General features: G+C 47.3%; 3 protein-coding genes and 2 pseudogenes across 5 annotated transcripts; 2 read left to right on the forward strand and 3 right to left on the reverse strand.

Moving 5' to 3' along the window:
• Positions 1-7,542: 7,542 nt before the first annotated feature.
• On the reverse strand, positions 7,543-8,076 carry LOC112316495 (small ribosomal subunit protein uS13-like; annotated as a pseudogene).
• A 3,855-nt stretch (positions 8,077-11,931) lies between these two features.
• SCPEP1 (serine carboxypeptidase 1) lies at positions 11,932-37,013 on the reverse strand. The gene is made up of 13 exons (XM_024573274.3): positions 36,891-37,013; positions 34,004-34,152; positions 31,463-31,552; positions 29,059-29,214; positions 28,640-28,714; positions 25,365-25,437; positions 21,761-21,798; positions 21,147-21,275; positions 20,464-20,557; positions 19,463-19,576; positions 16,822-16,959; positions 14,713-14,876; positions 11,932-12,504 (listed from the first exon to the last, which is right to left on the reverse strand). The coding sequence occupies exons 1-13, from the start codon at positions 36,955-36,957 to the stop codon at positions 12,442-12,444; spliced, it is 1,350 nt and encodes a 449-aa protein (XP_024429042.1). The 5' UTR covers positions 36,958-37,013; the 3' UTR covers positions 11,932-12,441.
• A 1,001-nt stretch (positions 37,014-38,014) lies between these two features.
• LOC112316494 (transmembrane protein 170A pseudogene) lies at positions 38,015-39,949 on the reverse strand (annotated as a pseudogene).
• Positions 39,950-41,564: 1,615 nt separating this feature from the next.
• On the forward strand, positions 41,565-56,771 carry COIL (coilin). Of its 3 annotated transcripts, none has more exons than XM_045182481.3 (8): positions 41,565-41,859; positions 47,011-48,121; positions 48,244-48,330; positions 48,770-48,817; positions 50,923-50,992; positions 53,270-53,363; positions 53,504-53,592; positions 55,130-56,771. In XM_045182481.3, the coding sequence occupies exons 1-7, from the start codon at positions 41,615-41,617 to the stop codon at positions 53,544-53,546; spliced, it is 1,698 nt and encodes a 565-aa protein (XP_045038416.2). In that variant the 5' UTR covers positions 41,565-41,614; the 3' UTR covers positions 53,547-53,592; positions 55,130-56,771. The 3 variants fall into 3 exon arrangements, with proteins under 3 accessions (XP_045038416.2, XP_024429183.2, XP_045038417.2); XM_045182482.3 differs by lacking the exon at positions 53,270-53,363 and adding an exon at positions 42,624-42,753 and having other exon boundaries at positions 41,752-41,859; positions 55,130-56,770; XM_024573415.4 differs by lacking the exon at positions 53,270-53,363 and having other exon boundaries at positions 41,567-41,859; positions 55,130-56,765.
• Positions 56,772-74,383: 17,612 nt separating this feature from the next.
• Positions 74,384-93,931, forward strand: TRIM25 (tripartite motif containing 25). Its single transcript, XM_024573442.3, has 9 exons — positions 74,384-75,070; positions 79,128-79,223; positions 80,026-80,259; positions 82,730-82,892; positions 84,405-84,470; positions 87,352-87,378; positions 87,711-87,794; positions 87,874-87,972; positions 88,667-93,931. Exons 1-9 carry the CDS (start codon positions 74,459-74,461, stop codon positions 89,197-89,199), a joined length of 1,914 nt encoding a protein of 637 aa, XP_024429210.2. The 5' UTR covers positions 74,384-74,458; the 3' UTR covers positions 89,200-93,931.
• The last annotated feature ends 19,823 nt before the right edge of the window (positions 93,932-113,754 follow it).

Raw genomic sequence — 113,754 nt, forward strand, 5'->3', positions numbered from 1 at the left:
GCAGAACCCAGCCCACAAGCCTCTCCGTTTTTTCCACAGGATCTGAAAGGGGATTTGAGGAACCAGGGAGGGAGCTTTTCCCATTACTTTCGTGCAAAGCTGTTCTTCCGGTTGTCAGGATCTAAGTGGCTGTTGTTACAATGTGTATCGGGTTTCATTCTTCAGCAGCCCTTTCAGGAATGGGGGGGAGGGAACCCAACTTGCTGAGACACGCTGTATCAAATGGCAACATGATCTCACCAAGCACAGCCCTCCTCAGAGTTTATTTTGGGTGTGACACGCCTTAAGAACTTATTGGTGAGTCTGGATGCAAAGCCAACTGGGAGATTTGCTGAAGGCAAAAAAAAACCCTGATGCTCCTTGCGCCTCTGAAAAAAAGCTCTTTACCTGCCATCGCAGGTGCCTGCACCTGGCAAGGAGCATCCCATTTGTCACAATTGTTTTCACTGTAACTTTATTAAGTGTAAGATACATCATACATACAGAAGAGTAAATAAAACGTGTATGTACAGTGTAATGCATCGCTATAAACTGGCTACCCCATAACCAGCCACCCTGTGAAGAGCACTCAGCCGCCCAGAAGCCCCTCCCCCATCACATTTCCCTCCCCCTCCAGAGGGAGGGACACTATCCTAACTTGGAGAAATAATGTCCTTACTTTTCTCATTAGTGTCACTGCTGTTAGGGCACTTCTGAACAAGCCCCTGTAAACGAGATGATGTTGTATGCATTCTTTGTGACTTGTTCCTTCCTCACCATTGTTCTTAGACCAGCAATGTTCCAGGCTTCTGGATTCAGGAGTATGTGGTCTTCACGAAGATGACTGACCTTGAAGTCACACGGACCAGCTTTGGCCTCCTAGCTCAACCACTTTCCTTACTGACTGTGTGATGTCTCTTTTCCTTCTTTGCCTAATTGGAACAAATTATGCCTCCGGACAGGAGCCCCTGAAGAGCAGAGAGTATTCTTCATTTGTCATTCATTCTATTGGGAGCAGCTCAGAGGGCCTGGTGCCTGATGAACCTTCGGTGAATACAGGAGTTGTGTTGGGATGATGTGTATGCAAGGACCTATAAGACAATACCTGACTCAGAGCAAGTGGAGCTAAAATTACCATTGTTATCGGTGTTGTTTACTCGAATAGGCTCCTGCCCACGGTGGGCAGCCTCTAAACTGGCCACCAGTGGTCCCCACCTCCTGGTATACTAGTACTTGTATGTCCCCTGAGTATGGAGTGGATTTATTGACTGCTTCTAACAGATAAAACAAGGCAGAAGTGATGGGAGGTCACTTCCAAGATTAGATTATAAAAGGCCATGACTTCTACTTTGAAGCGCCTTTCTTACTGTCTCTTGGGTCGCTCAGCTGCTGGGTCAGAGTCCTATGGATAAGCCCATGTGATGAGGGCCCAAGGCCTGCCAGCCGCCACGTAGGTGAGCTTGGAAGGTATTCTTCCTCCAGCTCAGCCTTCAGATGAGACAGGGGCCCCAGTTACAGCTTGGCTCTACTTCATGTAAGACCTTCAGCCAGAGACCCTCAGCCCCGCCTAGATTCTTGACCCCCAGAAACTGGGAGATCACACATGTTTGTTGTTTTAGGCTACTACATTTTGGAACAATTTGTTACCTAGCAACGGATAACAAACGCACTGCCTTTTGTTGGGTGAAAGGAGTGCTGGCAATTTTCAGAGCATGGGGCAGGGGAGAAGATGCGCTGTTCAGATCCCCTTTAAGGATGTACTGCTGCCCAAATGCAAGGGGTGCCGTAACTGACGGCCTCTAGGGTTTGGCCCAGCTTTCACGCTGAGATCATGCTCTTCTTGGAGCGCTCTCCTCAGCCAACAGGCGAGCTGGGAGAATGGGTCCAGGACCCAGCCATCTCTGCCCAACACAGGACCCCTCTGACGGGCGGGCTTTGCTTCAGGCCCCATGCTGGGCTGGCAGAGACTTTGACAGGTCTGCTTTGGAGTCTTATCTGTCCATGAGTATCACTCGCCACGAAACCTTTCCATTCTCAACCCCATCATAACCCATGCCTCCCGGAGGACCCCTTCTGTAACCAAGGGCGACATCTGCTTTGTAGAAGCCCAGGCTTTCTAGTCAGCCCAGACTCTGCACCGCCCCCCCGCCCCAATGGCTTTGTGGCACTGGGCAAGTTCACCCTTCTGAGCCTTTTTTCTCACAGGTAAGGTGGACGATCAAAAGTGTGGGGCTCAGATGGGATGTTGTTTGTTGAGTTGAGTGTGTAACAGAACACGCAGTACATAGCAAGTGCCGATCAAAGGTAACTATTGTCTGTCCACGGATTACATACCAGAGAGTCACTTTCCATAAAGTTTTATCAGAAATTAGTTCAATACATTGTCTGTTGTGTCCATAGTAGACTGTGGACATTCGTGGGGACTACACCCCATTATCTTTATGAAACCCCACACTACCAGGTGCCACCATAGTACATGCCGTCACACACAAATACAATTCAAAATTTTACATGACTCATTTAGACCCTGAACAGTTAGCTCTATAAAGAAGGAGAGAAAACTTTGGAAAGCTGTTAAGTTATGCCAAAGCAAATTGGTGCGTTGTACCTCTTATTTGCATTGGACTCGACCACATCGGAGGCCCGAGCCACCCGCGAATGCCGCCCTTTTCATAAAACCAGACACCAGAAATTTAACGTGCCCAAACCTGCCCCTCCCATGGCTGTCTTGCTCTGGTAAATAATTCCAAGGGAGAAAATGGAAGCCATCCATGGCACCTCCCTCTCTCTTAATCCCCACTTCTAATCCAACATCATGTTTTATCTATTTGTTGTTCCTTCAGGGAAAAAAAGGTCGAAATCCACCCACTTTTCATCTCCACCAGTACCCGCCCTGCCTCTTCTCTCTTGTGCCTCCTAATTGGCTTCGTCTTGCATTATCAAGGTTTACAGGCTTTGCATGAGCTGGCCTCTGCCCTTGCTAGAGTCTCGCCTCCACTCCCCACACGCTCCCTCCCATTTCAAGCTCCTTCTGGCCTCAGGACCATCCCTCGGGCCCTTCTGTGTTTAGAAGTCTCCCAGCCCATCTCTACATTGCAGACTCCTTTTCTCTTTCAGGGCTGAGCATAAACATCACCTGTAACTGCCATCTCAGTTAGGCGGCCTCACTCACAGCCTCCCCCGCCCCTGCCGCAGCACCCAGGCCATTTCTTCGGCTGCACGCACCACCGCTCGCCAGCACTTATCTATTTGCATAGTAAAGGTTTCCCTCAGTTTACTGCAGCTTCTTTGAGTGCCGGGATCTTCTCTCTCTTGTTCATTTGGTGCCAAGCCCAGCACAGGCTTGGTAAGTATGCGGCGGATGAATTTTCTAGCTAAGAATATCACTTTTTATTTTTTTACTTATTTATTTTTAGAGAGAGAGGAAGGGAGGGAGAGAGGGAGAGGAACATTAATGTGTGGTTGCCTCTTGTGCACCCCCTACTGGGGACATTGCCCAAAACCCTGGCACATGCCCTAGACTAGGAATCAAACCGGTGACCCTTTGGGTCTCAGGCTGGCCCTCAACTCACTGAGCCACACCAGCCAGGGCTCACTTTTATTTTTAACAATTACTTTTCCCCTATTGCAGAAGCCATACCTCGTTGTTGTGCACAAGACTAGAAAGCACAGATTTAAAACAAAACAAAACAAAACATGTTACCCCACATTTAGAGAACCACCATTGGCCTTCACGTGCAATCTTCTAGGTCATTGTCAATGCGTTTCTATCCACATATACAGGGATGCGTACACTCCCAAGTCCTTCAACGTTCTGTGATTGCTCTTTCTTGTAACAGCCGAATTAAACATCTTGGTCCCCAGCCAACACACACCGAGGGAAAGCCAGCCATCTGGAGGGGCTGTACGGGCCTTGACATCCCAGAAGGGCAACCCTTACAAACGGCAAAGCCTTTGGGGAGGTCCCAGGGAGCTGGGGAGGGGCAGACATCACAGAGACCTGCCCAAGGCTGGAGAGAAGAGGGAAACGTTTGGCTTATAGAAAATGTGTTTGGCTGAGTTTATTCCATGTTAGTCAGTTCAGTGTCCCAACAGTTCTCAAACCATCTCTGAAATGACCCAGTCATATTTCAGCCAGCCTCGCCTGCAAGATCCTGAGTGAGGCCAGTGAACTAGGTTCCTAGACAACACACAGGGAACAACTCCCACCAAGCAGGTTTAGCTCCAGCTGACGGGAACGCGGGTAGAACGTGATGTCTGAGGAACCCCCAGAGCTGCCTGGAATATGTGTGCGATGCAACAGAACAGGGCAGGGAGACCCCGGGCTGTATCCCGATCTCGCCACATGGACAGGACTGGGCCAGCCAGCTCTCAGGGCGGTTCCGCCTCCCAGCAACCCATCCCACTGATGAGAAGTGTCTCACCTCTCTCACAAGGAGGGTGAGTGATTCATCAGGCGGAGGGGCCGCAGCCAGAGGGGCAGGCCAAGGATGCTGGGCTCCAGGACGCGACCTCTTTCTGTGGATCAGAAAGACGGGGAGAAAGCTGGCCTCAGCACTGCCGCATTCAGGGCTGTTCCTGACATTGGCCCTGTGTCCTTGTTACAGGACGATGAAAACAACAACTAACATGTATTGCGTTGTGCTACAATGCGTACATACGCAGTCTCATTTCCTGCCCCCATTGGCTCTATAAGGAAGGCACTGTCAGTGTCTCGCTTTGGCAGATGAGGAGATTGAGGCATAGAGACTGAACAATTTGTGTAGGGTCACATAACTAATAAATAGCCCTACTGGGATTCGAACCCAGAGAGCCTGACTCCAGAATCCACGCATTTATGCCCCGTGCTATGCTCTCCCTACCTGAAATGGGGGCCAGTAGCTCTAGGCATTAATTCGACAGGGGTAAAGCCTTGTCTGGGGGCAGGGGGAGAGACGGGACCCCCCTGATAACGAAGGCATGAGCTTTGGAGTCAGGCAGTGCTGAATTCACATCTAGCTGGCAGCCTGACCTTGAGGACTTCAAGCCTCCCCCTCAGGACAACTTTGGCGGCCATCTCCTCCCTGCCCTTTTCCAGGACTGTGATGTGAACGCACAGAGGAACGAAAGGGCCACCCCCCAGCCAGGGCTGTCCTATCTCCTGTGTCCACCTGTCGTGAAGTTTTCAAAGCAGAGCTGGGGGAGGGGACCTATAGCCCATAACTCAAAGGAAATGACAATGCCATTTTATTCTTCAATGCTTCTTTCCAACCAGCCCCCCCATTTGTTTCTCACCCCCTCTTTGGTCTTTTCCCCACATTGCTCACCTGGGGTGGCAGGTGGTGGCCCAGAGGGGAATTCCACCTTCTCCGTGTCTTTTCCTCTCACTGCCCCCTGCCCCTGACTCGCCCCCTGGACACACACAAATCGCTCTTGGAGTCTTGCCCAGGTTAGCCACCAAATTTTCTTATCCAGCGCTTCCTTTGGTGCCTCCCTTCCACCCAGGTGGCTTGTTAAATTATTTATTCCAAGTAAGTGTCGTCTTTCCCCTGCTCTGCTCGGAATCTGGGTTAAGGTATTAGGTCCCCCTACCCACTCAGCCCTTCACTGAAGCTTCTTAGAAAAAGACCAGGGAAATGTCTAGCTGGAGCTGTTTCGCCTGTCGGGGGCGGGGCGAGGGGGGGGCGGGTTCAGCGGCCTGTGCCTGCACTGGCCTTTCCCCCACTTCCCCCCTTTTGAAAGGTCAGAGGTTTCAGAGGTCTCCCGGCAAGCCTGTCCTGAGCTCCTGTTTTCCCGTCTGTGGGTTTCTAGCTCCTCGGAACAGCAAAGGGGCTTTGTCTCTGGTGACGGCTGCCAAAGGTGGGGGCTGGAATTTCTGAGAAAGCAATTACCTTGAAGAGCCTTCCCTGGAGAACAGGCTCTTTCTCTTCCAAACTGGAAAATTCTCTCGTCTTGCCAATTAGTCCATAGGGCACTTGGAACTCTACCAGCTGAAACACTACAGACCCTTAAAGGGAAAATGAGTAAGGAACAAAGGCAACTTTCCAGGTGCTGCGGCAGCAGGTATGTGGCTTTTAAAGAAAAAGCACAAGGTAATAATGAGCTGTTACCCTGCTGGAACATAGTGGAATATAATGCTAAATCCATCACTAATGAAAGTTAAATGAGAAACTTTTTTTTCCGCAAGAGAGTGTAGATTTCACTGTCAAGTTCTACAACCATCTCATTCACCCTAGAGATGAAATACTATTCTGAAAAAGACTTAGCACATCAGAAACCTTCTGATGGAAATGGCTAATGTGACCTGCTGGAGATTAGCTATTTGTCATCATCATGGAACAGGTGAGGGTGGTTGCATGCTTCTCTTCAGTCACATTGGCTTTGGGACACACCACATGGTTTCTTTTGAGACAGATCCGCTACCTCTGTTAGGCTTTGCTCAAAACAACACTCAGCGCTGTTTGCTTGCTTTGCTCAGGTGAGCAACAGCCAACCAGAGTAGTCCAGGCTGGAAGGAGGGAGCTTGCTCGGGCTAACACTTTGCCCCCTGTAGTCACAGACTGGATGGCCCCCCTTTACCTCTCTTGAAGATGGCTGTGCAAGCACCTGAAGCTTAGATCCAGGGCGAGTTAGGGGGCAGGGAGTCTTGCAGAAACTGGCCAGACCTGTGGTTCGACAGAGAGGACAGCGAGAGGGGACTCTGGTCCCAGGAGCGTTCCGTACATTAAAGGACGTCACACTAAGCCATGCTGCTGATGATGTTTAATCCTGGAGAAGGTCACCTGGAATCAGCTATTTGCTTGGTGAGCCTGCCCCGGATTTTGACTGCTGACGAATTGTAATGGCAGGAAAGCTCAAGGGCCGGGACTGCAGGTAAACATCACAGCTAAGTATTGCACCCCCCTGCGGCCCTCTGAAATAACCACTTTCCGAGGAACAGACTAAACCCTGGTTCCCCTGTCCTCACATATTGTAGATCTGAGCCCCAAAGCGTCCATGTTTTCAGCAGATTTGATTTACTGTAACCCACGTGTATGCTAACGATTCTTTCTTTTGACTTGGCATTTTGCTTGTTCCTTTTTAGACTGGCATTTTTATTTGAAAATATTTTCTCAGTGGTTTCTTTCTCGGGGTTTGCCTTGCGTGTTAGCAACTTAAAACAGGTTATTTTTCTAGGAGCAGAGAGATGCCAAATAAGACTTTATTTTCAGTTGCAATTCTCTCAGGAGGGTCTTTTAACGGTTCTGGCGGTGGGGCCGGTAATCTCGGCTCACAAGATAAACTGGGAGGCCTTTACCCTGCCCCAGCTTCCTTCTCTTCCTTTTCACACGAGGCAACTAAATTGGAGGTTGGATATCATGAATGTAGAGTCTTACTCGGAGTTTCCTGCTGCTGACACTAAAGTGTTATTTTGTGTTGGGATCCGGAATGATTCTGAGGCCAAACCGAAAGGCATGGCCTCCAAGTACATTTGATCTGAAACACTGCTTCCCATGGTGGGAATGCTCGACTTCCCCGGGTTTATGGAAAAGAGTGTAGCAATATATTCCCAGTTTCCTTACTTAGCTTTCCCCCCACAGGTGTGTATGCTATTTATTAGCAGACAAGGCCTCCAGCTTTATTTCTTCGTGGACACACCCACTGTGCAACCCCAGTGTCCTGCGATCTTGGTGTGCTGGCCTCAAACACGAAGACCCCAGAAGTGGTGCGGCCCTCTGTGGGCCTGAGTTTTCTCCAGCCGCTCTGGGTCTTCACGAAGCTTGTTGTCCAGACCACTTGCCAGGACCTGGCTGTGATTTCCATCCTTCTCATCCTTCTGTCTGGGCAAGAACCAGTCCGGGATCCTGGGCTGGCGGGGGTTCCGCACCATGGTGCTCACCGGTTCCACCTCCTCCTCTGAGAGCCACCCTGCCCTCTTCGTGAGGCTGGTGTCTGCTTTCCTCAGCACCACCGAGCATGTCTTCGCCCCATGCCCTTCACTGCAGTGCTGGCAAAGGCCGTTTTCCATCGCCCATCGATATCGGTGTTGACCACTTGCAGAATGTGCTGGAACTCCTCAGAAATCACTGGAGACGTGGCTGCAGGGGCGTGGAAGCCCCCTGTGGAAGTCTTTTCTTTTAATTGAATTTATTGGGGTGACATTGGTTAATAAAATTATATAGGTTTCAGGTGTACAATTCTACAATACATCATCTGTATATCGTATTGTGAGTTCACCACCCCAAGGCAAGTCTCCTTCCAGTTATACCCTTGACCCTCTCCTACCTTCCCTCACCCCTCTTCCTTCTGGCACTCACCATAAGGTTGTGTCCATAAGTCTTTCTTTCTTTTGGGGGAAGGATCTTTTTTTTTCTTTGCTTAATTCCTTCATCCTTCTCACCCAGTCCCCAAACCCATTCTTAGTTTCTAACACCACACTGTGTTAAAATTCTAAAATTCAGTCTGGCTGTACGTGGTACAAAACCCAACCAACCAGTGGCTTAAGATAGAAGTTGATCTTGAAATGGCGGGAAAGTGCTGACCTCACTCTTGAACATTTGATCTGAAACACTGCTTCCCATGGCGGGAATGCTCGACTTCCCCGGGTTTATGAAAAAGAGTGTAGCAATGCCATTCCCAGTTTCCTTACTTGTCTTTCCCCCCACAGGTGTGTACGCTATTTAGGGACCCTCTGGAGGTTTTAGTATCCCTATCTCGTAAAGAGTCATACAGAAATGTTATGCGTAATGTGATCTGTGGAATTTGCTTCAAAATAGCACGGGAGGCGAGAAAGTGGCTGAGTGTGGCTGAGGAGGGACCGCCCATAGTCAGTGGTTTGGGGGGCCGGGTGTTCATCGTCCTGTCTATATCTGCTGGGATGAGCTCCTTGACCCTCCCCCTCACCTCTCCTCATTCTCTCGTAATTAACCCAATGTTTTTATTAGAATCTGTAAAACGCATGAGGGGAAGCTGAGATAGCAGATTCAACGTGCTTCTGAAATTATGGCTGATTTTGCAGCATTAAGGTCACATAGAGGACCCACGAGAAAGGGGTCACCTTCACCCCAGCGTTTACCTGAGGAACGGGCATGCTCAGCAGGTGAATATCCCGACGGTCGGAAAGCCAGTCTCGCGTGGCTTATCCACAGAGGATCCCACAGTGTGGGTTCTTCACTTGACGTTCTTGGGGAGCATCAGTTCCCCTTCGCGGAGTAAACGGACCTTACAGCGGCTCTCGTCTAGTGCGTCCGGCTGGCTGCTTGCTCAGGAATAACATGCCCTGTGTCTGGGCCTTACACAGTCATGAAAGAAATAATTCCAATGTGTAAATTTGAAGATCTGATTGGCTTTATTGAGTGACTCGTGAATCTTGGGCAGCATCCCATCTAGCAAGGAGAGAGGCGCTTCGGAGAAGCTGTACAAGGCGGAGGTTTTGTCGACAAACTAAGAAAGTTAGTAGAAATATTCCCTATTTCTTTTGCCCTCAGCCAGCCCCATTGTGTAGTAGCAACCCAATTTCCCCTTGACGGTCAAGATCAGTCACCCAGACAGCACTTTGTCTGTTGATTCAGTGCCCAAAGAGGCCCAGATGGCAGCTTTGCATTCCAATTCAAGGCAATCTTTGATGTGACTCCTGGTGAGAGCATTTTTCCCTTTATAACTAAGACCTCTAGACCATCAGAGGCTGAAGTCTCAGGGATGGAGAGCAAACCTTTGACCGCGGATCACTAGGATTAATGGGGAGAGAAATGACTTTTCATTTTTATCCCTTGATTCCTGGACTCCCAAATCCAGGGTACGGGAGAAAAGTGATGCTGATTTGGAGCCTGGGCCACTTACTGGAGGACATTGCCCCAGCCCTGCCAGGTGTCACCACCTAGCTGGCACTGTAACTGAATCTTCAAAACGCCATTCAACCATCCATCAAGGCTGTTGCTTCAAGATGTGGGAACATGGTAAGACCAGTGAACTCCAAGAGCACGGACCCCTGCTGCCTTTCACTGGCTGTGAATGCCGTGATGGCAGAGGAGGCCTTCTGCAAGGCCACAGATGGTGGTTCTAGTGGGAGCATTGCGGGCAGGGAAGACAAACCCACGTCCACAGCAAGTGTCAATTCCAGCAAGAGCTATTGGCTGCCTCTTCCGTAGTGAAAGTGGGCCAATGTAATCAACCTAACACCAGGTGGCTGGCTGGTCCCTGCGGGCAATGGTGCCGTATTAGGGGCTCAGTGTTGTCTCGCCTGTTGGCAGACTGGGCAGTCAGCAGTAGCTTTAGCCAAGTCAGTCTTGGTGAAGACAAAGCCCCTGTTGCTGAGCCCATGCGTAACCTCCGTCACTGTCAACATGACCACTTTGTACGTGAGTCCACAGGAGCTGCTGGGAAAGAGGCTGATGTCTACAGAATGGGTCATTTTTTGCACTTGATTATTAAAATCTTCCTCGACCCTTTGGGGAGCCTTCAAACAGAACACACTATCTTCAGACTCTGCCATTCAGAAAGGCCTGTCATTCCCTGTCTGGTGTGGCTCAGTGGACTGAGTGCCGGCCGCGAGCCAAAAGGTCGCTGGTTCGATTCCCAGTCAGGGCACATGCCTGGGCTGTCCACCAGGTCCCCAGCAGGGGGCACGCGAGAGGCAACCACACATTGTTTCTCTCCTTCTCTATCTCCCTCCCTTCCCCTCTCCCTAAAAATAAAATCTTTAAAAAAAGAAATATTGGCAACTTTATTTTTATAAAAAGGTCTGTCCTTATAGCTCTTCCTCAGATCTTTTGATTTTCCAGTCAGGTTCCTTCCCAGCCCGACTACCTAGCCAAACCGTGATCTGGCACAGTCTCTTTCCTTCTGGCCGCCTCTCCTGCCAGGCAAATGAACAAACGGGTGCATCGCTCCAAGTTCTGTCCACGGGGGAGTTTCCCTTCACCACCAAAGATCGAGGCTGCCTCAGAGAGGGACTCAGTGCTGCAGCTGTCCGCTTTCAGGGGATGCGTGCAGGGAGGGCATGCAGAACTCTCTGTACACCAAGCCTGAGGCTTTTCTTCCTCAGTCAACTGATCACAGGGAAGTCCTATGAAGGTGCGGGTGTGGGTTGAGAGAATGTAAAGCAGGAAGAGGGGCCTTAGGCAAATCTCGGAATTGGTCATAGGCTCTTAGGGTAAGAAGTTAACCTTCTCAGGAAGGGATGGAAGGGCTGCCTCTTGGGGTAAAAAAGGTTTGAGATCCCTAGCTCCATTGAAATCTGCCCTGTGACCCATCCTAATGTTCAAACTTGCATTCCTTCCCAACCACTATCCACAACTTTGAACAAAAGAGACCCTCACAGCCTGGGAACTCAATCGGTGTTGTAAATCAATGCCAGAGGGACTCACAAGACTCAGTAACTGGTTATACTCGCAGCTCAAGTTGTTTCCAGCAAAGGATACTCAGCACAGCATTGGTGGAGTCCAGGGGGATCCAGCCCTGGCCTCTCGTGTTCTTCCTTGTCCAAGGGCACACGGATGCTCTCTCTCTGATGGCTAACTGTGGGAAAGCATGCAGGCCCTCTGCCCGAGGAAGCCTGTTTTAGTCTCAGGTCCAAAGGGTGGGTCACGAAGCTGTAACTTGCTATTAACTCTTTCCCCACATTCCGCAGGAAGACTTGTTTGGTTTTCAGAATCTCAACCCCACAACCTATAGGACGTAGTGTTCCCTTCACGGCATCACAGAAGCTATCAAATTCCTCATGCAGACCCTGAGCCACAAACGAGAATGTAAAAGTCCTGAACGCATCCTTTTAATTTTAAAGAAATGTAGGAATCCTCTGACTAAACAATTTTGCATTTAGGAACTTATTGTAAGAAAATAACAAGGAAGTGCATAAAAATATAACTATCAGGGTGAATCACCAGAGGACTGTTTATAATAGCAACAAACTAAAAATTGCTTACAGGAAACAATTAGGCATTTGGTACCCAGATCATGGTACATCCATAGAATGGAATTCTCAGCAGCCATTAAGAATGTTATAAAAGAACATTTATTGACATGAAAAGGTGTTGATGACCTTGTGATGTGTGAAGAAAGGAGGCAGTAAAATAATGATTCAATTTTTGCCAAAAAAACACTGTCAAGGATAAACACCGGATTGGTAGCAAGTGCGTATCCCAGGGAAGGGACTACATAGGTGTTTATTTTGTTCTTTGTTTGCCTACATCCCTCCCCCCCCCCCCCGCTTTTAATATAAATCACATAAGTTGCTTTTATAACAAGAAAAATGTAATGTAATTCAACACCTTCATTTTGATGGAAACAAATCCATTCAAAAAAGTCTCAGTCCTTTGCAGAAGCAGAAGTGATTTCAAAGTTGCCACACAGGCAGTGAGTCTGTTCCCGGCGGCAGCTGGCAGGGACCTTCACAGCGCCAGCCCAAGTCAGATTTGCGGGGAGAACGGCCTTCCTGCAGCTTCAGTGTGCTCGCCTCAGCTGCCGAGCCCCAAGGCCGAGCAGCTCTCTCCAGCCCAGGGCATCCTATTCTTGCCCAGTCACCAGCTTCATCATCTTCAGAGCCATGTCCCCTTGGTCGGAAGGAACCTAGAACCAAGCGGTATCCAAGTTAGCACCCCAGTTCTCTTCCTGGGGCTGGGGTTGGGGGTGGCATTCTGAGACCCAGGCGAGTGCCCACTCTGTGTCAGCAACCTGGGAGAACAGATGCACCTGGGTGCACCCCTTAAAGAGATGGTCATTTCTGTGAAATGTCCACTGTGCTGGACAAAAGCTCTTCTGGGCCCCCAGCCTGCTGGGTGGCAGGGGCCCCAAGTCTGCATTTAGGAAAGGACTTTCTCCACGTGGGGCTGATCTGTCCATTTGCTCATAAGGCCTCTGCTCATGTGCTAGGGCCCAGCCTGTTCTAAGAAGAGAGAAGACTCCAAACACTTGACAGCAGGGGTCCCCAACCCCTGGGCCACACTGGCCTGTGGCCTGTTAGGAACTGGGCCACAAGCTAAGCTCACCTGAGCTCCACCTCCTGGTACCCACCACCGCCTGGTCTCTCCCATGAAACCGGTCCCTGGTGCCAAAAAGGTTGGGGACTGCTGTTTTACAGAATTCTTTGTGTAGGAAGCATCGGAGACTGGGAATACAGTAGAAAAATGGCCCAAGAGGGAAGCTAACAGCAAAACTGTAAAGGAAATAAACAAGCAAACGAGACCCTTTGTGTGGGTGGCATCCCTATTTTTATGTTGTATTCAACTTTGTTTTGTTTCTCCCTTAGAGTTTCTGAGTAATTCCTGTAAAAAAAAACCTCCTTCCCATATACCACCAAAAAGGGGAGGGACAGAGGCCTCAGTTTCTCCTCCACAAAACACTGGGTTAGCGAGTAAAGGACTCCAAGCCCTGAAATTCCACGGCTCCGCGATTCTCTACGGCACATCACTCACTGTCCCGGTTCTCCTGCCAAGGCCTCCCAGGAATGGTGGGGTTTACCAAAATGGCATTTAATGAACTAAAGGGGAAGTGGTTGGGGTATGATTTAATAACAGTCTCCAAGAGCTATTTTAAGGCTACCCCCAACTGATCTCTTGTTCCTCCTGTGACAAACCAAGAGGAAATGGGTCTGAACTCCGGTTCAGACAGAGCGACCGAGCGTGTGGATAGCTCCTCCCTCCAGCGCTGGGCTCTGAGACACGTGTGCTCAACTGTGAAGGTGCTCAGATACTCAGAGCCATCACCAAAACGCCCTCTTCCCCCTGTCTTGCTGCCTTCATTCTCTCTTCAGAGTACCCGGTTCTTTTATTAAAAAAATACTTTATTTTTAGAGATGGGGAAGCGGGGGAGAAAGAGAGGGTGAGACACATGGATGTTTGAGAGAAACACTGATTGGTTCCCACCTGCAAGACCCCAGCTGGCTGGGGGCACCTTTGGCACCTTGGCAGGGGTGGGTGTGCCTGCACACACGTGCGTGCATGGCAGCAGTGAATTCAGCCCTCCACCATGTCCTTCAGCCACTCAGCCAGCACACATCGTGAGGGAAAAGACAGGGCTCGAGCCCTGGCTGGTGTGGCTCAGGGGACTGAGCACCAGCCTGCGAACCAAAGGTTTGCCAGCTCGATTCCCAGTCCGGGCACATGCCTGGGTTGCGGGCCAGGTCCCCAGTACGGGGCGTGTGAGAAGCAACGGATAGATGTTTCTCTTGCACATCCATGTTTTCCTCCCTCTCATTCTCCCCTCCTTCCCTTCTCTCTAAACATAAATAATTTTTTTTTTTTTTAAAGGGCTCGCTTTGCAAATGCAGGAGTGTGAGGGCCTCCCTGCTCGTGTCTACATGCAAAGCCTCTTCCAAACTGGAATTCTGGAGGCCCTGGGGCCAAGGTTGCTGGAGGACACTCCCTCAGCATGTGCCGCGCACTGGCCACGGGCTTCACGGAGCACCACGCTCCGGCCTTCACTTCCTGAAAATGACAAGGGAAGGCACTTTCTCCCTCCCTCCCCCGCCTAGGGCAATGTGTTCCTTCGGGACAAACTGTTAAGAGGGAAGTAACACTACATTCGTTCAAACTAAAGAGTAAAGAACAGAGAACCCAGCTTAACTCTCAGCAGGAATTACTCTCTTAAACGAGAATTTCTAGACTCAAAGGAATGAAGTGCTAATGGCAGAATTTTGTATGAGGCCTCGAAACACTCCCGATCCCAAAGCGCTTCGCGTTAAGACCAGCCCAGGCGGTGCGCCCACGTGTAAGGGACTGCTGGCGCTTCCCCCTGAGAACGACTCAGAGTCCGGAGCAAGAGGAGGCTGTCTCTCACCATGTGTCCAGCTTTGAGAATCCAGTAGAAAGCCAGGTTCTTGTAGCTCTTGACGAAAGCAGCCGTTTCCGAAGACAGAGGGTCTCTGTACAGGGGCTGCCACTTCAGCTGACTGAACTTGGGCAGTTCTGCCCACTTCAGTTTCCGCACCCAGGCCTCCTGACCTGGCGAGAGAAACGACAGGCCTGGCGTTAACTGCTGGGTGGAGTAGAAAAAAAAAAAATCTAGGTCCTAGAACTTGGCTTTTCCCAAAGTACAACAATGTGCACAAAAACTCACCCTGGTAAAATTCAAATCAAAACCACAGTGAGACCTCACCCCTGTGAGAAGGGCTACAATCCACAAGGCAGGGGATCACGAGTGTTGGAGAGGATGTGGAGAAAAAGGGAATCTCATTCACTGCTGGCGGGAATGTAAACCGGAGCGGCCACTACGGAAAACAGCGTGGCGGTTCCTCGAAAATTAAGGACAGAGTTACCACGTGACCCAGCATCCCCTCTTCTGGGTATCTAGACCGGAAAAACTTGACAACACTTATTCATAAGGATATATGACCCCTATGTGCTTTGCAGCATTATTCTTGGTGGCCGAGATAGGAAATCAATGGAAAGGTCCTTCGATAGATGATTGGGTAAAGATGTGGTACAAACGCATGAGGCAATACTACCCAGTCATACTGTCATTTGTGACAGGGATGGATCTGGAGAACATCAGACTAAGCAAAGTCAGTCAGGCAGAGAAAGTGAAGGACCACGTGGTTTCACTCGTATGTGCGAAAGAAAACTAAAAGCAACAAATAAACGAAAACTCAGACACAGCAGTACGGTGGCTATCAGAGGGAAAAGCGGGTGGGAGAGGCGGAAAAGGGCTAAGGTGTCAAATATGTGGTGACGAAAGGGGACTTCACTTTGGCTGGTGAACACACGACGCCATGCACAGATGGTGTTACAGAACCGCACACTTGAAACCTACATAATCTTATTAACCAGTGTCACCCCAGTAAGTTTTATAAATTTTTTTAAAAAGGCAATAAAGCCCTGACTGGTATGGCTCAGTGGGCTGAGCGCTGGCCTGCAAACCGAAAGGCTGCTGGTTCGATTCTTGGTCAGGGCACATGCCTGGGTTGTGGGCTAGGTCCCCAGTTAGGAGCATGCGAGAGGCAACCAATTGATGTTTCTCTCCCTCTCTGAAAATAAATAAATAAAAATCTTAAAAAAAAAGAAATAAAAACCCTCACCCTTGTAAAAATGCAAATTCTAATTCAGTAGGTCTGGGTGGGGCCCGAGATTCTGCACTGTTAGCAAGCTCCTCATGATACCCAGACTCATGGAGAGACACCTAAGAGCTGTGAAGCTGGCTCATTTTTGCTGTTAACTCTCCTACCGCCGTAAGCTCTGTAGGAAGGAAATCGGGGACCTCTGGAGGGGACAGGGCTGTCAGAGGACTGAGAAGGCTCAGGGTTAGGAGGCGGAAATGAGGATTACCCAAGCAGTGTGGAATTACCCCACACAGAACTTTGTCGTGTGCTCCTCAGTGCCCCGGGCTAGCAAGTCACAAAACTATTCAGTCCTGCTGACTTTGAGAAACACACCACACCCACCAGACCACGTATGTGCCTTCACCGCCTGCTGGTTCTGAGAACCTGCTTCTGTGCTTCTACGTGGCCCTACTGAACCCAGAAGGGGGCATGCGGTGACAGCCAGTGTGACAGGGTCTCCCCAAAGACCACTTCCCTTGGGTTCTCAGGTTTAGAGTCATTAGGGTTTAGTCTTAATTCACTCTGCACGATTTTCCCTCAATTCAATAGTCCATCCGTCCAAAGGTCAGAAAAACATCTTCCATTTCATTTTTGGGGTGGGGGTAGGTGTTGTTCTGTTCTTTAATTATACTTAAGGGCCTCAAAAGCTGGATGGGCCTCTGAGGGGTCACAGCTGCAGGCAGATCCACTGTTTCCAAGAGTCAAGGTCAGGGGTGGATGGATATACCAGCAAACATTATATCCAAGCATTTCAACATCACCAGCCCCAAGGCGGACACATTTGAGGCCAGTTCCCTTCCAGCTCAACCACACGACACCACCTCCACGTGCCTCCGAGAGTGGGTCCCTACCCATGGTGTCCACGATGAGATCAAGCTGTCCATTATACACGGTCACGTTGACCCCAGCTTCCAGCAACTCGTCCACGATGCTGATGACGGGCTTCATGAAGTCCCCTTCCATGTTCAGGAAGACGCTGTCAGCCTGGCCTACATGTGAGGAAGCAGAAAGAGGCAGCAGCTTGGAATCTGCCAGAACGAGAGCCCCACAAGTGAGCCCTGGGCAGCCCCTAACAAAGTCTGAACAACAGACACCTCACCAACAGGGGCCAACCGGCCTGGATTCCCGGGCCCCGCAGAAGGGAGGCACGAACGGCACACTCACTCTATGGCGGCGATGACAGCAACGGCATTTTTAGTGAGGAACTAAAGTCTAGAGAAGGTCAATGCCCAAGGAAACAGGGAGGCTCCAAAATACTCATTAGGGCCCTGGCCAGGTGCTTCCGTTGGTTGTCGCGCATACCAAAAGGTTTCAGGTTCAATTCCCAGTCAAGACACATGCTTAGGTTGTGGGTTCAATCCCCAGACGGGGCACATGCAGGAGGCAACTAATCGATGTTTCTCTCTCACATCAATAAACATCTTTGGGTGAGGATGAAAAAAGTAAATACTCCATATTTTGCTGTGTGTAATGTGCACTCTTTTGCCCAAATTTTTGAGGGAAAAATAAGGACGCACATTATACATGGGTAGTACTAATTCCTTATCTACATAAATGTTTTTAATTCTTTTATTTATGCGTATGCGTTAGAAGTGTAACTCTAGAAAGCAATAATGGTATCTGTATGCAAAGTAATACCCTGGAATACGATAATCGGTTTTCTTCCTGAAAGTTTGGGCCAAAAACGTGGGTGTGCATTATATATGGAAAAATATGGTAAATAAAAAAAATAAAATACTCATTAGGCTAGTCCTGCCAGGGAACAACCTGTATGCAGGCTGACATTAGTCTTCCTCCTTTCCTGGGTACCACTAGGGCCAAGTTGTAAGTTCTAAACAAGCAGGGCTACCCTAGTGGTAAACCAGAGCAATTCTGAGCTAGCCCCTGGAAAGCTACATGGAGGACCAGGCTCAGGTGAGACACGGTGGCCAGATGAACTAGCCCCAGGTGACAGGAGACAGCTAGTACAGCATTCCTGCGGAACTCCTCACCATCACCACCACCACCACCACCACAATGCTGCATAATAATGACAATAGTGGTTACATTTATTTTTATTTGCCAGTCACTAAGCTAAGTATGTACTTTATAAGCAACACCTCATTTCCTCTTCACTGCTACCCTGGGAGGTAACGTCTCTTAGGTCTCTTCACTTGCACAGTCGTTAAAGAAAATGAGGCCCAGAGAGGCTAAGGAACAGGTCCAGGTCGGAACAGCTGGCCGACGGCAAGCTGGGATATGAACGCAGGCCTGGCTGACCCCAAAGCATGTAGGCTGACCCACCAACCAGAACTCAAGACTGCTGTGTATCGGCCAAGAACACTTGGTCCTTTCCACTCCATGCACAGGCACATCCGGAGCCAGAGAGAGTTTTCTGTTGGGCATCATCTGAGGAAAAAAGTAGCCGCACGGCCCGTCCAGCCACACTGGGCAGGGAGGGAGGCTCCCTGTCACCAGAGCAGCCGCCCCTGGCCTCCTGTGATTGCTCACACCTCTCTCCTCTCTGCGCCACAGTTGTCCCCACCCCCTGCAGCTCCGACACCACATTCTTTTTATTTGACCTAATTAACTTTTTTCTTCGTTTCTAGAAAACTCTAAGGGGTGAGGAGGAAATGAAGACACCAGGTCCAGGAGGAGTCTTCTGCGGACTGCGGGTGCAGAGGACGGCCCATGTCCCCGAAGGAAGCCAAGGCCAGAGCCGAGTCTTAGTGTCTCAACAGCTGTCCAGGGGCCACGCCAGAAAACCTCCAACCGTGACTTTAGGGTGTCTCAGACACAAATGAAACCCTCTTCAGTATTTCCTCTCCGGGAGCCTGGGTGTTCCGCTTGCTCCCAGCAGTTCCATAGGATTAAACAGGCACTTAGCTAAGATTTCCACCTGGCCTTGGTCTTGAGGACCCCAACATTTCCCCACTATGGCCTCCAGGCCAGAATACAGTAAACACCTGGACTACACAGACGACTTGTCTGGAAGTCGCACCTGTGACCAACTGTGGCCTTGGGCATGGCTTTCCTATTTTTTTTTTTTTTTTTTAATTCAGAGAGAGAGAGGAAGAGGGAGAGAGAAACATCAATTCACTGTTCTACTTATTTATGCATTCACTGGTTCATTCTTGTATGCACCCTGACCAGGGATCAAACACACAACCTTGGCATATTAGGATGACACTAACCAACTCGGCAACCTGGCCAGGCTGGGGCATGGCTTTTCTAAACCTCCGCTTGCTATTACGGAAAACTACAAACTGATACAGAAGTGAAGAGTGTGCCGGTTCCACACACCCACACCTGGCTCCAACAATTACTGACTCTTAACCACCCACTGGATTTCTCCCCCAACCAACTCCTTACTTGGAACCAAATCTGACCCAAAGCTGATGTTAATCACCGCCAACAAAACCCACTCTCCAGATGAAGGCCTCTGAATTTGCGCCTTTCTTCTCGCCTCCCTCCAGCCCTACGAGTGGTACTCCGTTAGGTCGCGGAAGTTACCTCCCCAGGAGCAGTCCTCAGGAATAATTTTGAGCTTCGCTCTGATGGGGCCATTCATGAGCTGACTCAAGTCGTCCCGATTCAGGTGTCTCACGTGGCGTTGGTAGAGAGCAACTGAAACAAACTGGCACACAGTGAGTCAAAGGGGTGCAGGTGAGACCACGGGGCGTCTTTCCCCAGCTGCTGGGGATGCAGCGGGCGAGAGGGAGGCTTTCAGCTGCAAAATGAAAAGCATCACCCTGATGCACCCCAGACGGAGGAGGTATGCCAGAACCACGTAGACAGTGGAGAGGATTTATTTGTGATGATTGCTGCACTTTAAGTACTTTGGGGCCATGGAGCTTGTCCAGCACGGCCAAAAGAAATCAGCTGAAAAGCAGACTCTAGAGGACTCCCGCAGCCTCGACACGCCTCTTAGAGGGAAGATGCCAGCGTTTGGCACCCACGGCAAAGCTGGAGCAGCTGAAAGACAGCTCGTTCCAGCCTACGGGAGGACTGACGTCGTAATTCAGTGCGCAGAAGCTGGCGTGCAAACTTCAAAGCCAGATGTTCAAAAGCCTACCTACTGCCCGATGCCATTTCTGTGAGATGCCCTGAAAAGGCGAGTCTAGACGAACAGAAAGCAGAGGGGTGCCTGCGGCTGAATCAACTGCGGACAGACAGGAGAGGTCTTTCTGGGAAACGTTCAAGAACTGGATTGTGGTGACGGTTGCACAATTCGGTGAATGTACTAAAAACCACTGAAGAGACACTTGAAATGGGTGGATTCTACGGTATGTAAATTATACATCAATAAAACTTTAGTCCAGTGACGGATGGTCACTAGACTTGCCGTGGCAAGCACTTTCTAAGGTACACAAATGTTGAATCACTGTGTTGTACGCCTGGATAACATTGTATGTCAAGTATAATTTAAAATAAATAAATAAAGTAAAGCTTTTCTAAGGAAATTGGTTTTCTCTTGCACAGAAGATGAGACAGCAACGTCAAGGTTCACTCACCTAGGTGGCTCTGGGTGAATTCTAGGCTTGACTTCATTGCAGACATGGGAGCATTTTTGGTTAAGATGTTATAGAAGTTCACCCCATCTGTGTTCTGAAATAGAAGTACATGGGGCTGTTTGTTTTCTTTGTTTCTCCATTATCAATGTTGCAAAACCAGAAAAGCACCTGGCCATCCATCTTATTCAAGGACAGCTTTCTCTTTGTAAATTTGCTTGGGCTGGAAAGAAATGCATCTCGGCAGGCTCAGCCAGCCCAGCCTTCCGGGGGTAGTGAGCAGCTCACGAGTGGAACTCAGGGGCTGCAGGAGAAAATCACCGGTGCGTGCGTTCATTTACAGGGAGAACGAGCTGCAGAGGGTCCCGCACACTCGAGTCTGCAGCCAGCGCATTCTTCCCTCTGGCTGGCTCACTGGGGTCAGAAGGCTGCTTGCCAGGGACCCACACGCCCACCTCTGCAAGCTATATTGTTTCTCACAGAACCCATACATTCAGTCAAGGGACAAGTATGTCGTGCAGGCCTGGGTGGCTGTCTGACCCTGTCACTGCTCATACAGGTCAGATTATCATTTAGTGTGATTTCTGGGGAGTCTCAGGGTAGACCCCGATCCTGGCAAAACCAACCAGGGGCCCTACATCCACGGTCAAAACCCCCTGGGCTGGCCCCTGAGCGTGCGCCATTACCTGTTCGACGACCATTTCTGCTTTTCCCCACAGCTGGGTGGCCTCTTTGTAGAGCCCCTTATTTACGGCATCCAGGACCTGCTCTGCAACCTGAGACACTTCTGCCAGACCTTGGTCATCGAGAAGAGACTGCAATGTAAATCAAGAACATGAATCTGGCTTTGCTACAGTGAGGGGTCAGAACAGAAAGACTGGGGAGGAGAAAGGGGAGTTTATATATGAAAGCGTCAGTCATAAGTCACATATTTATTATGAAAGAAATACAGCAAAATGTTAATAACTTAGTCTGGATGGTGGTATATGGGTGTTCACAGTAATCTTTCAACTCTTCTGCACAGATGAACATTTTTATACTAAAAAGTTGGGGGAATTAAAAAAATTGTGTTTCTTGTACCTTGAGAAATGGGATAACTGTGCTGATGTTTCTTTAAATTTGTCCCGAAGGTCAGCTATTGCTTAGGGTCTCCCATTTGATACGGACTAAAAGTCCCCAAGGGGCAGTGTCACCCAGACAGGTGTGCTCAGCTAGCTTTGTCCTTCCTGAGGACAGAGCCAAAAGAGGTCAGCTGGGCCGAGACCGCAGAGGGTACGGAGGTGAGGCCCCACCTACTTACCATGCTGTACAGGTAAGGTCCCCAAGAGAGCACCGAATCTGAAGGAAACCACACAGGCACAAAATAAGTCCCTCATGGCTCCGTCCTTCCAAAGGAAAACCTAACCGGTCTCTCTCCCAAGGCAGAAAGAGCCAGAAGCAAGAAACCCTGCGGCTTTACAACGAAAGGCTCCATCACACCCCAGGGCCCATGCAGGCAAGGAGCTGACATCTCTGTGGCTGGAAGGTGGGACCAGGGTGTGAGCGCCAGTGCTGACTCAGGGGTAATGGCACATGAGCCTGGCCCAGTGAGTGAGTCACGGCCAGGGATGGCATCCCCACAGACAGGCTGTGTTTATGCAGCGGAGGCTCTTATCCGCAGACTCCAAGGCCTTTTGACAGCTGACAATCTCTCCCCCGCCCTCGCACTTCTGCTCTGCTTCCTGCTTGCTCCTCCAATTTGGGGACACTAGCTTCTGCCACGTTGCTAATTAAGGAAGAAGACTAATGATTTCGTAATTCAAGTGTCTGTGGTTACACTGCCAATCAGTTCATTTCCATTCCACAAATATACTGAGAATTTATAAAGGGTCTGGCAAGCAGCTTTATAAGATAGAAATATGAGTAAGACAATGCCCGCCCTCAAAGAGAACAGTGGGGCTGGCTTCAGACAAGTTCACTACCACCGTGACGCTAGGTTAGAGATGTGCCAGCCAACACAGTATCGAGGATCCCAAGTCGTAAAGTACATTTAAATATGCCCCTCCTTTGCTTGAAAGCCTTCCATGGTAACCTAAGGTCAAACCTCTCCAAGTACCTACGTTTCAAATAACCTCAGTTCTGCGGAATTTTAATCTAAGTATTAAAATAAAAAAATTCTTCAGTGAAATATCTCTGGGGTCATGCAAAATATAATGTAGTTCTTTACTGCAGGCTTCTCAGAGCCTTCGCTGTGCCGAGGAAGGAGGCAGAGCCCGTGGATAACACTTCCAGAACTCACCTGACCAGAGCCCTTTGCACGGCAATGCACTGGACTGGTATTCTTAAGTGCTCCGCGAGACACGCAGGCGCACCCGGCTGCACCCACCTACCCGCTGCCCACTCCGGCCAACCTTTAACCAGTGTCTTAGTTTCTGGAAACAGAAAACTGTCTGAAAGTCTCCACTGCATCCCACCCCCCGCTTGATCTAGACCAGGAACGACTCGCTTTTTCTCTAAAGGGGCAAAGAGTAAATATTCTCAGCTTTGCAGGTCTCTGTCACAACCACTCAACTCTGTTGTGGCAGCCTCCAAACAGTATGTAAATTAGTGGGCGTGACTGTCCTAAAAAAAAACTTATTCATCAAAGCAGGGGCGAGGCTGACATGACTTGTAGGTCACAGTGTGTTGACCTCTGATGTAGGCCTGAGACATCTCATTGAATTTTCTGCAACGATGGAAGTGTTCTATGTCCACGTGGTCCAACAACAGTCAACAGCCACGTGTGACTACTAGGCACCAGGAATGTGGATAGTGCAATTGAAAGACTGAAAATTTTATCGTGCCCTGGCTGGTGTGGCTCGGTGGATTGAGTGCTGGCCTGAGAATCGAAAGGTCACCGGTTCGATTCCCAGTCAGGACACATGCCTGGGTTGTGGGCCAAGTCCCCGGTTGGGGACATGTGAGAGGCAACTGTTTCTCACACAACGGTGTTTCTCTCCCTCTTTTTCTCCTTGCCTTTCCCTCTCTCTTAAAATAAATAAGATATTTTAAAAAATGTTACATGAGTAACTGGAAGTCTTATAAAATCAATTAAACTGTATCAAAGTGAAAAACAAAAAAAAATTTTTTTTGCATTTTAATTAATTTAAATTGAAATAGTCACAAATAATTCTATAGCTACCATCCTGATCTGTGCAGACCTTCTGGAGGACACGGAAGCACGTGTTTATATCTTTCCTAGCACCTAACTACCTAGCAAGCAATTAATAATTGTTCATAAAATTCACAGTGCCTCCCTCTCAAAAAGGGAGTACTTCTGGGATACAGGGGTGATACAAAGTGGATCTGGGAGGAGCGAGTAAGATCTGGTGGGTCATGGCAAGGTGGAAGAGATTTAGGACGAGATGAACAGCAGCTGTGAAGCCATGAGGTCTTCTGGAGGCAGGGCAGTGCAATGGTTACGTGCATGAATTCCAGTGGCTGCTGCCTGGATGCGAGTCCTGGCTTTCGCTGTGTGACTCTAGAAAAACTGCTTAACCTCTCAGAGTGTCACCATCTCCCAAATCAGGATAATAACAGCATCCATCCCATGGAGCTGTTGTAAGGATTGAATGAAGTTAGCACATGCAAAGCGCTTCGTGTTGTTATGAAACTGTGATGAGACCCCAGGAGGATGCGTGGGGGCCAGTACTGTAATTTGGAATGAGGCATCTGTCAAGAAACCTGCTGGACCTTCTTGCCTCTGATCAGGGCACCCGCAGCTTCCTGATGTCCTAGGAGGTCCATCCAGGAAGGACAAACAAGCAGCAGCTCTTTTTTCAATGATGACTCAGAGTCTTGGTTATGCTATTATTCTCTGGAGATGTCAAGAATGAGGGCAAGAAATAACCATGCCAAGTAGCACCAGCATATCCTGAATCCACTGGGGACATGGCTCTGTAAACATGTATACTTCCATGTCACAACCACCCCAATCAAGAGACAGAGTACAGGCAGCCTAGGAAGTTCCCTCATGTCCTGTTCCAGCTTATTTCGCCCCTCCCCCCCTTCAAGCAACTCTCTTCTGATTTCTAACTTTACAGTTTGGGTTTTTTTTGCCTGTGAAAAGTCAGCTCTTGTTAGGTAAGAACAGTAGTTCTCAACCAGGGGGAGTTTTGTCCCCCAGGGGCCGTGCGGCAATGTCTGGAAATATTTGGGGTTGTCAGACTGGAGTGGAAACCCTGGCATCTAAGGACAGAGATGCTGCTAACATTCTACAAGGCACAGCACAGCCCCCCACAGCAGAGAATCAGGGGACTCAAGATATCAGCAGGGCTGCGATTTTGCATCCTGTGTCGGAGCTAACCCGCTGAGATGACTACTCCAAGTGCCTCAAGTCCCGCCCCAGATGCCTGCAACATAAACAACATTTATCTGCACTCCCAACAAGGATGCTGGTGCTCGGCTCATGAAACTGTGAACCGGAGTGGCAGGACCTGATGGGGACCTTGTCTCATCATCAACATGCGCAGCAGATGGGAATTTCACCCCAAATGCTCATGCTAACACCTGGTGGGTGGAAGGGACAGGATGACAAAGAGGTGCGGGTTCGAATCCTGGCCAGGCCATTCATGCTGGGTGTCAGAGACCAAATTCCACCACTTCTCAGAGCCTTTAGAATGTCTTTCACTGTAAAATTTGGTTCTTTTGTTCTGAGAATCCAATGAAGAGAATTCTGTTCAGTCCCCAGCAGCCCAGGGTAGGAGCAGTACAAGTGAGTTCTCATCCCCAAATTTCTTGGATGGCCCTGGCCACACACAGCGTTAACTTCTCCAAGGACCCACAAAACCCCACTGCCTTGTTCTCTTATCTGGATACCACAGCCCAAAGTCCTAGGGAAAGCTGGGGAAAGGAAGGAAAGGAATGTCTAAAAATTCGGTACTTACCAACAGGGGAGATCCAGGAGTCACCCAAAGCAACCCCGGAAAAGTTGCACTTGATGGTCCCTTCCTGAATGGCCTGAAAGAGGAGCCAAGAAACATCCTTGCTAAGGGGACTCAGGGGCCTCCACCTCTTCCTCCACAGGAGGGAGCCCAGTCTTTATACACCGCTTTCACGAGCACAGAAAACGCCTGCCCACTCTCCCCAAGACTCCGCCGGTCTCCGAAGACCTCAATGGCCCGCTAGAGAACAAGAGTAACTCTCGCTTCTGACACCATTTACAAGATGGGTGGGAACTGCTGAGTTTCTTTCTGCTCTTTTCACAAGGGTGTTGGCAGGGTGTGTGTGTGGGGGGGTCTGGTGCAGCCCCTGTGTTTCAGGAGGGGCACTGCCACCCCTCTGCCCCGAGGCCTGGTGTCCCACAAGGTGCTCAGTGGGCTCCCGGGGACCCCCCTCACTGGGCACGCTGTAGTCGCTGAAGGGCTGGGAGCCCCCTTGGGAGGCCCTCGAGGAGGTGATGATGACTTCGGCCTAGGGCCTCATGCTCCTGCCCCCTTTTTTTCACTTAACCGCAGTGCAGTAGCAGAAAACTGGAAAAAACTGAGTATCATAGGATAGGCTCAATGAATTATAGCCATTTTCCGGTACACGATGCAACTTAAAAAAAACACGGAGGGTCTTTAGGAACTGATATGAAAAGATCTCCAAGGTACATTGTTAAATTGAAGAGACACATATAGAATAGCGTGTACTATATACTATCATTTGTATAAACATGGGAAAATAGAAAATACGTGAATTAGCTTTTGCAGGCATGACACACGTCTGGGAAGGTACAGAAGAAACTAATAGCAGAGGTCGCCTTGGGAGAGAAGGACAGACAGCAGCCACAGACAGCACTGTTACAGTGTACCTTTCATAGTTTTCGAACTTTGAATTATGTGACTGCACAAGCTATTCAGGCACCTAAAATAAGAAAACGCCCTGGCTGGTATAGCTCAGTGGATTGAGCCCTGGCCTGTGAACCGAAAGGCCACTGGTTTGATTCCCAGTCAGGGCACATGCCTGGGTTGTGGGCCAGGTCCCCAGTGGGGTTGCACAAGAGAGGCAACCCGACGGAGGTCGATGTTTCTCTCCCTCTCTTTCTTCCCCCTTCCTCTCTCTAAAAATACGGAAATAAAATCTTTAAAAATAATTAAAAAATGAATAACACCATGAAGATGTTCCCTGACAAATCCAGAAAATGGGACATTATGCAAGTTTGGTAGTCGGGTCTCCACCAAGTCAGGATCACAAAAAAGGGACTGTGCTGGACGAAAACACATCTCAGGGACGTCACGGCCAGGGGTATTGAACAAATTGGCCATAAAGGACATGTTGGGACCATCAAAGAAGCCTGAATACTTGAGATGAACATTTTATAAAATGGAAAGATGAGGACTAGTGACTGAAGAAAGCAGGCTGTACACATTGTGTATAATATGCTTTGTATTGGCTAAAAAATGATTGACTCATGAGAGCGCAGAGAAAGACTTCACGGCCATATGCACCAAGGTGGTCAGAGCGGAGAACTCCATGTGGGAAAAAGGTGAAATTTCAACTGCTGTGTTTTCTGATTTTGTTACACCCATATACTGCTTTTGATTAAAGGTTCACTTTTAAAAATAAAGAATTAACAGTAAAACTCCTACAAGCTCACTGTAAAAAAAAAAAAAAAAATTTAAGCACAGGGCCTTGGTTGGGTAGCTCAGTTGGTTAGAGCAACATCCAGGTACGCCAAGGTTGAGGGTTCGATCCCTGGTCAGAGCACATACAAGAACTAACCAATGAGTGCATAAACAAGTGGAGCAACAAATGGATGTTTCTCTCTCCTTCTCTCTCTTCTCTCTCTCTGTCTCTCTCAATTCACTAAATAAAATAAAATAAAATAAAATATTTAAACACAGAAAGACACCTCGGCCCCACTTCCACCCTTACATTTGCTAGTTAACCACAGTTAGTTAACATGTTATATATCCCTCTAACCACCCCTTTCTTTGCTTTCACACGCACATATATGTAGCATACATTTATACACACATGCACATATCTATACAAAGCTATCCTTTTTTTTTCCCTTCAGGACTGAGAGTCTTTATGAAGCCTACGGTGGTCCATCCTGGACAGATACACCTGCTTTGCTTAAGTAATCCTCTACGAAGAGCGATGAGCTTGTTTCAAATTTTGGCCTTACAAGCAACGCTGTATGAAACCTCCTCTGACACACACGTGTGTAAGCATTTCCACAGGACAGATTCCCGGAAGCGAGATGACTGGGTCAAAGGCCACATACATTTTAAACGTTAACAGACTCTGCCAAACTGCCTTTTAAAAATGATTTACCAATTTTCATACTCACCAAGTAGACATGAGAGTACTTTCCAAAACTGGGTGTTACCAATCTTCTAAATGTTTTCAGATCTCATAGGTTTGGCTTACTAAAACATTTTGAGTATTTTTTCATATGTCCACAGGCCATTTGCATTTCTTCTATAAATTGCTTCTCTGTATCTTTTGCCAATTTTCTAGAAAGTTATCGTCCTTTTTAAGTGGATTCACTGATTCAAATACTTTTTCTCTTAAAATTACATACAGAACTCTGACAAGGTTTAAACTTGGGTGTGGTCTACATACGTCAAACTTAATCCTCTTTGGCTTTTGGGCGCTTCATCTCAGGAAGGAAAGATTTCCTACCCAAGATTACAAGACTTTTCTCCTGTATTTTCTAGTTCTCTTATAGTTTAGATGTTAATTTATCTAGAATTGATATTTTATGCAAGGCAAGAATTCAACTTTACTATTTTCCAAAGTGACAGCCACTTACTGAATATTCTAACTGTTCCCCAGGGATGTGAAATACCATCTTATCTATATATAATCATATGGGATTATGATATACATGTATTTTATATATACGAGTACACATAGTACATATATATAAAAACACGTAAGTATACATTGAATCTGTTCCTAGGCTCTTTACCCTGTTACATTTCACTACTTGTCGGTTGCTATGCCAGCCCCACTGTTTTACACACTGTAGCCTCACAGCTCCTTTGATGTCTGGTAGGGCAGACTTCACTGTTTCTCCTGAAACTTCCCATGGCTATGGTTACAGACTCGCTGTTACTCTGTATGTACAACGGCCGACTCAAAGTCCATTCAGTATCAGGTGAGTATAAAAAGTAACACAATCAGCTTCTGTGTGAAACCAACACAACAGAGTCCTCTTCCTCCTTACCTTATGAAGTTCTAGAGCAATGCCAGCAGCCATTTTTCCTCCGTAGGACTCTGAGAAAATGTAGAATGGAATCGTCTAGCGAGAAAAGAAATTTACAAAGAACTAAGCATCCTGAATACCTTTTCATTCACACAAATTCATTTCAGATTTCCAGTGCACGTCACAGCCAGACAAATCTGCTTCTCACTGTCTTTCTCCCTCCCTATATCTGAGTATTCCTTCTGATTAGCATCTGTCTCCAGGGTCACCCCTTCAAGCTGAAAACCCCTTCAGGGATGATAGAAACTAAACCTCACAACCCAGCCCGGGGTGTAAAAAGGCAATCGGCTGGGCCCTGAACTCCTGGGGACGTTTATGCTGGTGGGTGCAGTCTTACTACTGGTAACCAACCTCTTTGCCAGCCCCCAGGCTTTGCTTACCTGGAACTCCTGGCGGCAGCTGAAGAAGGACTCCAGGAGAACCATCATGTCTGATGCCACCGTGGCAAGGTCTTTGGCATACGTGCCGTCCTTCTTCACATAACTGAACCCAGTGCCCACGGGGTTGTCCACAAACAGGAGACTGGCAGACTGGAGCTACGCGCCACAGAGGAAAGTCAAACGTCACAGTAAGGCAGTCGGTCACCAACTAGCTTTTCACCATCTTGTATGAGCTCAACAAAAACCACACATGCGCAGATATCGGTGTGCTTACGGTTCCATTGTTAAAAGGGACTTAAAAAAACAAGGGACAGGGACACAGACTACCTTTGGCAAGGAAAAGGAAAGGCAAGAAGGATAGATGAACATATTCCTGGGCATCAGAACACCTAAGCTGTCACTTTTCACACGGTACAAACGTCCTAAATGTAACACATTAGTGCAGGTGGAACTGCACAGTGAGTCTGAGCAACAGGGGCCAGGACAGCCAAGGTCTGAATACCACACATCAGTCTTCTGCAAGACAAATCCAATTTCCACACTGGCCTGCCTTCCCTGTCGGCTAAGAGAACAGAACCTATTCTAATACCTTCTCCGAAGAGGCTTATGGAATTTTCCACCTGGAAGGATCCTTAGTGATGACACAGTCTAGCCATGTCCTTTACTGATCAGCAATGAAAGCCCAAAAAGGGCCCAGGACTTGTCCAAGGTCACAAACTAGACAGGCAATGGCAGCATTAGGACCAAGACCCAGGTCTCCTCACTCCTCATTCAGGCTCTCTGCCCCAATCACGTTACCGTCTTAGTTCTGGGAGGCTTGGGGACAAGCCAGTGAGGCACCCTGCTACCACAAGTGGAAGTGATATGTCAGCCGGAAGTGAGTACAGGATGTTCCAGGTTGAGGGAACAGCATGTGCAAAGACCCTAAGGCCAGAGTAAGTAAAAGGAAGACCAGTGTGCAGACAAACAAGGGGGTCAAAGGACTCCGGGGGTCATTCAGGAAGAGGTGATCCTGCAGCGAGTCTTAAAGAATAGTAGGTGTGAACGTGGTGAGCTAGGCTGTGAATGGGTGGCCACAGGAATGGCATCCAGGCCAAGGCAGTGGCCCGTGCAGAGGCCTGAAGGTACAGCGTGTATGAACAGGTGTTGGGAGAGGTGGCTGGAGGTAAGCAGAAGCTAGCCCACGCCCAGGAATCTGGACCTGGTCTTCGGGGTAGCTGAAAGATGGTAAACTGAGAAATTATTTGCACTGAAGAGTTTCACTGAAGAACATGTGGAAAATGGGCGGGGGGCAGGGGAGCACCACTAGCAGGAATGGATGAAGAGTATTAACAACATCGGGCATTAAACACAGTGCTACCATACGCCCCGACAATTCCACTATTAGGTGTATACCCCAAAACTGAACACAGGAGCTCACACAAATGTCTGCACACCAGAGCTCCCTGCACTAACATGCACGATAACCAAAAGGGAAATAGCCCAAGCGTCCATCAACAGGCGAGTGGATGCACAAAAAATGTGGCCTTTCCCTGCAAGGAAATGTTATTCAGTCTTAAAAAGGAAGGAAGCGGTGATATATACGGTACCTGGCTGAACCTTGCAAATACTACGCTAAGCGAGAGAAGCCAGACACCAAAGGCCACGTGTTGTGGGATTCCATTCTTATAAAATGTCTAAAATAGGCAACTCTATAGAGACAGAGGGTAGATTGGTGGTGGCCTGAGAAGGGATTGGAGGGTAACAGCCAAAGGGTATGAGGTTTTTTTGGGGGGGGTTGGAGGGCAATGACAATGTTCTGAGATGGATTGTGATAATGGTTATAAAACCCTGAATATACTAAAAGCCATTAAACTGTACACTGTAAATGGGGACTTGTATAGTATGTGAATTATATATTTTGAAGAATTCATTCTCAGGTGAAGGCGAGCAGGAGGACAGTGGGACCCAGCCAAGGCTGGATGTGGGAGGTTGTAGGGGATGGAGGGTAAGAGGGCCAGGGAGAGGGCTCGGGGAGGAGGTGCAGCTGGGGGTGAAGACATGGAGTGGAGACCAGAGAGACCTCAAAAGGGCAGAGAATAAGGGCCTTGAAGTCTTGAAGAAGTCAAGAGGCAGGGGTGGAGGGGAGGACAGCGGGGAAAGGATGGGGACACTACGGCCAGAGGTTGGGACACAGAATCAGATCGCAGAGGTGGCCAAAATGCGGGTGATGACAAGGTCCTGGGTGTCTGCTAGAGGAGGGTTCTGTGGACAAGTGGAGAAAAAGGTCACTAAAGGCAGGAGACCATGGGGGAAGGGGTAGAGGGGCAGACAGCACTCCTGAACTTGACCCCGCCCAGTATGGATGGGCCTGGAGGGGTGCAGCCTCAGAGAGCAGCTTCAGCTGGGGCCGCCCTCACCGTACCCAGGTAGTTTTTCTTGGTTTGAGAGCACTGTCAAGGGGCCCGATTTCCTCAAAGTTTCCAAATCCAGTGCTGGATCCGCCTGGACCGCCCTGTGGAAGAGAGAAGAAACAAGAATTAATGCTGAGAACACGTGAGTTAAATTTAGTCATCACCATGACGATGGCATTCGCTATGAATGAATCACGATTTGGCGATGGCTCCATCAACCCCGCACAAAGGCACAACCGACCTGGTCAACCGGGGACTTCTGCACTCACTGAGCCCCCTGCTAACGGCTGAGGTCTTTCTAAAAGGAACAGGCCTGGGCCAAGAGCCCCCAGAGGGAATGTTCCTACCTCTGATTCTCCGAACTGGAATCCTGGCCTGCCATGGACCTTCAGTCCATCTCATCTAGCTCCTCCCTCAAAGACAAGCAATGAGGCCCAGGGAGGGGATGTGGCAATTAGGGGCTCTACCAGGACTGGCCCTGGGGACCTGTGACTGTCCCCCCTGGAATAAAAGAGCACTCCCATTCCCACACCCTGCTTTTGCTACGCCACTGTGCCAGCGAGAGATGCCCACCCCACCCCCAGCCAAGGGCAACGAGAAGCTCAGTGCAGGATACTTCTCTTCCATCTGAGGATGTCTGACTACAAAATCTGTGTCTAGAACTTCGGGGTGGGGTGCTGTCATGGCCAGGGGCCACCCAGGGACTCTGAAATATGGTAAGTGTGTCACCCGCCATGCGGAGATAGCTTGAAAGCGGGGCTGAAATAGCTCACTACTGCAATCAGACGAAGTGACCTGGATTCCCAAAGACCTGCCCGGGGAAGTCAGTGCGTGTTTCCTCAGTGGGCTGCTAAAGTACAACAGGTCTGCTTTTAATCTAAATTCGTAATTATTTCTTCCTTAATTATAATCTTTTTTCTTCTTCTTTGGGCCTCTGAGGAAATGAAGAGCCAGTTAGTTAGTTAGTAAGCCAGTTGATAACCGTTCAATAGCATCTCAGCTCCCAAGGTTAACCTAACGGAAGGTCACACACCGGACTATGAGCCACACAGAGAAATCAGGTACCTGTCTGAAGGGGGACCACCGCCACTCAGCTTTGGGACAGTGCGTGCAGGCTCCAGGGGGCTACATCTCCTCATTTGGGGGAATGTTGGCAAGTTACTCAAATAAAACAATGACTCTGCTCTGCAATCAACCACAAGGAAGGTTTGCAACTTCTACACACGGGGGTTTTCAACTTATTTTCTTGAAAACCCAGGAAGTGCCGAAGGCAGCCTATGACCAAGGGGAGGCTGAATGGGTGGAACTCGGTGCGAACGCCATCTGACCCTCCGCACTTCTGCTTTTGCTCCTATGTAAGCTTTCACTTGGGGGTGGAAAAATTCTGCTAGTTAATGAAAAGTTAAAGCGAAATCCCCTAGATTAGAACGCCAAAGCCCAGAAAAGGGAAATGTCTTGTTATAGCTCTCGGGCAGAAAGGGCTCGAGTACCCAGGACCCCTGATTGACAGGCCTGGGCTTGTCCACTGCAGGGCTCTCCCTGACTACCTGCCACCCGGGGTGGACAGAGGTTTCCGGGCCTAGACATAGGGGTTCTTCTTTTGTGGCATTTTCATATCTGCACCCTTGGCTGAGCCTCCGCTCCAGCTCATCAAAGACAGAAAGTCCGCTTCTGGCAAACCGCTCATCTTCACTCCATCCCACCAGACAGGCCGCACGGACCAAAGGTATTGGGAGGCTGCTTCTGATTACTGATATTTTTGCAGGAAGTGACATTTGCATCCCATGCAAATGAAGCCTTGGGCGCCCTATTTTCTGGTGAGCAACCTGGAGCCCCAGGTGGGCCAGGCCTACAGTTTCCAGAGGCTGAAGCAAGGCCATGCTCCTCAACCCCTCCCTACAGATTGGTCTTCCAGGTGGGCGTGAACTGCCTCTGTGCAGGTATTTTGGGAATGCAAGGAAGAATACTCTGCCTGCCCCCCCAAATACCTGGTAACCAGTTCCATGCCGTCATCCTACCATCAGAGCTCAAGATGAGAACGCAAACCCCTGAAAGGAGGAGAAGGCCCAGCATTTAATGCCAAAATACAAGAGGCTGAACCCTTTCAAAAGATGAGTTTTCCGGAGGACAAGAAGTTAGGGTCTGGGCAAGGACTGGGGAAAGAGGTTGAGGAGGGGGTCAGTCAGGGTACCTCAGTCTTTGCTTTGGAACCATTCAAAGCAAAGTTTGGAGCCATTTCTATTGGTATATAGTCAAACTTGTCTTCAGGAGCTTCTGGTAAAGGTTCCTGCCACTGACTGGGCTTATTACACAAACAAGCAAACTGGTAAAAGAATAGAACCCCTCATTCTCTGATTTGCCCTTAGTATACCACTGCCTTTGCGCCTGCCTTAGCAGGATGCCAGACCCCCATGCCGAGAAGACCCCCACCGGCTGCTGGACCAGGTCAGTCCTTCGCCACTTGCTGAGCTGTGAGCCCTTGGGAGTAAGTAACATGTTTAAGTGGCGGAATCTTGGCCTCAAACCAGGCAAAGAAGCGAAGCCACTTTTACCTGAAGCCACATAACCAGGGGCAGTTCTGAGAAGTTCTTGCAGGGGTTGGTGGCATAATAGAGCCACCAGAACATGTGGGCATCCTTCCGGACAGTCACATAATCCCACACTTCTTTGCCCTCATCTGCGGGCAGGTCGAAAACAGCTCCTGAAACAGAAGCACATATTTGATTTTCCTGAAGGATGTCTAACATCTGGATAAATTCCAAGTCCAATAGAGGTGGCCATGCCAGGCTAGACACGAGTTGGTTTATATTTTAGCCAACTGACTCACTCCACTATATTGTGAAAATAAGGAAAAAACCTCAGTTATGAAAACAAACAAACCAGACTAATAGGAGGATGGAGTCTTCTACTTTAATTCTGCAATGTTTGGATTTTTAACAATAAGCGTAAAACACTTTTGTAATTCTATTTTTTTAAAAAGAAATTTAGCCCTGGGTGGTGTGGCTCAGTGGACTGAGCACCAGCCTGCGAACCAAAGGGTTGCTGGTTCAATTCCCAGTCAGGGCACATGCCTGGGTTGTGGGCCAGGTCCCCAGTGAGAGGCGTGTGAGAGGCAACCACACATTGATGTTTCTCTCCCTCTCTTTCTCCCTCCCTTCCCCTCTCTAAAAATATATAAATAAAATAAAAATAATAAATAAAAAACAATTTACATTTTTGGGAAAGAGGAAAATCTCAAAATGCAACATGCTGGTTTTTACATCTTATTTAATGTATGATTAAAGAGACATCAGAAATTAGTGGGCTAAGATGATTCACTATATTATGCTGGGGCAACTGTTAACTTTTTTGAAGGAAAAAAATAAAATTGCAGGTCCTCTCTTAACACAATAAACCAATATAAATTTGAAATCAATCAAGTATTTCAATTTATTTAAATTTTTTTTTTATATTTCTTGATTTTAGAGAGAGGGAGGGAGATAGGGAGGGTAGGAGAGAGCGAAACATCAATTTGTTGTTCCACTTATTTACACATTCACTGGTTGCTTCTTGCATATGCCCTGACTGGGAATTGAACCCACAACTCTGGTGCACCAGGCCGCTGCTCTAACCAACTGAACTACCTGGCCAGAGCAAGTATCTCAATTTTAAATTTCAAATATTAAAAACAATATGAAAATGTAGTAGAATGCTTTTTTCTGACCTGTGGATGGGGAAATGATTATAAAGAAGTTGTTTATAAATAGAAGAGAGACTACAAAGGAAAATATCAATGAAGGACAAAAACTTGTTACATTTCTGTATGACAAAATTCCTGTACACCTAAAATAACATGAAAAGGCAAACAGCAAAGATCTACAACAAAAACAAAAATGGGTAATTTTCCTCACTCATGTAGATCAATTTTAAAAATAGAAGACCCTATAGTTAAATGGATAAAGTCCATGAGGAAATAACTTATGAAAAGGGACTATGAATGTCTGATAAGTATGTGAAAGAATGGTTAACATTACTAATATTCGAAGACATGAAAATTAAGGCAATAACAAGGCCACTAAAAAAATCTTTGCTTATCTGATAAACAAAAAAAAGATGGCACTTGCTCAGTGTCCACCAGGAGACAGGAGACTGGCCCTCAGTACTGTCAACAGGTATAACTTTTGGGGAAGGCAATTTGGCAAAAAAATGTATCAAAAGCTGTGTGTTTGTGTCCTCTAATACCACAACTCCAATTTCCTTAATTAACTTTTCTAGCACTTACAAAATATGTATCAGAAAAGAGTATGTTAAATACATTTTCTATGTCACCTTTGCTAACACCTTTCAAGATACAGTATCTTTTTCTTTTTTTTCACACCACTCTGGAGGAAAAGGGCTGATGTTAAAAGGTGACTTAGGAATTACCCTTGGTGCCTGGAGTCTTCTGCCTTTTACTTCCTCCTTTCTTAAATTTCAAGCCTCTGCAGTAAGTAAAAGAACCAAAAACTGGTCTCAAGAAGCGAAGGCAGTAGATGAGAGACTATGCTGTTTGTGACTGATAAGGTTGCAGATCAAGAAAACCAAAGGTGGCTTAAGGAGAAAAAGAGAATTGCTAGAATATAAATGTGGCTCTAAGAGTCTATATACAAGTAACCCAAGAGTACAGTCTCCTTGAAAATGACAGATAAGGCTCTGGTCCCTTTTGACCTAACCCCTGGCACTCCTCTCTTCCCTGGCAGTGACCACTGTTAAAGTTTGGGGGCAACATATTGGTCATTTCCCAAACACAAACTGAAGGGCGTATGATCCCCACTTTACCAAAGGGGAAAAGCAACTATTAAGCAACCTGCCTAAGATCACAAAGCAAGTTTGTGGCCACTTTGAATCTCAGTTGATTCAGAACAGGAAACATTTTGCTGGAAAAAGACTGAAAATCAATTTGCAAGTCACCCTTTAGACACGAATTTGTTTTTGCCAAAAAAGCCTCGGTGGGGGGAGACAAATAGTAGAGAGAGAAAGGCCTTCTCTCAATGAAACGTCCCACTCGTGGTAGGATTCTCAGGGTCTTCACGTGTCAGTTTAAAATATAAAGGCCTCCCAATCCCATTTAGCAGCCAGTGACGGCAGCAAAAGGGAAGTAGGTGGCCTTAAGACCGTGGAAACCTCATTGATCTGCAGTTTCTCCAAATCATACATTTTGCACAACTGCTTCTGCCTAGGCGTAGAAGGAGCGCCCTTCTCCCCAAGGAAGAAGGGAGCATCAGACCACCCAGAGCTAAAAAAGGGTAGAAAAAGAACTTTCACTTAAAAAGCAAAAGAACAACAAAAAACCCAGTGAGGTTCAAAAGCACAGGAGAAAAGATACTTCCTTTACATAGCACAAACGCACTAACAGACTTCAGCCCTGGAGAGAGAAGGGGGCACCGGTCACTGATCTACACGCCTTTCGTCCGAACCTACCTGTACTGAGGCCGAAAAGCAGCAGCAGTAGCACCGACCTGAGACACAATCGCGGCGTCAGCTCCATGACGAACACGGTACTGCAGCATCAGCAACAGGCTGGAGCCAGTGCCCCACCACGTGATGGCGGCAGGCGGAGCCTGGACTGGACCGGGGGCGGGGCGGGGCGGGGCCTGGGAGGCCAGGGGTGGGATGGAGGCGGGGCCTCCGCGGTGTAGCCTCTGGCACTGCCTGAGGCTCCCTCTATCGACCAGGTCCACGAAAACTCGTGCAATGGCTGGGAGGAGAGGGGTGGTTCTGCCTGCCCCTCCCCGTCGTCCTTAGCCGTTTTGGGGACAGAACAGAGAGGAAGAGATGTTTAATGCATTTGGCTTCAGTTGTGTGACAGGACTGAGACACTCCAGAGAAATAACCAGGAGGACGGTCCCTCCTGTCCGGCCCATCTCTTCTTCCCTGACAAAAGGCCTGGCATTTTAAAAACTGCTGCGTCTGCCCCAAATCAGATGAAGCCAGCTGGTCCTTGAAAACGGTGGGATTCCACTTTTGAGATTTTTAAAAATTATTTTTCTTATAAAGTTACATTAATTATGAACACTTTGGAAATTTGAGAAAAATGTTAGATCCTACATATCATTGTTTATATTGGGGACATTTTTTTTTCCTCTGGTCTTTTACTTCTGTATCTTTTTGAATACAACAATGCAAATTTTTGTAGTTCTTTTTCCCCTTGCTGACTTGTCATCAGCATTATTGTGTTGTTAACTTTACCTTCACAGGTTATTTTATTTATTTTATTTTTTGAGATCAAATAAGATTTTGATACAATATATTCTGCTCAAAAATTAACAGATATTTTCCATCGTTTCTCTGAAATATGCAACATTGCATTTTCTTACATAATATTGTAAATTTCAGCGTGAAGGCTGCTAAGCCAGAGGCACTGTTGACCTGGTTTTAGCCTGTTAAACTGCTTAAATTAAATATCAAAACAAAATGATCTGTTTTGGTTGAGAACAATAGGAGTTCAAAAGATATTAGATTCCTGGAGCTTCAGGTTGAAGAAAGGGCTGAGATGCTAGCTGTTCGCACGTACTTTTTCGTCCAAGTTGCTTCTATTTGAAGAACTAAGAAAACACTACATTCCCTATTGTGTCCTTTGTGAGAATTCTATAAAGCTTAGGTCTGACATCGTAGCATAAGGGTACATACTGCAGAGGAGCTAAAACCGGTAAAAAAGAGACCACCACTGAACAAAACGTCTGTCCAGTGCCCAAGGTGAGGGCTTCAAACAGTATCATTTCGTTTCCTGCTGCTCAGTACGCTGCAGCAGTCACTGCACTTGTCAAGATTCCAGCAGTAATTGGTCCCAGGATGCCCATCAACAGGATGCTTGCAGATACGAGCCTACCATATTTGCGATGCCTGAGGGTGAAGAGGGCCAGTAATCCAGCTGGGACAGAAGAGACAGGACACCAGCCCACAGGAACACACCATAGCACAACTCTGGGAAGGAGCAGAAAGAAGGGGAGGTGGGGCACAATGTTCTGTTGCCCGAGGAGCCTGAGCTTCAGGCTGAGGATCTGCTGCTGGAGCCTGGCTGACCCTGCTGCTGTTGCTGCTGCTGCTGCCGCTGCCACCGCAGATCCCCTGGGGTTCTGCTCTCCTTCACAAGAGTCGTTTTAAAGAGGGTATTGGGGGTTTGGGAAGGGAAAGAGAGAAAAAGGATGGCAGAGATGTTTTGTGTGTGTGTGCGTGCGTGTGTGTCTAAAGGTCAGGTTTACCTTAGGGTGCACAGAATAACTCATCTCACAAAGCCAGGAAATAAGAATATGCAGGAGCCGTATGATGGTCAGATTATATGAGAAGGGGCCCCCAAACTTGGAATTTATCTATAAAAACTGTGTATTTAGTCTTACATGTTGAAACTTCAGTCACCTTCAAAGTACTCTCCATTTGATGCAATACACCTATCAAGACATTTTTTTCCACTGCTCGAAACAGTTTTTGAGTTCATTAATTCTGATGCCTTTTAGTGTTTCTGTTGTTTTTTGTTTCACCTCTTCCACGTCAGAAAAACATTTCCCTTTGGGGACTTTTTTAATTCAGGGAAACAAAAAAAATGTAACTTGGGGTGAGATCGGGTAACTTGGGGGGTCATGACATTTTTGGTGAAAAACTGCTGAACACTCAGTACCGTTTGGGCAAGTGTGCTTATAAATCACCCATCATGAAATGGGCAAATGAGTTGAAAGAGTCTTAAAAATTTTTTTTCACTGTAGCTGAACACAGCTTCTCACAACAGCACCAGCTGGTACACTGATACAGTTGGGTTCCTAGAACACTCACCTAGCAGGGGAAACCTGTGCTACAAAGGGCCCCCCCCTCCAGAAGATAATTCCAGGTTCTTTTTTGTCCCCCCTTGTACTTCTAAATATTGACTACTATTTCAAAAGTGCATGATGACCCCTGGCTGGGTGGCTGAGTTGGTTGGAGCACTGTCCTGTATACCAGTAGGTTGTGGGTTTGATTCCTGGTCAGGCACACAAGGGAGGCAACCTACTGATGTTTCCCTCTCACATTGATGTCTCTCTCTTGCACGCGCTCTTGCTCTCTTTCTTCCTCTCTCTCTTTCTCCCTTCCTCTGTCTTTAAAATCAATAATAAAAAAAAGCTCATGAAGAAAACCACAAAACAGAAAAACAAAATATATGTGACAAGGTCCCTCCCTGTCCTGGTCCCCTCTGTGTCCCTTCCCCCCTGTTCCTTATAAGTGGACAGATGTTTTTATCTGAAGCCTTGTGAAACGGCAGCGTCCTGCGAGTGAAGGGAGAGGGCACAGAGATTCCGTTTAGAGAAAGAAATATAGGTAACCAGCTCAACATGGGTGGTCCACAATGCATAAAATACCAAAAAGTGCTTAAAATGTATAATATTCCATCCATTTTCTAAGCCAATCTGATTTCCAGGGTAGAAGTTTTTGACCATGGAAGCAGAGGCTGAGTTAAGGAGCCCCCCAAATGTTCTTGTAACACCAGAATCATCAAACAATGAGTCACTCATGGTGGCTGAAGGTGTCGATAAGTGTGGTGTGTGACAATCGGTGAAGGCCCTATAAGCTGCATTATAATTTAACCTTCAACACTAGATGGTCTTTCATTAGGGGGAAAAGACTAAATTTTCCCTTTGCGTTACAACTTATAATCACGGGACCTAAACCAAATACACACACACACCGCTGGGAAACCGGGAAAAGCTGATTATTTTAACGGCAAAGTTCCTCTTAAAGATTGGAATGATCTTTGTTTAAGAAAAATGCCTTACTGATTCCTTGAAGTTGGGAGATGGGAGCTGAGAGTATAGAACATCAGCTAAGGCAGCAAAATTGCTCAACTGTGCTGCATAGGATTATAAGGGAATTTGTTCTTTTCCTAGGAGAGGGAAGAATATAGATAGAAGAAAAGCAGCAGCACCATGCAGAGAGAAAGACTGGCCAAAGAGAGTCAAAGCTGAAGAGCCAGTGGAAATTACTCTGATGAGGGAGTGGCTATTGCATATTAAAAGGTGATGCTTGCGGTTTAATTTGAACTTGCTTGTATTTCTGTGATGTAAACCTGTCCTCTTGGGGGCAGGTCAAAAATACAATAGGGCTTTAAGGGAGGCAATAGGATTGGAAGAAAGATACTGGGAACTCATCTCAAAATTGTACTTATAAAAAAATTTTCTTATTTATATGGGTTTTTTTTTTTGCAGGGGGAGGGGAATGGTTTGAGAAACTGATGGAGAGTGGTTCCAGGTTCGTTAAAGGCTCTTCCAGTGAACTCTGGGTGCAGACGGCGCTACATACGTGTATCTCCACATCACTCCTGTGCGCTCACATGTGCCTTTTCCCCTTCGTGGACGTTCTCACACCTTTCCTCCCCTTGCCCCTGTGGAAACTGTCAGTTGACATGCTCCTTCCCACGGAAGCCTTTCCCAACCCTGCAGACGTGACTGCGAGGTCTCAGCCGCTAACTGGTGCCGTGACCTTGGGGAAGGTAGTTAACCTTTCTGAATTTTTTTCTTTTTAATCTCCAAAATGGGAATGAGAATGCTTCATAATTCATATCCTTGTCACGAAAACTAAAGGAATAAATGTGCGGGAGAATGAAATGGAAATTCAAATGATGTAAATTTTGTGATTTAGAGGTTAATAAGAGGGCTTAGTTTTATATTTTCATGCGGACGGTGGTAGGTTAACACTGCTAAGGTATTTAAATTCTACTGGAAACATTTAAGAGAGTGACTAATTTTTTAACGTTAATATTTACAATGCATTAGGAATGACACCTTTTACAACTCTTTATTATGAGACATTTTGTCAACTACATGTATTGGGAGTTTTTTTTTTTAAAGTTCTTTTGCGTACACGAACTAACATCTTAGAAGACAACCGCTGAGAATTGCTTTATCAGCGAGTTTATCCAGAGAGTTGCCTAAGCTCTCAGCCTATATAGTGCTCAAAGGGAAAGAAGGGAAGGGCTTTTATTTATAGGTCCTATTTCCTAGCCCTGTCGCGAACAGAATTGAACTCCATCAACCCCGCTCGGCGTGGCCGTTCTCGAAGCCTGTAGTAGCCACCGGCCACCAATAGGTGGCACTCACTAACACGCTCCAGTGGGCGGGCCGCCCGATCACGCCTCTCAGGGGCGCCGTGGAGTCTCTCGGCTTCCGTAGGGCTCGAGCAAGATGGCAGCCTCCGAGACTGTTAGGCTACGGCTTCAATTCGATTACCCGCCGCCAGCCACACCGCACTGCACGGACTTCTGGCTTCTGGCAGACTTGAACAGATGCCGAGTAGTTACGGATCTCATTAGCCTCATCCGCCAGCGCTTCGGCTTCAGTTCTGGGGCTCCCCTCGGCCTTTACTTGGAGGGGGGACTCTTGCCCCACGGCGAGAGCGCTCGGCTGGTACGAGACAACGATTGCCTCAGGTGCGTGCGGAGCGGGCGTGGGGTGTGGCAGGGTGGCGGTGGGCCGGGGTTGCGCCTGCGTACGCCCGCGTACGCCCGGGGGCGCCTCAGGGCCCTGGAGACCGCGAGTGGGTGGGGCCGGCAGGCTGCACGTTGGTTACCCGCAGACATTCTAATGAGTCAGTTACGAGGTTCAGGAAACTGCGTTGTAACGCGCACGCTTCCCTGGGTGCTTCTGCTGTAGGTGTGAGCGGAGCAAACTTGGAAAAACCCTGATTTTCGTGTGTGGGCAGGGCCCAAGTGTCATTCAGCCTTGACCTAACGAGCGCTTCCGTAGCCGGGCACTGTGCTGCGCGTGCCCGATGCGGTCGTGCGGGAGACTCGGCCGTCCCCGGACGGCGGCACGCAGGGTCCGGCGCGAGACGTCCACGCAAACGCGGGAACAGTCCTGTTCTCTTCGTAACGTCGCAGCTTGTCCAGCCTTAGTGCCCCTGCGAGATCCCCGGGGACTTCTGATGGGTGTCACTCTGCGTCTCACCTGGGTGTTTTGGGGTTCACTTAAAAATAGGTCTTTGGGACCTCTGGGTTGTGAATTGGGAAACAACAGTTTTCAACATGCCTTTGGAAGTTTTTAAAAAGTGATACTGGGATCAGTATCGAGGAGCAGTTGTAGTATAAATTGCTCACGTGTGGTTGATTTGTCACAATAAAATGGGTTAGTACCGTGTACTAATTTATTCAGGGCTTTTTAAATCGTCACCTGAGGATATATTTATTGATTTTAGAGGGACAGGAAGGGAGAGAGAGACAGAGAGATAGAGAGACATCGATGTCAGAGAGAAACATCTATCAGTTCCCTCCTTTATGCGCCCTAACGGGGCGGGGAGACGGCGGGGAGTCAAACCAGCAACCAAGGTATGTGCCTGACCCGGAATCCCACCCAAAACCTTTTGGGGCACCTGAGGACGCTTCAACCGATTGGGCCACCCGTCCAGGGTTCAGGGCTTCCTTTTGAAGCTCTAGCTGCATTGAAACAATTCGAGAGTTGTGAACCAGGCTACTTCCTCTTGCTTGTCCTTTGTTGAATATTCTTTTCCCCAGAGCATGTCAGGTTCATAAGATTTCTTTAGAACATCGGGGAATTTAACTCGGGATAATTAGTCCGTGTGTGTGTGTGTGTGTGCGTGCATGTGTGTGTCTCAAAATCAGTAACACTAAGATGTATTAACATTTAGCCGTTTCTAACGACAATTTGAAATAGTCCAAATTCTTTTTCCTTTTTATTCACTATGAAATAGATTTTTCTTTTCTTTGCAATTTAGGGACTATTTAAATAGTATTAGAATTGTGAGGACTGAATCCTCTCTTACTAAGTTTACGTGATAACTATCGCCTGCCTAATGAATGAGTAACTTGCTCCTAACTAACCACAGTTATACTTCAAATAATGAATCATCTGGGAATTATGCTTTTATAATGATGTTAACAATGTCAAAAGCAAGCCACCGAGGGTGTGAAAAGAAATAAAGACAGCACAATCAATGGCAGGCAGAACTCCTCCTAAATGCTTCAAGTGTACAAACATAGAGTAACCGCCTCTGCAGCTGGCTTCATCGGTAAATGGGGCAGACCTTAGGAAAAAAGTGAATTTGGAAAAGTTTTGTTACTTTTTTGTGGTTTCATGTCTGCAGTCAGTTTCTATCTTCCTCTGACAGACTCACTCTTTTTCAGAGCTACAGAAGAAACATAGTCTCTTTTTTCAAAGGTACTTAGTATTGTTGGAGTAGACTGCTACAATAACCAGTTTCCTGCTCTGTATGTTGTCCTCTCCTGTGGTGCAGGCAGCGGGGCTGGGTAATTGTATTAGGCTGTGCTGCTAAGTGCAGGAGCTGGTTCGGAAGGAGAGGTCACTGGGGAACACGAATGGTCAGGGAAGGGAGAGGTGTCTTGGAGGACGGGGAGGAAGTGTTGGGTGGCCTGACACTGGTGAGGCAAACCTGCCTTGGTGAAGAGAGCAGTCTGACCAGCACTCGGACTCTGTTGGGGACGCTGGGGGCGCTGAGAGAAGTCTGACGGGGGAGGTGGAGCTGCTTGTGGGAATCCTGAGGGGTGTTTTCATACCTGGAGCCAGGAGTATCCAACCTTTTGGTGTCTCTGGGCCACACAGGAAGCAGCAGCGTTGTCTTGGGCCCCACATTAAATACATTGCAACACATAATCACAAAAAAATCTCATAACATTGTAGGTAAATTTCCGATTTTGTGTTGGGCCACATTCACAGCCATCTGGGCTGCACACGGCCTGCGGGCCGCAGGTTGGACACGTGGCTTACAGTAAGCCACGGCCCCTTCCTCACTGCCCTTTCTCTGAGGCCCCCAGAATCTGACTTCCTCTCCTCCCAGGCTCTGACAGTGAGCCCCCCATTGATTATCTCAGTGAGGATTATAGTTATAGCTATAGTATTGTTATCCCCATTTTTACAGATAACAGAGGTTGAGGTAGTGGTTGTAGCAGAAGGGTTTGAACCCAGACAATCACTGTGGCCTCAAAAGGCAGTGATGGGGGTGTCAGGCAGGCAGATGGGCATGTCTTTGCTTTTTTGTGATAGAATCCTAAAAGTGAATTGCACATTTAAAGGGAATACCATGCATTTTTCTTTCTTGTGTTTTAAAAGATTTTGTTTATTTATTTTTGGGAGGGGAGGAAGGGAGAAAGAGAGGGAGAGAGACATTGGTGTGCAAGAGAAACACTGATCAGTTGCCTCTTCCACGCCCCCAACTGGGCACTTGTCCCGCATCCCAGCTTGTGCCCTGACTGGGAATCGAACCGGTGATGACGCCCAACCCTCTGAAGCACACCAATCAGGATGGGAATACCTTGCATTTGGATAATACTACCCAGATTGCCCTGCAAAGAGTTTGAATGAACAATGGAGGTTCTGTTTTAAAATGTCCTTGGAATCAAATCTCAGTCTCTTCCATCACGAATTACAAGGTAATTCATTTCTCTTTGTGAAAGGACAGTTACATCTTGTAATCAGATCCAGGCGGAGGAATGAACATTGCCAGGGCAAGTGTATACCCTGAAAGGAATGGTAACCAAGCAGGCCCCGGTGAACCATTGCTCATTCTCCGGATGGCATTTTGTCTCTCGGTCTCGCCGTGTTCCATACGGAAATCATTCTCTCCAGGAATAGCAGGGAGTGAGGCCGCCGCAGCCACAGGTCCTACTTTCATGGCAGCTGTGCACAGTCCGTTGTAGTCAGAGTGGGTGGCGTGATGCCAAGAGCTGCTTTTGAAAGAACCAGGGGCTGCAAGCTCCTCTGAAAGGCAGGGGCCTGCACACACTAGATGCAGTGCGTGCTGTGCTCCTGGGGTTTTAATAAACCGCAGTGACAGAATGTCTTGCAGCAGTTTTCAAAGTTGATGGGAAGTTTGGTTCTAGTTGGTTGTCTCAGAATTGAAACTTGAATCAAAACAAATTAATCAAGAATAACAAGGAGCCATCAGATGTGCTGGAAGTTCCCCAGTCCTTCTTAGAAGCACAGGATGCCAAGCTTGCTTTTGCCAGTTTAAGGAATACTTCCTTGCTGCTTGATGCTGATGTTTACAGCTAGGAGCAGAGGGCAAAATGTTTTTGTGATTTAAATCCCTGACCATTCAGAGTTTTATTTCTCTCTTCATTCTATTCATGATATCAGTAGCTTTTACCTTGATTTGTATGTGTCTGTGTATTTGTATAGCTTGAGGAAATTGAGGATATTTTTCAACTATACATTGAGATAAATCCACAGGATTACTGTACCTTAAAAAATTTATGGAATGCTTATAATATGTCTTATTATTCACTAACTGTACTTTATTTTCAAATATGATTGTTCACATCTTTCCCTGGTCACTAAAAAACACCCTCGATGGAATATATAACTAGATGTAAATGTATTGAAAATATGTTTGTTTTAAGCAGGCATTTTTTGAGTACCCACTGTGTACTTGACATTGGGGACTCTCAGCTCTCCATCATTGGGCTACATATACTAGACTTAGCTGTTTCCAGTTAATGAAGGAACAGAATTCCTTTCCTATAGCGAAATAATTTTTGATGCGTGTATTAGGGTTTTCCAGAGAAACAGAAGCCAATAGGAGATGATATAGACATAGGTACATAAGTATAGATATGAGATTTATTATAAGGAATCGGCTCAGATTATGGAAGTCGAGAGGTCCCAACATCTGAAGTTGGCAAGTCGGAGACCTAGGAAAGCCAGTGATGTAGTTCCAGTCCAGTTTCAAAGGCCTGAGAACCAGGAGAGTCAGGTGTAAGTTCTAGTCCGAGTTTGAGTCGTAAGGAAGGAGAAGACCCATGTTCCAGCTCAAAGACACTTAGGCATAGAGGGCGAATTCTCCCTGTTCCGCCTTTTACTCCATTCAGGCCTTCAGAGGGTTGGGCGAGGCCCACACACTTTGGAAAAGGCAATCTGCTTTCCTCAGTCTCCTGATTCAAATGTTAATCTCATCCACAAACACCCTCTCAGACACACCCAGGACAATACTGGACCAAATATCTGGGCACCCCGTGGCCCAGTCAAGTTGACATACTATTAATAATCACAAAGTGTGACGGAATTTTACGATGACTGTCATTAGCCTTGAGAACATAAATTGTTCAGTACTTTCCCAAATTTAAACAAAATAAAAGTAAAATCTCATTTAAAAAAGCAGTCCACATTTGAACACAAAGTGGATACTTGGCATTATCACTGTTGGGGGTTGGCAACGTGATAGAGTGGGGAGATTGTAAAGTTAGAGAAACTGAGGTTTGCGTCCCATTTCTGCTATTCTTAGGTATGGACCTTGGGCAGCTTGCTTGTCTGAGCTGTAATTTTGTGATTTGTTTTAAATGAAAGATACCTGCTTCGTGGTGTTGTTTAGAGAAAATGTATAGGAAATGTTTGGGACATAGTAGATGTTCAATAGATAAAATTAGTCATTTGAACGTTGGCCATAAGTGGTACCATATAAGCCATTTTGTCCAGGTGAGTCTTTTGTCCTTAAATGATGTGACGTTTTTCCATTGACGGACAGCAGTGGCCATTTGCAGTCATCTCAGTATATATGACGATGTCCTGGAGACGTAGTTACTCACTAGCTTTCTCTCTTGTTCTTTTGATAGAGTAAAGTTAGAAGAGAGAGAAGTCGCTGAGAATCCCATAGTAGTCAGTAATGGTGATGGTACTGACGTCTTACCTAGAAAAGCAAAGAAGCGGTCATTTAAGTTGGAAGAGGATGAAGAAACTGATTATAGAAATTCAAAGAAGCACTGGAAGAGGCAAGAGAACAACAGCTATGAGAACACCTTGGGTCTAGAACCAAAAGCTGTCACAGATGAGAGTGCGAAGAAAAAAACCAAGAGGAAAAACAAAGCCACTTGTGATGTGGCAGATGATGATGGTGATGATGAAGAGACGAAAAAAAAATCACCAAAGAAAAAGGAGAAGTGTGTAACTAGAAAACAGACAAAGAGTCCCAAGTCTTCTAGAGCACAGACCGTGAAAGAGTGGGCCGTCCAGAAGGGCAGTCCTCCAAAAGGTTCTCCTGCTAGAAACAGCCTGGTTAAAGCCAAAGGGAAAGGTGGCGTGGACGTTCGCGCCAAAGACAGTCCCAGTTCCTCCTCAGAGTCTGAGTCTTACCACGAGTCCACCAGCGATGGCCTCAGCAATGTCACCTTGGAGGTCAGAAAGTCCTCAGAGAGAATATCAGCTGCATTGTCAAAGGAAGGGCCCTCTATGAAAAACACAACTGCAAACAAAGTGGCCCCCAAAACTAGCTTTAACTCCATCCCCATCGAGGGCAAGACAGCCAGAACATCACCTTCCAGTTCAGACTCTAGTTCAGAGTCAGAGGACGAGTCCGTGGTGCCCAAGAGACCCCTGAACAAGGCTGTGGGTCCCTTAAAGGCAGCAGGCCCGTTGGCAGGGAGAGGCTGTCCCGGGCCGGGGCTGTCGTCACAGACCCCGCATGCTGTGGGGTGGAAGCACAGTGACTCAAATGGTGGCAGACAGGCTCCTGGCCCTCCGCCCAACGTGACTCTCCCTGCCAGTCTGGGAAGAGGCTGGGGTAGAGGAGAGGACCTTCTTTCTCATAAGGGAGTCAGGGGTCGGGGCATGCGGGGGAGAGGTCGAGGACGAGGGCTTGCTCTTCCTTTTGTTTCAAATAGAAACGCTGACTATCAGAAGCAGCAGCATTTAAATGAAGTGTTGTCAAACTCATCTACTATCATCCAGGCAAGTAGTCTTCGTTGTGAGTTGTTCTTCCCCTGTCCCCGCTAGTGTGTCTGCAGTTGATGTCATGGGTTCACGTTTTCTCTCCAGTGACAGTCACATGACTAATATATATTGTTTTTCAGAATCCAGTAGAAACATACAAGAGGGATTACAGTCTGTTACCACTGTTAGCAGCTGCCCCCCAAGTTGGAGAAAAGATCGCATTTAAGGTATCTTAAATTTTTGCATTATTTTAAAACAACAACAGTTACAACATAAAGATTATCCCCCTCCAAGTGAACTTACTCATTAGCAGTGTGTACACGTGTACGAGTATATGTGTGTATACATATGTGTGTGTGTATATGTGTGTGCTCGTATACATGTACACCCACGCCCTTCCCGCCCAGATCCTATCTCTCATGTCCTCCTGCCCAGGGTGTAGGAGGTGCCCAGGAATTGTTTTCTCAGTGAATAGAAATGGCTGAGCCTGCTGTCTGGAACGCAGCAAGTGCTCAGTGAAAGAAAGCTATCCACATGGCCCCCCCAGCTGCTGGAGCCCCTGTGTCGCCGCAGGGTTGGGGTCGGGCTCCACATGTTCTGTCAGACACGGGGGAAAGGAGCCACAGAGCGTGTACATCTGTGCACTTTTTCTCTTTCTTTTTTTAGCTTTTGGAACTAACATCCGATTATTCTCCCGACGTCTCTGACTACAAGGTAAGACTTTGTATTTAAAAATAATTGTCAGGCCTTGGCTGGTGTGGTTCAGTGGACTGAATGTGGCCTGCAAACCAAAAGGCCGTTGGCCGGACTCCTGGTCAGGGCACAGGCCTGGGTTGCGGGCGGGTCCCTGGGGGCTGGGGGCGTGCACAGCAGTAACCGATCGAGGTTTCTCTCCCTTTCTTTCTTCCTCCTTTCCCCTCTCTCTAAACATAAACTCTTAAAAAAAAAAAAAAAGCACTTTAAAAAAAATAAAAAAATAACTGTCAGTATATTAAAGAAGCTAAAGTCATATTTAATACAGACGTTTTTGAGTGAATAATGTCATAAAGTAGAAAATGAAAACATTACCAAACCGTGAACTTTCTAATGGCATCACTGTGGAGTCTCCCAGTGTTATTTTCCTTACATTTGGGGAGACTATGGAATGAGAATGATAAGTTTCATTTTTATTTTACTCATTTTTTCCTAATCATCTTAGACACACAGACTTATTTGAGGACCCTTCCCCCATGATCCTACACTTTGAAAGAAAATAATAAATAGCTCTTAGCCAGAAAAAATGATTGTTTTCATCATCGCAGTATATTTTATATATTTGTAAGTTGCTACTGCTTAGTACAGTCCAATATGGTTTCTTTTGCACTATCAGTTAAGCGCATGATTCACAAATATTGTCTTCGAATTTACCCACTTCGTGTCTGTACGGGACTTCCTGCTGGCACTGAGCTTCGTCACAGTCGGTAAAAATGACTCAGCCGGCGGGATGCGGACCGTGTGTCTCCGCCTCTTCCCACCCAGTCAGCATTTTGTTGACAGCCTGGTTCAAATCCACACTTTCTTATTTTGGTGTAATATGCAGAATGTAGGTTCATTTTTTAAAGGTAATACTTGATAATTTTAATACGGTATTAAAGGTAAAGTACAAGGAGATTTGATTTAATCTGAATTTGTACCTTGGAAGACTTTTAAAATCTTGGTAGAAGTGTTCCTGAAACGCAGGCGAGAAGAAGAGTCAGTTCACAAAGGGATCAGGTGGGTTACCTGTGGGTGTTTGGTGCTTTATCGTATTTTCATCTTGTCAGCCCCTTAATGCAGGTCGCCGTGTAATTCATCACCTGAGTCGGGGGACTTGTGATTTGAAAGGGTTAATATTGATAATTACTTGAGAATGAAATGGGAATGGGCCTGTTTTGGGCAAGTGTAGAATGTTTTGTCACCCTGCATAAATAGCTAATTTAGTTCTGTGATATATGAGGAAATGGAAATATAGAATTGATATATCCCACAACCTCTACAAACTGTGATTCTAGAAGATACTAATTTTTAAAAATTTACATTAAGGTGATGATAGTCATCATAGTTATTACCTTGGAAAGCTGTCTGCTTGCCTATGTCCCAGCAGTGTTAGGACTTTTTTGAAATTGCTTTCAGACTATTCTGAGAGAGAGCGTGGGTCCCACTGTCCCTCTTTGACCACAAGCGCTGTCACCCTGCTCATTCGCTGGCTTCATTTGCTCAGCTCGCCTTTAGAAGTCTGATCTCTCTTCAAAGAGTGTACTCTCAGCCCAGCTGACTCTGCCACATTTGTACCTGTGGGGAGGTGACTGAGTGACAACACAGAAGCCAGTGCTACTGGCAGAGGAATTTATTAGGTTTCCTGAGAGGAGGGGCAGTGCCCTGCCCCATGGTGCCAGGGAGGAGAGCCTCTGAGTGTCATTAGGAGGCCGAGCAGGAGTGAGGGGCAAGCCTGGCCGGGGCCCTCCCTGGGGTCCCCGGGGGGTGGGCAGGGCAGGGTGCAAGAGACAGTTTAGAACTGGCTGGTGTCAGTAACGAGCAGGCTTTGGTCTGCACGGGCTGTTTGCAGCTGTGTGGTACTGACCCTGGGGTGATTAAGATCGGGAAATACTGGCTTGGTATCTGGGAGTTTCATTTGCTCTCTCTGCTGATTTATTTTTAAAAGTTTTTTTTTTTATTGAGATAAAATTTACATCACATAAAATTCACCATTTTCACGAATTTAACGTGTTCAATTCGGTGGTTTTAGTATATTCATAATGTTCTGTGTGTTGATTTTTGACTTGGACTTTTATTTTTGAAAGGAAGGAAAAATACTAAGCCACAATCCAGAGACCCAGCAAGTAGATATAGAAATCCTTTCATCCTTACCCGGTGAGTCTTCTAAAAAAGAATTTCAGAATTTAGTCTCTTCGTATTTGCACTGGTTTCTCAGGAGCTGTGTCCGCGGGGGCTGCTGCCCTCGGGGCCTCCGTGACTCACTGGCACTCCCCACGCGCCAGCGCAGAGCAGCCGGGGCCTGTGCGCCATGGTGCAGTACTGTGCCTGCTGATGGTCATTGGATTCACTCCCAAAGCTGTTGGGCAACTTGTTCTTGTTACTGTAATTATGTAATTTCATAAAAATTATATCAACTGATAAAAATTGATTTCAAAAAGAATTATTTGTATGAAACCTAAGTTGAATGCTGGCTCAGGAGTGTGTCCCTAAAAAGCTTGCCATGCCGTTGAGTCTGGTGTGGGTGGGTCAGCTGAGTAGGGGCTGGGGAGGAGTTTGGTAAGATCTGGGAAGATTTTGCACTTAAATCCCTTGCTAGCGTTTGCATTCTTGCACCACTTTAAAAAAACTCAAAACTGGAAACTGCGCAAGTTGCAGATGTGCATTGAGGGTATACTTTGTAAAAGAAAGACAGCTTTTATTGGTGGACTCGCCAGATGTACCCAGTCCTATTTCCAGAGGTTGACAGATGGACACATTTGTGTGTTAAGTCAAAGTAAAGTGTCTAGAGTATTTGTGCACACACGCACTTCCCACATCATTCTGCTGTATCCTGGGTTGACCCCACCTACTGTCCCTTCCGAAATCCCGGAATGAGAGGGCTTTTACTGTATGTGGCTTAATTTGGGTTGTGCTCTCCGGGTCCCTGGCCAGAAACCAGGTGAGATCCCCCCTTTTTTCAGCAGACTCCTAGGCAATTAGTTTCTGTTTGTGTGTAAATAAGGTAGTGAGTAAAATAATCAACACCACAGTTCTCACAAGTTAGTCAAAAGGGTTTTTCAACAAAGTCTTTGTATGATACTGAGTAAATGATCACAGTAACCTGCACTGGTTTACCAGCTTTATTCTGATTAGTCTTGTTTGAAGAGATTCCCCCTTCGGGATGGTGGACAGAGAAATTTGCCCATCCTCACATTCTGTGGACGTGGCCTGACCACTGCTTGTCAGGTGATTGACAGTGATGACCTCGAATTGGAACTTTTCTTCTTTGGGGCATCAAGTACTGGCTTTATCTGTTTTCTAGTAGAAATACAGGTAGTGCTTGCTTTGCAGGGTTCTGATGTCCACGCACTTCAGTGACCGTGGCTTAGCTAGATAACACAGTTCCCCCCTGACATGGGGGAAGTCCACTGAGAGGAAGCGCATCGAGTCCCGCCAGCTCTGTAGACCGCAGAGCACTCCGTTACAACAGATGCCCATGGTGATTGGTGACCGATCATGTCACTTCTTTCAGAGTCTTGGTGATCGGCCACTGTGCTTCTATTACTCAGTTCAGTTCCCACACACACAGCGAAGTGTGGAGGTTTGTGCTTCCTTGTCCCTCAGTGATTTTTGCAAAATGACGTTTACAAAGCGGATGGTGTTGAAATAGGGAATTGGTCAACAAAGATGAAAACACAACAGAGAAGCAAAAGAGTGACCTCCAAATCAAATTTAAGTGACTTTAGAGAAGAAGTCGCTAGCTCTGGGCATGTTGATACCGGTTTATACAGACTTCTTGACATAAATGAGAAGGCTGGTGGTGACGAGGGATGAAGGTGTCCCAGCAGTGATAGCAGCAAAATATTTCCCAGGATTGTGAAAAAACAAACTCTCAGAGCTGTTTCATGACATTGAAAGTCCAAAGGATAAAATGCTGAGTGCTGACCCAGACTGAGAAAGGCGCTCACTCTGCAGCGCCGTCGCCTGGCGAGGCTGGTGTTGCTCAGACGGCCCTGGGCGAGGTTCTCCCAGAGCCGGGACACTTCAGTCCTCAGCGCTGCTGACGCTCTCCATTGCAGTGTGCTTCATAAACACTAGTTTCACTTTCCATTTCCTTATGCAGGGAAGGTTTGAATGTTTTGTTAAACATGTTTTAATGAGCATGGAACAGCCATAATTTTTCTCATTGATTGTTAGGATCATTTTGCTTGACTTCAGTTTGCATGGTCATTTTTGGGGTCCACACGACCATGCAAAGTGAGGGCTGCTGTGTCACCAAGCAGTACGCGTGTGTAATTTCTCAGGACAAAGCCAGATGTAAGGATTTTGCAGAATTCAGATTACCTTCCCTGTTGAAACATGCCAATTATCCTTTAGGATTATCTTGTAGCTGTACATTCTTCCCCGGGAGTAGTAGTGATAGTGTATGAAGCTCGTTTCTTTTTGCTGAAGGAGAGATCGTCTCTGATAACTGGCCCAGGAGCTCCGGTCTGCTGGTGCGGGGCTCTCTCAGGGTCTGCCTTCACGGAGCGCTCCGTGCTTGCATGTGCGTACCCAGCCCCCGTGTCGGTGGGCAGTCTGTCTGTGGTTGTGTTTCTGACGTTACAAATTTCCCGTGGAGGAGTGTTTTCACCCCTGGGGAATGACTTAACTTAACTGCCTTTCCTCCCTGCCGTCTGCTTTCAGCCGTGAAAGAACCGGGGAAATTCGATCTGGTTTATCACAATGAAAATGGAACCGAGGTGGTGGAGTATGCTGTGACGCAGGAGAGAAGGGTAGGTGTGCGTCTCCTCTTGGGATTGCTTGGTCATCTGCTCCCTCTCGACTGGGACTGGCGGTCTGTCTGGAAGGTGACATTGCAGCTTCCTGAGCTGCCCAGATTAAAATCATGCCACCCTGCAGGAGAGGACGTCTGTCCTGCCCGTGGGGTGGCATGTCAGTGCCAAGTGTCAGGTTGGAGCCCCATCTTGGGCCTTAAAGAGCCTACAGGACAAGATGCAGATACCACTCTTGGAGCCTGGAGTTGCACAGAATTACAGTGTATGAGGTTATAGAAAAGGGTTTCGGCGGAGTGGACTAGCATATTTTACAAGCTTTTTATTGACATACCCATTCAGAAAAGTACATATAACAAGTATAGCCCGAACAATTTCCACTCATGAACTTGCTCGTGTAGTCAGCTCCCAGATCAAGAACGTTCACATCCCCTTCCGGAACTCTCCGTCAGGTGTCCTCGTAGTCACTGCTGCTCCTCCACTGCCACCACGGTTCTGACTTAAAACGGCACATGCACAGTTTGAAGAATGGCATAAAAGGATGGTTCTGTCTTTGGCTTTGTTTAAATTCCTAAGTTGCCACTTTAGGAAGTATATTTTTGAGAGCTTTTTAGGTAGCCAGGCTCGTTGCTGGCAGTGGGTGTCATCTGCTACGCTAGCACGAAAGAAAATAGACTTTACATGGAAGAACATGCTTCCTACTACGGTGTTTACACTTGAAATGTTGTGGGTATTACCCTATAAGTTTCAATATTGCAAACTTACACTTGATCTGAGAAACCCTAACGTGACTTTTTGCTTTAATTTGTCTCTAAGATACATGGTACTCTTAGAGATTTATTCCAAAAACACGTTTTTAGGGTGTGTGGTAGGATCAGCAGATTTGTCCCAGTCTTCTCTACTTATTTATTTGCAATATATTTAGCCTCATTGTTTTTTGTTGAAATGTGTTCTTGGAAACTGCTGGAAAATTAAACCTTGGAGGCTTTCCTCTGTGTGCCTTTTTAAAGAGGTCTGAAGCAGAGCCCGTAATTACCTTTTTTGGACGCTAGATGGCCCTCATTCATCCACACGGCCCAGTGCTAGAGTTCCCTTTCTCTCAGTAAAATGTGAGCTACCTCCTGTTTTAAACAGCACAGCGTAAGAACTGCAGAGCTGCGCAGGCATCAGCAGGCTAGGAATAACCCTTTTGGGCCATGTCCGCCTCCCCAGAGGTCTGCAGGCTGCCCATCCACAGAGGCTTGTCGGCAGACCCTCCCGAACCTTTGCACCAGCTACCCCTCACTCCACCCCATCCCCACAAGCCCTGCTCTACACCAAAGAAGAAAGAAATATGCTCTGTATAAAATTTAGCTGCTCCTGCGGGAAACAAGTTTTTATACCCTAATTAAACTTAGTTTATTGGGACTGAAATTATTCCAGGTCTTCAGCCATTCTGCCCAAATGGAAATCTACTTGACTGAAGTTTGTAACTGACTAAAATTTATACGACCTCAAAGTGAAATCTCTGAACTGAATATTCTGTATTTTTCCTCAGATCACTGTGTTTTGGAGGGAGTTGATTGACCCCAGACTGATTGTGGAATCTCTGAATAACCCACCAAGTACGGAGCTTGCCTGAGTGTGACGCCTCCGCCTGTAGTTTGTAAATGCCTCGTTTGTGAGAGTGACTACCACTAGAACTTTAAAAAAAGATCTGAAGTCGTATGCATTTTTTCCTTATCTTCACGTTACTGCATAGGACAAAATATCTACCTCATCATTTAAAACAAATGGGTGTGTTGCTTTTGTAGACCTTTTTTTTTCAGGTTTAATTTCAGTAACACAAATTTAAAATATGACATTCCCTGTAGGCATTGTTATATACCAGTATGTATGGTTTCTAGTGTTTTTTATTTTATTTTTTGACCATCAGGTAGCCATTGTCAGAAGCAGTTTATAAATACCAAGTACAAGAAAGTGCTGTATATCTTGTCTCAGTAAGATTTATTAAGTAAGTAACATTGTAAAACATGAATGCATGTTACTTGAGCTAATTTTTTACATTTGAGTTGTTCTATTAAATGTGGAACATCTTACAGATTTCAAGTATTTTATACTTGTAATTGTCAAGAACTAACGAATAGTGGGTTTTGTGGCAGGCAGTGAGTTAAGCAAGCCTTGCACTTATTTCTCAACTTCAAAGTGAGGGGCTCGTAGGGCAGGGCCCCTGTAGAGCAGTGAACGTGAGGCCCGGTGTGCACGCCGGGGGAGCTCTGCTGTTCCACGCGGTGAGAGGGTGCCCTGTGCGTTCAGGCCGGGAGTGTGTTATCGAGGTAGAAGGTCGCAAGCACCTGGCTGAGTGTGCTGGAGTGAGGATCTTGAACAGAAACTTCCGTTCCTGTGATTATCCAACACGAAGCTAAAATGACTAAATATATACTGTGAAAATCGCTTTCTTTTAACAAAAGATCAGATCCCTCCTTCAGCTTTGCAGAGTTTTAAATAAAACTATATTGAACTAAACTTCCGTGCTGAGTCATCACATTTAGTTGCGAATTGCACATCGCTGTCATTTTTGTTGTTGTTTTACAATAACGCGGGAGAGTCGAGGTGTCCGGAACAGGAAGGGACTGCAGTTCAGCCACACGGATTTGGTAGGTCGGGAGGCCGTCGGACCAGTGGAGATGCTGTCCAGTGTGAACTTGCGTGACCTGATGTGCATCAGACGTGGATTTACTGGTTTGTACGGAGACGGGTTAGTCCAGAATGATGGGATCTCGGCACCGGGGCTCTCGTGCAGCCCGCTTTCCAGGGTGTGGAAGACAAGATCACGAGTAGACGCCAACAGGCACATGAAGAAATGCTCGAGGTCGCCAGCTGACGGGGAAATGCAAATCACCACCTCCGTGAGCTATTACCTCACACCTGTTACAATGGCTTTTCTCAAAAAGGCAAAAAACAACACAGTGCAGACGTGGAGAAAAGGGAACCCTTGTGCACTGTCGGTGGGAATGGAACTTGGTGCAGCCACAGTTCTGGAGGTTCTGCAAAGTGCTGAAACTGACCCAGCAGTTTCACTTTTGGGTGTTTATTTGAAGAAAATGAAACACTAACGTGAAAATATACATGCACCCCCATGTTTATTGCAGAATCATTTACAGTAGCCAAGACATAGAAATAATGTTAAGTGTCCATCGGTGGGAGAACGGATGAAAAAAACGGTGATATATATGTATAAATATAAAATTCAGCCATTAAAAAAAGAATGACATCTTGCCCCTTGCGACATTCTGGGTGGAGCAATAAGTGTGAGAATGACAAACACCTTAGGATCTGACTTACATGTGGAACCAAAAAAACCAAAAACAACCTGAACTCACAGGCGCAGAGACTAGAGTGGTGGTTGGCAGAGGCATGGGTGCTGGGCGGGGCCAGATGGGTGAAGGGGTCAAAAGCGCAAGCCGCAGTTGCGCAGTAAGCAGGTTATAGGGATGGAACTGCAGCGCGGCGGCGATGGGTAACAGCAGAGTATTTCGTAGTTGAGCGTTGCTAAGGGAGCAGATGTGAAAAGTTCTCATCATAAAATTTTTCTGAGTATGGTGACAGCCGTTAACTAGACCTTCTGTGGTGATGGGTATACAGTGTATGCAAGTGTCAATTATGTCGCACCCCTGAAGGTCACACAGTGTTATGTGTCTATTACACCTGAAAGAGAAAAGGTTAACGAGCCACCATCAACTCAACCAGACGGAAGTGTTGATTGAGGGTGTGTTTTCTTCAAATTGTAATTAGTTTATGAGTCACCTTTCCCTCTATAGTGGTGTATTTTAAACAATGGAGAGCGGTCTACTAGAAAGGTCATTTTAGGGGGTCACGACCTGCCTTTGGAAGGATGAAACACAGAAGAATAGAAAAACAAATTGTGCATCACCTCCAGTAACTGCATTTTGCTTCATGAAACAGTGTACACATCACTCTGTGCCCTGGGCCACCACGTAAGACATAAATGTATCTCTTATGCTTGAAGTCAGAGTCAACTGTCAGGTGCGGAAACCCCAAACTATAGCATTCATTCCGGGGGTGAGAGAGCTGAAAACAAAGTACACCGGCCAAAAGTGCACACCCGGGACTAAATCTTTGCTTCACCGCTCTGGGCTGGTGGTCCAGAAGCACTGTTCCAGCTGGGAAAAATAGCAAGTACTCAGGTGCCAGCCGTGATTATTATTACTCTGTGGGTACAAAGTAATAACTCATCTAACTCCTCTCAACTCTGTACTGAGTAGCTTGCCAAAGACCACCCAACTAGAAGGGGGAGAGTCTAGTGTAATTTCAGAGCAGTACTCCTGTCCCCCTTAAAGTGCCTGTGTGCTGGCCTGAGGGTAAGCAGCAGCAGGGCCCTGCCTCCCCTTCCCCCCAGGAAGCCTTTGTCTGTGGGAACAGGAACCTTGTGACTGCCTTTCTGCCCCCATGAATCAGTGTTGTCCCGTCTTCAGGTAGTGTACTCACTGTTAAGGTTTTGGTTTTTTTTTATTGTTCAAGTATAATTGTCTCCATTTTACCGCCACTACTTTCCCCTGCCCCACCCACCCCCACTTCCCACCCTCAGTCCTTCCCCTCTCAGGCTTTGTTCAAGTTCCTTGATAACCCTTCCCCTTCTTTCCTGTTATCTCCTTCCCTCCTCCCCTCTGGTAACTGTCAGTTTGTTCCTTATTTCAATGTCTTCTGGTTACATTTGGCTTGCTTGTTTGTTTTGTTGATTAGGTTCCACTTATAGGTGAGATCATACAGTATTTGTCTTTCACTGCCTGGCTTATTTCACTTAGCATAATGCTCCCCAGTTCCATCCATGCTCTTGTGAAGGGTAGGAGCTCCTTCTTTCTTTCTGCTGTGTAGTATTCCATTGTGTAAATGTACCACAGTTTTTGATCCATTCATTTACTGGTGGGCACTTAGGTTGCTTCGAGCACTTGGTTATTATAAATTGTGCTGCTATGAACATTGGGGTGCATAGGTTCTTTTGGACTAGTGTTTCAGGGTTCTTAGGGTATTTCCAGCAGTGGAATTACTGGGTTAAGTTTTTTTTTAATCAAATGTTTATTTTTATTATTTTTTGTTTGGATTAAAAAATTTTTTAACAGTTTTATTGAGGTATAATCGATAGACCAAAACCTGCACATGCTTAACGTTTTCAGTCCGATGGGTTTGGATATACGCACACACTTGGGAAACGTCAGCACAATCGAGGAAATAAAGATCCATCACCTCCCAAAGTTTCCTCGTGTCCTGTTTGTTTTTGTGGCACGGAGACTTAACGTGAGACCTACTGTCTTAGCAAACTTTTTATGGGCACCACGGGCATGGTGCCGGGGCGTTGGCTATGTTGCGCAGTGGGCCTCCAGAACTGAAATTGTGTACCCATTGAACAGCAGCTCCCCGCACCCCTCCTCCAGGCTCTGGAGATCTCCGTTCTCTCTGAGGTGGAGTGTTCTACACACCTTCCGTAGGTGGGACCATGCAGCGTCTGTCCCTCTGCGACCGGCTTCCTTCAGCGAGCATGATGTTCTTTGGTTCATCCATGTTGTAAGAATTTTTCTTTTTTAGGGCTGAACAACATTTCATTGTATGTCTGTACTACATTTTTTTTTAATCCATTCACCCATGGGTGGATTCACACCTTGGCTCTTGCAAACAATCTCGCAGTGACCACGGTTACCACTAAGTTCTAAAGTGCTTTGCCCCGCAGACGCTCAACTCTGTGTGAAGGCTCTGACCCTGACGTAATCAGTGCAGTGTCCCACTGGGCCTTTTCCCCTTCCTGTGAGGGCTTCCAGCTCCCTTGCTGGCACTGGTAGGACTGGTCTCCATCTTGGACACTGTGGTGGTAACTTTGTTACCAGTTAACTTCCCTGTAGCTGGTGCTTCCAAACCTGGTCTGGTTGGATCATCCACCCCCTGCTCCTCTGTTCTGAAGGGTTGGTGCCACGGAAACTTCCTACACGTGAAAGCACGAGCCCGCTCAGAAGGTAGGTACTATTTGGTTCTAATTCTCAACTTCTTTATTTATATCTAAAGGCAGTTGTTCCAGACTTTCTCCTTCAACCCGTATACTCCTCCCTCTTCACTGGGTAGACATTTCCTGCCATTTACAAAGAGGAGGACGGACAGGCAGGGACGTGGGCAGGGACATCCTCCCCATCCCAGGAACAGCCTCACTGGTTGGTTTACTGTGTCAGCCTAGATCCAATTAGGAGAGAGAAACCACACAGTAATTCAAACAGGAAAAGCTTAAGATAAAGAATTACTAAGTATAAGGAGGATTGGGGTCATGAGGAACTGGCTAGTAAGAGATAAAGAGAACTCAAAAAATACAAGAATAGCAGATAGGAGGATCAGCCACCGGACCCTGGGGCTGAGATAGAGCTGGGACAGCTTCGCCCTGAGCTGTGAGTAGACCTTGTTGGAAGGTCAAGGCCATACCTCACTGAAGGGCAGAGTTTTGTTTTGTTTTTCCGTTAACAGGAGACAAAACTCAATCCGAAATGAACTGGGGAGGGATTCAGGAAAATTTATACAATGACACCCCAAAAAAATTTGGGATAAAATGGGAATGGCGATGGCTCTTGTCCTCTGCAGGACACTTCTGAAACCTGAACTTGGCCGTAAGTAACACAACCCCTTGTGTTGAACGACTCGATTTGGGAGCAGCAGTTCCAGGGTTTTGCAGGGTTTTTCTGCCTGAAATGTGGCTCTCAGGTAATGTCTGATTTCCATCAAAACAAAGGAAAACAAAACACACCCACCCTGGGCTCTGGCTGCCCCAGAGCCCCGGGGTCTCAGTCTTGGGACGTGGGTGGGCAGTGTGAGCCAGGTGAGCGCCCCACAGTTGCGTGACACAGCAGTCAGTCTAGGAGCAGGAGAGGGACTCCATGCCCTGAGCAGCCCTGCCACTGGACTCCATGCCCTGAGCAGCCCTGCCACTGTGCTGGCCTGCTCACTGTCAGGGGCGCCACCATTGTTGTTGTGCCAGCCCCACCCTGAGACCCACGGCTGGAGACAAGATCACCACAGGGGGCTTTGGAGAACAGAAACGGTAACAACAGCCACGCCAGCTGCTATCTGGGCACTCCACATGACTGAATTCCTTTACCTAAGACACCTGTGCAACAGGTACTGTTGTTGTTTCCCTTTCACAGAAGAGGAGGCTGAGCAGAGGAGGGGAAGCTCCTTGTCTGTGATCACACAGCCGGCGAAGGAGGGATCCTGGGCCCAAATCCACATCGTCCCTGCGGGGCCTGTCCTCCTGACCACCTCTCTGGCAGCCAGCACGTTCCAGGGAAGAAAAGAAAAGGCAAACTGTAGTGTGTTATGTATTTGTAGAATATAGTTCCCATTTGCATTTTTAAAAAAGGCTCCTGCTATGGGACACGTGTAAAAATGTTCTGGAAGGACATCTGTGAAACTTAATAGTGGTCACTTCTGTGAAGAGGGACTGCTGGACTGGAAGCTTTTTGCTTCTTTACATCCTTCTTCTCTGTAAATGTCTCGCCACATGCTTGGAATACTGGATTTTTTTTTTTAAAGATCCTGCCTCAGGCTTATTTGTACAAACAGCAGAGGAGGACACCAGCCCCATGCAGGCGGCAGCCCAAGGGTCACACCTGTCCTTCAGTCCTCATCAGCAATTAGAGGCCTCTATTATGGAACCTTTGCAGGGACCTTGGCCCCTTTTGGAGCCTGAGCCTGAGCTGCTGCTGCAGCCTAGGGCTTGGTCTGAGCCTTGGCCTTGGCCTTTGGCCACCAGAGCCTGGACCTTTGGTGATGCAGGCCTAAGTGTGTTTCCTGAGCTTGGGGTGAGCCATGTAGGCAAGTAGAATGAGCTTGCTACTGCTGCACTTTGGGATCTTGGGCTCCTTGGGCTTTAGGAGGGGCTTGATGGCCTCGGCATGTGTGCTCACGACCTTGGCGTCATTGGCCTGCACCTCCTTCAGGCTCTTCTTGTGCTTCTTGGCAAAGTGCATGCTCCTCTGGAACTTGGGGTACGCCTCCTTGTTCAAGAAGACTTGGGTTTCTTGATGCCATTTCTGTGCTATTTTCAGGACTAGTTGTGCGTGGTTTGGTTCTTGGACTTGGCTGTATCTGCACCGAAGCCCGTGGCTCCGGAAGCGCCTGGGATTGAAGAGCTGCATGGTATACATTTATAACTTGTAGGATGTTTTAAAAGGGGTATGGTGTCAGTAGGAGTGTTACTTAGGAAGACATCAGGAAGCAGAGTCTTAGGCAATGGGAAATGGAGAAGCTGTAGGGTGGGGTGGGGTGGGAAGAGGATGCAGAAACAGCCCTGGTGGGATTCCAGCAAGCAATAAATGGACTGCGCACCTTGGCCATCATCGGTGCTTCTCTCCTCCTGAGGCATCACAGTTCTCCAAGGGTGCAGAGGGGAAAGAATGAGAGATTGGCTTGTCCTCCAAAAGCATCTCTCTTCTCTAGAGCTGCAAAGGGTAAAGAGCCTCAAGGAGTGACAGCCCAGGGCCAGCAGCTGCCTCAGTGGTGGGGCCTCCACAGGCTCCAGACCCGGCAGAGGACGGCCTGCCAACTGAGACATTTTCTGCTCCAGATTCCTGTCCCCTCGTCCCCAGGTTAGTGCCAGAACGAGAGGAAACGAACCCAAAATTCCACCATTAGAAATTGAGCAAGAGGTTTGGAACTGAATCCCTTAAGAATATGTTCTTGTAAAATCATTACGTGAAAAAAAGCCAAACACTGTTGAGAACAAGAATATGCCTTTGGCTCCTTGAAAGACAATTAAAACCTGCTGCTCTGTCCGTGCAACATGATAAGGGTTTTGGTGAACTTTTAAAACACCTTTATGATAATAATTAAAAACTATTTTTCCCTTCAATATCAGTTCATATGTACTTGTGTTTGCCGTGTGTAATGCACACTTATTTGCCCAAATATTTGAGGGAAAAATAAGGGTGCGCATTATACATGGGTAGTACCTGAAAGGCCTTGTATCTGTTCTTGCATTTTGTAATTATTTGTTACCTAAAATTTCTTGTACCATATGTTCAAAAATAAATGCTAAAATTCCTTTATAATACAAAAAACAAGTATCTAAATATAAGTAATTTAAAAAATTGAATTAAAAAATTAATTCAATTTTTTTTTTCTGAAAATTTGGACCCAAAACGTGGGTGCACATTATACACTGCCGCGGTCCAGCCGCAGCAGAGTCCAGGGGGTCCCGGAGGTGCTATGAGGCGTCGGCGCGTGGAGATCAGGCAACTACACAGCTCAGAGGCAGGTGAAGCACTGATTCGTTTATTGCAAGCACAAATGGATTTTTATATTTTCCTTTTTGGCATAGATTAACATTTGCAAGTATGTAGCATGATCAGTTAAGCAGAAAAATCAATACAAAGGTAACCAGGAAAAGTACGAAAGTTTCCATGGATTTAAGTATATTAAACAAGGACTGTTTTGACCAAAGTTTCCATAGATTCAGTTATAGTGAACAAAGATTATTTTAACCAGGAGAGTCATAAATCAGACGATTAGACATTTTCAGAAATTGTTCATAGGGCAAAAGTATACGGTAGATTGAGCAGAGGCAATAAGGCCTTTGTGTTATCTAACTTAGCTATCTGTCTTTTCTGTCTAAAATGTTTCTCTGTGCACTATAAACTTTAACTTCATAGTAACTGTTTCTATATGCTTATTAGCTAACCAGCTTTTCTTATTTCTATGGCTGTCTAATTGATATATATTCCTATTCAAGGTAAAGGAGGGGCTGTTACTCTAACGACTTTTAGACATTCAGGGACTTGTTGACTAGAGACGCATTGGTCTGATTATATCCTGTTTGTGTCAGCTGCTGGTCAGTTCTAAGAGTGGTGATCATTTCCAGGAGGTTCCAGATGATTAAGGCAGTAAAAATATAGATTCCAAGAAAGAGAAAGAACAAAATCACACTCAGATCCCAAGTAATGCCACGTCCTCCAGGCCAGGATACGCTTCTTTGAAGACATATCCCCCATGTCTGGACCTTGTCAAACAACATGGTTGACCGTACTGGAACTGGACGTGGCAACACACAGCAAAATATGGTATGTGTTTTCATGCCTGGTCATATTAAGATTTTTAACAATTACATATACAACATCCTCTCCCTCCCATTTTTAAAAAGCAGATGCAGACTTACAGCAAAATGAAGCAAGAGGTACAGAGAGTTCATAGATAGCACAGGTGGCAAACACAAGGCCCACAGGCCGAATCTGGCCCTCCACCTTGTTTTATCCGGCTTGGCACCTTGTTTCTACCCGGCAGCAGTGCGGAGCTCTCGCTTAAATGTTAAGGAGTAGTTACATTTATACAGTCCTAAAGTTACATTCGGCCCTTTGAAGGCAACCATGAGGCTGATGTGGCTCCTGGTGAAAATGAGTTTGACACCCCTGCTTACATCCTTGACTCTGCAACCCCCCACACAACCTCCACCAATGTCGACAATCTGCACCAGAGAGGTGCAGCTGTTACATCACTATCACCCAAAGTCCTAGTTTACATTAGGGTTCATTCTCGGTGTTGGGTATTCTGTTGGTTTTGCTCATTTATACTGACACATAGCCATCATTATAGCGTTACACAGAATAGCTCCACTGCCCTAAAAATCCGCTGTGCTCTGCGTGCGCATTTATCTCCACCCCCTGGCCCCTGGCAACCTCTGATCCTGTTCCTGTCTCCATTTATTTCGCCTTTTCCAGAATGTCATACAGTTGGAATCATTTAGCATGTAGCCTTTTCAGACTTGCTTCTTTCACTTAATAATGTGAACTTACGGTTCCTCTGTGCCTTTTTCATGGCTCGATAGTTCATTCCTTTTTAGCACTGAACAGTATTCCATTGTCCGAATGTACCATGGTTTATTCATCCATTCATCTACTGACATCTTGGTTGCTTCCAGGTTTCGGCATTTGTGAATAAAACGGCCATAAATATCTGTGTGAAGGTTTCTGTGTGGACATTTAAGTTTCCCACTCATTTAGGTAAAATACCAAGGAGCATGACTGCTGAATTATATGGTAAGGGTATGTTTAGTTTTGTAAAAACCTGCCAAGCCGTCTTTCAAAGTGGCCATCCTATTTTGCATTCCCACCAAAAATGGATGAGAACACCTGTTGCTCCACATCCTCGTCAGCTTTTGGTGTTGTCGGTGTTCCATATTTTGGCCATTCTAATTGGTATGTAGCTTATCTAATTGTTGTTTTAATTTGCATTTCCCAGTTGACATATGATGTGGAGCATCTTTTTATATACTTATTTGCTATCTGTATATCTTTTTTTGGTGAGGTGTCTGTTCAGATCTTTTGTCCACTTTTTAATTCAGGTTCTTTGTTTTCTTTTCCTTTTTAAAAATTTATTTACTTATTTATTTTTAGACAGAGGGGAAAGCAGGGAGAAAGAGAGGGAGAGAAACACCAATGTGTGCTTGCCTCTCGCACGCCCCTTACTAGGGGCCTGACTTGCAACCCAGGCATGTGCCCTGACTGGGAATCGAACCGGTGACACTGGTTTTCAGGTCAGTGCTCAATCTAGTTGAGCCACACTAGCCAGGGCAGGTTCTTAGTGAATAGTTCTTTGTATGTTTTGAATAACAATCTTTTGTCAGATTATGTCTTTTCCAAATATTTTCTCCCATTTTCTAGCTTGCTTCTTATTCTCTTGATCCTAATTTCTTTTTTTTTAGGGATAAGAGACAGAGTGGAAAAAAAAAGAAAACAAAAAATGGAATAGGAGACAGGAGTGGCACAGAATTATCCCAATGGTAGACTAGGCCTAAGATCAGGGCACCAGCAGAAAGGAGCATCGAAAACATGAGACAAAATGTTTTGAAAGTCTCTGCTGTCACAAAGGACGTAATAACATCTGCCTTGGGCTATCACAGCGTAATTGGTCCAACACTTGTCCTCCCACTGAGTAACTGCACAACTGAACCAAATATATAACACAACTTTTTTTCAGGCTCGGGCAAAAAGTAACGTAGGACTGTGATTCTGGAGAGAAGGGAAACACACATGGTAAGCTTCACAATCACTCTGGATTTCTGGTGGGAGGTGGAAAGGTGTTTTGCTGAGCTGAGGGGGGCCGAGACTGCATTAGTGGGCTACTGAAGCAGCTAAAAATTGGGGAGCGGGGGCAGATAAATGAAAAAGCAGATGTTGTGTGGAAGGAGGAGGACCATGGGAGTCTGCACGGGGACTCACCAGGGGCCCTTGGTGAGGGCCCGGCTGCACAGGCACAGGGTGGAGCTCTGCGAGGCCTAGCAGAGACGATCTGTCCATCTGTCCGGGAGCTGAGAGCTGAGTGGTGACACTGGAGGTTGTGTAGATCTGCGAGCTGTTGGTTTTCCGACACAGCCAGAGCCTGAGTGGAGGAACCCCCGCGAGCACCTTGGCCTTTCAGGTGATACTCCAGGAAAGACACGATTTAGGCATCAGGACTATGTCTTAGTCAAAGGGCCAAGTCCTAAGATTAAATAAAAACTAAAATATACTCGTTCTAATAAAGAATAAAACCAAGGCTGGCAAGGGCTAAAACAATATGCCTGTAATTTAACTGCCTACCAGAACAAAAATCAATACCCTCTAAAGAAAGACAATATCGTCTAGATTTCCTAAAACATCTTGTTCACAATGTCCATTATACAATGAAGAAATTAACGGGAAAAGCATAGAGATTGGACGCTGGATCAAGAAAAACAAAAAAAATTATAGAACAGACTCTAAGCAAACCCAAGTATTAGAACCGACAGACAAGAACGTTAAAGTAGCTATCACAAATATTTTTAAGGACTTAAAAGAAAGCATAGTCATATTGACTAAATGAATTAAAAATTTAAACAAAGCACTGGCAATCCTCAAAAAACCAAGTGGAAATTATAGAATGGAAACGTAAAGTACCTGAAGTGGAAGTTTAACTGTAGGAAATTAACAGTAAATTGGAGACTTCAGAAGAAGGGATGACTAGACCTGAAAGTAGGTACATAGAAACTATCCCATCTGAGGAAGAGAGAGAAAAAACATTTAGAATGATTAACAAAGCTTCAGTAACCTATGGGACAACATCACACAAGCTAACATATATTTCATTAAAGAGAGAATAGGACAACAAAAATTAAAGAATCAAAGGCCAGAGGATTGCCCAAATTTGGAGAAAAACATCCAGTTACAAATCCAAGCAAACCCCGAGCAGCACGACAACAACAAAAGACACGCAGGCACATCACAGTTAAATGCGAAAACCACCAAGAAACAGTCTCAAAGCCCATCGGACAAGTAAAGTGCAGTAGCTCCCCCTGGTCCTCGGAAATACGTCCCCAGGTCCCCCGTGGGTGCCGGAACTTACAGATAGTTCCAAGCCTCATACATACTACGTTTTCTTCCTATGTGTACACACCTATGATAAAGTTTAATTTATAAACTAAGCAAGTGAGAGACTAACAACAACAATAATAAAATAGAACAATTATAACAATCTAATAAAAGTTAGGTGAATGATATGCTCTATTAAAAGTTATGTGATATGGTATTTCTTGCTGCGACCGGCTCGGCTGGATCGATCAGGTCCCGAGGGAAGTTGACAGGGGATTAAGAAATAAAGAGGTTGAGTTAAAGCGGGGCCAGGTGGAGTCCCTTCTCTGGGATGCAGAGGAGGGAATGTTTATTGGTAAAGTCAGGCCGTGTTTATTGAGCAAGCTTTGAAGCAGAGCGTGAGAAAGACAAAACCGCAAGGCTGGGCACATTTTATTTTTTTTCTAAGAACATTTCTTGCTCCTTCTTGGTACAGTGATCTAGCACACGGCCAAGTCATTCTTTCTTGCGACAATCAATCTTCCGCGGCCTGGGGCAGCTGTGCTGAACCCAAGGCCCGTGTTCCAACTCCCTTGGCACACATAATTCTTGGCTCTCCACAATTTCTCTCTCTCCCGCTCTCTCAGAATATCGATCTGGTAACCGATCTGATAACCAAGGCAGCGACGAAGTGACTGATGAGCAGGGAGCATATACAGTGTGGTGTCCTGGACAAAGGGATGATTCACGTCCCAGCGGGGATGAAGCAAGATTTCATCACACTACTAAGAATGGCACACAGCTGAAAATGTATGAATTGTTTATTTCTGAAGCTTTTCTTTTTTTAAAAAGATTTATTTATATATTTATTTATATTGAGAGGGGAAGAGAAGGAGATAGAGAGGGAAAGAAACATCAATGTGTGGTTGCCTCTCGCATGCCCCCCCAACCGGGGACCTGACCTGGCCTACAACCCAGGCATGTGCCCCGACCGGGAATCGAACCAGCAACCTTTTGGTTCACAGGCCCACACTCAATCCACTGAGCTACACCAGCCAGGGCTATTTCTGAAACTTTTCACTTATAGTTTTGGACCTCCGTTGACGGCAGGTGACTGAAACTTTGGAAAGTGATACAAATGACAGTCGACTTCTCATCAGAAACAGAGGAGGCCAGATGGTAACACAAGGTCTGGCACAAAGAACACCCCGTTTGTATTACAAAATCTTTTATTACAAAATCATAAGCATGTAATTCTGTACCACAACAATATCACGGTCAAGCACACCGTATGACATCTTAGGGGAAACGTGCAAATTGCTGCCCATCTCATGCGAGACGTTCAGGTACCCACCAACCACGCTCAAGCAAGCCTTGCTTCTGCCGGACCCTGTAGAAGAACATCTTTAAAATGCTCAAAGGAAGTCAATCTAGAATTACATATTCTGCAAAATTACCCATTAAAAGGAAGAGAAAAGAGAGACGTTTTCAGATAAACGATGAAAGAATGCGTTGCCAGAAGGCCTGCATCACAGAACATGCTGGAGGAAACTTGTACCCATAGGAAGGAATGAAGAGTCCTGGGAATGGTAAATATGTGGAGAATGTAGCTCTTTCTATACACAAGCGTACTTTCTTGTCTTATTTTCTTAGAGAGGTGACTTTAAAGCAAGTGTAATTATACAGATCGTACTGTTAAAAGACAAACTGAGGCACATTAAATGTTTGGAGAGTTTACGTAAGCAAACATTGACTCACATCAGCCAGTGCCACATCAGAAGTGGTTGGGGTGCTCCACCAGCCAGAGTGAGGGGAAAGTCTTTTATTGTTTAACTAGCTGTAGCCTAGGCAGTTCCCTACTCGGGAGAGCCTCTTTGCTCTTTGTGAGTGTGGTTCTCAAGTGTTGCTTTCCCCTCCTCCAGTTATTTATGGGAACTGACTCTGGCTGAGATCTCGGCTACTGACATTGGCTGCCAACGTAAGAGCCACCTCTATCTCCTAACTTCCTTGTTTAATGGCTTTCATAATAGCATGCGGTTAATGATGCATGTACATGTAAAATACACGACAACAACAGCCCAGGAGCTGGTAAATAAAATTTTAACGTAATAAAATGCTCAGTATTATATAAAATATTAATGCAATGCTAATTCTAAAGAGACTGGTAAGCTCAGAGTGCATACTGTAATCCCTAGTACCACCAGAAATACTGTATATTAAAAAGAAGTATAGGTAAAAGGCCAATAAGAGGAAATAAAAATAAAGGGTGTTGTATATTTGATTAAGTAAAACAAGACAGGAAAGGGTGAACATAGGAACAAAAATGGAAGAGACCATTGAAAAACAAGTAGCAATTTCGTAGACTTCAGATCAGCAAGTACATTAAATACGAAAGGACGAACCACTCTAATTAAAAGGCAGAGATTGTCAGATGGGATAAAAACGCAAGACCCAACTATATTCAGTCTACAAGGGACACGCTTTATACAGAAAGACAGAGAGAAGTTGAAGGCAACAGGATAGAAAGATACTGTACAACGGAAAGATAGGAAACCTAGTGTGATGATATTGCTATCAGATTAAGTAGATTTCAAGAGAAAAATTGTTATGAGATATAAAGGGGGGCTTTTCAGAATTATAAAGGGATTAAATATTTTAAAATATTTAAAATCCTTAAGGCGAGGGTTTTCAGGAACTACTACTATAAAGGACACATGGACAAAACCAAGGGGGAGGGCGGAAGCAAGGGAAGGAGGTGGGTTTGGATGGGCTGAGGGGGAGGGGTGGGGAGAAAATGCAGACCACTGTAATTGAACAATAAAATAATTTTTAAAAAAATCCTTAAGGTGTATGTACCTGTATTAGTTTCCTAGGATTGCTATAACAAAATACCACAAACCGGGTGTAAAAAACCCCCCCAAACCAAAAATGTAATGTCTCACAGTTCCGGAGGGCAGAAGTCTGAAATCGAGGTGTCAGAAGTGCCGTGCTCCCTCTGGGACCCGTGGGAGGGACTCCTTTCTCGTCTCTTCCTAGCGCTGGTCTGCCAGCTGTCTTCGGTGCGGCTGGCAGGTACAGCACTTCACTCTCTGCCTCCATTGTCACACCACGTCCTCTCTTCGAGTGTGTTTGTCTTCACCTAGCAATTTCCTAAGTCATATAGAATTAGGGACTCCCCTAAGGACCCCGTCTTAATTGATTACATCTGCTAAGACTCTGTTTCTGAAAAGGTTACATTCACCGATATCAGTGGTTAGGACTTAAACATATATCTTGTTGTTGGGGGCGGGGAGAGGTACAGTTCAACCCATAAAACTACCTAATCACAAAGCCTTCCAATAAATGAAGGAAAATAAGGACAAATACAAAGTTGATGATCATATGGAAGAAATGAACATCTCCTGTCAGAAGTTGGTAGAACAACTAGACTAAAAATTGGGAAGGATACAGAAATTCCTAACATTAATGTAAGTGACACGTATATATTCAACAATTTCAACACATGCTGTTTTTTCAAGTGCACTAGGAGTGCTCACTAAGATAGACCAAATGCTGAGTCATAAAATAAGTCTGAACATATTTCAAAAGACAAGTATCTTAAATAGTAAATCAAAATGGAATTAAGTTACACATCAATAACAATAAGGTATCCAGAAAAGCTCCAGATACTTGGAAATTAAGCTATGTCCTTACACGTACCTAATGTATTCAAAAAGAAATTACAAAGGAAATCAGAAAGTAAGTGAAATGATAATGAAAACACACAAATCAAAACTTGTGGAATATAAGTAAAGCAGTGCTTAAATTTATAGTTTTATATACCTATGTTAGAAAAGAAGGAAGTTTAACAATAATAATCTACTATTCCAACTTCATAAGCTTGAAAAGGAACAAATTAAACCAAAAGTAAATAGAAGGAAGTAATTCATAGTAGAAGAAATCAATGAAAAAAGCAGACAAATGACAGCGAAGATTAAAGCCAAAAGCTGGTTCTTTGAAAACAATTAACAAAATTAATCATCTATTAGGTGGATTAATCAGGAGAAAAAGAAAGAAAACACAAATTACTTATATCAGGAATGAAAAAGCGTTATTACTACAGATTCTACTGAGAGCAAAAGAGTAATAGATTGGAAATTAAAAAACAATAAAACAAGCAGACGGAATAAAACAGAAACAGACTCATAGACACCTCAAACAAACTGATGGCTGCCAGGTGGAAAGGGTTAATGGGCTGGGTGAGGAAGGCGAAGAAGATAAAGAAATACAAGTTGCCAGTTATAAAATTAGTCATAGGGATGTAATGTACAAAAGGGAATACAGTCAGTATTGTAACAACTGCGACTGGTGACAGTTGCATCCTAGACTTACCGTGCTGATCACTAAATAAGTTATATAAATGGCTAAACACCATGCTGTATACCTGGGACTAATATAATGCGTATGTCAGCTATAGTTTTAACATAACTTTTAAAAAGTGATTACAGAAACAAAAGACCTCAGGTTGATGAAATTTCTAGTTTTCACCAGGAAGTTTATTAATAATGTCTTTTTTGGTTGTTAATCTTACAGATTTAACACCATGATATTATAAAAGGTTATCCTAGGGAAAAAAAGACAGCAAAAATGGTAGAGTGAGGACCTCTGAAAATTTTGCCTCCATGAAAGAAAACTAACAAAGATTGTCAGGGTTGACATTCTCAGAACTGTGGAAATTAGCAAAGACCTGGCAACAATTCAGGGAAGGCTTATCCAAAAAAAAAAGTGGCCGAGTCTTGGTGAGAACAGCAAATTCTGTGCTGTTTTAATTGGCTCTATTTCCAACGCTAGCTCCACGGTGGTCTTCAAAACCAATAATCTGCAAGTATTCTGTGATCTTAGAAAACGCCGGTAAACTTACTGATTTCTAAGCACGTAAGGAAATCTCTATCTGGTCCTTAACTGACTGACCACTAGGCTGATGGAGCAGAAACTCTAGCAGCAACATAGGACAAAGAATACCGACTCCATGGGATTAAGTCAGGAAAGTCGCTAAACAAGAAAGAACAACCAACAGCCACAACCAACCCTGGGGAGGGGGGGGGACTGGTGCCCACACTGCCACACTGTGGTACTTTAAATATCAGGTTTTGAATGAAAAGTTATATATACAAAGAAACAAGAAGGAATGGCCCATATGAAAAAAAAAATCAAAAGAAATTATCCTTGAGGATGTACAGGTATTGGAATGACAGACAAAAACTTTAAATCAGCTATTTTAAATATGTTCAAAGAACCTTAGGGTCATCTCTAAAGGAATAAAGGAAAGTATGAGAAGGATGTCTCTCTAAATAGAGAATGACAGTAAGGAGATAGAAATTATTTTTTTTTATAAAGAACCAGATGTCAAATCTGGAGTTGACGTGTACAATAACTGAAATAAAAAAAAAAAATCACTAGAAGGGCTCAGCAGCAGCTTTGAGTAGACAGAAGAAAGAGCTGGCGAATCTGGCTGGAGGTCAGTTGAGATGACCCAGTCTGTGAAATGGAGGGGGACCAGAATAAAGAAAAATGAACAGAGCCTCAGAGACCTGTGGGACACCAACGGGCATATCGACAGACACATAATGGGAGGACAGAAGAAACTACTTAAAGAAATAACAAAGGAATAAAAACAGTAAGAAGGCAGTCATAGAGACAGAGTAAGAGAGATGTAAGACAAAAATATATAGCAAATGGCTGATGGAAATCCTACCTTATCCGTAATTTAATGTAATGAAACGTTCCCATTGAAAGGCAGAGATCTGTAGAAGGTGTAAAAAACGTGGTCCGACTGTCTGCTGTCTGTAAGAGCCACCCTTTAGACTCAAAGCTGCAGACAGGTGGGAAGTGAAAGGGCGGAAAAAGAGATGCCACACAAGCAGCAATGAATGAGATAGACCACATTCAGGGAAGAAAGCAAGTCTCCATCGTTTTTCAAAGGTTGAAATAATACAAAGCACAGGCTTTAACCAGGAAGGAAGGACTTTGGCCCACTAAGTCTTAGTAAATATCTCCTTCATGGAATTTGAAAAACATGAAGTATGCCCCTCCTCATCATTTTTACTGTCTAACCAGCCCTTCCAAACTTACCTTGGAAAAAGAATTCCACAAGCACTCTGGCATGGATCCCCAGGCCACCTCACCCACAAGAGCCAGGTCATAAGGGATTTTGTGGTGTTTATTTCCTGGATGCCAGTATCCATTGTGTTAGGCAAGTTATTTAGTGTCTCTAAGCCCCAGTTTTCCCATCTGTAATTAGATAATTATACCTACCTCAATGATTTAGTGTGAGAATTAAATGAGATCCTATCTGTAAATCTTCATTCCTACCCACTTCATCTTCTTTCTCCTCCCCATACAAACAACAGGACCGGCACTGGTCCATGGCCTGTTAGGAACCGTGGAAAAATTGTCTTCCCCGAAACCAGTCCCTTGTGCCAAAAAGGTTGGGGACCGCTCTTGGAGGGTGTATACAGACTAGAAGAGGTTATAAGGATTTTAAGAGATGACATATGTGACTTGTCTAGCACACAGTAGGTGCCCTATAAGTGGTAGCTGTTACTTTTAGCAGGAGTCTACGCCTTTACCTTTTTCTTATTTTTGCAGCTGACCTTGTCCCCTGGGCAAACTCCAGTCAAATCCTCTGTGGACACTCTTTCCCTCTGCACCCCATCCCCTCTCTCCAACAGTTCTCGCCTCCTCTAACACCCACTTTTTCCTACTCTCTGCCGAGAGGGGGAAAACAGAGTTAGAAATATGGATGTAAACCTCAATAAACGATTCTGAGAAAAGTGTTCTGAGTTTCAACATTATTTTTGTCTGCGTGTATGTGTGAGAGAGAAACCTTTGTTAAACTGGGATGTCTTCAAACCGCAGTGAAACAGAACTGGGAATTAAACAAAAATAATGTTATGTCGGAAAGAAATCACCCAGTTTAAGCATGCGGGAGTGACTACGGGCTCCAGCCTTCAGGGATCGAGTGCCGAGACGCAAAGCGCAGGACTAAGAAGGAGGAAGTAAGGACTTAAAAAAAAAAAGAAAGGAAACGGGGCAGCTGTTGAACTGTTCCTACAGTTATTTTTTACAGTCCTGTCCCGATAGGACTCCCTCGCTCGCCAAGCGCTGGAGACATCGCCGCCGGCCCCGTTGAGTTCTCGAAGGAAAGAACTCGCGACCCGCGCGTTTGTGCAGAAGTCCAACCAGATCTCGGCTCTGACCCCCGGGATCTGGGGGTCCCCACCCGACGCCTCGGCTTCTCCATCCGCTGAACGGCGGCAGGAATCCACCGGTGGCCGTGGGGACACCCTGAAGCCGCGAGCCCGGCTAATTCCCAAGTCAGACGGCGGCGCCCGGCTCCCCAGCCCCCGAGCGCCGGCTCCGCCCCGGCGGCCACGTGACTTCCCGGAAGGCCGCGGGGACCGCCCCTCCGCCGCTCAGTTTCGTTTCCTTGGCGGCTTCGGGAGCCCGTGCGGCGCGACCTTTCCCAGCGCTCCCCGTCCCATCCACCGAGCAGCGCCATGGCGGAGCTGTCCCTGGCCGAAGAGCTGACGTGCTCCATCTGCCTGGAGCCCTTCAAGGTGCCGGTCACCACCCCGTGCGGCCACAACTTCTGCGGACCGTGCCTGGAGGAGACGTGGTCCGTCCAGGGCGCGCCGTACCAGTGTCCACAATGCCGCAGAGCGTACCAGGTGCAGCCGCAGCTCCACAAGAACACGGTGCTGTGCGCCGTGGTGGAGCAGTTCTTGCAGGCCGAACTGGCCCGCGCAACAGTGCCCGACGGCTGGACGCCGCCCGCCTGCTCCGAGGCCCCCGAGACCCCCGAGGTCCCCAAGTCCACCGGCCAGGTGTCCTGCGACCACTGCCTGAAGGCGGCTGCCATCAAGACGTGCCTCGTGTGCATGGCCTCCTTCTGCCAGGAGCACCTGCGGCCGCACCTCGACAGCCCGGCCTTCAAGGATCACCCGCTGCAGCCGCCCGTCCAGGACTTGTTGCACCGCAAGTGTCCCCAGCACAACCGGCTGCGCGACTTCTTCTGCCCTGAGCACAGCGAGTGTATCTGCCATATCTGCTTGGTGGAGCACAAGACCTGCTCGCCTGCGCCCTTGAGTCAGGCCAGCGCAGACCTGGAGGTAAGGGGGTGGCTGCGAAAGGCGCAGAGGGGCAGCCTGGGCCTGCTAGGTTGTGCAGAGGGCGCCACGGTGGGCATGTCCGCGTACTCTGGATCACCTGCGGTAGCGGGGATGGGCCTTGCTGGACCTGAGATCGGGGCAGAAGACACAGGCGATGTGGCTTTCCTGAAGCCTAGCACTTGTCTGATGGTGTTAATAGAGGGTTTTGAACGTCGAGGATGAACCCCGGAGCTTTCCTCTGTTCCCTCATTAAATCCCGGCCGCACCCAGGGGGAGAGTATAATTAGTTCCATTTTTCAGTGGAGGAGATGCAGTTCAGAGAAGTTAATTTAGCCCAAGTAACACGGTAAGCAGCCAGGCAGGATTGGGACCCATGGATTTAACTCCTCAGTTTGCCGTTTCTCTGCAGGAACCAGCCTCACCCCTGACTCAGACCATGGGATGCTCTTGGAGGTTTGAAGTCTTGTGAGCAAGAGCCATTGGAGAGCTGGAGAGTTCCAGTGACTAGGGAGGATCCCTAGAGAGGGAGAGCTGGCGGAGTCCTAGGAATTCTTGGATATGACCTGTGGGGAGAGCAGCGCCCTGGCACCGTAGTAGTATCCTCCCTCGTGGCTGTGTAGCTGTGAGCGGGGATTTGGCCCCTTGACCTGGGTCCTCATCAGTAAAGTGAGGAGGTGGGACCAGGTTGCATCCTAACGCGCCTTCCAGGTCTGTGATGAGTGTAGTGGTTTGGAGGACTGTAACTTCCACCTGTGGACTTAAGGGAGAGGAGGAAAAGGTATAATCAAACTGCCTTTTATTTTAATCAGTCCAAGCTCTGAAGTGTGTCCTGGTGTCCTTTCATTCCCCAGCACTGTCATGGAGAACAGGACTGTCCTGGTGTTGTCAAAGCAGGCCTGAGGCCTGAGGGGGGGGGGGTGGGTGTTAGCGGCACCTGGGTTCAGGCCTTGCTTTTTTTCCGGCCACCACCCCTCCCCCACCCGGCCTGCTTCTCCCAGTCTGAGCCAGATTCCTCTGGACTTCTTCCCTGAGTCACAGAAGCCAGACCTCCAGGCACAACCTGAAAGTTGACCTGAAGTGCAACAGGCACCTGGGTCTTCTTCACCTGTGATAAGAAAGAACCTGCCTAGCTATTGGAGCCTTGCTCTGCCCTGTATCACCTGTGGTTTATAGTCGCTTCGGAGCCTCGTCTGTGCAATGGGATTAGTGGCATTCTCTCCCCGCCTGCCGGCTTCGGAGAGAGTTGCTGTGTGTGAAGTGCTTGGTAGGCAGACAGGCCCCGGAGTAGGCGGACCGGCTGGTTGGTTGAGGGGCTCCAGCCAGAGCTGGGTGTTCAGGCCTGAATTTGAATTCTGGCTGTGCTTCCTAGCCAGGAAATCCTGCAAGGGGATAATGAGTTACTTACCTCAGAAGCTTATTGAGAAGACTAAAGGAGGCCACCTATAAGCAGTGTTTTACGTTTCTGTTACCCCACCCAAGGGAGAGGAGAGCATGCTGGGCAGAGGCTGTCAGGCTGCGCAGATCTTTGCCTCGGGAGGGTGTTTGGGCCTGCCCCTGAAGACTGAGGCATCCTGGCTCCTGCCCAGAGGCCTTTCCAGAAGTTCTTATCCATGGAGGCAGAAGGCAAGTAGGGGCAGGAGGGCCCTTCTTAGCCTGTCCCAGAGCCGTAGCTCTCAGCCTCCAGGGCCCAGAGCTGGAGTCTGCGCCCTGTTTATTCGTGTGCCATACACGTTTCGTTTTTAATTCTTGTAACAGGCCTTCCTCCACCATCTCCCCCCTTTCTCCATTGTCCTGGCTGGGTCCTTTAGCCCTGCTGCTGCTCACTCCTGGTGGCAGAGCCAGCCCCAGCTGGACGGTGCCCCAGCCTTGGGTAGCTAGCCTGTCTCCACATCACTGGTGCGGGGCGGACCCAGGATTCTGCACCTCCCAAGTGGAGGATGCAGGTCCCCTGTCTGTCGGGGACCCTCAGAATTTCAAAAAGTTCTCTACCCTCAATTAGGGAGTTGTTGTAGCTTCTAAAGTCCTTGGACCACTTCCTTTTCGTCTGGAGCTGTGTGGGCCCCCTTCTACCATCAGGGGACTGCCATGTATGGTTTATTAGTGGTGGATAAAAATCTTTCAAAATACAGAGTTTGGGAGTTCACTACTAATAGTGGCTCTTGGAGGCAAATCAATTGGTAACCCCCCCGGCCCTGTGTTTTGAGGTTTCTTCTAGCTCTGAGGCCTGCTGGGTGGGACCTGCCTGGGCCTGGCCTTCAGCCTTTGGCCTACTTTGTCTTGGCCACTCTTAGGGGCCAGGTCAAAGAGCATTGTCATAGAGTTCGAATCTGAAACATCGTCAGTGACTTGGGCTTTCGGGGTCAAGTTAGTGTGGCCTTGGACTCTGCTTCTCCTCTTACATGTGACTATCACAGGGTTGATGCAAGGTCAGGTTCAGCCCTGAATACCTCTAGTGGAGTGGGAGAGGCAGGAAAGAGGAAGGGAGGGCCAGAGTACGTTGAGCCAGCTAGATAGGGGAAGTAAAATCTTTCTAGAAACTCAGTGTGCTCAGTTTGGACACATGTCTGCAACTGTAACACCAGGATCTTGTAACATAAGTTAATGGAGGCATAGCCTAGGTCAAATCACTTAATTACTCTGGGCTTCAATGTCCTTATCTCTAGAGAGTGGGTAACTCTGACCTCATGGTTTTGTTCTTAGCTTTAAGTAAGGTAATACAAGCAAAGCACTAGCGCCACGCCTGGCTTGTAGCAAGCATATCATAAACACTAGCTGCGATTATTAAGGGGGTGGTGATATTTTCCTTCTCATTTCTGTGCCCCAACGTTTCGCCTGAGCAGGGAGGGAAGGGAGGGAAGGAACTCAGATACTGATTATGAAAATTTATAGAACTACCAAGAGGCCGTAGAAGATACTGTCTTCTTCATGCATAATTTACCTTTGTTTCTGGATGTGGCTAGGGACCTAGCGATTCGGAATTACCTTAATTCATTTTCAGGGGTTGAGCTGATGGTGGGCTGGTCTCTCACTGGTTCATGCTTTTTAAGATTACTTTTAGAGAGAGGGGAAGGGAAGGGAAAAGAGAGGAAGAGAGATACATCAATCAGTTGCATCTCACCAACTGGGGACCTGGCCTGCAACGTAGGCATGTGCCCTGACTGGGAATTGAACTGGTGACCTTTGGGTTTGCAGGACGATGCTCAATCCACTGAGCCAGCTCAGCCAGGGCCTGCTGGTTTATTCTTAATTCCTTGGGAATGGCCCTTAGAGGTCTCCGCCTGTGGGGTTGACCGCGTGAGCCTTGGACTCTGATTTTTGGCCCCCTGCCCCCCTGAGCTGACAGAGGCTCTCCCAGCTGTCTCTGGCATTAGCAGATGGCTCTGGGAGAACAACCCCAGATCCCAGGCCTGTCTCCCTGGGTTTCCTCCTCCTGGATTTTGGCTTTGTGATCCTTCCCTGCATTCTTAACTTTCCACTGTCTTTCAGCAGCATCCCCCTTCTCCCCTGAACCTCAATATTTTGTCTGCGTTTCCGGTGGTTTGCAGTGGGAGGGTTGGTGTGAGTGACCTCACCAGCAGCTGCTGAAGCAGCTGTCCCAGCTTGTTCTGTCTCTGTGTGAGCCCCGCCACCTTGCAGCCTCCTTGCCTCGGTTTCACCCCCTGTAAAATGGGTGCCAGGAAAAAAGCTCATAATCCTACAAGCTGACTCCGATGCAGGCACTGTGCTGAGGACTTCTTTTGTTTCAGTTAGTCCTCCCAAGAGCTCTGTGAGGTGGAAACAGTTGTATCTGTTTGGTGGCCAAGGAGACAGAGGGGAGAGACCACTGGATGCTGGGAACTGGACCTGGACCCCTGGCCTGACTGGCGGCAGATCCTGTACTAGTAACTTCTTTTGCAATACTGCCTCCCTAAAAGGAGGAAGGGGGTGGTGAAAATGAGAGTGCTTTAAAAAGCTACAAGCAGGCAAGACCGGAGGTGGCGGAAACACCTGTGCGGGAGATGGTCCAGGTGTTGGATGCTGGCGGGGGCTCTCTCACCCTGGTTTGTTTTCTCTGCAGGCCAAGCTGAAGCATAAACTGACGGTCATATACGGTCAGATCAACGGCGCATCGAGAGCGCTGGAGGATGTGAGGACCAGGCAGCAGGATCTGCAGGTGAGTGATGGATACTTCCCGGCGCATCGTAACTGGGACCAGCCACATCTCAAGTGCTCGGTAGCCACATATGCAGCAAGTGGCTACGTATTGATTGGACGGTGCGGTTCCCATGGACCATATTCTTTAGAAGTTTTCTAGAGCAATTTCATATCCTTTCTTTTTAAAAAAATATCCATGAACTGCTTCCCAGCTTGAGAAAGAAAATATCACCAATGTAGATGAAGCCGTCACTCTACTCCCCTCCCTTTTTATAGCTCCCTTTTTTTTTTCTTCCAGAAGTAACTATTTTCCTGTATGTATTCACTTATTTCCGTGGATTTCTCTGTACTTCTATTATGTATGTGTGCATCCCGTTAGCCATAGACACTACCACTCTCTCTGTGTCCAAGCCTTACGTAAAGGGTGTCTGTACTGCGTGTCTCCTACAGGTTGTTTTTCCCTCGTGGGATTTACCCGTGCGTCGCCCCAGTTGATGAGTTTTCATCACTGTTTAACAATATTCCATCCTATGAGTATGCAGTCTGTGTGTACAGTCTCCTGTTTCCAGGGTTTTGGTGATTCAGACAACGCTGCTTCTGTGGGCGTCTCTGGGGCAGGTGTCTGAGAATTTTTCTGGAGCGTGTTCCTTGAGTTCAGTTGTTGGGTCATAGGGTACGAGCACCTTCGAATTCACTCGATAGGGCCAGACCGGTCTCCAAAGTGGTCATGCCGCTTTGTGCTCCGCATCTCGCCAGCGCTTGGTCCCACGGGCTTCGCTTTTGGCCTGTCTGATGGATGCCCTCTTGTCTTGGCTTCTTAGGAGGCTGCGCAAAGGAAGATGGAACACCTTAGGCAAGAATACTTGGAGATGAAGGCTCTCATTGATGCCTCAGAGGCCAGCTCCACACAAATGATAAAGGAAGAGGAGAAGAGGGTCAGCAGCAAGTTCAACACTATTTACCAGATCCTCCTCAAGAAGAAGAATGAGATCCAGACTGTGAAGGAGGAGATTGAACTTGCCTTGAAGAAGGGGGACGAGTTTCAGTTTCTGGAGGTGGGTGTTTTTTGTGTTTTTTTTAAAGATTTTATTTACTTATTTTTAGAAAGAGAGGGGGAGGGAGGGCGGACAAGAGGGAGAGAAACATTGATGTGCGAGAGAAGCATCAATTGGTTGCCTCTCACATGCGCCCCAACTGGGGACCGGTCCCACAACCCAGGCACATTCCCTGACTGGGAATCGAACTGCCAACCTTTTGCTTCGTGGGATGGCGCCCAACCAGTTGAGCCTCACCTGTCAGGGCTGGAGGTGGGTGTTGATGAGGACATTGTTGAACACTCTTCCTGCCTAGCGTGATGCTGTTGATCGTAGGGGAGCAGGCCCTTAAGGAGTGGGGTCTGTGAGAGGTCGTTGAAAGCATCCTGAGACACACGCTGTTCGTTTTTTATGCTGTGTGCCAGCTTATCACAAATGTAGTGGCTTAGAGCAGACATTTCCTGTCTTGCACTTTCTGTGGCTCAGGAGTCTGGGCATGGCTCAGGGGGGTTGCCTTCTTGGGGTCTCTCACAGGCTGCACTCTGGGTGCTGGTGGGGCTGTGTTCCTTTTGGAGCTCGGAGTTGTCTTCCCAGCTCCCTCGGTTGTCAGTGTGATCCAGTGCCTTGTGGTGCAGCACCGAGGTCCCGCTCCCTCCCTGCTGGCTGTCCACTCTCAGTTCCTAAGGCTGCCGCAGTGCCTCGCCCTGTGGCCCTCTCCCAACTCGGCAGCTTACTCCTTCCAAGCCAGCAGGGGGGTTTCTCCAGGAAGGCCCAGCCTCTCTTTTCAGGGCTTTCACCTGATTAACTCTGGTCCACAAAGGAGACTCATCTTCTTGATGAACTCAGAACCAACAAATTTGGGATCTTAATTACATCTGCAGAATTTCTTCAGTTTTGCCATGTAATGTATCCTAACCACTGGAGTGACGTCCTCTCACATTCACTGTCCTGCTTATTCTCAGGAGGGGATTATATAGGTGTGTACCCTAGGGGAGCGGTGGGGCTCTTAGGGGCCGTGGTAGAATGTTGCCCACTGCCCATATCTCTGCTCTCTTCCCCATCCCTCCTTCTCATGGCCCCTGGAAGTGTCTTTCTAAAGCACAGGCCTGCCTCCCCCCACCCCCGCTGGTTCTGACTTCACGCCCTTAGCATGGCCCACAGGCCCTGGATGACTGGGCCTGCCTTTGCCAGCAGCCTCCTGTCTTGCCACCCACCCCCAGCCCATGGTCCGTGCTCTGACCACAACAGAGCACTCGCTGTGCCCCGGGCACACCGGGCATTGGATGGGAGTGCCGCGGCTGACTTTCTCTGCCTACTGAATCCTCGTCTTTTTCCAGGGTAATTCCAGTTGTCTCCATCTTCCCTGGACCCCAGTATTTTGCCATTACTGACAGTCCAGGGCATGTGCCACTGCCCCTGCTAAAGCACTCGATGGTGTTGTGTTATGTGTACTTGTTTTCTTTCTTTCTTTTTTTTAAGATTTTACTTGGTTTAGACAAGGGAAGGAAGGGAGAAAGAGAGGGGCAGAAACATCGATGTGCAAGAGATACATAAATCGGTCGCCTCTCACACACCCCCAACTGAGGACCTAGCCTGCAACCCAGGCATTGCCCTGACTGGGAATTGAACTGGTGACCTCTTGGTTCACAGGCCACGCTCAATCCACTGAGCCACACCAACCAGGGCAGGTGTACTCGTTTTCATGTCTGTTTGGGTGGTCAGCTCCTTTTGGGTGTGGCCCATCCCTTATGACCAGCAACCCTGGCATGTCCAGCGCCTAGCAGAGTGCCTGGCACACAGTGGGTGTTCCAGGGAGCCCATTGATTGGGTGATGTGCTGTGACCCCTCAAAGGCCCATACTCCCTGTTCGGGTCCCAGGGAGAGTACAGGAGTGACCAGTCCATCCTAGGCTGGGTGGCATTAACTTTCTTCTCATGTGCTCCTTCCTGCATGTTGGAGTGGCTGCCTCGAGCTCTCTGAGAATGATTCTGAGTCTACGTCTGTGTGATCCGATTTGTGCCTCAAAGGTTGGGACGTTTCTTAAGACCCTTTGTTGTCATTAGACGTGCCCCTCGCTGAGTGCTGCACCTCTGAGACCCCTGTCCTTACCCAGACTGTGTGTTTGGAGTTGGTCCCCGAGGGACGGGGCTGCTGTACTTCTCAGCGCCCCCTGGAGGGGCAGAATTGAAGAATTATTCATGGGGGCCCCGACTTTGTTCTTGCCGCTAATCCGCAGAGTTCCCGGCAGATCATTTGTCATCTCTAGACTTTAGTTTCCCTGTCTGTCAGGGGAGCGACCTCTGGGGGTCCTTCCAGCTCCAGATTGCTGTTTTAAAGTGGCACTTCAACCCCCAGCGGCCTCCGGCCTGTGACTGAGAAGGCTGACTGGACTTCCAGCAGGCACAGGGAAGCTCCTCCCGGGCTTCCTGAGGCCCGAACCCAGGCCCTGGCCTCCTGGAGCTGCCTGCACTAACCCCCTGGCTTGTTCCAGAAAGCGGCAAAGCTGCAAGCAATCACGACGAAGCCAGTCTACATCCCCAAGGTGGAGCTGAACCACGAGCTGATCAAGAGTATCTGCCAGGGCACTGCAGACATCAAAACCGAGCTGAAGCGGTGCATCAGGCAGACCCAGGACAAGGAGCCCTCTGACTCAGGTAACATTAGCAGCCCACCCCCACGCCCCCCCACTGGGGCCCTTGAGTCTGGATGGGTCCCCTTAGCATTTTGGAGTGCAAGCGAAGGCCTGGATCCCGAGCACTGGAGGTTAGTTTCAGGGGCCCTGACACATCTGCCCTCCTTTAGGAGATACTGGGAGTCTCTGCTTTATATCTTGGGATGGTAGCCATTTTCCCTAAAACGTTTTTGGGGGCCTCATGTGATCTTGAGGCTGACTGAGATGGGTTTTGAATGGACTCTGGGTTGTCAGTGTATTTGATGGGGGGATGGCTAGTTTGGGGATCAGAGAAACCTGGAGTTCCTCCTTGACACCCCCTTTTCTTCCCCCACGTCCAATGTCTCCTGACTCAGTCTACCTGCCCCACTGCCAGCCACCGCCCACCTGACCTCCGTGGCTGCCAGTGGTTGGCGACTTCCCAAATAGACCATTTGCATCTATTCCTGCTGTAGCGAGCAAGAGCTTTTTGGGATGCAAACCCAATGTCCTGGAGCCTTCCCTCCTCACCTCCTTCAGGGGTTTCCATTGCTTCTAGATCACAGACTAGCCTCTTGACCCTGGCTTACAAGCCCCTGCCTGGTCAGGCCCTGTCTCTCCAGCCCCCTCCTTTGGCGTATCTCTCTGTGTTCAGTTCTTCAAATATGCTAAGCTTCCTGCCCCTGGGCCTTTGTACGTGCTCTTCCCACTGGCAGGAAGGCTCAGCACCCACAACCTTCATCAGTTAACTCCTCTCACCCTTTGGAGATCAGTGAAAACATTACATTTCTCAGCAGACCTCCCTGTCACCATTCCCACTTCTCAGACTGCGCCCTGGGATCCTCCTCATCCTTTGGGACCCTTGGCACAAATATCGTCCTTCTCTCCCTGGCCATTCCCGGCCATCTTCTTACCAGACTCTGGTCCCAGTGCGGGCAGGGCTGGGTCTGATCTCATCCACCACTCTCTGCCCAGTGCCTGGCTCAGAGCCTGGCTCGGTGCAGGTCTTGGCTGTGTAACCCGGGGGGTGGGTTTGACTTTCAGCTTGGCCAGCCAGGAATCTCTGCAGCAGGGCCTCTGAAACAGGTGCCCTCAGCCCCACGTAGGAGGGCAAAGCGGTTGAATTTGCTACCCTGTTACCTCAGTGATCCCCAATCTGGGGGAGCGAGGCTTGAGGGAAAGCCCAGAGGGAAGGAAGTCCCACACATCTGTCTCACCACTCCGAGCAAGGGCCTCGTCCCCATTGGGTGTTGGAAGAAACTGAAACTGAGAAAGAGTTGAGAGGTCAAGGAGCTGGGTGCTGGTGGAAAAAAGACTTGGCCTCAGCTACATCTGAAGCCAAGAAAAGAGGGAACACCCATCCTGGATTCTGCTCTTACAATGGCGGGACGGTGAGAGTGGGTGGGACGTGCACACGGCTGTCTTTGTAAACCCGCTGCCCGCCTGCCTGTGGCAAAGCTGGCCCCCGGCGTGGCTTGGAGGAGCCACATAAACAACCCCTTCTTCTTTGGCACAGGGGACCCTGCAGAGCATGTCACGGCGCCCGCGCCGAAACCCTCACGCCCTGGGAAGAAGGTCCTGAGTAAGTAACCACCCCTACGTCCCCATGACAGCAGCCTGGCTGTGGCTGGCCAGGGCTCTGGCTGTGACGCTTGCAGTTGTCGCTGTTCCTTCCAGATGGGCACAGCCCCTCCCCAGTCACTGCACCCCTCAGAGTGGAAGTTGAAGGGGCTGTGGCAGGAGCTCGGCTGGGGCACTTGTGTGATCTGGCCCTGAGTGTTAGCTAGTTGAGCTGTCTGGAACAGCATGGTTAGATACCCGAGCTGCCTAGAACAGCAGGGTTAGCTATCTGAGCTGCCTGGAACAGCAGAGTTAGATACCCGAGCTGCCTGGAACAGCAGGGTTAGCTATCTGAGCTGCCTGGAACAGCAGAGTTAGATACCCGAGCTGCCTGGAACAGCAGGGTTAGCTATCTGAGCTGCCTGGAACAGCAGAGTTAGATACCCGAGCTGCCTGGAACAGCAGGGTTAGCTATCTGAGCTGCCTGGAACAGCAGAGTTAGATATCCTAGCTGCCTGGAATAGCAGGGTTAGATACCCGAGCTGCCTGGAACAGCAGGGTTACCAAAGCTGGTTTGTCTTGGGAAACATGTACTGACACCCAAGTTCTGGCACTTGGGAGGAGCCCCCTGGAGGAGACTGACAGGTGCTGGAGGAGCAGAGGCTAAACCTTGCTCAGCTGTGTCTCTGCTATCACAGTGCTTCCCAACTGTTTTTACATTATTGCCCTCTTCTCCCATTACCCCAGCCAAACAGTATATATGTTTATATACTGTACTTATATACATAAAAAGAGCAAGATTTTTTTTATCCGCCGCCCCCCCCCCACCCCTGCCCCAAATCAAGAGCAGTATCACCTTTGTGGGGAAGGGCACACTGCCGCTGAGATGGGAGCCGAGGGAGGGGTGGCCCTCAGCTCCCTGCTCTGTCATCGGGACTGTAAGGACACCGACCTTGCAGGGTTACTACGACCAGGGAGGTTCACACGGCACACAGGCTGAGAAAGCTCTTTAAGGCCTGAAGTAGGCCACCAACTGTGGGCCCTGGGGTCTCCCTGAACAGTCAGCATGACTGTGGAGTGGCGCCCGTGCCCCCGGGTGACTCGGGGTGAGAGAACCTCCGGTTTGTGGGGCGTTCGTTCAGTGTTAGTGTTCAGGTTGTCTGTGGCGGGCAGAGGTTTGGGGTCCATCCCTGCATGGAGCAGAGTCGGGGAGTCGGGGTGCCTGATGTGGCAGAGGGAGGAGCCCCCAGCTAAGCCGGAACATGTGGACAGGGAAGTGAAAGTGGGTGAAAAACTGCTGTCAGCCTGGGGCCTTCTCGAGGCATCCTCTCCCTGTAAGTTTGCTCACCGCTGCCCCAGATCACAGGGCCCGCCCCCAGCGTGAGCGAACTGTGGATGCTGGCCATCGGCTGAGGTGGGAGCGTGGACAAGGAGGGGTGGGCTGGTCACCACGTAGATGAGGCTCCTAAGGATTGTGGTGACCAGGGAGGGGGTCCTGTGACCTCGGCGGGCATTGCAGCCTTGGGTCCTCCCAAGATGCTGGTCCAATGGGCCAATGGCCATGGGAGGGAGAGGAGTGGAAGGGGAGGAAATGGGGTGGGGGGCTAAGACAACTCCTGAGGAATGCGAATCTGAAGGGGGAGGAAGAGCAAGCCACGTGCAGCTGAAGGAGGTCTGGGGAAGGGCTCGAGAATTTGCATTTCTTATGGGTGATGCTGATGCTGCTGGGGTTTTTTTAAAAACAGAACATGATTATATTTCAGTATACAACCTTTTTACAAGCAAAAAAATAAAACAGCACAGTAAAATAACAAAAACATGAAATTTCATTTGGAAGGCATGAGAAATGGTTAACATTTTAGTCACAGACAAGCTCGTCAGAAACCAGTTCCAAAGACACTAAAAAACCAAACGGTGCTGCTAGTTTAGGGCCAGCACTTTGAGAGCCAGCGTTTCAGCCGAGGCAGTTTCCAGGGGCACGCGCTCCAGATAGCTCTTACAGACTGTTGCGGTACTTGGTCAGCACGCTGTTTCTGCTGACTCTTTTTTTTTTTTTTTTTTTGCATTTTCCCTCTTATGGAGATAGCATTTACCTCCAGTAAGATGCACAGATCTTAAACGTACATTTTAAAAACAATTTTCTATATTCATTTTTACAGAGGGGGAGGGGAAGGAGAAAGAAAGGGAGAGAAACATCAGTGTGAGAGAGAAATATCTATTGGTTGCCTCTGGTACGTGCCCTGACCAGGGACCGAACCTGCAACCCAGGTCCATGCCTTGACCAGGAATTGAACCGGTAACTTGTCGCTTTGCAGAATGATGCCCAACCGAGCCACACTGGTCAGGGCCAGTTAGATATATTTTTTAAAAAGATTTTATTTTATTTATTATTAGAGAGAGGGAGAAGGGAGGAAGAAAGAGAAGGAGAGAAACATTGATGTGTGAGAGAAACATCAATCAGTTGCCTCTCCTGTTTCCCCAACTGGGGACCTGGCCCACAACCCAGGCATGTGCCCTGGCAGAGAATTGAACCGGTGATCTTTCGGTTCACAGGCTGGCGCTCAATCCACTGAGCCACACCAGCCAGGGCCAGTTCGATAAATTTTGACAAATGCATACATATGTGTTACCATTACCCACATCGAGATAAAGAATTCCCGTTACCCCAGAGAATTCCATCATGCTCCTTATTAGTCGGTCCCTCCCCTACCCCACCAATCATGGATGGGGGTTTTGTCACCGTAGAGTTATTTGCCTGTTCACCCCTTTTTCGAGTTAAGGAGTTCCGGCTTTGTTGGTATGGGTCACATTCATGCAAATGATTGTTGCTATGGTCTTTTGAAAGTGTCATTGTGTTGTGATTTACAGTATCTTAATTCTGGAACTTTTTTTTTTTTTTTCAGAAGAAGAAAAGAAACCCAAGAAACCTTGTAAGTGGTGCATTTCTGCTCTGTTTGCTCCTTGGGACTGCCTGAGCACAGTGGATGGTGACCTGTCACATCAGGGCTCTGTGATGGGGCCTCTGTTCTGGGGGGTGTGTTCTGTAGCAGCAGGCAGGCCTGAGGGTGGAGGTGAGGACAAGTGTAAATGAATAAGCTGGGTAAGATGAGCGTAGCACTGTCTGGATTCACCTCTGTTGCCCTGGCTGGCCAGGTGTGTGTCTGTAGAAGTGACTTGAAAATCGCCTTGGGAGGGAGTAAGTAGAGGCTGTAAGGGCAGTCTGTGTCATGTCCCCAACACGTGTCCTCCTTCCTCATCCCAGCCGCCATTGGTGTCTCACCCAGCAAGCTTCCCACCTTCGGAGCCCCGCAACAGTTAGCGGATTTAAAACCAGCTGGCTTGGAGGGTGAGTTATTGTGGGCAAGGGGCAGTAGGGTATCCACTCTGAGTTTGTTCTGAAAATGGCTTTCTGTTTCCTCACTCAGCTGCAGCCAAACCCACCACCTTGCAGCCAAACTCAGTGTCTCTCAAGGCCAAGGTGCTGGAGAACTTCTTAGCCAAGTCCAGACCTGAGCTCCTGGAGTGTGAGTAGCACTGGCAGCCAGCAGCTGTTGCCGAAACACCACTGGTCCCACTGCCAGCTCTCCCACTTGGGTTTTCCTGTCGACTCCCTGCCATTCCAGATCCTTTCCATGAGCCATAACTTTAGTCTTCTCCCTGTCCCACCCAATCTCTTCTGCATCACAGAGAAGAGACGCTCCAGAAGGGGACTCACTCATTCTCTCATGGTCTTCTCACCTGACTCTGTACCCTCTTTCTGCTTCCTTTCCGCTGCTTCCCCAGGGCCAGTTCCTTGGCTAGAGCTCTGGATCTTACCCTTCTTACTCTCTCTGGAATTTTGTGTTCTCAGTTAGGCCTTAGTTATGGATGGGTGGATGGGTGGGTGGATGGATGTGTGTGTGGATGGGTGAGTGGATGTGTGGATGGATGTGTGGATGGGTGAGTGGATGTGTGGATGGGTGGGTGGTGGCTCCGTGGATGAATGCATGAATGGATGGATAGATGCATGGATAGATGGATGTGTGGGAGGAGGATGGGCTGACGGATGGGTGGGTGGGTGCATGTGTGCACACAGGTAAGTAGATGGATAGACGGGTGGATGGGTGGATTGGGGGAAATGGATAAAACAAATGAGTAATACACCAGTTGAGGAAAGGCTTAAAAGTAAGAGTACCCTGGGCTCCGTGTAATGGATTTCTCGGCGTAATGCTGTTTTAGATGCTGTGAAAGTCATCCTGGACTACAACACTGCCTACAGCAAGGTGGCTCTGTCGGAGAACTACACTGTGGCCTCAGTGGCCGACACGCACCATAACTACCGGCCGCATCCCCAGAGGTTCACGTACTGTTCTCAGGTGCTGGGCCTGCACTGCTACAAGAAAGGGATCCACTACTGGGAGGTGGAGCTGCAGAAGAACAACTTCTGTGGCGTGGGCATCTGCTATGGCAGCATGGCGCGGCAGGGCCCCGAGAGCCGGCTCGGCCGCAACAGCGCCTCCTGGTGCGTGGAGTGGTTCAACACCAAGATCTCTGCCTGGCACAACAATGTGGAGAAAACCCTGCCCACCACCAAGTCCACGCGCGTTGGTGTGCTTCTCAACTGCGACCACGGCTTCGTCATTTTCTTTGCTGTCGCCACTGACAAAGTGCACGTGATGTATAAGTACAAGGAGGACTTTACCGAAGCGCTGTACCCGGCCTTCTGGGTGTTCTCTACAGGTGCCACGCTCTCCGTCTGCTCCGGCAAGTAGGCAGGCCACTCACACTCTGGCCGACTGCCTGTGGAGTCCCCGGGACCTTAGTGAAAATGCTGCAGGGGGCTGTCTCGGAGTTCTTCTCTGAGGGTCCCTAGGGGTTGGCAGGGTGGGAGGGGAGTTGATGGAAGGCGAGAGGGTGGGCAGATGGAATAAGGGACGCATTTTGCCAGGGAAAGGCGGGGGGTGATTGTCCTGTGGGCAAGGAGGCGTTCCCATCTCCTGCTGCCCATCCAGTCAGGGTAGCCCTCTCCCCTTGCTCCGGTAGATCCCCAGGCTGCTGGGTGGCTGGATAAGGCTCTGTGGGTGAAGTCATTAAGTGCCTCTTTCCTCTTGGAGAAAATCTCTAGTCACTGCAGGTTCTCTCTCAGGCCATTTGGTGTGTGCCCCTGTGTATTCTTTGGATCTTGGTGTTTTGATTACTCCCCGTAGGGCTATTCAGCTCTGTAGATGAGCAGTTTTCAACCTTTCTCATCTCATGGCCCACATAAACTAATTACTGAAATTCTGCGGCACACTGGTTAAAAATCGCTGCTGTAGATTTGTTGTTCCATGTATTCATGCATTCATTGGTTGATTCCTGTGTGTGCCCTGCCTGGGGATCAAACCCTCCACTGTGATGTATTGGGATGATGCTCTGACCAACGGAGCCACCCAGCCCGACCTGCTGCTGTAGATTTTAAAAAGAAAATTGCAAGCTGTTGACTTTCAATGTTACTCACCCTCCTTCCATGCCAGTTCCCACATGTGAGGATTTGGGGAAGAATGCTCAGATTCCCGGTTATTTTCTGTGCTTGAGGGAAACCACCCAAGGCAGGTCTCCACCGAGACCAGACTTTCTCAAAGAAGTTGGGTCCTCTTCCTCCACTGGAAAATAGCCTCACCTCCCTTCCATCTTCATCACCCCAGTGAGAATGTTACAGTATTTAATTCAACAGGACCTTTTTCTGTCTCAGGCTTCAAACCATGGTCTGAATCAGCCTATGCTTAATTTCTGATTCAAGGTTAAGGTGACTGAGGTCTCATGTGAACGGAAACCCCTTTCACTCCCAAGTATTATGAAAGGCATCTCAAGAGAGATGCTTTGGTTGCAGCCACGGAACCTTGCTGGAGGCTTCTTCCCATAGCCTAGACTTTGGGGCGAGGAACTCCGCTGGGCAAGGGATCCTGACCTGGGCTGCTGGAAGTGTGGTGGTTTTGCTCCTGTTAGAGTGTCTTGCCTTCTTATTGGCAGCTCTCTGCAGTGATAGCTTCCTCTCCCCAAGACTGTGGGAGGCTGGGCTGGCTGGCGTGGGTACCACCCTGATTGATACGGTTGAGCGGATTGCCAAGCCCTCATATCCGAACCCTGGTATCACACGACAGGTTGTGTGTGGCTGCCTCAGGGACCATACTGGTCACCTGCTGGGGTGACTGCCTATAGCCAAAAGGACCTCCTAGCAGACCCCATGGGAACACAGCCACATTCCCGTTCATCCCGGCCACAGGCTGCAGATGCTGGCCCTTGCATGTGTCAGAGGCCCGTTGCTGGCCGTAGTCCCTTTTCTTCTGGCCCTGTCTTCTTCATTTGAGCCAATTCCAGGTGTGGGGATTGACCAGAGGAGGGTCAGGAAGACTTTAGGAATTAGCGAAGGGAACGAGCTATAAACACTCTAGCACAAGGAGCTATTTTTCCTGCCATGTTTCTGTGCAGTGAAAATAACCCTGGGCCACTAAGGGGCGGGAGTGAATGGACAGCTGGAGTTTCCCGAGTTCACTGGATCCTGGTGTCAGGATGTAAATGGAAGGAATTTCACCTCTTGCGGTGAAATGAGTCCTGCTCTGGGTTTGCCCAAAAGAGGAGCTCAGGCCAGGCTCCTTGGAAAAGGAGCTCCAGGTGGTTTGGAAAAGCGGCCACCATTGGGGGAGTGGGGACTCTGGACCTTATCTAAAGCATCTCTGGCTTTGTGCTGGAATCCAAGACTCTCTGGCCCGGCCCGGAGCACATCATCTTCCTGACAGACATGTTGATCTGCGCCATCTCCCGACAAGGACTCGCACTTCCTTGGGAGAGACAGGCCGTGTCTGTTGGGAAGACCTTCCTGCAATAGTTGAAGTGTGGTTTTTAAATGTCTTCTTACCCTGCTGCTGGGAAGAAAAGTTCTCTGGTGATTCTTCTCTGCTTTTGGAGATGGCCAAAAGCATCTTCAATGACCTTCTGAAACAAGAGCCTTGTCTGAAGCCAAGGGCTACTTGGGAAACAGCTGGGCTTAGAGGGGAACACTGAAGATGAACCCAGGGGTCCCACTGTGGCTCTCTTCTGCAGCAATGAAGGCGACAGAGAGGGGCCCTTCCCTGGTGATCTGCAGGTCAGGAGAGGGAAGCACGAGTCTGTTTATAAGAGAGGCAAGTAGGTCACCTGAGCTCTGTGCAAGGCACTTGAGAGGTATAGACTGAGGTGCACAGCCTTGCTGTCTCCAGCCTTACATTCTCTTGCCTTGTAGGGCTGCTGCCTAACCCTGGAGTCCTAGGGTTGGAGGAGCCTTTGGGTTCATCTGCCTTCTCGCTTTGCAGAGTAAGTCAGATGGGGAGGTATGGATGGCTTGCTTACCACTCTTGCCAACCCATCGTGGAGGAGATGGCCCCTACCTGCCTCCTGCATGCCCCCTGTTGCCCTGGAGAAGTGTCAGAAATTCCCAGAAACACAAACACAGAAATACCAATCCCAGACCTGGGTATCAGGGCCTGTGTCAGTCAGTCTGGCACGATGAAGCAAAGGCCAGGGTCAAGGTTTTGTGTTAGTCAAGACCGGCTGGCTGGTCTCTCCTGTTTGAATGACTCTGCGAGGGATCTGTGGTCTATTACTGATGTGTTAGCCCTCCCCGTGTTCTGACCCCCATTGATTTTAATTAATTGGAGCTGTTATTTGTGCAGCTGATTGAGTTTAGAGTCAGTTCTCTAGGAGATAATCAGGGCTGTAGACAAGGATCTTTGGACACCTGTGAGAAAGATGAGGACCAAAGCTGGCTGACTCGCCCGAGAGGCTTCTAGTGCAGTAACAGTGTTCGGTATTCCTTCTTGCATCTCAGGTTGTGTGGACAGTGTTACTTAACCTGTCACGCTGGGGTGAGCGAAGGAGGTGCCCAGGGGCCCCTGGGCACCCAGGCCCCACCTAACTGCTCCCAGGGACTGAGATTTCAGCAGACCCAGAGCCCGCTTGAGACGGGCCATGGGTGAGGATTTTTCATAATGAATTCTCAGACTGATAGGATGTCCCTCTGGGCTTTGCTTCAGGGTCATCCAAAGACTGGTACAGGGAGAAGGATGGGGTGTGAATGAGTGAGCCCCAGGCAGGAAATCAGTGAAACGGTGATGGGATACGAGAGTTCACGGAAATGTTCTTTCTAGTGTTGCATATTTTGAAAAGTTCCACAGTAAAAAGTTTTCATAGTAAAAATGAAACAAAGTACAGCCCAGGCCAGAGAGCGGCCCTGAAGGGTGGGTTCCATCACTGTCTGCACTGGGCAGGGTGTGGGAGGTATGGGTTGGAGGTGCTCACATCAGGTCATCCCCCTGTCTGCGGGGAGTGGGTTCCAGACCCCCAGTGGGTGCTTGAAACCAAGGGTAGTACCACACCTTATGGATACTATGTTTCCTCCTATTTATACATACATACACACATACTTAGGATAAAGTTTAATTTATAAAATTAGGCCTGGTAAGAGATTAGCAGTAATAACTAATGATAAAATAGAATAGTTATAACAATATACGGTAATAAAAGTTATGTGAATGTGCTCTTTCTCTGAAAATATCTGATAACTGCTCTGGCTGGTGTGGCTCAGTGGTTGAGTGCTGGCCTGTGAACTGAAGGGTCGCTGGTTCGATTCCCAGTTAGGGCACGTGCCTGAGTTTCAGGCCAGGTTCCCGGTTGGGGGTGAGTGAGAAGCAACTGATCAATAAAGAATTTGACTTTTGGTTTCCAGAGGGGCGATTCTAAATCCTGGGCATTGCCTCTGCAAGAGGAGCCTCGTCGTTATTCATGAGACCCTTGGATCACACCTGAGTCCGTGCTAGGGGTTGAGATGACCTGGGATGGGGGCCGGGCATCAGAAAGACCAACCATGAGATCAGAGGTTGGGACTCTGAGCCAGACTGACCTCCAGGACACGAGAGGGGCTGGAGGTTGGTTCAATCAGTTACATCTTTGTAATGGCTCCCCCCACCCCCCCCCACCCGTCAGAAATACTTCTCTGGACACTGAAGCTCTGCTGAACACAGTGATGTGCCTGGAGGGCCGTGCACCCTGGTTCCGAACGGCGGGGACGGAAGCTGCATCTGGGTCCCTCCGAGACTTCACTCCATGTGTCTCTTCATCTGGCAGGTCGTGATCTTTATCCTTTACAAGAAAACTGTTATCACAAGTGTACCACTTCTCTGAGTTCTGTGAGTTCTAGTGACTTGTTGAACCTGAAGGATGTGCTATAGAATGGATGTTTGCGTAGCCCCAAAATTCATTTGTTGACGCCTAACCCCCAATGTGATGGTATTGGAAGGGATCAGGTTGTGGAGCCCTCATGAATGGGGTTAGTGCCCTTCTAAAAGACCCCACAGAGCTCCCTTGTCCCTTCTGCCATGTGAGGACACAGCAAGGAGACAGCTCCTCACCAGTTACCAAATCTGCCAGCACCTGTATCTTAGACTTTCAGCCTTAAGAATTGTGAGAAATAAATGTTGTTTGAGCTACCCAGTTTATGGTGTTTTTGTTACAGCAGCCCAGACTTAAGAAACGATGGGAACCTTCTGGGTCTGACAGCAGTCGGTCAGAAGTGCGGGTGGCCTGGAGGCCACTGAGGTGTGGCTGGTGAGTGAGTGAAGCCAGTCTCGTTGGGAGTGCCCCCTTCAGCCTGCTCAGCCTGACCCTGACTCCGGGAGATGAGCCCCAGAACTGTGCGGCCCTGCATGTCAGAACAGAGGTCGGGGGGGGCTTGCCAACTCTGAAGAAGCCCTTCTTGGCCCACCTGTCAGGATAAGACACACTGTTCTTCACAGGAGCTTCCCAATTGTTTTCTCTCCAGTGTCGGATCTCCAAGTTCAAAGTCTTGGACTGTGTTCCTTTCACGCCTGCCCCTTGCCGTGTTTCTTCCTCACTGCCACTGTACCCACAAAAATGCTCAGTTGCAGGCTCGTCCTGCCATGCAGAGATACCACTTGAATTGTCATGCGACACTTCCGTTCCAATGAAAAGCTCAGGACAGTAACTTCGGACTCCTCAGTAAAAGTGCAGGAAAGCCGTGAGTGTGTGTGTGTGTGTGTATGTGAGGGGCTAATTTTAAGGTCGAACTGTTCTGCCAAAGGGGCCCACTCATGGATACTGGATTCAGCCGTGGGCTTTACGTCTGTTTTCTTGCTAGTCCCCAGGAGGCCTTGAAATGCCATTGCATTTGAGAAATGGGTGGATTCACAGTCTTTATTGACCATGGGGCCGTCGTACGCTTGTATTTTATTATCAAGCAATCTTAATACATAAACTCGAAGCAGGCTCTAATAAAAAGCAGTTCTAAGTGAGGGGATCCCAATCTAATAAGAAAGGCTAGTTGAAAGGGGGCAATTTGGGTGAAAATGCCTCCTGACGGGTGGTGTCCCCTGCCTACCTTTTGTGAAAAGATTTTCTTTCCGAACACTGGTTTCCTCTCAGTTCAGGCCCTTGAGTTTTTCCACTTTTCACCACGTGCTCCTGGGTTTTCTTGGTTGAGACCGTGCAGGCAGGGACACGTCTCCTCCCAGTTGGATTTTGGAAAAGGTCCTGATGGGGTGTCCACAGGGCCCTGCCCTCAGACATGTGCCGGTGAGGGGCTGACGCATGGAGCGGGCTCAGCTGCTGTGTTCACGTCTTGAGTGGACCATGTGGGACACTGGCAGTCATGGGAGACGTCCGGGCTCGTTGGCTTCTGAGGAGTCCTGGAGGCTGGATATTTGCATCTCATCCCAGATTTCTGTGGGGGCCCCATGACTGCCCGGGCGGGCAGACACAAATGTGTTGTGATTCTAGGCCCCGCAGGGGACTGGCTCTGTGGGGGCTTCCCAGGAGGTTTACACCTTCTCAGCTACAGCTGGAACATGAGTCCAGGATTTGGGAACCTGCTTCACTGCTAACTGGCTCTCCACCACACCATTTCCAAACATTTCCATTAGTGACTAAAGATGGCACCGCCGATTCATCAGTTCTGCTTACGAAAGCATCCTGGAAGGCCCCTTCTGGACTCCTCCCACCCATTTTTCCACAAGGGTCCCATGGCCTTAAAGCAGGGGTGTCAAACTCATTTTCACTGGGGGCCACATCAGCCTTGCGGTTTGCCTTCAAAGGGCCGAATGTAATTTAGGATTGTATAAATGTAACTACTCCTCAACTAGGGCAAGGAGCTTGGCACTGCTGCTGGGTAGAAACAAGGGGCTGGGCCGGATAAAACAAGGTGGAGGGCCGGATTCAGCCCACGGACCTTGTGTTTGCCACCTGTGCCTTAAAGGATCCCGTTCCAACTCAGCTTTCTCAGAGGTCTCCATGACAAGAGAGATTTCTCACTCTTCTCGTGCCCTGGCCCTTGGCTCATCTTCACTGGGTCCCTGGCAGCAATACCATTGCGCCCACACTCAGCCGAGTCCTCCAGGGTCATGTGCACAAAGCAGGCCTTTGCCCGATGGGCATAGTTCATTCCAGGAAAAGTACATAGGACCTTTGCAGCTGCGCTACATCAATGGTGCGGCGTCCAGAGCTCATCCATCTGCTGGAAGTCAGTAACGTCTCACCGGCCTTGACACCAGGCACTTCTTCCAGGTAGGTCTTGCCCAGACCAGTCCCTCCTGGGGCCAGGAGCCCAGTGGACAGATGACCAGGATTTCGAGGGCACTTCTGTCAGACTCCTGAGTTTTTGCTCACCACCAGGGCCCACTCTGGGACTGGACCTCAGTGTCTGGCTGGAAGCAGGGCCAAAATACCTATTCTAAAGCCACCTGAAATACAACTCTGACATCTAAGGGTGGAATCATGGAATTTTTCTCTGGGCAGATACGTGCCTTGCCTGGAGCCAGAGAGCCTGCGTGAACTTTTATCACCAATGAACTAATCCAAGTGCAAACCCTTCAGGCTGGGCTGCTAGGTGGTCATCAACATGTGTGGGCGTGGGGTTGCTCCATGGTTTCATAATTTACACTTTAAAGACCATAGGGTCAGTGGTGATGCCCCTTCTTTCATTTCTGATATTAGTAATTTGTGTGCTCTCTCCCTGTCTCTCCCTCTCTCTTTTCTGAGCCTGGCTAGGGGCTAATTGATTTTACAAGAGGGGAACCAAAAAACCCAGAAGTTATTTTTTAAAAATTACATATGGATTGTTACATGTTTAAAGTCCAGTCACCTTCAAAGTACTCCAAATTGATGCAACATACCTATCGAGACATTTTTTCCACTTCTCGAAACAGTGTTTTGAACTTGTTGATTTTGATGCCTTTTAGTGCTTCTGCTATTTTTTTAAAAAATAATTAATTAATTAACTTATTCTTAGAGAGGAGGAAGGGAGGGAGAAAGAGGGGGAGAGAAACACTGATGGCTTGCCACTCGCAACCCCCACCAGGGACTTGGTTGGCAACCCAGTCATGTGCACAGACTGGGAATCGAACCAGTGACCTTTCAGTTTGTAGGACCACACCCAGTCCACTGAGCTACACCAGTCAGGGCATTTCTGCTGTTTTTTGTTTCACCTCTCCCATGTCAGCAAAACGTTTCTCTTTGAGGACTCTTCATCTAGAGAAACAAACAGACAAAAAGTCACTTGGGGTGAGATGGGGTGAATAGGGTGGGTAGAGTAAGGGGGTTATGCCATTTTTGGTCAAAAACTGCTGAACACTCAGTGTGTTGTAGACAGGTGCACTCATAAATAACCCATCATAAAATAGGCAAACATGTTGACAGAGTCTTAAAAAAAAAAGCCCTGGTTGGTGTGGCTCAGTGGATTGAGTGCCAGCCTGTGAACTGAAAGGTCTCTGGTTCAATTCCTAGTCAGGGCACATGCCTTGGTTGTGGGCCAGGTCCCCAGTTGGGATGTGTGAGAAGCAATCGATAGATGTATCTCTTGCACATCGATGTTTCTCTCTTTCTCCCTCCTTTCCCCTCTCTCTGAAAATAAATAAGTAAAATCTTTTAAAAAATTCAGTGAAGCTGAATGCAGCCTCTCACAACAACACCAGCTGGTACACGGATACAGATGGGCTCCTAGAACACTCATTTTGCAGGGGAAGCCTGTAGTACAAGGGGCCTGCCCTCCAGAAGATAAGTCTTTTGGGGGGGGCACCCCTTTGTATCTATTTGTTTGAAAGAATTAGCTTTTGGTTTCATCAATTTTCTCTATTGATTTTCTGCTTACAAATTTTCTGATTTCTGCTCTACTTTTTTCTCTTCCCTCACCCGAGGACATGCCCACTGATTCTAGAGAGAGGGGAAAGGAGGAAGAGAAAAGGAGGGACATTAACTGGGTGCCTCTCCCACGTTCCCAACAAGGGACCAAACCCACATCCTAGGTCTGTGCCCTGCCTAGGAGTTGAAACCACAGCCTTTTGGTTTACGGGATGGTGCCCCAACCAACTGGGGCACACCGGCCAGGGCTCTGGTCTACTTCTTATTGCACCCTGTCAATTTAATTTGCTTCCTTTTACTAGTTTCCTAAAGTGGGAACTTAGATTACAGATTTTAGACCTTTCTTCTTTTTCAAAATATGTATTCAGTGTTTTCACAATATCCCACAAATTTTGATAAATTGGGTTTTAATTTTCATTTAGTTCAAAATATTAAAAATTTTCTCTTGAGATTTCTTCTTTGACCTATGGGTGCTGTTTAACCTTCACGTTTGGGGAGGGGGGATTTCCAGTTATTTTTCTGTTACCGATTTCTAGTTAATTCAACTGTGTTCTGAGAGCAGACATTGCATGATTTCTATTTTTTAAAATTGGTTAAGGTGTGTTTCATGCCCTGGAGTGTGGTCTGTCTTGGTGAATGTTTCACGTGAGTTTGGGAAGAATGCTGCTGTTGGATGAAGTAGTATATAGATGTCATTATACCTAGGCCATGGATGACGGTGTTGAGTTCAACGGGGTCCTTGCTGCTATGTCCGTTTCTGAAAGAGGGATGTTGGAGTCCCCAACGATGATAGTGGACTAATATATTTTTCTTTGCACTTCTATTAGCTTTGCCTCACACAGTTTAACACTCCACTATTAGATGCATACTCATTAAGAGATATATGTCTTCTCAGAGAACGGACTACTTAATCATTAATTCTTAATTCTTAATCATTATGTAATGCTTTTTTTTTTTATCCCTGATAACTTTCCTTGCTTTGAAGCCTGTTTTGTCTGGAATTAAGATAGCTTCTCCTGCTTTCTTTTAATTAATGTTAGGATGGTATATTTTTCTCTACCTGTTTACCTTTAATCTATGTGCATATTTACATTTAAAGTGGGTTTCGTGTAAAGAACACATACTTGGGTCTTGTCTTTTGATTCATTCTGACAATCTCTGTATTTGAATTGGTACATTGAGACCACTGATGTTCAATGTGATTATTGATGTATTCCCTCAATATTATTCATCATGGAATAACACCTACCATATCCATTACTGTTTTCTATTTGTCACTCTTGTTCTGTGCTTCTGTTTTTGCTTTCCATTTTTTTCTCCTTTTTTGTGGTTTTAATTTATATGATTTCATTTTCTCTCCTTTCTTAGTTGATCGTTTATATTTTAAAAACTTTATTAGTGGTTGCCCTAGAGTTTACAAAATGCGGGGTCTGGTCGAAGTAAGGCCTGCCTGAGTGTGGTTGGTAGGGTAATAAATAATATGAGCATAATAATTTATAGTTTTAATTTGAACATTTCACCTAAAATGTCATATGGTGTGCTTGAGTGTGATACTGTTATGTTACAGAATGACATGCCTATGATTTTTTAATAAAAGATTTTGTAATTAAAGAGGAGGGGTGTTATTTTTGCCGGACCCTGTATATTTATAGCTCATCTAAGTCCACTTTCAAATAGCACCACACCACTCCACAGGTAGTGTGAGCTCCTCATACTAACAAATGATCCTAATTTTCCCTCTCGTCACCTGAATCATTGCTGTCACGCATTTCATGTATAAGCACACAGAAGCACATATGTATGTTATACATAGTACATATACATAAGCACACATAATCAAATACATCGTTGATATTGTTTTGGACAAACTACTCTGTTAGATCAACTAGGAATAAAGAAAAATTAAAATTTTTTTAACCTCACGTATTCCTTCTTCTGTGTTCTTCCTTCTTTATGTAGTTCTTTATGTTATTATGTAGTTCTTACTTTATGTTATTTATGAGCTTCTGACCATATTACTTTCCTTCTCTCTAAAAAATTTCGAAAACATTTCTTACAATGTAGGACTGCTGGCAGCAAGTTCCCTCTTTTTTTTTTTTTTTTTGGTCTGAGAAAGCCTCCGTTTCTCCCTCACTTTGCAGTACAATTTCACAGGGCACAGAATTCTCAGATGGTGTTTCTTCTCTTGCGACGCTAACTAGTTCACTCCTCTTCGTCATTGCGTGGCTTCTCAAGAAGAAATTGGATGCAATTCTTTGTTCCTCTGTAGAGAAAATGTCATTTCACTCTGGCTTCTTTCTGGATTTTTACTTTATCTTTTATTTTTTTTTGTAGTTAAAAAATGATAGGCCTAGGTGTAGTTTTGGGGGGCATTGATGTTGCTAGATGTTCTCTGAGCTTCCTGGATCTGTGGTTTGGTGTCTGGTATTAATTTAGGAAAAATTCTCCATCATTATTCTTTCAAACAGTTCTTCTGTTCCTCGCTTCCTTCTCATTCTGTTACTCCCATGGTGGGTATGCTATCTGTTTTGTAGCTGTCCCGCAGTCCTTGGATATTCTGTTCTGTTTTGTTCTTGGTTTTCAGGTGTTTTTTTTGTGTGTCTTTGCTTCTCACTTTTTGGGGATCCAGTGATATATCCTCTAGCTCAGAGATTTTTTTCCTCAGCCATGTCCTGTCTACTAATAAGCCCATCAAAGTCATTCTTTATTTCTGCTACAGTGTGTTTAATCTCTGCCATTCCTTTTCGATTCTTTCTTTGGATTTCCACTTCACTGCTTACCTTTCCCGTCTGTTCCTACATGCTGTCTATTTTATCCATTTAAGCCCTTAGCATATTAATCAGAGCGGTTTTAAATTCCCAGGCTGATAATTCCAACTTTCCTGCCACGTCTAGTTCTGATGCTTGCTCCGTCTTTTCATATTGGGTTTTTTTGCCTTTCGGTAGTTTTTTTTGCTAGTCAGACACGATGTACCAGGCAACAGGAACTGCTGTACGCAGGCCTTTGGTAACGTGGTTGTGAGGTGTGTGCGGGGCAGGTGCTCTCCGCAGCCCTATGCTTAGGTCTCTGTGCTTTAGCGGCGCCATGCTTCTGGAGGGCGACTTTCACGGGTGTTTCCCAGGGCTTTTCCTCCCCTCCCCCAAGTGGGACAGGATGGCTAGAGTGGGCTGGAACTGGTATTTCCTTTCCCCCAGGTCCATCAGGCTCTGATAAAACCCCAGCAGGCCTGCCCTGGCCAGTGTGGCTCACTTGGTTGGAGTGTCATCCCATAACCAAAAGTTTTCAGGTTCGATTCCCTGTCGGAGCACATCACCTAGGTTGTGGGTTGGGTCCCCAGTCAGGGCACCTATGATCCTGGCGTCCAGGCGCATCTGGGAGGCAACCCATCCCTGTTTCTCTCTCTCCAAAAAGCGATGGAGAAAAACCGTCCAGCAGGTCAGGCTCTGGTTAATTAGTTTCTCCTGAAAGCAGGCCTCGTTGAGAACAGTGCTCTGGGGCATTTCAAAACGGCTTCGTTCCCTCTCCCACTGCCGGAAGCTTGAGGAGATTTCCCCCAGACACTTACTGTGGGAAACTGGTTGAGCTCTTGGAGGTAAATCTCACAATGTGGTGGGGGCCCCATCACTGGGCCTCCCCGATGCGTGCAGCGCACCTCAGGTGTTCTACCCTGGCCCTGGTTCCAGAAATGGTTTCGGCTCCCGTCTCTGGTGAGTCTCTGCTCTGAGAACTCTGATTACCGGTGTTTGTCTGTCTCCTTCTCCAGTCTTGGGAGCAGCCGTTTGCCCTGTCCTCCGCTTTCTTACAAAGCCATGAAGAGCTGTTGAATTTTCAGTCCGTTCCGCTTTTTACTTATTGTTGGGAAGGGGCGGCAACTTCCAAGCTTCCTACACGCTCAGCTGGGCACTGGATATCCACGACTTCATTGTTCATTCCGTTCAAAATTCCTTTCGTTTCCTTTATTTCTATTTGGACCTACTGGTTATTTATTTATTTATTATTTTTCCATTACAGTTTACATTCAGTTTTGCTTTATATCAATTTCAGCTGTACAGCGTAGTGGTTAGATAATTCTATAACTTGGGAAGGGACCCCCCCATAATTTTAGTGCCCCCGTGGCACCACACGTAGTTGTCACAATACTACTGACTGTGTTTCCCACGCAGTACTTTCTGTCTGCACCCACCGGCTATTTACAAGTGCTTAGTTCCCACGTCTGGGGGGTTTCCAGATCTCTTTCTGTTATTGGTTTTAAATTCAATTCCAGTGTGGTCTGAGAGTGTATAGCTTGCACGGCTTGAATTGTTTCACATTTATCAAGTTTTGTTTGATGACTCGGAACGTGACCTAGCTTGGAAAATGTTTGTGTGCACTGGAAAATATGTGTGTGCTGCTGCCTCTGGCCGGAGTGTGCTGTGACGTCAGTGGGTCCGGCGGGTTGCTGGTGTTTGTTGTCCAAGGCTCTCTGTCTTCACCGATTTATGTCTGCTTGGGTCAATTATTGTGAGAAGGGTGTTGAACTTTCTGACCAAAACTGTGGAGGTATCTCTTTCTCTTTGAAGTTTTACCAGTCTTTGTTTTGTGTAATTGGAAGCTCTCTTATTATTGAAGAGCATAAATATTTAGGATATTTATGTCCTCTTGACAAATTGGCCTCTTTGTCATTATGAAGTGACTTGTTATCTCTGCTAATATTCTTTGTTCTGAAAACTACTTTGTCTGATATTCATATAGACATATTAGTATTCTTTTTTTAAAGATTTTATTTATTTTTTAATATTTTTAGAGAGGGGGGAAAAGGGGGGGAAGAGAGGGAGAGAAACATCGTTCCGTTGCCTCTCCTATGTGCCCTGACCGGGGCCTGAACCCACAACTCAGGCAGGTGTCCTGACCGGGAATCGAATAGGCAACCCTTCACTTTGTGGAATGATGTCCAACCAGCTGAACCACACTGGTCAGAGCCATACTAGCTTTCTTTTGATTAATGTTACTATGACATAGCTCTTTTTCCATTCCTTGGCTACTGCATTTCCTACACTGTACTTTACTTCCTCATGGCTATTCTGTAACTACCTATTTGTACTTCTTAATCCCCTCACCTCTTCACCCATTCTGCCATACTCTGCCTCCCATCTGGCAACCATCAAACTCTCTCTGTATTCATGATTCTGTCTCTGTTCTTGTTTGCTTAGTTTGTGTTTTAGATTCAACTGTTGATAGATGTGTATATGTTGCCATTTAATTGTTTGTAGTTTTGTTCTTCTTTTTCTTAAATAAGTACCTGTAACATTTCGTTTAATAATGGTTTCGTGATGATGAACTCCATTAGTTTTTTCTTGTCTGGGAAGCTCTTTATCTGCCCTTTGATTCTAAATGACAGCTTTGCTGGGTAGAATAATCTTGGCTGTAGGTCCCTGCTTTTCATGACTTTGAATATTTCTTGCCAATCCCTTCTAGTCTGCAAAGTTTCTTTTGAGAAATCAGCTGACAGTCTTATGGGAACTCCCCTGTAGGTAAGTAACTTCTTTTCTCTTGTTGCTTTTAAGATTCTCTCTTTATCTTTAACCTCTGGCATTTTAATTTTGATGTGTCTTGGAGTGGGCCTCTTTATATCCATTTTGTTTGGGAACTTTGCTTCCTGGACTTGCATGTCTATTTCCTTCACCAAATTAGGCAAGTTTTCTTTCATTACTTTTCAAACAGATTTCCAATTTCTTGCTCTTTCTCTTCTCCTTCTGGCACCCCTGTGATGTGAATGTTGGAATGCTTGAAGTTGTCCCAGAGGTTCCTTACACTGTCCTCATTTTTTTTTTTTTGGATTCTTTTTCCTTCTCGTTTTTCTGATTGGTTGTTTTTTGCTTCCTTGTGTTCCATATCATTGATTTGATTCTCAGCTTCATCCACTCTACTATTGTTTCCCTGTAAATTGTTCTTTATTTCAATTAATGTGTCCTTAGTTTCTGACTGGATCTTTTTTATGCTGCTGGGGTCCTAAGTTCCTTGAACACCCTTATAACCAGTGCTTTGAACTCTGCCTGTGAGAGATTACTTATCTCCATTTCGTTTAGCTCTTTTTCTGGAGTTTTGATCTGTTTCTTCATTTGGGCCATGTTTCTTTGCTGATTTTGGCAGCCTCTTTGTTCGTTTCTATGTATTAGGTAGAGCTGCTTTGACTCTGTGTCTTGGTAGCATGGTCTAATGTAGCGAGTGTCCGGTAGGGTCCAGTGGCACAGCCTCCCCTATCACCCAAGCTGGGTACTTGAGGTGTGCCCTTTGTGTGGGCTGAGTACACCCTCCTCTTGTAGTTGAGCCTTGGTTGCTGTTGGCAGGTCAATGGGAGGGATTTACCCAGGCCAGTCAGCTGCAGCAATTGGCTGTGACCACTGACCACCATCCTCTGCCCTCTGTGGAGGATCAGCTGTGCAAGGGCAGCGTGGTGGTGCTCTGATGTGGTCTGTAGCTGTCCACTGGGTGCATTGGCCATGGGATTTCCCGAGTGTTGAAAGCCAAGGTCAGCCCCCACCTGTGTTTTGCCCAGGAGCACCCTGCCTGAGCTATAAAGCAATCTGAGATGGCTGCTACTTATGCTGGTCTTGGAGATTCTCAGGCAAAGCCCAGCTGTGAATCTAGGCTGGCTGCTGCTAATGCTGGGCCTCACTGAGGCCAGCTGTTGATTGTTTGATAGGACTTGGGAAGTTGTGAAGCAAGAGCAAGACCAGCCATTCATGTGGAAAAGCAGCTTGGGTGGGCCCATAATTAGGGTGGTGCAGAGTCTCTTGAGATCTCCAAGGTGGGTCAAACAGTGTTAACCGGGTTGATGGAGTCTCAGATATGGCACCAGCTTGCTGGTTCTGTGTGTGTGGGGGGTGTAAGGGGGGGTGCTTAGAAAAGGGACAATGGCCTCTGCTTGCCTTGATACCAGACACTTCAGTTTCTCCCTGTATGCCACTGATGCCTTTCAAGCTGCTACCCCAGTGCTGGAGCTCAGAGGGAGTGAGTCTGAGTAGGTGAGTCTGTGTGTGGGTTCTTTAAGAGGAATTACTTGGGGCTCCAGAAGTTTCTTCCACTGGTTCAATCCCTGCTGGTTTTTGCAGCCAGAAATTGTAGAGACTTATCTTCCTGGCACTGGAACTCTGGGCTGGGGGGCCTGGTGTGGGGCTGGGACTCCTCATTCCCAAGATATCCCTCCCGAATTTTTATCCATCACACGTAAGTGAGGGGTCAACATATTCCATGTCTGTGCCCCTCCTACCAGTCTGGATGGTTGTGGTTTCTTTACTTCTGTAGTTGTCAGACTTCCATTCAACTTGCTTCTGACTGAGGGTTGTTCTATATTTTAGTTGTAATTTTGATGTGGTTGTGGAAAGAGGTGAGCCATGTCTGCCTATGCTGCCATCTTGACAGGAAGCCGGCATGTGTATTATTTTGAACTGAAGGCAATCGATAACCTGTAGGCTCATAAGAAACTTCCATTGCCCCCTTAAATAATTTAAATTGGGGGCCTTCCCCATAATAACTTTTTATGACCTAGCTATAGGACAGAGCAAACAATGAATTACTCGACATTTGCTTGTCTTATCTTCCTAACTTTGAAGTCCCAAGGCATCTTGCCTCATCCTTACCTCTGATTACCATATATAACTCATTTTAACTCATTTTGAGCCTGTCATTTATATGGGGGCCTCTGATTCTCACGTGTGTGGAGTTCCCACATTACATATCTAATTAAATTTGGTTATTTTCTCTTGTTAATCGGTCTCATGTCAATTTGATGATTAGATCAGCTAAAAATACCTAGAAGGGTGCAGGACAGTTTCTCCCTCTCCCGCATAACTAAACATGTGCCGTAGGAAATAATACTGTGGTAATATTTGGAAAACAGAAAACAATAAGTCTTTTTTATTTCCCCCTTGAACACTCACATACCAATTTCAGGTTGGCCGGCATCTATGTTAATGTACTGTTTTTCTGTGAAATTACTGTCGTTTTACTATTGGATAGGAGAATGTTCCTAAGAAAAAAGCTACTCAGTTTGCTCAATTTAACATTCATCTCTCTCTCTCTGTATAAAAGATTCGCGGGCATACAAAAATAGCATTTGCACCTCAGTACCAATATCCATGAGTGGGACTGGGTTATTAACCACCCGATGCTACCGAGACTCCCCAGTACAACAACCCTTGAAAAGACACAAAGAGTGGTGTTATGTGTTTAGGGCCCAGAAACTAAATTCTTCAAATGCCAAACCAAATTAGTGCTGTTTTAACGTAAGTTGTTTCTTAAAAAAAAAAAAAAATGTAAGAAACTTACTTCTACTTTATAAAGCTTTCATTGCTTCTCTGAGAAGTGACACCTCTTTCTACCACACCTAAAGAAAAGGCTCTGAATGCAATCTGTGCCATGTGTCCTTTCTGGAAAGTTTTAAAACATAAATCTAAATTTACTAATGAGGCAGGAAGTGCCAACTATCTTTCGTTAGAAATAAGTGCCCGCAATGTCATCTTAAAAGAATTCTATGAAATGTAAGCCACACGCTTCTGCACTTGGTTCCCTGTGGTGGGCTCTGCACAAGTCTGTGCTATTCTAGGCAAAGCCCTTTGCTCTGTTAACAGAAGACCCACGTGGTAGGTAGGGTGGTTTCTGTTTTTCTTTGTTATTCCGTAGTGATTCATAGTGAGACACTGCTCATTATGTCTGTTTACTAGGCCTTCAGTAGGGTTCCTTCAGCCCATTCTAAGAATGACACACAGGGGGTGACCTTTCATCTGTCACCGCTCTGGAAGGGAGCCAACGACAAGGAAGGAAGTGTACTAGTACTGGGCACTGTTGCACACTTTTGGGGAAGAGCCTTTGCCGTGGGCAGGAGGAGAGAGTACTCAAAGCCACCTGATGGCGAGGCCGAGGCTGAGAGAAGGTGCAAAGGAGATGCTGGAATTCTGTTCCACAGTTGTCTCTTCTCTTGTATTTTTGATCTTTCCCTTTCTGTGGGGTAGTTCCTTTCTCCTGTGCTGCCAATTATGCCCCTGTATTCCTTAACAAAAGTAATAACACTGAATTAAAAAAAAACACCCCAAACCTCACCAGCTTGCTTAATCTGGTGTAGCCCAAGGTTCTGCCTCCTCAGGTCACGGGTCATCTTCTGTTGACCTGTTTAGGATGACTTTGCTGCTGCATACCTTGTCCTATCCGCCTTGTCCCCCAGTGTTAGTACGTGCAGACCCAAGGATGAGTCCCAGGACTGAAGATATACCTCCGTAAGCAGAGGACAGGGAAAGACTAAAGACGGGGGCTGGCCCATCCACTCTGGTAATTAATAGAGTTTTTAAAGGGAAACTTACATATAAGGCATATCTTGGGCAGTTAGAGGATAAAATGGATCCCCGTCCTCCACGGCAGGTGCCAAAGAATTACATACAGGGTAAAGGGAGGGAATAGTCGCAGGTAAGTCGTACGTGAGGGCTACCAGGTACATACAGGAAATTACATGCTCAGCCAGGTCAAGGCAACAGCTTCTTCCAGGAGCCGGCTGGGGTGGGCGGCGGGGAAGGGCACTGATTTGTGTCCGAATGAGCATTATGGTCACGTAGTCTCTACGGGAGGCTTTACCTGCAGGCAATCTTGTTCTGGCCCGGGGTCAGCAGCAGCCACGTCGTGGAACGTTCTCTCCTTCACAGTGACTCAAACTAGCTGTGGCGAAGAATCAGGTGTTTTGTTTCAGTTTTCAAAAAATTTCCAATACATGTATTGATATTTTTAAAAACACAGTAGAAGAAAACGACATGAAAAAGACATACAAAAGACTAGCCACATTTTACTATTATTAGATCCAATAGTTGACTGTCAGAATAGCTGTGGACATTTCTAAACTCTTACGCTCAATTTCTGCACTGATTTCCTGGTGGATCGAAAGCAAACAGTTCCTGGGCCGTACTTTGAGCGGTGCAGTTATAAAGGATACCTGAAAAAAATGAAGCCCAGCGGGGGGACTCTGATTGGTTGCTAGTCAATCGATGGGCTCATCGGGACCAATCAGCCACAAGGGAGGAATGATCACGTGGTATGAACAGGCCCCTTTGTCAGAAGCTTCAGTCGGGAGCACTTTCCAGACAGTGAGGCATGAGATACAGGGAGGCACACTCTAGGAGCACACAGCTTGGCTGTTTGTGTGGCTGCCCGATGGATGCAGTGCCTCGGCAACTGGATTTGCTCAGCTGATGCCGTGGGTGTCGCCACCCCATCCCCATAGGCCGGAAACCGGAGGCTGAGAGTACATATTGCAGAGCTAGTGTTCCACGACACGCAGAACAGGATCTTCCCACAAACCCCTGAAATGCTCATTAAGTGAATGCAAAGATGAACAAGGCAAAGCTCAGTCCTCAAGAGTTCAGTATTCAGGGCTTTTTCATAGACTAATTCAGTTTTCTATCTACTCACATGAGAAAAATGCTGTATTTCCCAGTCCCAAACCCTACTGAAGAGTTAAATGCTTTATAGGCAATGTGTAACACTTGCAGCCTCTCAAAAATGTCTGAATTTCTTCCACAAGTAATTTATCTTTGCGCGATCAGTTTCCTTGTGTGGGGAGTCTTTCTGAGGGCTATGTAATAAACCCTGGCACTCCTAGTACCCAGCTCAATAGCATGCCTGCCTGTAGTCGACATTATTTTTTTTAACATTTTATTTATTTATTTAGAAAGAGGGGAAGGGAGGGAGAAAGAAAGGGAGAGAAACACTGATGTGCGGGAGATACATCGATTGGTTGCCTTCTGCATGCCCCCAACTGGGGGTCTGGCCCACTACCCAGGCACTTGCCCTGACAGGAAATTGAACTGGCAACCTTTTGGTTTGCAGGGTGGCATTCAATCCACTGAGCCACACCAGCCAGGGCTCAACATTATTTTTTTTATACTGTGGATGGTGGTTGTGTTGATGATGAAAAAGCAGCAGCGATGAGGACTTGGGGTCAGCATTTAGCTCCTAGCGACCAGTCTGTAAGATGGAGTTAATGACTTACCTCCCCGAACTGTGTACTCTAAGAGATAAAACTAAGTAAAAGCATCTGGCACGACACCCAAGTGCTCACAAGGTGTGTGTCAAAGCTGCTTAAGAAGTCAGAACACAGGACTGTCAGGGGCTGCTTACATAGTAAGAGAGCTTTCCTTGTGCACTTCAGTGGGTCTCACAGCCCAGCGTGATGATTCATGTTTACAATTATTGACCAAGAAAAGGTGCATTATACCTGGCATCACTTAAAAAATAAAGCAGGAAAGTGAGCGATGAACTTTATTTCAAAAACTTTGTAGAAACGGACTTCTGGGTAAAGATGACAGAATGAAGCTGGACCACAGAGTCTCCTTCCTCTAATACCTAATTGTGTTTCGAGTGTTTGAGGCTGGACGGGTTCATGGTGTTCAGGCAGATGAAGAATATTCACGGAGCCGTTGGGATGTCTGCTGTGCCTTTATTCATGGGTGGGTGGTCCATGCACGCTGCGAGCTGCGTGTCTCCCTGCATGACCCTGTGTCTTTGCATGTCACCTGACCCCCAGGGTGGCTTCCCAGTGTGGCATCCAGCAGGGAGCCCCTATTCTCTTACAAGCTGGAGACAAACCAAGCCTGCAGAGAGCCAACACAGGTTGTGTAACATAGTGAGATTCTGCACGTGCAAGCCTACTCAGGGCTGTGGGAGTACTTATCGGACCCGGTCTCAAGGCTATGAGAACACTACTTATCAGGCCCGTTCTCAAGGTTGTGGGAAACTGCTTCCCTTAGGTGCCCAGACACCTGGGTGAGGAAGCCAGACTGCCTCCGTTTACCCTACACTAGTGCAATGAACGAAAACATTTATACGCTGCAAAATGTTATGTGGAATCCTGATCACAGTGGATAAAACCGTAATGATGTATAAAAATTTAAATGGAAGGAAATGTACATTTTTGCTAGGTATCTTAAGATGCCTTCATTTCTCCCCCCAGCCCCCCCCCCCCCACTATGATTATCACTCAACTCTGTGGGAGACTACAGGTGATCAGTTGTTGCCAATCAATATATAAAAATGAGAGGACGGAAGTCGAAGTTTCTTTGTTTTCTAGAAGGATTAGTTCTGTTCACACTGCCCCTGCTTTCCTGTCACCAGCGGCTCTCCAAGTTTACTGCAATCTCTTAAACTCCTCCTCCCTCGCTCCCTGAGCGTCTGAGTTTGCAACCTGTAGGTGGGCATTTGCTGCAAGTTTATAGAGAAAATTGAGGCTCAGATAGAACAAGGAACTTGCCCAGTGTTAAGTCGTGGCAGAGGCTGGGTCTTCAACCTGGATAACTCACATCAGTTGATACTCTTTTCCCTGTACTGATGGAAAATGAGATGAATTCACCTCATCTATATCATGCCACTTCTCTGCTGCGCATGAGCCAGTCTTTAAGCGTGGGAATATGTGTTTCTCCTATGTGTCATTCAAGTGTGTATACCCTCTCTGCCCCTAGGCTACAAAAGCCATACAAAATAAATTATATTCTTTCTGTCCAAAAGTATCCAATCCGGAATTTGCCACACATTGTACGTTTGTCCAAGGGCCATGTTCTGTGAAACTAAATCAAAGTCACTTATTTTCTCGTTGTTGTGTCCAAAAACACTGAATCATACTTTTTAAGTGCTGTTTATAATTTTATTCAAAAACAAGCAAGTACCTTCAACATATCAAATGCTTTAGTTCACATTTCTCTCTGTAGGCAATGACCACAACACAGACCCAACATGACAAAATCAAAACACAGGTAATTAAGTGGTGGGTACGAACTTGGCAGCCAGAGGGGTTGAAAGTGGAAGAGGCCAGCTGGCTGCTTAAGTGCAGCCCTACAGGTGTCCTCTGCACTGTGCATTTAGAGACCTGCCTCAGCCAGTTCACCTGCAGGGTGGTGAGGGCCAGGGCCCGGGCTGCTCTGACTCGCATGAAATGGAATTCCAAGTCAGATGCCAGTTTGCCTGCAGAGCTCATTTAAGCACATGAAAGTCAAGAGAAAGAGTGTGGGCGGAGCCAGAACTACAGTAATGACAGCAAACGCCCTTGACTCACAGTCATCCGACCACACAAAAGCCCTTCCTTCCTCCAGGGGTTCTCTCATGGCAGCATTATCTGCCCCACTGATCTGCACGCCAGCTTGCCTGCACAATGCCTGAAGAAGCAACGTAACTGTTCTGCTCCCTCTCTTCAACATTCCCCATTAGTTGTCAAAAAGCACCACCTGGTGGAAATTTCCTACATGATAGTCACCCTTCTTCGAGTGCATTCTGCTTTGACACTGTCCTTCAAAGGTGACGTAGCCCAGGGTGTCCTGGCAGAGATGGAGGAAGCGTCTCGACTCAGATACACTTCCACTCCTGTATTAGAGGGGAGCATTCTCCTTGACCTACCTCTAGAACTTGGAATGTACATTTTAGAGAACTGCAACCCTCCTGCAACACGGCATAAGGCCGGGGGGATGACCTGGGACAGCCGGCTGCATGCAAAAACACACAAGTAGAATGAAAAAAAAACATAGAGATCACTATACTTTACTAACATTAACATACAAGGAGCAGAGGCTCAACACTAAGCCTTTAAAACTGGTGAAATAGCCAAGTGTCCATATTGAAGCAGAATCACAGACCTCCAAAATATTCTCTTCACCAAAACACATGAGGTCTTTGAATTCCAGTAAATATCACTAGAAAATTCACCATGTGACCGAGTACTGGGGGTATTGGCCACCCAACACATTGAAAGACAGTGGAATCTTGTTTTTTGTGATTATTGGAGAAGTACTTTTTCTATGCAGGTCTTATCTCAGCCAGCATGGGGCAGCACTGAGTCAAGTGAGCATTGCAGGCACGGCTGTCTGTGTCCAGTCCACAGGCCCCTGAAGCGCTGCTTGTCCTCTGAGACCCTAGAGCGTACATGGTCCATGACCAAAGAATGTGATCCAGGCACTTTCATGTGATAGAGTTGAGCTAAATACGTAAACTGGGATGGGACAGAAGCAGTTTCTTCCATACAGGTGGTTTAACAGACAGGTTTGAAGGAAAGAGGACATTTAGTACAGGGACGAAAACACAGTTTAAGCACATCCAATATATTCAATTTTTCCGCATTATGTCCATATGGCAAAACCCTTGGTCAACTGAGGTAGACCAGGGTCTTTAAACTTTCAGTGCACATTAGAAGCACCTGAGGTGCTTAGAAATGAAGAGGGGCGGCCTCTGGCCCATGTTGACACTGATTCATAAAGTCAGGGGCTGCAGGCATAGGTGTTCAAACTTTTGGCGTGGTCTGGTTGGTTTGGACCCCACAGACAGTCTGCAGATTGGACTTTGAGAATAAGGGGATAGGCCTTCAAGAGAAAATCTGAGACAGGCAGGGGATAACTTTTCAAAAGCAAACCCCAAACAGCGTCTTGGTTTTGTAGCTTAGAAAACACTGTGATCCAGACTGGCTTACGGTAACAATAACTCCTTTGTCCTTTCGGCCATCCCTATGCCTTACTAAGATGGGACATAGAAGGAGCAGGGCCTAAAAAAAAAGTCTTGGAACCTGGTGAAATAGCCAGGTTTCCATATTCCAAGCAGAATCAGAGACCTCCAAAATATTATTTTGAAAGCACATGAGGTTTCTCAAATCAAGCAAAAATTGGTAGAAAATTGACCATGTGACCGTGTCCTAGGGTAGTGGCCACCTGACTCTTTGACAACTGAGTGGTATGTTGTTTTTTGTTACTTTTTTGAAAAGTACTTTTTCTATGCAGGTCTTATCTCAGCCAGCATGGGGCAGCACTGAGTCAAGTGAGCATTGCAGGCACCCCTGTCTGTGTCCAGTCCACAGGTCCCTGAAGCGCTGCTTGTCCTCTGAGACCCTGGAGCGTGCAAGGACCACGACCAAAGAATGTGAGGCAGGCACTTTCATGTGATAGAGTTGAACTAAATTTGTCAACTGGGATGGGCCAGAAGCAACTTTTTCCATACAGGTGGTTTAACAGACAGGTTTGTGGGGAAGAGGGCATTTAGTACAGTGAAGAAAAAAACACTTTTAAACATATCGAATTAATTCAATATTTCTACATTATGTCCATCTGGAGAGATTCCTGGGTCAACCAAGGTAGACCAGTGGCTTAAAATTTCAGTGAGCATCAGAAGCACCTGAGGTGCTTAGAAATGAAGCAGAAGAGACCTCTGGCCCATGGTGACATGGATTCATGGAGTCAGGGGCTGCTGGCTTAGGTGTTGAAACTTTTGGCATGGTCCTAGTTGGTTTGGACCTCACTGACAGCCTGCAGATAAGACTTTGAGAATAAGGGGATAGGCCTTAAAGAGAATGTCTGACACAGGCAGGGCACACTTTTCAAAAGCAAACCCCAAATAACGTCTTGGTTTTGTTGCTTAGAAAAATCATCATTCAGATTGGCTTAGAGGAACAATAACTCCTTTGTCCGTTCGGCCATCCCTATGCCTTACTAAGATGGGACATGGAAGGAGCAGAGGCCTAACAAAAACACTTTGACCTGGTGAAATAGCCAAGTATGCATATTCCAAGGAGAATCAGAGACCTCCAAAGTATTCTTTTCACCACAGCACATTAGGTTTCTAAAAGCAAGGAAAAATCGGTAGAAAATTGACCGTGTGACCGAGTCCTTAGGGTAGTCGCCACCTGACCCTTTGACAACGAGTGGTATCTTGTTTTTGGCTGTGTTTGAAAAGTATGTTTTCTACTGAAGACTTATCTGTGCCAGCATGGGGCGGTAGTGAGTGAAGTCAGCATGCAGGCGCCGCTCTGTCCAGTCCACAGGCCCCTGAAGCGCTGCTTGTCCTCTGAGACCCTGGAGCGTGCATGGTCCACGACCAAAGAATGTGAGGCAGGCACTTTCATGTGAGAGAGTTGAGCTGAATATGTCAACTGGGAGAGCCCCGAAACAATTTCTTCCACGCTGGTGGTTTAACAGACAGGTTTGTGGGGAAGAGGGCATTTAGTACAGGGACGAAAAAACAGATTAAGCACATCCAATTAATTCAATTTTTCTGCATTATGTCCATATGGCGAAACCTTCGGTCAACTGAGGTAGAACAGGGTCTTTAAAGTGTGAACATGTATGAGAAGCACCTGAGGTGCTAAGAAATGAAGCAGGAGAGGCCTCTGGCCCATGTTG

Source organism: Desmodus rotundus, chromosome 9, assembly GCF_022682495.2.
Source record: "Desmodus rotundus isolate HL8 chromosome 9, HLdesRot8A.1, whole genome shotgun sequence".
Lineage (NCBI taxonomy): Eukaryota > Metazoa > Chordata > Mammalia > Chiroptera > Phyllostomidae > Desmodus > Desmodus rotundus.

Excerpts from the sequence above, each read along its gene's own strand:
- SCPEP1 (XM_024573274.3), bottom strand. The coding sequence starts at position 36,957 with ATGGAGCTGACGCCGCGATTGTGTCTCAGGTCGGTGCTACTGCTGCTG. Across the intron at positions 34,153-36,890 it reads GCTTTTCGGCCTCAGTACAG|GAGCTGTTTTCGACCTGCCC; the intron begins GTAGGTTCGGAC and ends CTTCTGTTTCAG. Across the intron at positions 21,799-25,364 it reads CTCCTGGATCTCCCCTGTTG|ATTCGGTGCTCTCTTGGGGA; the intron begins GTAAGTACCGAA and ends GGTTTCCTTCAG.
- COIL (XM_024573415.4), top strand. The coding sequence starts at position 41,615 with ATGGCAGCCTCCGAGACTGTTAGGCTACGGCTTCAATTCGATTACCCG. Across the intron at positions 50,993-53,503 it reads AATCCTTTCATCCTTACCCG|CCGTGAAAGAACCGGGGAAA; the intron begins GTGAGTCTTCTA and ends GTCTGCTTTCAG. Across the intron at positions 53,593-55,129 it reads CTGTGACGCAGGAGAGAAGG|ATCACTGTGTTTTGGAGGGA; the intron begins GTAGGTGTGCGT and ends ATTTTTCCTCAG.
- TRIM25 (XM_024573442.3), top strand. The coding sequence starts at position 74,459 with ATGGCGGAGCTGTCCCTGGCCGAAGAGCTGACGTGCTCCATCTGCCTG. Across the intron at positions 84,471-87,351 it reads CCCTGGGAAGAAGGTCCTGA|AAGAAGAAAAGAAACCCAAG; the intron begins GTAAGTAACCAC and ends TTTTTTTTTCAG. Across the intron at positions 87,795-87,873 it reads AAAACCAGCTGGCTTGGAGG|CTGCAGCCAAACCCACCACC; the intron begins GTGAGTTATTGT and ends TTCCTCACTCAG.